The sequence below is a fragment of the Anolis sagrei genome, chromosome 1, assembly GCF_037176765.1.
Source record: "Anolis sagrei isolate rAnoSag1 chromosome 1, rAnoSag1.mat, whole genome shotgun sequence".
Taxonomy (NCBI): Eukaryota; Metazoa; Chordata; class Lepidosauria; order Squamata; family Dactyloidae; genus Anolis; species Anolis sagrei.
The window spans coordinates 342,878,248-343,022,426 of NC_090021.1; the positions used below are offsets into that span (position 1 = coordinate 342,878,248).

Below are 144,179 nucleotides of genomic sequence, written 5' to 3' on the forward strand. Positions count from 1 at the left end.
AAGTTCACCATTTGGCTCTGAAATATTCTCATGGGAATTTGGACTTTTGCTTTCCAAGGCTGCAGGAGTTTCTTCTACATTGACCTCAGAATCAACATCCTCATTAGCATCAGGAAATACAATCAGAGAATCAGGTTCAGGTTCAGGTTCACACACAATTACTATTAGTAGTAGTGTTAATCTGAGCCACCCTCTTATTATGCTAAAATATTAAATGCCAAGATGCAAAGCCAAGCCACAGAGATACAGAAATAAATCCATTTATTTTATAACTTTGTTTTTCCTTTGAAATGAATACAGTACTGGTAAGGTGTCGCATTCTGAGAGCAGAAGGAGAACTGGCACTATATCGCTGAAGGTCGCACAGCAGGGCAAGGAAGGGGACACTGGTGTATTATAGAGACAGATCTCAGGCAGAGAGAACCCAGTAATAGCTTTTCACACTAAAATATGGAAGCTGAGATTCAACGCGTGACGCTTCTGTGAAAAGACGTGTGTTTTGATCGAAACTGGTTTAGATTTCTAGAAATTTTGGTCGACATGCTCCACAAAAACCTGTTCAAACGTTGACAACGGTGTGCAATTTCAGGCCCGACTGTCAAGCGATGGAACACAGAACGTCAAGGGCGGCAGAAGCGAAGGTGAGCGGAATGGCTTCGAGGATGAGTTACGTTTCTACAAATGCCACACAGAGCCCTGTTCTTTGATGCAGATTATTATTTTTACACCCACCCCCCTTTCCCCCCCCCCCTCCCCTTTTAAGGCTATGTGAGAAGACATGTTGCACAACACGATCCATGATTAAGAGTGTTCCTATTTCCAAAATGTCCTCTTCGTTGGTTAGGAATCGCAGGGCACCGTGCTGCCCAGAGTGAAGGACTTTGCTTTCCAGGCAACCGATTCCAAAGGGGAACGCACCCAGGAGACACAGTTTGCGAAAGAGCCACACTGGTTTTGGTATCAAGCCCAAGAGACAAAAGTCCGTCATGGTCAGCCATCGAAAGACATCTCTTAGATTTTGCGTCGGCATCGAAAGCGCAGGCGCAGCTCAGGAAACGCCAGATTTGAGGATCATCCAGACTTGCGTGGGAAAGCCCAGCTTGCGGTCAACATGGCGCCTGCGCTGCGTCAAGTGGGCTGCTGCTCCAGGAACTCCTCGAGGGTCCTTTTGATGTGGGGCGGCTGGGAGGCGGCGTGGGCCAAGAGGCCCGGCCCCATCTGTGCAAAGAGCGCCTTGGAGAGCTTGGCCGTGGCCGCCCGGATGTTCCCTCCGGCGCCGGGCAGCGAGCCGCTGTTGGTCAGGTTGCCCAGGAGGTGCCACAGCACCACCAGCACCTTCTGCTCCACAGCGTGAGGCTTCCGCGGGTACAGCTCCACCACCAGCTCTAAAGGGAAGGAGGGGAAGGACCAGAATAAGGATGAAGCAAACATTTACAGGGAAAAACAGCTGATTCCTAATCCATCCAAAACACAGACATGTGCTTTTCATCTTAAGAACAGACAAGCATCTCGACCTACAAGAAGCACTGCCTGAATATCAAGCCAAAAATGTATAATATCACAAAGGACTACCATTTCACCCGCCTCAGAGGAAACCTGCTACAAAACAGGAGCTTTTTTGTTGAGTTTCAGGGCTACCATTTCACCCGCGCTAGAAACATATCATATATATCATACCAAAGCTGGCTGGCACAACCTGGGGATCCTACTATACAATATCCCAGAATACTTGTAGGGTATCAGAACAAACACAAAACAATCTATGTCATGAGAAAGTATAATATCAAAAGAGCACATAGTATGCAATTTACCAACATCCCCAGTACACAGCTTAATTCAGCCACTACCAGAAGGGACAGAGAGTTTCATCTATGCTGATGATCGTGCCATGACCACTCAAGCAGGGAGCATTGAGATGGTAGAACAGAAGCTTTCCGAAGCTCTAGGTGCTCTTACTGCCTATTCCAGGGAAAACCAGCTGATCCCCAACCCATCTAAAACACAGACATGGGCTTTTCATCTTAAGAACAGACAAGCATCTCGACCTACAAGAAGCACTGCCTGAATATCAAGCCAAAAGTGGGCGCTATCATACCAAAGCTGGCTGGCACAACCTGGGGATCCTACTGTACAATATCCCAGAATACTTGTATCAGAACAAACACAAAACAATCTATGTCATGAGAAAGTATAATATCAAAAGAGCACATAGTATGCAATTTACCAAAATCCCCAGTACACAGCTCAATTCAGCCACTACCAGAAGGGACAGAGAGTTTCATCTATGCTGATGATCGTGCCATGACCACTCAAGCAGGGAGCGTTGAGATGGTAGAACAGAAGCTTTCCGAAGCTCTAGGTGCTCTTATTGCCTATTACAGGGAAAACCAGCTGGTCCCCAACCCATCTAAAACACAGACATGTGCTTTTCATCTCAAGAACAGAGAAGCGTCCCAAGCTCTGAGGATGACATGGGAAGGAAGGAATCCCACTGGAGCATTGCAGCGCACCCAAATACCTGGGAGGAGTCACTCTGGACCGTGCTCTGACCTACAAGAAGCACTGCCTGAACATCAAGCCAAAAGTGGGTGCTAGAAACAATATCATAGGAAAGCTGACTGGCACAACCTGGGGGTCACAACCAGACACAGTGAAGACATCTGCCCTTGCGCTTGGCTATGTCAGGATTAATTGAGTTATGTATGTGTTTTAAATGTGCTTCTATGTATTGCAAATATGGATGCCACTGTGAATGGAAAATGCTGTGCAGAAATGTTTAGAGTTGAGGCTGTGATTATGTGAACTTGAGAAAGTAAGATAAGCTTTGTTCTGGTGAGAAACTGCCTCTAACAAGAAAAGATAAGCAGATGTGAAGAAGTGTTTTGGCTTTCGGTTTTGACTAGTTCTCTTCCTGTATACAGCTCGCTGAAGTAAGATGTCTTTGTTGTGTGTGCTTAGTAAAACTTAGTTTTCTTTTATAACTCAAAGCTTGCAGAGTGTGGAAACCCAGAGCAGGAAACTGGACCCTAAGACAACAATCCACCACACTTGACTTCAGGAAAAAACAATCCTTTTTATTGATGAAAGATGAGTACAAAAATAGAGGAAAAATGCAAGGTAAAAAGTCACAGTAAAACTCAGCAACCAGAAATGTCCATGAACAATATCAAAAACCCACAGTAACACTGCTAAAACCTGGAACCTGTTAGCAAACCACTAACCGTACTTGAAGCACTAGGAAAAGTCCTTGGAACAAAGCCACTGGAAGCAGGAGAATGCAAGAGACTATTCATGCAAGAGACGGGAGGCACTTAAAGCCAAGAAATCTATTACGTGACATGCCTGAAGGCTTTGAAGGCCTTGTTTGCATTTCTTTCAATCTAGCTGACCTTCCTAACACTTGCGACTCTCCCCTGCTCTGCCAAATCTGCCCTCTCCTATCCTCATTAGAGAGCCCAGGTGTCAGATTCTCAGAAGAGCCATAAGGGAGTGAAAGTTCACCATTTGGCTCTGAAATATTCTCATGGGAATTTGGACTTTTGCTTTCCAAGGCTGCAGAAGTTTCTTCTACATTGACCTCAGAATCAACATCCTCATTAGCATCAGGAAATACAATCAGAGAATCGGGTTCAGGTTCAGGTTCACACACAGGCTGAACCCCAACACAAAGTCCTTATTTGCAACTCAGTGTCTGTTTGATCTAACATTCCTTCTGCTGGACAATCTCTGACAGGCTACTCTGCTGCTGAGTACGCATGCCCAGTGTGGAACAGATCTCACCACGCTAAAAGAGTGGGTGTGCCTCTTAAATGAGACATGCCGCATCACCACGGGGTGTCTGCGCCCTACACAATTGGAGAAATTACACTGTCTAGCCGGTATTGCACCACCTGACATCCATCAGGAAGTAACAGCCAATAGTGAAAGGACCAAGGCAGAGACATCTCCAGCTCATCCCTTGTTTAAGTATCAGCCAGCATGTCAACAACTTAAATCTAGAAATAGTTTTCTAAAATCTACAGAGACACTCGCTGGAACACCCCAGCAAGCGAGAGTCCAAAAGTGGCAGGCTCAAACCCAGCCCCTCAATCCATGGCTGGTACCAAATGAGAGACTCCCCCCTGGGCACACAGAAGATGGGGCGACTTGGAAGGCGCTGAACAGACTGCCCTCTGGCACCACGAGATGCAGAGCCAACCTCAAGAAATGGGGCCACAAAGTGGAATCCTCGACATGCGAGTGTGGAGAAGAGCAAACCACTGACCACCTGCTGCAATGCACCCTGAGCCCTGCCACATGATGCACACGGGAGGACCTTCTTGCGGCAACACCAGAGGCACTCCAAGTGGCCAGATATGGTCAAAGGACATTTAATACAATGCGAAGTCTTAAAACTTTGTGTATGTGTGTGTGTTTTAAATACAATACAACTGTTTGGTTTGCTCCTGACACTATAAATAAATAAGGATGAATCAGCAGCCACACTTGCATCAAAAGGTATTTGAGCAGGCATGGGCCAACTTTGGCCCTCCCTCCAGCAGGCTGTTATAATAATAATAAAACTTTATTTATATACCACTCCATCTACCCGAGGGGACTCAGAGTGGTTCCCAGGTAACATCACAAAACATACCATGTAAAAAACAACATAGCCATAAGATTAACAAAACAAAATATAAACATAAAAATTGTCACCATAACACACATATTAAAGTAATCCTGCCTGTTCAAGGCAATTTAAAAATTTTAAAAGGCTGGGCCAAGATTTGTGCAAGCCAAAAAATTCTAGGGGGCCCGGGAATTAAGTGCAATGCTATGGCAGGCAACAATAATATTAGGTACGGGTCTGTGGCTGTTGGGAATTGCAGGAGCTGAAGTCCAAAAGACCTGGAGAGAGGGCCAACATTTTCCCAGGCTGGCTGGGATGGATGTATGACATGGGTGGATGTATGACTTTTTCCCTCTATTCGTGACTTTCTCTTACCGGCAAGCCTTTCCGTGATGTCCTGCTTGGCTTTCCCATTCAGAAACTGGGCCTTTGTGCAGAATGGCTGGAGAAGCAGGTAGTTGTCTAGAAGCAAAGAAAAAGGGACACCAAACAACAGATGAATGAAAATACACACTGGCACTTTCAAGGTTCGAAATTCGGCAGTGGCTGGGATGTTGTCTTGGTTTGTTTTAAAACTTGGGTAGATGCCCCCTTCCCTCCAGCCCCTTCTCCCCTTCCCTGCCCTGCGAAGAGCCCCCTCCTCACCCAGGTGGAGGCAGAGCGCCTGGAGGACGCTGGTGGCGGCCGCGTAGATCCCGGGGTTCTTGGAGTTGAGGTTGTTGTCGACCAGGGCCGGGATCAGCATGTTGACGACCGGGGACAGCCTCTCCTTCAGCAGTGGGACCAGGCGCCGCATCGTCTCCAGTGCCACCAGGTTGACCTTGCTGTTCGAGTCGTGCAAGCGGGACTTGAAGGCGTCAAAGATCTGGAGGGGGGGGCACAAGGTGTCAAAAGCGTCAAAGATCTGGAGGGGGGGGCACAAGGGCAGCAACAATAGTCTGTTTGGGGAGTTGTGTTTGTTTCCGGGTTGTATAGCTATGTTCTAGCAGCATTTTCTCCCTGACGTTTCACCTGCATCTCCAATTGCGTTGCTGTGGCCAACCTTCCCTCCCCCTTTCTCTTCTTTTCTTGTTCTCTCCTTCCTTTCCTCTCTTTCTTTCTTTCCTTCCTTCCTTCCTTCCTTCCTTCCTTCTTCCCTCCCTCCCCCTCCCTCTCCTCCCTCCCTCTCCTCCCTTCCTCCTTCCCCTTCCTTCCTTCCTCCTTCCCCTTCCTTCCTTCCTTCCTTCCTTCCTCCCCTTCCTCCCTTCCTTCCTCCCTCCCTCTCCTTCCTTCCTCCCTCTCCTTCCTTCCTCCCTCCCCTTCCTTCCTCCCTCTCCTTCCTTCCTTCCTTCCTTCCTTCCTTCCTTCCTCCCTCCCTCCCCTTCCTTCCTCCCTCTCCTTCCTTCCTTCCTTCCTCTCCTCTCCTCCCCCTCTCTCCTTCCTTCCTTCCTTCCTTCCTTCCTTCCTTCCTTCCTTCCCTCCTCCTCTCCTTCCTCCCTCCCTTCCTTCTCTCCTCCCTTCCTTCCTTCCTTCCTTCCTTCTTCCCTCCCTCCCCCTCCCTCTCCTCCCTTCCTCCTTCCCCTTCCTTCCTTCCTCCTTCCCCTTCCTTCCTTCCTTCCTTCCTCCCTTCCTTCCTCCCTCCCTCTCCTTCCTTCCTCCCTCTCCTTCCTTCCTCCCTCCCCTTCCTTCCTCCCTCTCCTTCCTTCCTTCCTTCCTTCCTCCCTCCCTCCCCTTCCTTCCTCCCTCTCCTTCCTTCCTTCCTTCCTTCCTTCCTCCCTCCCTCCCTCCCTCCCCTTCCTTCCTTCCTTCCTTCCTTCCTTCCTTCCTTCCTCTCCTTCATTCCTTCCTTCTTCCCTCTCCCTCCCTCCCTCCCTCCCTCCCTCCCTCCCTTCCTTCCTTCCTCTCCTTCCTCTCCTTCCTTCCTTCCTTCCTTCCTTCCTCCCTCCCTCCCTCCCTCCCTCCCTCCCTCCCTCCCTCTCCTTCCTCCCTCCCTCCCTCCCTCCCTCCCTCCCTCTCCTTCCTTCTTCCCTCCCTCTCCTTCCAGCGCCACCAGGTTGACCTTGCTGTTCGAGTCGTGCAAGCGGGACTTGAAGGCGTCAAAGATCTGGGGGGGGGGGGGGCGGGGGCACAAGGGAAGCAAGAATAGTCTGTGTTTGAGGGGTTGTGTGTTGGGACTCAGCCTGTGTGTGAACCTGAGCTTGAATCTTTGATTGTATTGCCTAATGCTGATGCCAATGTTGGTGGACCTAGTTTGGATAGTGAGGCTGAAGTGATCAATGAGGACAAGGCTCAAGATCAGGGGTCCTCAAACTAAAGCCCGTGGGCCAGATACGGCCCTCCAAGGTCATTTTCCCGGCCCTTGCTCAGGGTCAACCCTTTACGTCTGAAATGACTTGAACGCATACAACAACAACAACAACAGCAACAACCCTATCTCATCAGCTAAAAGCAGGCCCATACTTCCCATTGAAATACTAATAATTTATTTTATTATTTATTTATTTCGAGGTTTTATATACCAACCCTCTCACCTTCAAAGAGGGAATCAGACCGGTCACAACATGTGTTAACATACAAAAAATATACAACAACACAATGCCACTTCATTACACGATTAAAATATCAGCACCATACACATTAAAACATTATCATCCCAGTTAAAAGAGCCAAATCGTCCGACACCATCACAATCCCATTCATCCTCCTCCTTTCATGTGGGTAAAGAATTAAATCAGTTGTCAAATGCCGCGTTCCACAACCAGGTCTTTGTTAGTTTCCTGAACGTCATGAGGGAGGGGGCAGTTCTGATCTCTAATGGCAGGGAGTTCCAAAGTCGAGGGGCCACCACCGAGAAGGCCCTGTCCCTCGTCCCCACCAGCCGTGCTTGTGCAGGCGGAGGGACCGAGAGCAGGGCCCCTCCAGACGATCTTAGTGGTCTTGATGGTTCGTAGGGGAGAATACGTTCGGAGAGGTAAACAGGGCCGGAGTCGTTTAGGGCTTTATAGTTAATATTTGATAAAATTGTTCTTCATTTTAATTATTGTATTGTTTTAAGTGTTTTTTGCACTACAAATGAGATATGTGCAGTGTGCATTCATGTTCTTTTTTTCAAATTATATTCCGGCCCTTCAACAGTTTGAGGGACTGTGACCTCTGTTTAAAAGTTTGAGGACCCCTGCTCAAGATGGAGACACTTTGGGCAGTAAAAATCCTACAGGCTTTGATTTAGAGGCTTCAAGGGAAAAGCCAAGTTCTCATGAGAAAGTTTCTGTCAGACCGAGAGAAGAAAATTCACTCCCTTTTCCTCCTGGCCCGAGCTTGCAAGGTAACTTGACACCTGGTTGGGTCAATGATAACAACCGCAGTTTGGAGATAAGCCAGAACCGCAGAGAGGCTCAATGTTTACGTAGGTCTGAGACAATCCGACAATGGAAACCAAAGATTAGAGTTAGCCAGAATCACTTAGCTGGGATTTAAGAGTGGCCGTGAGGGGGATTTCCTCAGACCAAACATCGTTTAGTCTCAAGTACAAACATCCTGGGTTTTCCAGTTTCCCGTGGTCTGGTCTCTAAGGGAATTTCTGGCTTCAAGTGAGATTAGCAAGGGCATGATCCTGGACTCATCGCTGAGGCTGGAACCCCAGGTCTCGGCCGTGGTCAGAGGAGCGTTTGCACAATTAAAACTTGTGCGCCAGTTGCACCCATACCTTGGGAACTCTGACTTGGCCACAGTGGTCCACGCTCTGGTTACATCCCGTATAGACTACTGCAACGCTCTCTACTTGGGGTTGCCTCTGAAGACTGCCTGGAAGCTGCAGCTAGTCCAACGTGCGGCAGCAAGATTACTAACAGGAGTGGGGTACAGGGAGCACACTACTCCTCTGTTGCGTCAGCTCCACTGGCTGCCAATTAGCTTCCGAGCACAATTCAAAGTGCTGGTGTTGACCTACAAAATCCTAAACGGTTCCGGCCCAGTTTACCTGTCCGAACGGATTCTCCCCTATGAACCATCAAGGTTGTTAAGATCTTCTGGAGGGGCCCTGCTCTCGGTCCCACCACCCTCGCAATCACGTCTGGTGGGGACGAGGGACAGGGCCTTCTCGGTGGTGGCCCCTTGGTTGTGGAACTCTCTCCCGATGGAGATTAGATCTGCCCCTTCCCTCCTGACCTTCAGAAAGTTAGGGAAATCCTGGCTCTGTCACATAGCATTCTCAGAATGTTTGGGAAGTTCAGCAAATAGCTAATAACTACTGACCACACTGGCGGAAACCCACTCCAACCCGGGCTGGCTTCGAACTCATGACCTTTTGGTCAGAGTGATCATAATGCAGCTGACACTCAGCCAGCTGCGCCACAATCCCGGTGCCATATAATGTTTATAATATTATAATGTAATACAATATAATACTAATAATAACATATTATAATTATATATTTTATTACATGTAATAACATATTATAATTATATATTTTATTACATATTATAATTATATATTTTATTACATTACTCTCCCTGCAGACATCAGACAGGCGCCCTCCCTCATGTCCTTCCGAAAAAGCCTCAAGACATGGCTGTTCGAGAAGGCATTTAATTAAGTGCTATAACAATGTGGTAAAGATGACTGGAATGGAACAAGGAATATGAGATTGGTTATGATTCCACTATGAGACGAAGCGGATTTTTAGTGTAGTTTTTGTAATTGTTATGTAGTTTATATGTCGTTGTAATTGCCTCTTTGTAAATTGTCTTTTATATGTGTGTACACCGCCATGAGTCGCCCTAAAGGGCTGAGAATGGCGGTTAATAAATGCATCAAATAAATAAATAAATAAATAATATTACTGATAATGTTTAATACTGATATTGTACTATGCTAATAATATAATATATTGTATGTAAATATATCTTGTAAGCCGCTCTGAGTCCCCTTCGGGGTGAGGAGGGCGGCATATAAATGTCACAAATAAATAAATAAGTAATTAATCTTCTGAATGGGCCACAAGCAGCAAAGGAAACCTCACAAGGGTGTTAACCCTTCCCTATGCTATCCAAAGTGTGTGTGTGTGTGTGTGTATATGAGTGTGTATATAGATAAATAGAAAAGACCGATAGATAGAATGACATGTTAGAGCTGTTTGCAATTTATAATGTAGATTTCAAAGTATGCATGTATGTTTAAAATGCAGTAGCTATGTGCCGAGTGTAATGTTTTTCTGTGTGGAAAGAGTTAACTGAACGATGGAGGGAATGGCATTCCTAGAGAGGTCATAAATCAAGTGTGTCACTCTGGAATGCAGGAGGTGTGGACTAGTGCTGATAGCAGTTGAAGAGTTTGTGATGTCACGATTGGACAGTAAAGAAGCAAGTTTACAATGTGCTGAGTGTTAAGTCGCTTCTAATGTATATATAGCTGTAAAATAAAGTAGTTTATACCCTAGGTGGCTGTGATTGATCTGTTCCTGCCTTGCTGTGCTGGGATGTCACTGACATGACAGACTTAAAAAATGTACCTGTTTACAGGACTTAGGTACAAACTCAACTTAAGGACAAACCTTGGGGACTGTCTGTCATAATTTTCCATTATGTTCCACAGCCATTGTGATTTCTGGTTCAGTTCTCAGTTTCTGACCTATATCACTTCCCAGTGTTTCAGATGAAGATGTTGAAGCAATCTCTCTCTCTTTCTCTCAATCTCACACACACACACACACACACTAAATGTTTATTCACCACCCCATCTCATGTTACCTTTACAATGTTGGCAACAACAAGCTCTTGGTTACTCTGTGTGTCTGCCAACAGTTGCTTAATTCCACTAATTCGATCCCGGAAGTCTTTTGCATTCAGCAAACTTGTCAAAACCTTCACGTATTCCGCGCTTTCCAAGGCATTCCGGGGAGCGAGTTTCCTTGAAATCTCACGCACTTCCCTGATCTCCCTGTTGAGAAAAAATGGTAGAATATTGTACCAATCATGCACAACCACGACAGGCAACTTTCTGACTTCTATGCGATGCTGAACCTCAGTAATGGCTTCAGCGAAGGGACATGCTCCAAGCGCATCCATGCCGGTATGTGACACCAAGAAGAACACAGCTTTAAACTACCCAAAGGATGAAATCAAATAATAGAACACGGTCGCTTAAGACAGACTTGGTGAACTGCCTGCATTTAGGTGCATCATATTCTGTGTTTATTGTGTTTAGAATTTTATTTCAGGTATTTTAATAATGTAAGTCTTAGTAAATGCTTTTATGGGTTGTTGTAGGTTTTTTTGGGCTATATGGCCATGTTCTGGAGGCAATTTTTCTCCTGACGTTTCGCCTGCATCTATGGCAAGCATCCTAAGAGGCAGTGAGGTCTGAGATCAAGGCGAACCTCTTGGGTCAAATCCTTATCTGCACTTTCAGTATCATCGTGGGAAGGCACCTGCTCGCTATTCCCTTCGTTAAAATTCCTTTCTGGTGAAAACAGCTGTGTTGACACTGCACTGTCTGTGAAAGCCTCAGAAGCAGGCTCAGAGATTTGAGGCACAGACAAAGAGCCAGAAAGCTGAAACCCAACAGGAATCTGAATCCCATCATCAGAGAGATGAATGGCCAAAACTAACAAAATGAAGTTCAACGGTGACAAATGCAAGATACTCCACTTTGGCAAGAAAAACGAAATGCAAAGAGACAGAATGGGGGACAATGCCTGGCTCGAGAGCAGTACGTGTGAAAAAAATCTTGGAGTCCTCGTGGACAAGAAGGTGAACATGAGCCAGGAATGTGATGTGGCGGCAAAAAAAGCCAATTTTGTCCTGCATCAAGAGGAGCCTAGTGTCTAGATCCAGGGAAGTCATGCTCCCCATGCTCTATTCCGCTTTGGTTAGACCACTTTACCTGGAATATTGTGTCCAATTCTGGGCACCACAATCCAAGACAAGCTGGAATGTGTCCAGAGGAGGGCGACTAAAATGATCAAGGGACTGGAGAACAAGCCCTATGAGGAGCGGCTTAAGGAGCTGGGCATGTTTAGCCCAAAGAAGAGAAGGCTGAGAGGAGATATGATAGCCATGTATAAATATGTGAGAGGAAGCCACAGGGAGGAGGGAGCAAGCTTGTTTTCTGCTTCCTTGGAGACTAGGACGCAAGGGAACAATGGCTTCAAACTACAAGAGAGGAGATTCCATCTGAACATGAGGAGGAACTTCCTGACTGTGAGAGCCGTTCAGCCGTGGAACTCTCTGCCCCGGAGTGTGGTGGAGGCTCCTTCTTTGGAAGCTTTTAAGCAGAGGCTGGATGACCATCTGCCAGGGGTGCTTTGAATGCAATATTCCTGCTTCTTGGCAGAATGGGGTTCGACTGGATGGCCCATGAGGTCTCTTCCAACTCTTTGATTCTATGATTCTATGATTCTAAGAGTAGTGACATCCCACTGGCAACAAAGATATGCATAGTCAAAGCAATGGTATTCCCCATAGTAACCTATGGATGTGAGAGCTGGACCAGAAGGAAGACTGAGTGAAGGAAGAGAGGTGCTTTGGAACTGTGGTGCTGGAGGAAAGTTCTGAGAGTGCAAGAACATCCAACCAGTCCATCCTCCAGGAAAGAAAGCCCGACTGCTCATTGGAGGGAAGGATAGTAGAGGCCAAGTTGAAGTCCTTTGGCCACATCATGAGAAAGAAAGGAAAGCTTAGAGAAGGCAATGATGCTGGGGAGAATGGAAGGAAAGTGGAAGAGGGGCAGATCAAGGGCAAGATAAATGGATGGCATCCTTGAAGTGACTGGCTTGACCTTGAAGGAGCTGGGGATGGTGACAGCCGACAGGGAGCTCTGGCGTGGGTTGGTCCATGAGGTCATGAAGAATCGGAAGCGACTGAAGCCTTTGCTGGCTGGTACCTGTCTCCCGCGTGCAGCACTTCTCGTGACCCCGAGGAGGACCTTGAACTGCCCATGTTCCCGTTGTGCGAACGCCTTCCTTTGGCCGACGGCGTGACGATGGGCATCTCGCCCAGACCCTGGAGAGCAAAGGACGGGGAAGAGGTCAGCGCCTAGCTTCTCTTTGGATTCCATCGTTTATGCAAATTAGCAATTATATGAATAGACCATTGTGCTAAAATACCTGGAGAAGCAATTGTGTTTAAAAAAAAACCCCAAAACTCTTGTGCCGAAACAATGCAAAACAAGTAACTGTGGCACCTTGGGAGGCTAAAATATATATCCTAATTACCCATCGCTGAAAAGACTCCAGGAAAATCAATCAGTTTATATCAGGCATGCACAAACTTCACCCTTTCCTGCAGGTGTTTTGCCTGGTCTGCTTCTAGTTAAAACAGAAGGAAACCAGGGAGATGTTGACAAGCTAGAAGGTGTCCAGAGGAGGACGACTCATTGGGGAGAGAGTTCCATAGCCAGGGGGCCACCACAGAGAAGGCCATGTTTTTCGTTCCCACCAAGTGCGACTGCGAAGGTGGTGGGACTGAGAGCAGGGCCTGCATCAATAGGAGCCCAGTGTCTAGATCTAGGAAAGTCCTGCTCCCCATGCTCTATTCTGCTTTGGTTAGACCACACCCGGAATATTGTGTCCAATTCTGGGCACCACAATTCAAGAGAGATATTGACAAGCTGGAATGTGTCCAGAGAAAGAGGGCGACTCCAATGATCAAGGGTCTGGAGAACAAGCCCTATGAGGAGCGGCTTAAAGAGCTGGGCATGTTTAGCCTGAAGAAGAGAGGGCTGAGAGGTGACATGATGAGGGTCATGTATAAGTATGTGAGGGGAAGTCCTAGGGAGGAGGGAGCAAGCTTGTTTTCTGCTGCCCTGGAGACTAGGACGCGGAACAATGGCTTCAAACTACAAGAGAGGAGATTCCACCTGAAGATGAGGAAAAACTTCCTGTGAGAGAGAGCTGTTCAGCAGTGGAACTCTCTGCTGCTTGTCCAGCTAGAGGGCTCTTTGTGGCTTACCTTCTGGCGGAGGTTGCTGACCGTCTCCTTGATATAAGGCAAGTCCTTTGGCGGCACGTACTTCTCCAGCATCTTATCAAAATCGCCGTGCGTCATCAGCGTAAAGAGCATCTTCCGCCCGTAGTACCTGCGAATGCCAGGATGTGCTTTTGTTAATTTACACACGAGGACTTCATAGATTTACAGAGCAGGACTCTTTGAAGGGACCGTGTAATGGCTGCTTAACACAACACGATGCAGATCCAATCTAAAATTTATCATCGGTTGAATCTCCCTCTTCTAAAAATGCTTGGGACCAAATGTGTTGTTGTTATTGTTGTTTCCCAGGTTTTGGAACATGTATTTACATGAGGTATTTTGGAGATGGGAACCAATATAATATAATATAATATAATATAATATAATATAATATAATACACACACAAACAAGCCACTCCCTGCCATGTGTTGTTGTCAGGTTTTACAATGCATTGCAATGTAATAAACTGAGTCATGCACTGCTAATGCACTTCTGTTGGGAATGCTGAGTCATACAATGATTGTATATGGGGAATCATTTGGGGAATGTGTTCTGGCCTACTCCAGTTGATTGTGAATGATGCAATCCTGGGTTTGGGTTGGGTCAACTAGTTGGTAACCAATCAGAGGTTGCTATGTGTAAATGAATTGTATATAAGGAAGTCATGTACAGTGTATATTTCTCCTTGTGTCGTGATGTTATTTGCCGAAGGCTTTATGTAATTAAAGAACCTGTCTGCTAAGACAAGACATAACCGTGTGCTGTGGTGAGTCTGTAATATCATCTAGACTGGGGGAAAGACAATGGTGAAACTGACAATGGCCGGGCATGTGCTCAAATGTTAGTAAAAGGTTCCAGAGTGACTGCAGTTTGTGGGAGCAGTTGACTGAAATACTGTGCAAGAAGAAGCTACTGGAAAGCGCTGAAGTTGTGCAACTGATCTGCTGCTGAATTGTGAAGTTAATCTTAACAGTTGTTGTGGCCCAGTCTGTATATATGTATTTTGTGTGTGTATATATGTGTATATGTCTGTGTATATATATGTGTATATGTGTATTTATGTGGTTATGCAGAAATACACATGTGGTTATGCCAAAGCCCCCAGTGACACAGTGGGTTAAACCACTGAGCTGTTAAACTTGCTAACCGAAAGGTCACAGGTTCGAATCTGGGAGGTCAGCTGTGACCAGCAGTGCTTTAGAATTTGAAAAAGCACGAATGGAGGGCGAAAGAGAGAAATGTGCCAAGAGGAAGGAACGTCAAGCCAACCCCGACCGAGACCACCTTCAACCTGGAAACCAATGCCCTCACTGTGGGAGAAGATGCAGAGCAAGAATAGGGCTCCACAGCCACCTACAGACCCACCGCCAGGACACTACACTTGGAGGACCATCATCCTCGGACTACGAGGGATCGCCTAAGTCCCTTTATTTTTTAATTTTAAAAAATCATATCTATTACAGGGAGGAGGGAGCAAGCTTGTTTTCTGCTTCCTTGGAGACTAGGACGCGGAACAATGGCTTCAAACTGCAAGAGAGGAGATTCGATCTGAACATTAGGAAGAACTTCCTGACTGTGAGAGCCGTTCAGCAGTGGAACTCTCTGCCCCGGAGTGTGGTGGAGGCTCCTTCTTTGGAAGCTTTTAAGCAGAGGCTGGATGGCCATCTGTCAGGGGTGATTTGAATGCAATATTCCTGCTTCTTGGCAGAATGGGGTTGGACTGGATGGCCCAGGAGGTCTCTTCCAACTCTTTGATTCTATGATTCTATGATTCTATTATTTTGTCCTCTTCAAGTTTAGTTTCTAAAGCCTCTGAAGATATTATTTGAAACGATTGAAGAAACCTTGAAAGAAACCTGAAGAAGGGATACTCCTCCTGAAACAAGGACAATAAACACCCGGGAATCCTTGTAGTATTCTCAAGATCTCACCTGGTTTCCTGAGATCCGTCTTGGACAAACTTGGTCACGGCCGAGAAGATCTTGTCGGTCACATCCTTCAGGCCAGAGAGGATGCGCCCCGGCCCCATGTGCTCCACCACATCCGAGAGGTGCTGGGCGGCACATCGCCTCACGTTCGCGTTCAGGTGGCTGAAGAGAGTAAAGGTAGGGACACATACAGAAGGGGATTAACTTCCCAGCTCCTGCCTGGCATGCAACTAGACTTGGAAAAGCAAATGCAGCGGCATCATGGGGGTTTATAGAGGCTCAGAGCAAAAGGAACGGAATCTTGATAGCATAACAACCCTCAAAAGCCTTTTCCATTCCACATGCCAATTGTAGGATTTATTAATTAGAGCAGGCATGGGCCAACTTGGGAATCATGGCATTGCTTCTCATCAACTAGGGACAAAAGTGAATGACGCAACCCTCCTCATGCCTGTCACATGGTCATAACTCAACTTCTTTTGCCTGTCCTTGTTTCTGGATGTTCTAAATAGTAATTATCTTAAACACAGCAGAGCAGTCATGCTTTATCCAATGGTCAGCCCAGGCCTTTCCAGTTGCAATCTGTTGCAATGGCCACCTTGACCCAGAGAGGGATCGAAAGGGTGAAAGGGCTTGATATCATCCCAAGGGTCAACGGGGGAAGGGACCCGGTCTGGTTACCTCTGGCCTCCGCTGACGAGGGCGGAGAGGGCGCGGGGCGGTGTGGCGTTGTTCACCATGGCCTTCAGGGCCCGGTCCACATCCTCCCGGATGAAGGTGTTGGACTCCCCGGCCTTGTGGAGCAGGACTTTGACCGTATTGTCCAGCTCTTGGTCCATGCTCTTCTTCAGGTAGTTGAACAAGTCCCCCAAGCAGACCACGGCAGCCCGGGAGACCACCGAGCGCAGGTTCTTCACCTGAGGATCAGAAAGGCCAGGGTCAGGAACCAGATACGTCTTTTCCTCTTGGGGAATGCTGATGTGACATGGAAGGATGGTGAGGCGTACATGTGGACAGGTGTGTGTGGGGAGACAAGGGGATCAGGCGAGTGCAAAAGGTCACACGCTGTTTGCGGCTCACATGGCGGACTTGGTTTCCAGTCCCAGCTTCTGCCCCTGAGGAAGGAAGGAAGGAAGGAAGGAAGGAAGGAAGGAAGGAAGGGGCCCTTGCCTAGGAAATATAGGTTGCTTACCTGTAAACATAGTTTCCCTAGTGGCTTCAAACTACAAGAGAGGAGATTCCACCTGAACTTCCTGACTGTGAGTGCCGTTCACCAGTGGAACACTCTGCCCCGGAGTGTGGTGGAGGCTCCTTCTTTGGAGGCTTTTGAACAGAGGCTGGATGGCCATCTGTCGGGGGTGCTTTGAATGCGATTTCCCTGCTTCTTGGCAGAATGGGGTTGGACTGGATGATGGCCCAGGAGGTCTCTTCCAACTCTAGGATGCTATGATTCTATGAGTCATGACACCTGCAAGTTCTCCTCGAAGCCACTCACCTCCTGAACCACCGCCAGACTGGCCTCGTGCAGCTTTGCGGTCAGTGTCTCCGGGTGGTAAGCGGAGAGGCACCGGATGGAGTTCAGGCCCTCGATCTTCTTCTCCCTGAAGGGACAAAAGGACTGCAACTCAATCCATACAAAGAGCACAGAGGGAGCCATCCACTCACGACACGAAAAGGCACCTTTACCCTTTCCTCTTTCAAAGTGTGCCTGAGCTGTGAGGAAGGCAGTCTGGGCACCTGCTTTGTGCGTATGTGTTGAAGGTATGTGAGTGAATGCTGAATAAATGTGATGTTACCTTCTGTCTGTGTAACCTATATAGTTATTACATTTATTTATGTATTTCTGTGATTAGATGTCCCTGATTGTTTCCTCTTTGTTGTTGTGCTGTTGTAATTTTAGAGTTTTTTTAATACTGGTAGCCAGATTGTGTTCATTTTCATGGTTTCCTCCTTTCTGTTGAAATTGTCCACATGCTTGTGGATTTCAATGGCTTCTTTGTGGACAATTTCAACAGAAAGGAAGGGACCATGAAAAGGAACAAAATCTGGATACCAGTATTAAAGAACTCTAAAATTACAACAGCACAACAGAGAGGAAACAATCAGGGACATCTAATCACCTCTTAACAAAAGTTTGCTCCAGGCAATGCCAGGCCATCATATGCTAATCAAGGTGGTCAGTTGAAACATTCACACCTAGCTCCTGCAGACAAGAGTCCTTTGTCCCACCCTGGTCATTCCACAGATATATAAACCCTTTTTTCCTAGTTCCAACAGACCTCACAACCTCTGAGGATGCTTGCCATAGATGCAGGCGAAACGTCAGAAGTGAATGCCTTTAGAACATGGCCATATAGCCCGAAAAAACCTACAACAACCCAGTGATTCCGGCCATGAAAGCCTTCGACAATATATTGTACTATTTATTTATTAACTATATTTATACCCCGCTCTTCTCACCCCAAAGGGGACTCAGAGCGGCTTACAGATTATGGCAAAATTCAATGCCTCATTATACATACAAATAATAAATATAACATATTAAATTATAAAACGGTTAAAACATACAAATGTAATAAAACAGATTAAAACCTAGTTTCCCAATCAGTCTCCCCCCAAACAAAAGCCTGCTAGTAAAAGTGGTCTTATGCATTATTACCATGGGATAAGGAGATGTAAGGAGATATAATATTGCCATTATATTGTAATATTATTAGTAATATTACATGCAATATAAATATATAATTATAATATTATATTATTATTAGTATTATATTAATTACAAAAAGCTGACTGGCACAACCTGGGGATCATAATCAGACCCAGTGAAGACATCTGCCCTTGAGCTATGCTACTCTGCTGCTGAGTATGCATGCCCAGTGTGGAACACATCTCACCACGCGAAAACAGTGGATGTGGCTCTTAATGAGACATGCCGTATTATCACGGGGTGTCTGCGCCCTACACCACTGGAGAAACTACACTGCTTAGCCGGTATTACACCACCTGACATCCACCGGGAAGTAGCAGCCAATAGTGAAAGGACCAAGACAGAGACATCTCCAGCTCATCCCTTGTTTGGGTATCAGCCAGCACGTCAACGACTTAAATCAAGAAATAGTTTTCTAAGATCTACAGAGACACTCGCTGGAACACCTCAGCAAGCGAGAGTCCAAAAGTGGCAGGCTCAAACCCAGCACCTTAATCCATGGCTGATACCAAATGAGAGACGCCCCCCTGGGCACACAGAAGACTGGGCGACTTGGAACAGACTGCGCTCTGGCACCACGAGATGCAGAGCCAACCTTAAGAAATGGGGCCACAAAGTGGAATCCACGACATGTGAGTGTGGAGAGGAGCAAACCACTGACCACCTGCTGCAATGCAACCTGAGCCCTGCCACATGCACAAGGGAGGACCTTCTTGCGGCAACACCAGAGGCACTCCAAGTGGCCGGATACTGGTCAAAGGACATTTAATCAACTACCCAGTTTGCAAATTTTGTGTTTTGTCTGTCTGTTTGTTTGTTTTGTTCTGTTAGAAATATAATACAATGGTATGGTTGCTGATGACACGATAAATAAATATTACATTATAATATTGTAAATTATTATTATACATTATTATTCTAAGAATGCAAACTTGTTGTGTCAGATCACCTGCACACTTGCATAGGACTGGAAACTTGCAATCTTGAAGTTTGTAATGAAAAACTAAATTGCACCAACCATCCTTACTTGATATTTGGAATGAAAGAAAAAGAGGACTGCTTTCATTATAAAACCAGTACTGGGTCTGTGTGTCTACGTGTTTCTCTGAACGTGCCTGGTGAAATCTACCCAGCATTGGCAGTCTTTAGGAAGAGCTTGAAGACGTGGCTGTTCCAGCGTGCCTTCCCAGAATAGGAAACTCCAAGCATCATGTCCCAATTGCACTTTACTAGAGATTTAAGACTGTCTGCACATTGCACTTATCTCCAAAAATCTATCTATTTCACCTGTCATGTCCAGCATTTTCAAATTTTTAATCATTACATTTGGCCCGGCCTTAGTTTTAAATGTGTCATATTGTCTAATGTTTATTGCTATTGTTTTAATGTTTATTGCTTGTTTTATGAGTTTATTTATTGTTGTATTTTGTTATGCTGTTGTTTTATTGATGCGTTGGGCCTCGGCCTCTTGTATTTATTTATTATTATTTATTTCGAGGTTTTATATACCGACCCTCTCCCCTTCCAAGAGGGATTCGGACCGGTTCACAACATGTGTTAACATACAAAGAATATACAATAACAACACAATGCCACTTCATAACACGATTAAAATATCAGCACCATACACATTAAAACATTACCATCCCAGTTAAAAGAGCCAAATCGTCCGACACCATCACAATCCCATTCATCCTCCTCCTTTCATGTGGGCAAAGAATTAAATCAGTTGTCAAATGCCGCGTTCCACAACCAGGTCTCTGTTAGTTTCCTGAACGTCATGAGGGAGGGGGCAGTTCAGATCTCTAATGGCAGGGAGTTCCAAAGCCGGGGAGCCACCATCGAGAAGGCCCTGTCCCTCGTCCCCACCAGCCGTGCTTGTGCAGGCGGAGGGACCGAGAGCAGGGCCCCTCCAGACGGTCTTAGTGGTCTTGATGGTTCGTAGGGGAGAATACGTTCAGAGAGGTAAACAGGGCCGGAGTCGTTTAGTGCTTTATAGGTTAACACCAGCACTTTGAATTGTTCTCGGAAGCTAATTGGCAGCCAGTGGAGTTCGAGTAACAGCGGAGTGGTGTGCTCCCTGTACCCCGCACCCGTTAGTAGTCTGGCTGCCGCACGTTGTACTTGCTGCAGCTTCCGGGCATTCTTTAGAGGCAACCCCACATAGAGAGCGTTGCAGTAATCTAAGCGGGATGTAACCAAAGCGTGTACTACCGTGGCCAAGTCAGCCCTCCCAAGGTACGGACGCAGCTGGCGCACAAGTTTTAATTGTGCGAATGCTCCCCTGACCACCGCTATGACCTGGGGTTCCAGGCTCAGCGATGAATCCAGGAGAACTCCCAGACTGCGTACCTGTGCCTTCAGGGGGAGTGTGACCCCGTCCAGCACAGGCTGTAACCCCGTACCCTGTTCGGTCTTACGACTGACCAGGAGGACCTCTGTCTTGTCTGGATTTAGTTTCAATCTGTTGTCCCTCATCCAGTCCGAGACAGCGGCCAAGCACCGGTTCATGACCTTAACAGCCTCCTTAGTGGCAGGTGGACAAGAGTAACAGAGTTGGACATCATCTGCGTACAGATGACATCGCACCCCAAAACTCCGGATAAGCCGCACCGAGTCCTTCGGGAGATGTTAGAGGGGTATAAATAAAGGTTTATTATTATTATTATTACCCCACTGGAACACACATTGTTGAGGTTCAGAAAGTATTCATGACAGACAGGCGAGAGCCGCCCTTGGCGCCCCATACGCACCAGTCCTCCTCGCCCAGGTCTTGCAGGGCTTCCGAAAGGGCCGCCTCCGGCTTGGCGAACGGGCGCAGCTCCGAGGGCTCCATGATCTCTGGGCTGTGCAGGGAACACAGCGTCCGGTCCTTGAACGGCACCCGCGCCCCTGGAGGCAGTTCCCCTGTGAGGACAAGCATTTGGTTGCACCAGGAAGAGTAGGACGGGAGGGAAGGAAGCCAACACACAGAAGGAGCAAGAACGGGCCCAGGGGCCCCAAACTCCCAACCACAGAAGGCCGCATCCCTCCCACCCCAAACCCATTGTCACTTTAGCTTTTGCACTGCGGAGATTTACCTGAGTCTAGCAACACCGATGGCTGTGTCCTTTTGATACTTGATGTTCGCTTCAGCAGAGGACTGAAAGCAGCGTTTCCTAAAGGGAAGGGACCATTCTGATTATTTTGTACACATTTATTGCAGTTACTTATACCCCGCCCTTCTCACCGCCGAGGGGGGACTCAGGGCAGCTTACAAACAAAGGCACAAATTCAATGCCTGTCAAAATATACAGCATATATAAAACAGTATAAACATTTAGCAACATTAAAACACATCACTACATAATATAATAAAAACAATTCCATGCACAGTGAGATTCAGAGTTCCGAAATGTCCATTCATTCCAACAATTCCTGCTCATCAATGGGTCCTTATTTTAGCTGCCAGAATGTCCAAAAGCTTGGTCCCAAATCCAGGTCTTCAGCTTTTTTCTGAATTTGCAATCCATTTGCATTTGCAAAACCCTGAAACACATCCATTTGCAAAACCCTGAAACCACAAAATTACTGATATGCTCAAGTATAAGCCTAGTTTTTCAGCTCCTTTTTAAGAAACGTTCTGCCCCAGCCCGTAACCTAAAATACAGGTTGAGCATCCCTTTCCCGGAATTATGAAATCTGAAGTGCTTCCAAAAATTGATATTGCTTGACTGGGCAGCTGTCATCATGACCCATTTGCTTTTGGACAGTTTAGCGTACCCAAGCTTTGTTTGCACACAAAATTACTAAAATTAGGTATAAAATTAGGTTCTTGTGGGTTTTTTCAGGCTATAGAGCCATGTTCTAGAGACATTTCTCCTGACGTTTCACCTGCATCTATGGCAAGCATCCTCAGAGGTAGTGAGGTCTGTTGGAATTAGGACAATGGGTTTATATATCTGTGGAATGGCTGGGGTGGGGCAAGGAGCTCTTCCCTGCTGGTGCTAGGTGTGAATGTTTCAGCTGATCACCTTCATTAGCATTTGAAGGCCTGCCTGAGCCTGGGAAAATCTCTTGCTGGGAGGTGTTAATCTGTGCCTGGTTGTTTCCTGTTGTTTTGCTGTTGTAATTTTAGAGTTTTTTAATACTGGCAGCCAGATTTTGTTCATTTTCATGGTTTCTTCCTTTCTGTTGACATTGTCCACATGCTTCTTGTGGATTTCAATGGCTTCTCTGTGTAGCCTGACATGGTGGTTGTTGATGTGGTCCAGCATTTCTGTGTTCTCCAATAATATGCTGTGTCCAGGCTGGTTCATCAGGTGCTCTGCTATGGCTGACTTCTCTGGTTGGAGTAGTCTGCAGTGCCTTTCATGTTCCTTGATGCGTGTCTGGGCAATGCTGCGTTTGGTGGTCCCTATGTAGACTTGTCCACAGCTGCATGGTATACAATGGTAGACTCCTGCAGAGGTGAGAGGATCCCTCTTGTCCTTTGCTGAACGTAGCATTTGTTGGATTTTCTTGGTGGGTTTGTAGATTGTTTGTATGTTGTGTTTCTAATGCTAATGAAGGTGATCAGCTGAAACATTCACACCTAGCTCTAGCAGAGAAGAGCTCCTTGCCCCACCCTAGTCATTCCACAGATATATAAACCCATTGTCCTAATTCCAACAGACCTCACTACCTCTGAGGATGCTTGCCATAGATGCAGGTGAAACGTCAGGAGAAAAATTGCCTCCAGAACATGGCTCTATAGCCCGAAAAAACCCACAAGAACCTAGTGATTCCAGCCAGGTATAAAATTGTTTTTAAGCTATTTATATGGCGTGCATGGAGCATCAATGAATTTTGTGTTTATACTTGGGTCCTATCACCAAGAACTGTCTCATTATATACATAAGCATGCATTTCACAAATTGAATAAAACCTGAACTCAAAATACAGTGTTCCCTCACTTATCGCGGGGGTTCCGTTCCAGGACCACCCGAGATAAGTGAAAATCCGTGAAGTAGAGACACCATATTCATTTTAATATTTATGCATTATTTTATATATTTTACTAACCACCCCCTGCCACACGTTGCTGTGGCCCAGTCTGTGTATATGTGTTTTTTGTATGTGTGTATATATTTGTGTATATATGTGTTTGCGCCTATACGTATATGGTTTTGCATATGTGTTGTAATGTATTTTTATTTTTTTTTTGACTTTTTAAATCTCCTCTGCTGTGCTTTTCAGTTTTTTGATGAGTGATGGTCACTCGTTGGCCTGATACGTGTATTGTGTCCAAATTTGGTGTCAATTTGTCCAGTGGTTTTTGAGTTATGTTAATCCCACAAACGAACATTACATTTTTATTTATATAGAGATATTATTTTCTTACCCGCGCTTCCTTACCCACCTCCCGGCCCATCCCAAGGGCACCTGCCTGCCTCCCTGACCTCCCCGCCACGCCTCAGGCCACCGCACTTCTGGGGTCCCTGGCCTCCCTGGCCTCCACTAGGCATAAATATTTAATTTTTTATTATTATTAATATTTTCAAAAACCCGAGAGACAGCGAGTCCACTGAAAGTGAACCACGAAGTAGCGAGGGAACACTGTACTTCTAGTCCCAAGCACCCTGGGATAAAGGATACTCAAACCCATACATTGGAAATCCCATTGAAAACAAAAGTAAGAAGTTAGAGAGTAGAAGCAATGGAGGAAAAGGAGGAGGAGAAGTGGGAAGGAGCAAGGCAAATTACTGCTCTCGGCGGCCATCTTCTCCAGTTCGTTCGGCTTGAGGAGTTCCCAAGGGCTCGGTTCCTTCCTTTCCAAGTCTCTGACTTCTCGGTGTTCTTTTTCTTCCCTCTTCCTCTGCCTCATCTTCTCCCGGGCAGATTTCGATAAGGCAACTTTCACCTGAGTAGGATAGCAAAAGGGACTTTGATGGACAAGGCACTGGTTGGCTTGCATAGTGTGTTGCATTTCAAGAGCTCATTTTACAACTTTAATGTACAATTTGGATTGTATCCTCTCCTTCCCCATTTCCCTGAATTGCTTCCATTAGGCTGTGTGCTTTTGTCAGGTCTGCATGTCACATCGATCGCTTTATTTTTGGAAGTTCAACACACATTTGCACATTTTATTTTATTTTAAATTTATTTATTTATTTAACTTGTATACCGCTACTCCCGGTTTGGCTCAGAGCGGTTTACAGAACAGATTAAAACAATACAATTTGCTTTAAAAATAACCATAACCATAACAATAGGCAACGAGAACAGGCATCGCCCGGGTTGTTCACCCATCAAAAGCTTACCAGAAAAGAAAGGTTTTACAGGCTTTCCGAAAAGCAAGTAGGTCTTGGATGGTTCGAGTTTCAACCGGCAAGGCATTCCATAAATAAGGGGCTACAGCACTAATTTATTTATTTATTTATTTCGGGTACTTCTACCCCGCCCTTCTCAACCCCCCCGGGGGGGGGGGGCTCAGGGCGGCTTACAAAAAGGCACAATTTGATGCCTACACAAAATACACATACGTACAAAACAGCAGTTAAAACAATTATCACAGTTAAAAACAATCGGTACATAACACAATCAATAAAACTAATCTCATGCTCAGCGTTCTTTTTTCAGGCAAGCATGAGCCAATTTTGACCCTCCCTCCAGGTGTTTTGGACTTCAACTCCCATAATTCCTATTGGCTGTTCAGAATTGTGGGAGTTGAAGTCCAAACACTTGGAAGGAGGGAGGGCTGAAGTTGTCCCATGCCTGCGCTAGGGAAATAAAATATTATGCTGGAAAAGAAGACAGTGCACTCTGATGAGAAGCTTCCATCAAACAAGGCCTCTTTTCTCCATCTTCCCAAGCACAGGTATCACAAGAAATATAACATGCAGATTTGATAACTGTAGATTTGATATGTGTGGTTTGAATGAATTTTATGGAAGTTGTATGGATGGGGCCTAATAATTTGGGCTGAAGACACCATTCAAAATCATTTACTACCTGCTAACTGGGATTGTAATTAAAACCTGCTAAAGAGAACTGAAATGGTTGACCTGCCATAGTAAACTGCTGACATTGATAAGAACTGACAAATGATTAACTGTTGAACTTTTGGGGAAAAGCAACCTGTTTACCTCTGTTTATCAGAGACAATTGCTCTTTGCATTAAGGAAATGTCTACAAGGTCCTTACGTTAAGAAGGAAGTCAACACAAGGCTGCTTGTGTTTATCAACACCAATCAAGAGAGTCAACATCTGCCCGGAAACTGAGATGGAGCCAGGATGTCTCAAGATGAGAAAATGTCTATCAATAATACACAACTTTGGACAACATCAGCAAAATATTGCTATATAAGTGATCTTCTAACATTCCAAACTATATAAGTGATCTTCTAACATTCCAAAAATTGTGGCAGAGTCATGGTGCATGCTTTGGAATCTTGGATTTTGTGCAGGGAAAACACAGATCTAATCCTTGGCATTGTTCTTAGAGAAAGGATAGATTTAGGCATTTTAGAAGTTAGGGTTGTTGTAGGCCTCCCTGACAGATGGATATCCAGTTTCTGTTTAAAAGTCTCCAGGGACGGATCTTCCACCACACTCCGAGGCAGAGAGTTCCACTGCTGAACAGATCTCCTTACAGTCAGAAGCTCTTCCTAATGTTCAGGTGGAAAGCCTTCAACAATAAGATACGATTCCAAATTGAATTTTACAGGTTGTGCTTACGTCTCTTTCGTTTTCCACATCCAAATAAGGTGCTGAGCTCTGCTGCTGGACGGCTCTCCCGTAGATCCCGGAAAGCGGCTCCATGTTTGGCTTGAAGGAAGAAGGGGCGTCTCCGTTCTCCAGGGAGAACAAGACAGACGGGCTGTAGCTCAACGGAGCCGACGGAGGGCTGCCAAACACCCCTGGAAAAACCACACATTTCCTGTTTGTTTAATTGTACATTTTTTTATTGTTTGTATTTTACTTTGATGTTATTTTTGCCTGTTTGTATTTTACTTCGTTTTATTGCAATTCTTGGGCTTGGCCTCATGTTAGCCGCCCTGAGTCCCCTGAGTTCGCTTGCATCTATGGCAAGCATCCTCTGAGGTAGTGAGATGCTTGCCTCACTACCTCAGAGGATGCTTGCCATAGATGCAAGCGAAACATCAGGAGAGAATGCCTCTAGAACATGGCCATATAGCCCGAAAAAACCTACAACGACCCATTATTATTATTATTATTATTATTATTATTCAGTTCTTGTGGGTTTTTTCGGGCTATATGGCCATGTTCTAGAGGCATTTCTCCTGACGTTTCGCCTGCATCTATGGCAAGCATCCTCAGAGGTGAGGTCAGAGGTGACCTCACCTCTGAGGATGCTTGCCATAGATGCAGGCGAAACGTCAGGAGAGAATGCCTCTAGAACATGGCCATATAGCCCGAAAAAACCCACAAGAACTGAGTGATTCCAGCCATGAAAGCCTTCGACAATACATTATTATTATTATTATTATTATTATTACACTTTATTTGTACCCCGCTACCATCTCCCCAAGGGACTCGGTGCGGCTTACATTAGGCCGAGCCCAAAAACACAATGCAGGCAATAAACAACAATACAAGCAATTAAAAATAAAAACACAAACAATAAAATTATACAACATTATCACTAAGACAACACACAGTTAAAAACAATGGGAAGGCCAAATGTAAAGTTAAAATTGGAAATAATGTTGGGACATGGACGAAAGGAGATAGTGGTGTTTGTGAAAGGGCATACGAGCAGACCTAAAGAAATGTAAAGTGCTTTGGAGGACAAAGTGCTATGGGATCATTATTATACCGAGAAGGCACACTGGAACAGCCACGTCTTCAAGCTCCTCCTAAAGACTGCCAAAGTTGGGGCCTGTCTGATGTCTTTAGGGAGTGCATTCCAGAGTTGAGGGGCCACCACCGAGAAGGCCCTCTCTCTCGTCCCCACCAATCGCGCCTGCAATGCTGGTGGGATCGAGAGCAGGGCCTCTCCAGATGATCGAAGGGATCGTGTTGGTTCGTATACAGAGATGCGGTCACGCAGGTAGGCAGGTCCCAAACCGTTCAGGGCTTTGTAGGTAAGAACCTGCACCTTGAATTGGGTCCGGAAAATGAAAGGCAGCCAGTGGAGCTCCTTGAACAGGAATTATTGTTGTAGGTTTTTTCAGGCTACATGGCCATGTTCTAGAAGCATTCTCTCCTGACGTTTTGCCAGACGAGTGCTGTAGTACACAGTGTAGAACCATAGAATCATAGAGATGGAAGAGACCACATGGGCCATCTAGCCCAACCCCCTTCTGCCATGGAGGAAAAGCACCATCAAAGCACCCCAGACAGATGGCATCATTCAAAGGTATGGAAGGATAAAAAATAACTCCTTTGTATTCTTTGCCCAGGCTGAAATGTTTACACAACTCAATTTGAACCTCTCATAACTAAGAATGCATACAATGAAGGTGACGCTAAAGGGGATCAGAAAGTAAAATGTATGGTTCTTGGTATGAATTTTATTGTTTTATTGATATTGGGACTGTTGTACTCGCCATGACTCTTCAGACATAACATTGAGATAAACTGTCAACCCTAAGCCATAAATAATGGGAAGACATACCTTTTCCAACGACGACAACAGAGTCTTCTGGCAAGGCACTCGGTGAAGCAAACTCTAGGCTGGTCAGCTGCTGTAAACTCTGAATTGGCCCAGCAAATCCTTTTAAAGAATCACAATGAGAAGACTGTGAGGGACATTTCCCCATTTATTTACCATATTTATATACCACCATTCTCAGCCCGAGGGCGACTCAAGGCAGTTTACAAACAACACAATTTGGTGCCCGGAATAATATCAAAACAATTAAAAACATTTAGCATAAATAACGTGAAATAAAATAACAAAACTGATAAAAGTATACATCCTCAGCGTCTCATTACTAAAATCATTATCCAATCGCATTGTCCAGTTGTTCCAAAGATCAGAGTTTGTCTGCAACACTCCATAATATATATGTTTTATATGATGTGTTATGTACTGGCTGTTGACTGTTTTAATTGTGATAACTGTTTTAATTACGATAACTGTTTTAATTACGTTTTTGTATATTATGTGTAATTTGTATAGGCATCGAATTCTGCCTTTTCTGTAAACCGCCCTGAGTCCCCCTTCCGGGGTTGAGAAGGGCGGGGTAAAAGTACCAGAAATAAAATAATCAATAATGTTGTGTTTACAAGATTACAACAGGTCTGTGTCTTGCGGTAACTGCCAAGCAGATGCAAATCCAGCCACTCTTGCACGCAAAAGCAGCTTCCATGTTTGGTGCATGATGGAGTTTACTGTGAGAACCCAGCAGCACTGATCTTAAGGGCCATTAGTGTTGCAATCCAGAGCAGGGAACGAGGCCCTAAGATAACTCTCCACCACACTTGGCTGTGAAAAACAATCCTTTTTTATTGAAGAAAAATGGTTACAAAATAAAGGAAAAATGCAAGTCAAAAGCCACAGCAAAATCAGCAAACATGAATTTAAATGGACAAAGCAAAGCCAAAAGCCTCACTGGGAAATACTGGAACCTGTTAGCAATCCACTAACCGTACTTGATATCCTAGAAATCCTCCCAAACTATGGCCAGGGAACCGGGAGAACTGCCAAGGTCTTCATCAATTCTGAAACGATGCCTGAACTGAGGGAATCAGCTCGGCGTATTGCAATTAAAACTCAAGAATGGGTTCCGTGAACCGCCCTTCTGTTTTGAAGCCAATGTTTTTAATTCTTGAATTCGGGAGGATCGACGCAAACTGAGTGATTTACTTCTGTCTTTCAAAATTTGGCCCCTTCTGTTGTCATTACAGTTAACAGGTGCAGAAAGGAGGGAAAGGTCAAGGTCTCCCTCTGAAACATTCTCGGGAACACTGGTACTTTCATTTTCCAAATCTACAGAAGTTCCTTCCTCACTAATTTCAGGAACATTGGCATTTTCCAAACCTACAGCAGTTTCTTCCTCACTAATTTCAGGAGCATTGGCATCAAGAGGTACATTTCCATTAGCATCAGTAAATATACTTTCATTAGCATCAAGAGGAACAAACAGAGAATCAGGTTCAAGTTCAAACTCAGGCTGAACTCCAACAATTAGACACAATCCCTGGAGAACCTCACAACATTTCCAGGAATGCTTCCACCTTTACACTTTGAAGCTGAGCAGCATATGAAGCTGGCAAGACTACCTCCCAGTCAAGCTCTGGTACAAACCTGCACACAGTGCCCAGCAGAAAATGAAGGGAAGGCAAGCGAGGAGGAGGAGGCAGGACCCAACCCCTTGTCAGAAAAATTAAAAATTAACTAGGTATTTTTAATTAGAAAAATGTGAACCAAGCACTGAAAGGGTGAAATGGATGCAATGACTCAGCAAAAGCTGCAGCTCAATCTAAGCAGGTGTGCCTGTAGCTTAGTATGCCTCAGTTGTTGCAACTCAGGGTAGCTTTCACCTCGCTCCAGACACCACCACACCATGGCTGTAGGGTTTTGTAGTTTATTGGGGAAAGTAAAATAAAAAAAGGAATAGAAATGCAATAGTTCCATAGGCAAAACAGAGGCTTAAATGTAAAGGCAAAGTTCCCAAGATCCAAAGGCAAAAACATGAAGCATAATCCCTTAGCAGTAGTCAAACAAAAGTCCATGGTAAACAGTTGAAAACAAGACCCAAATCCCAGACTCAGGAAGCCAGAAGCATGCTGCGAAAAGCCAAGGAAAATCCCCAGAAGTTAACATGGGAAGAACAATGTTGGACTGACAAAATCTGCTGTCAGCTACAAGACTAAATACCCTTTGCGAACATGAAAGCATTGCGTTGACCTTTGGCACCTTTGGCTTCTCGCTTGCTGGCCAAACGAGTGCTTCTCCAAAGCCTTAATTGCAAACGATCTTATCTATTCATTAATTCTTCAAGGCTATGCAACTCCTTATCTGGATCCAACTGGGATGGATCCTCCACCTGGCCGTATAGTCTCTCTAACTAAAGGAACATTCCTTTCCCTGGGGAACTGACTTGCTGTTTCTCCTTCAGCAGCCACACTATCAGCCCCGTCTGAAACATGTACAGGAATCTGTAAACCATCTGCCTCCTCGTCATCCTGCAGGAAGTCAGGCTCAGAAGGTCCAAACAGCTCAGCTTCAGATTCTGAGTCAAGCTGAGTCACAACATCAGTGTTAGTTGCCCTCAGCATGAGAGAAACCTCAGTATGAGAAGGCCTCAGTATGAGAAGTCTCCAGTGTTAGTTTGCCTCAGTATGAGAACGCCTCAGTGTGAGGTAGGCCTAGGTGTGAGAGGCCTGGTGTAAGAAGGCCCAGGTTGAAGGCCTCATGTGTGAAGCTCCAGTATTGTTAGGGATTCCTCATCTTCAGAGGAGGAAGGGGAGCAGGAAAGTGGTCAGGAATTGGAGGGAGAAGAAGAATCAGACAAATGAGGATTTGAAAGTGCCCACATTTCTAGAGAGATGAAAAGAGACAGACGGTGTTCTGCTAGGACAGCTGCTAAAAACACTGAGCTAATTGGGAGATGCCCTAGCACCTCCTGCGTGGGGAATTCAGGGCTATAAATCAGAAGCAGGAGCAATTAGCTTTCACTGGCAACAACGACCCCGATACTGATGTTTTCACTCCAATGGAATTTGCTTTGTGTGTGCTGCTAAGAACTTAGTTCATCACCCCTTGTCAGAAGAAAGACTGGTGTTTCCTTTGAGACTTTGTAAGAGACTTTAATTTGTGTCTGGATTAAGACTTCCTTGTTTTCTTTTGCACTTTTCAATTGCATTTGCTTATCCTTTGTGTTTGCTGAAGTAAAGCATTTTTCTTTTACTTTCAACATTGTCTAAAGGCTGCTTTTAAAGGGCAACTCAGGACAAGTGTGAAGGCTGCTGTGTGTAAAGAGCTACTCTGTGAAGCTCCTGTGTAAGTTCGGTGTGAGAGGAAGCTCAGTGAGAGCGAAGCTGTTCATCTGCACGAGAAAGAAGCCCAGTGTAATCCCTTACCTTGCCAGCCTGGATGGCAGGGCCTAGGAGAAGCAGGCCAGTCAGTTGTAGCTTTAGAAGGCCTGGCAGAGGGCAGCAGTAGCCATTTTAGTTCAGGGAAAACACCATTTTAGAGAGGGGGAGTGGCCTAGGCCTGAGTCAGCATTAGGACAGCCAGGATTGGTTTAGAAAAGGGGGCGGAGTTTAGAAAGGTTTGGAGGGAAAGAAGGAGGCTTTTTCAGTCAGTTGGTTGTTGTTGGAGATTAGAGTAGGTAGTTTTAGGAGTTCGTGTTTGAGATTAGTTAAGAGTAGGCAGTTTGCCTTAGGTTTGCCAGCGAAGTAAGCTGTAACAAACTGGAAACAGCTATTAGGAGAAAAATAACTGGATTTGTAGTTAGCTAGGCCATAGTTTCAGGGTAGCTAAGCTACAGATGTATCTTGACAGAGATTCAGTTCCTGTCAAGTATACTTGGTTTTAAAGAGAAGAAAATCTCTGTAGTTGTAACAAAGAAAGAACCATTCACATGTAACCATTACGCTTGCAAGACATAAGCCAAAACCTCTATGTAACAGCCAAGATTTTAAACAGCACTTGCTTTCTTTTGTATTCCATCAATAAACTTTCCTTGTTTATTTTAAAACTTAAAAAGCCTGAGTCAAGTGTGCCACTTGTGGATATAGTCCCTTTTCAACCTCAACTAGTTTTCTTTGAAGCGAGAAGAAATCATAAAACACAGTCCTTGGTGGTCTTAAAACCCCTTTTTAATATTTTAAACAGCTAGAGTGTTCCTGTACCTGACAGTTTATGGTGGCAGCGGAAGTTAATCAGAGAGACATCCCCTCAAACGTTATATTGGTGCCAGTGAATTCTTTATATTGGAGGGACAGTTGGTGGGATCTGTTTTACCCCTGTCCAGCTATCGTTTGCCCATATACCCGCCTTTATACCCAGCATGGAAGCAAAGAAGGAAATATAAAGAAATGTGTGTTCTGGAAACCTTCTTCTTGTAAATAGTACAACCATATTATTTTGCTATAAAGGAAAGCCTCCTAAGGAAGAGACCACATTGGTCTGTGTGGTTTTTGTTCTTTTTATCACTTTGGGCTACTGGTGCTGGGTCGTGCTGCTGCTAATAAGTTACTCTGCTGTATGTTTATGAGGAGGGTATTTGTCAATAAGCCCACTTGCCCAACACCCCTAGCCTTCAGCACAGGACTGGGACATCCGTAGGGAGTCCAAGGTGCTTGTCTATAAAGCTATTCTCCTCCCAACCCTGCTCTATGCCTGTGAAACGTGGACTGTCTACAGGCATCACATGCAACTCCTGGAACGATTCCATCAGTGCTGCCTCTGGAAAATCTTGCAAATCTCTCGGGAAGACAGGCGGACAAACATCAGCATGATGGAAGAAGCAAAGACCACCAGCATTGAAGCGATGGTCCTCCGCCATCAACTCCGCTGGACCAGCCACGTTGTCCGAATGCCCGACCACCGTCTCCCAAAGCAGTTGCTCTACTCCGAACTCAAGAACGGAAAACGGAATGTAGGTTGGCAGGAAAAGAGATTTAAAGATGGGCTCAAAGCCAACCTTAAAATCTCTGGCATAGACATTAAGAACTGGGAAGCCCTGGCCCTTGAGCGCTCCAGCTGGAGGTCAGCTGTGACCAACAGTGCTGCAGAATTTGAAGGGTGGAAGAGAAAAAACTGCCAAGAGGAAGGTGCGTCAAGCCAACCCTGACCGAGACCGCCTTCTACCTGGAAACTGATGCCCTCACTGCGGAAGAAGATACAGGTCAAGAATAGGGCTCCACAGCCACCTATGCACCCACAAGAAAACTGATCCTGGAAGACTATCCTACTCAGCCAACGAGGGATCGCCTAAGTTTAAGTAAGTAACCAATGCTCACTCCCAACATCTCTGGCCTGCCTGGTTCTGTGGCACTTAGAACCCGCTCACCTTTCATGGGTTTACTGTGCCTCTGGTGCTCTTTCCCCAGCCCCCTCAGAGCAGCAGGCGATACCACTTTGGGCCTGTCCTCTTCATAGTCCCCTGATCCATTTCCACAGTTGATGCGATAGCTGCTACTGACGTTCACACTGGAGGGAGCTTTCTCGTGAAAGAATATCCCTGCAAGAAGGAGAGAGCACACACAGTTCCATGAGCAGCCATAAAGCCATCATCCCCAATTCGTAACTGAATTCTGGGAACAAGCATGACCCCCAATTACTTCTATCCGCAGAAATCTAGAGAGGAGATACACTCATACACCTGACTTTAAAAAGACCCAAACACAGGCTTGGTCTCAAACAAAAACAGATTCACGACCCCAATATACTGTGGAAGAACACAACAAAGGATATGGAAGCAGGACTGAGGTTTTCCGCATCTTACCCTGCTGTAGATGCATTAAGGCCACTTATTCGGTTGATACATCTTATAGTTGCTGATGATTTACCAGCTGTGCTCAACTTCCACAGCTGGTAAATCATCAGCAACTATAAGATCTATCAACCGAAAGGTTGCAAGTTCGAACCCCAGGTTGGCGTGGGCAGCCAACCGTCAGCCCTGCCCACTGTTTACCTAAGCAGTTCGAAAACAGCTTTAGCTGTACTTAGAGAAATTAGGTACCGCTAAAAAGCGGGGGAGGTGTTTTACAACACCATAAAGAAAAAGAAGATCAGAAAATGCTGGAATGAGGAAGTCCTGATGGCACTTCGTCATAGAGGATGGAGCGACAGCACCCTCTGTGGTACGACACAAAAACCTCCTTTTGTTCTGTCTGTGAGCTGTGTACTGTCTATATAAATGGCATTGAATGTTTGCCATGTATGTGTACTTGTGAACCACCCTGAGTCTCCTTCGGGGTGAGAAGAGCGGAATATAATGTTTTGGGGTTTTTTGGTCATGTCAGGAGCGACTTAAGAAACTGCAAGTCGCTTCTGGTGTAAGAGAATTGGCCATTTGCAAGGACGTTGCCCAGGAGACGCCCGGATAATTTTTGATGTTTTTTATCATCCTTGTGGGAGGCTTCTCACGTCCCCGAATGAGGAGCTGGAGCTGATAGAGGGAGCTCATCCGCCTCTCCCCGGATTCGAACCTGTGACCTGTCGGTCTTCAGTCCTGCCGACACAGGGGTTTAACCCACTGCGCCACCGGGGGCTCCATAAATAAATTAATAAAGTGTTATTATTATATATGATTCTTTCCTGTGGAGTTCAGTCAAAGCTGAATGGAGATGCTCCCTTTGGGTAATTAACCTCAAATACATTCGTAACCAGTTCAGTGACAGCTGTGTCTGGGATTGCAGCCATTGCAATTGCCCAGCTTGAGAATCATACTATTGTTCTCTCAACACCACATATTCCTCCTCTAAGAACGAGAGGGCATGGCTTGCTTAAGGTCGCTCAGGCCCCTTCTGCACTGCCATATACAATCCAGATTATCTTCTTTGAGCTTGATGATATGGCAATGCAGACTCATATAATCAAGTTCAAAGCAGATAGTGTGGATCATCCACTTTGATAATCTGGATTATATGGCAATGTTGAAGGGCCTCAGAGAGCTTCCATGACCAAACAAAGATTTGAAACCCTTCCCCTCACCCAACTCTCACAGCCCTAAACCATGCTGGTCTTCAGAAGCTTAAAATAGCTTACAAGCTACCTGAACTGCAGCAAAATGTTCTTTCCTATTACCACTCTCATGTCATGTACAAGCTGCTGTATGGGTCATTCATAGAGGAATGAGTGAGGAACCTTGATCTGGCCAAGGGAAATACCTGGGCTGGGACTCTTCGCCGCCGCAATGGGACCTCGGCTTCGGGTCGGTGAGAGCTTTGTGGGTCGGGAGCTGCCTCCAAGCAGAGGGAAGGCGTCTGACCTGTGGCGACAGAAGAGGCACATCGGTTCTCACATCAAGGACTTGCACAAAAGGGGTATCATTACCTGCGTTTCAACTGAGCAGGATGGGTGAATGAATGAAGGGACTCCAGGGCACAAATGGAAGCCCTTCTTCAAGGAACCCCAAGTCACAAAATGTCCCCCGAGAGACACTGTCCGGGCCTGGCGCAGGAGCAGCCGGCACATCGTGGAAGAGAGGTCTCTTTAGGCAAGCGACAACAGATTCACGTCTTTTGGGTTCCAAAACCCTAGAGCATTGATACCCATCCTTTAAAAAAAGGCTGCCTCATCTATATGAATAAAAATGTAATGTTAGTTTGTTGTATTCACAGAACTCAAAAACCACTGGGGGAATTGACACCAAATTTGGACACAAGACACCTAACAACCCAATGTATGTCCTTCACTCAAAAAAAATGATTTTGTCATTTAGGAGTTGTAGTTGCTGGGATTTATAGTTCACCTACAATCAAAGAATATTCTGAACCCCACCAATGATGGAATTGAACCAAACTTGGCACACAGCTCTCCCATGACCTACAGAAAATACTGGAAGGGTTTGGTGGGCAGTGTCCTTTGGTTTTGGAGTTGTAGTTCACCTACATCCAGAGATCACTGTGGACTCAAACAATGATGGATCTGGACCAAACTCTACACAAATACTCCATATGCCCAAATGTGAACACTGGTGGAGTTTGGGGAAAATAGAATATTGACATTTGGGAGCTGTAGTTGTTGGGATTTATAGTTCACTTACAATCACAGAGCATTCTGAACCCTACCAATGATAGAATTGGGCCAAACCTCCCACACAAAGCCCCCATGTGGGCCACAGCAAGACGTGGCAGGGGACGGCTAGTATAAAATGTAAAATTGTCATTAAAATATCTCTTTCCATAAAGAGAATCATAAGCTCTACGAGACTCTTTCCTACAAGGTCCCATGGGCAAAGGAACATATGCTGCATTGTTTTAACAGCTGTAAGCTGATAAATGTTATACATGTTTTATCGTGTATACACGTTTGTTTTGTGAGGCACCGGCCGTCTGCCTGAGGAATTCATTTGTAAATGTTGTTTGTGCTCAAACAGGTCAGTGAGCGGAGGAAAATGAAGAGGAACTGCCTTTCCAAGCAGGTTCAAGAAAAAGTAAACAACTGCAGACTCTCCTAGCTGTGTCTTCTTCCTCATTAATTACTCCTCCCCCATCCTATTTTGGCCATACTCCATTTGCTTGGCTAAACATGCACCAGGATTCCATAGCAGTTCAAGTGGGGTCTAACTGTATTCCTTCTACAGTGTGGATGCACACTGGGCCACTGGCTGAGAACACTATCAGCAGAGCCCTTCCCTACAGTTTGACAACTAGCCTTGAAGGAGCACAACGTCAGTAGGACATCCACATCTGAAGGAATGAAGATAGCTCAGTCACGGGCAACTTGAGCCCTCCCTCCAGGTGTTTTGGACTTCAACTCCCATAAATCCTAATAGCCTAGGGAAGCTGATGAGGAAACACAACATACAAACAATCTCCAGACCCACCAAGAAAATCCAACAAATGCTCCGTTCAGCAAAAGACAAGAGGGATCCTCTCACCTCTGCAGGAGTCTACCGTGTACCATGCAGCTGTGGACAAGAAGTCTCCATAGGGACCACCAAATGCAGCAGAGTTGCCCAAACACGAATCCAGGAACGTGAAAGGCACTGCAGACTACTTCAGCCAGAGAAGTCAGCCATAGCAGAGCACCTGATGAACCAACCTGGACACAGCAGATTATTGGAGAACACAGAAATGCTGGATCACTCTAACAACCACCATGTCAGACTACACAGAGAAGCTATTGAAATCTACAAGCATGTGGACAATTTCAACAGAAAGGAAGAAACCATGAAAATGAACAAAATCTCGCTACCAGTATTTAAAAACTCTAAAACAGCACAACAACAGAGAGGAAACAATTAGGGACATCTAATCACCTCTCAACAAAAGATTGCTCCAGGCACTGCCAGGCAATCAAATACTAATCAAGGTGATCAGTTGAAACATTCACACCTAGCTCCAGCAGACGAGAGTCCTTTGTCCCACTCTGGTCATTCCATAGATATATAAACCCTTTTTTCCTAGTTCCAACAGACCTCACTATCTCTGAGGATGCTTGCCAGGCGAAACGTCAGGAGAAAATGCCTTTAGAACATGTCCATATAGCCCGAAAAACCTACAACAACCCAGCCTAGCTGCTGTTTGGGATTGTGGGAGTTGAAATCCAAAACACCCAGAGCGAGGGCTGAAGTTGGCCCAGGCCTGCACAAGAGCCTCTGCAAAGAATCTGTTAGTGCAGACAATGATTAAATTGGGGGCTTTTGACATATAAGACTATGTAACAAAATTTAGAAAAAAAATCTGTCCCTGGTTCAAAAGTGTCATTTCTTATTTAATTATGTGGTCCTTTACTCTGGAAGTCACCATTGTCAGGAATATTAAAAATGAAAGGGTTAAATGGATGCAGTGATTCAAGAAGCTGACGATCAACATAAGCAGATCTGTCTGTTGCTTAGTAATGCCTCAGTGTGAGAGAAGCCCCTCTGTGTGAGAGAAACCTCTCTGTGTGAGAGAGACCACCTCAGTGGGAGAATAGACCTCAGAGTATGAAGTAAGCCTCAGAATGTGAGATGGGTCTCAGTATGAAAAGGCCTTGTGTGTCAAGGTACAGTCTGAAGGTTGAACTTTATTTGTGTTCTAGAAATCTTGTTTTTGTAAATAGTGCAACCATATTATTTTGCTTTAAAGAGAAGCTTCCTATGGAAGAGGTAACATTGGTCTGTGGATACTGGTGCTGGGTCACACTGCTGATAATAAGATACTCTGCTGTACATTTATGAGGAGGGTCTTTTTGTTAATAAGTCTACTTGCCCAACAGTCGTTATATCCCAGAACCTTCATTTTTGTGACTGCTACAATCTGAATTGAATTGGTTGCAGCTCGATGAGATATCCTGCCACGAACCATCACGAAGTTTAAGATCTTCAGGAGAGGTCCTGCTCTCGATCCCACCACTATCGCAAACGCGGTAGATGGGGACGAGAGACAGGGCCTTCTCAACAGTGGCCCCTCACCTATGGAATGCCCTCCCTAGAGATATCAGATTGGCCACCTCCCTCTTGTCTTTTAGAAGGAAAATCAAGACCTGGTGATGGGACCAAGCGTTTGATCAGTGAGCAGCAAGTGGGAAAAGATCACACAACTTAGGGCAATGAATTGACCCAGAATGGTTTTTGGACTTCAATTTTAATGGATGTGTCTTAATTAATTAATTGTTTTAATTGTAGTTTCAATATTTTAATATTTAGATTGTACTGTGGTTGTTTTTATGATGCTAGCATCGTACGATGCTTTTGTTAGGCTGCCCTGAGTCCCCTTTTTGGGGGAGAAGGGCGGGGTATAAATATAGGAATAAATAAATAAAATAAATAAATGTATTGTCGAAGGCTTTCATGGCTGGAATCACTAGGTTCTTGTGGGGGGTTTTTTGGGTTATATGGCCATGTTCTGGAGGCATTTTCTCCTGACGTTTCGCCTGCATCTATGGCAAGCATCCTCAGAGGTACCTCACTACGTCAGGAGAAAATGCCTCCAGAACATGGCCATATAGCCCGAAAAAACCCACAAGAACCTAAAATAAATAAATATTCATTGAAAAACTAGAGCAGGAAAGTTTTTGCAGTTGAATAAACTTTTCCCATGTTTTTATGAAAGAAACAATTAGGAAATGACATTGATAACCCAGGAACGAAAATTGTGTTCCATAGTGTAATTGGGACACATACATCGAGTGAAGGCTGCCCAGCCACAAATGGTGTGGCGAAATGCCCACGCCTCCTTCCCTCCAAACCCAAGGCCTATGAGCCCCTATCTGTTCCCCTGTGGCAGGTGAAACGCACATGTTCCTCATCCCTGGGGGTCCGGCAGAGAGCGGGGAGGAGGCCGACTCCTGGCTGTAGATGCCGCTCTCACTGTAGGAACTGGTGCTGGGGGAGGAGAGGCACGACGGGGACTCGGAGGCCAGGTCCAGCTTCAGCACCGAGTCCGGGCTTTCCAGGTCGGAGAGGCTGCCGTTCAGCTTGGCCCTCTTCTTGGCAGCGCTGTTGCGCAGGGAGCGCAGGGAGCTCTGCATCTGAGGAAAAGGGAAACAAACCCATTCATGCAACTGATCTTTGGGATAGTTTTTCCAGGGCAGGATATTTGTGTGAACAGATCGTTCTTGTTCCAAAATCATAGTGTTTTGTGGGGATATCCAGCTGCCTACCCTGGATGGCGAGGCTCTATGCCCCTCATCGTTGGTCAAGAGTCTGGGAGTCCTTTTGGACCCTCTGCTGACGATGGATGCCCAGGTCTCTGCCGAGAGCAGAACCGACTTCTTTCACCTGCGGCAGGCTAGAAGGCTGGCCCCCTCCCTGTCCAGGGACGACCTCGCTACGGTGATCCAGGCCACAGTCATCTCAAGACTGGACTACTGTAACGCCCTCTACATTGGCCTTCCTCTGTCGCTGATCTGGAAGCTCAAGCTGGTACAAAATGCAGCTGCTCGGCTTCTTGCGGGAATTCTGATGAGATGCCACATCACCCCAATCTGACTGCAGCTGCATTGGTTACCCACTGAGCACCGGATCACTTTCAAAGGGATGGTACTCACCTTGAAGGCCTTGCATGGTCTGGGGCCGATGTACCTGAGGGACCGCCTCACCCCCTCCCAACCCCAGAGATCCCTCCCTTCTGAGGACCAAGATCTATTGGAAATTCCCAGTGTCAAGACCTTGCGTCTAACAGCAACCAGATGCAGAGCCTTTACAGCAGTGGCACCATCACTCTGGAACACTCTGCCACCTGAAGTCCGTGCCTTGCAGGACTTATCAGCTTTCCGCAGGGCATGTAAGACATACCTGTTTCGACAGGCTTTTAATGTTTGATATTGCTGTTTTAAATTGTTTTAAATTGTTTTTAAATTGTGTTACAACAGCAAAACAGCAGAGAGGAAACAACCAGGCACATCTTAACACCTCTCAACAAAAGGTTTTCCCAGGCTCAGGCAGGCCTTCAAATGCTAATGAAGGTGGTCAGCTGAAACATTCACACCTAGCTCCAGCAGGAAAGAGCTCCTTGCCCCACCCTTTCCACAGATATATAAACCCAGGAGAAACGTCAGGAGAAATGCCTCTAGAACATGGCCCTACAGCCCGAAAAAACCCACAAGAACCTATATAAAAGATGACACGATATGGGTATTCAAAGATCAAATTGCAAAGACTCTGGCACAAACCAGTCAAGGGGGTCCCTGTGGTGATTGGCACACTGGGTGCAGTGCCTAAAGACCTTGGCCTGCACTTAAACACAATTGGCGCTGACAAAAGTACTATCTGTCAGCTGCAAAAGGCCACCCATACTGAGATTTGCACGCATTATTCGCTGATACATCACAACAACGAGCATAGTGATCTTGTTTGCAGTGTACTAATCTTGTTGTGTATCAAATAATAATAATAACAACAGCAATAATCATCAAGCCCTAGCTGAATCCTCCCACCTCTTCCTCGTCCAGCTCCTTCTCGCTGACGTTCAGCTCCGAGAGGTCGATGGCCAGCTTCCTGTTCCGCTCGTCCAGCCACAGGTCCTCTGGCTCCCGGCTCTTGGGTCCCCGGGTGCCGCCTTCATCTCTGTCCGGCAAGGGGCTCACTCCCCTGGGGATCGGGGGCACCGGCTTGGTCCCACTCAAGCCCCTCCGCGAAGACGGGGATCTCACAAAGGCCGGTTTCAGCTGGATCGGAGGAGGAGGAGGCGGCGTCCCCTGCGACTTGGCCTCTGCACAATCACACCCACAACATGCATGTTAACAACGTGTTACTACCAGAACATTGAGTTCTTCAGCCATTTAAATGAGCAATTGTGTGCTTTTACAGTAGACCCTATGGAATCCTAGAGTTGGAAGAGACCTCGTGGGCCATCCAGTCCAACCCCATTCTGCCAAGAAGCAGGAAAATCACATTCAAAGCACTCCAGATTAATAATCACATCTATGAATGATCAAATCTGCCAAAAATTAAGCTGTCCATTTTTTTTACCATTTCAGCTCTCTTTAGCATTGACTATTCTGTTCCTTTTGGTTTAAAAAAATACAGAATGACGCATATCTGCAGGAGATACAGTCAAGACTATTTGTAGAAACAATTGGTAACAACAAACCTTATATTATTATTATTATTATTATTATTATTATCATCTTTATTTATACCCCACTAACATCTCCCGAAGGACTCGATGCGGCTTACAAAGGCCAAGGCCACCAACAAAACAACAGCATACAAATACAACAGTAAAACTCATATATTTTGGGAATACTTGGACTGGAAGCCTATAATTGCTGGAAATGACAACTTTCTTCAAGCCTTCGCTAGTAATGTATTGTCGAAGGCTTTCATGGCTGGAATCATTGGGTTGTTGTAGGGTTTTTCGGGCTATATGGTCACGGTCTAGAGGTATTCTCTCCTGACGTTTCGCCTGCATCTATGGCAAGCATCCTCAGAGGTACCTCTGAGGATGCTTGCCATAGATGCAGGCGAAACGTCAGGAGAGAATGCCTCTAGAACATGGCCATATAGCCCGAAAAACCCTACAACAACCTTTCGCTAGTAATGTTTATCTATGACCCTGTTGCTTACTGTTCCCTGTGTGTATGTTGTGGTATGCAGCTTCCTTTACTCTATGGTTCCTGAGAAGTTATAAAAGGGGCTGCAGACCACATGATCTGCTCAGATCACACACTCGCTTGCTGTTTTGCTATAAGATTGCACCGGGATTGTGGCGCAGCTGCATTCAGATCACTTCTGACCAAAATGTCATGAATTCGAAGCCAGCCCAGGTCAGAGTGAGCTTCCGGCCAATTGTGTAGCTTGTTGTCGACCTTTGCAACCCGAAAGACAGTTGCATCTCTCAAATAGAAAAATTAGGTACCACCTATGTGTGGGGAGGCTAATTTAACTGATTTACGAGGCCATAAAAGAGACTCCAGCAAAGCATGCAGGGAATACGGAAGTACTTCCTCAGTGTCGCAGATGGATGATGAAAGCGACAGCTCCCCTGGCGGCCAGAAAAAGTTAAATAGCCTCTGACCGTCTGTGTTGTGTGTCTTTGGCATTGAATGTTTGCCATATATGTGCACATTGTAATCCGCCCTGAGTCCCCTGCAGGGTGAGAAGGGCAGAATATAAATACTCACCCTTATCAATAAATAAATAAATAAATAAATAAATAAATAAATAAATAAGAGAACTGTCCTGGCCAGATGGCACAGAGAATGATCTCAAACATATATGAAACTGGACTGATAAGTTTTCTACCTGTGTCTGCTGAACACATGAAGGTTGTGAGTAAACCAAATGTTAGTTTTATCTAAGTCTACTTCATTTTTGTCTCTTGAGTGCATGATATAAATCTATGCACTTTATATGCTTTTTCAATTTGTATACTGATGTATTTTATTATTGCTTAATGTTAATAGTTTTTTAACTATTAACATTACCATCGTGGTCCATGCCTTAGTTACCTCAAGATTAGACTACTGTAATGCACTCTACATTGGGCTGCCCTTGAAGACGGTTCGGAAACTACAGTTGGTGCAAAGATCGATGGCCAGATTGTTAACTGGAGCAAGTTACAGAGAGCAGTCAACCCTCCTGTTTAAAGAGCTCCACTGGCTGCCGATAAGTTTCCAGTCCCAATACAAGGTGCAGGTTATCACCTATAAAGCTCTAAACGGTTCAGGACCTGCCTATCTGCGCGACCGCCTCCTCCCTTACGACCCACGCGGTCTTTAAGATCTTCCGGGGATGCCCTTCTCTCACTCCCGCCCCCATCTCAGGCACAGTTGGTGGGGACGAGAGAGAAGGCATTCTCGGTGGTGGCCCCCCATCTCTGGAACTCCCTCCCCAGAGAGATTAGGCTGGCACCCTCCCTAGCCACATTTCGTAAGGAATTAAAGACGTGGATGTTTCATTGTGCTTTCAACTGATGACTTCTATGACAAATGGCTCGTATTATGACTTGAATTGTCATTCAATCTGATGTCCTATATTATATTAACTAATCCTGTTAAGTTGCTGTTTCCATGATTTTTTCGATGCCGTTATACATTGTCATCTACCTTACTAAAGCACTTTATCCTTTAACTAGTTCACGTAGTGGTTTTCCTCCCACCTCCAAAATTAGTCTGCTGTTATTGTTGTTGCTAGTTATTATTGTTATGTTGTTTATGCTGTTTTTATGTTGTTTTAATAGTTATTGCTTTATTTTAACTGTATTCTGCCTGGGCTTAGTCCCCATGTAAGCCACCCTGCGTCCCTTCGGGGAGATGGAGGCAGGGTAGAAAAATAAAGTTCTTCTTCTTCTTCTTAACTGTTTAATTTTTATTGTTAGTACTGGTTTTTACCGGCACTGAATTTTTGCTGAAATTGTAAACTGCCTAGAGTCCCTTTGGGTGAGAAAGGCAGGGTAGAAATGAAGTAAATAAATAAATAAGTTCTTTTATGGAAGAGTGTATATATATATATATATATATATATATTGGGCAACAGAAAAACACTTCTAAAGCTCTGCTGTCTTTATGCACTGATAAATCTCTGTTTCCCCAACAGATAATAATAACAATAAGACTTCATTTGTATACCACCCTATCTCCCCAAAGAGACTCAGGGCAGTTTCCAGCATATAAGGCAAACATTCAATTGCCAGAAAGAAAACCATACAGACAATTGCATCAAAATAAACACATTCCACAATATAACACAACGTAATTTAACTTAACGAACTAAAAACATCATAAAATACCAAAATCCTGTTAAGCACACTGAAAAAATTATTAAAAGCCTATTTCATTGTGGCTCCAGATCAGAGATAACAAATTATTCAGTCTAACAACTGAAACCCTTGCCTTGCATGATTATATCTGATTGTATAACACAAGAGAAGATTCTACTCTAAAGGGTTTTTGGCTCTTCCCTGAAAGGGCATGTATATAAATAAAAATGTAATGTTCGTTTGTGGGATTAACATAACTCAAAAACGACTGGTGAATTGACACCAGCATTGCAGCGCACCCAAATACCTGGGAGAAGTCACTCTGGACCATGCTCTGACCTACAAGAAGCACAGCCTGAACATCAAGCAAAAAGTGGGTGCTAGAAACAATATCATACGAAAGCTGACTGGCACAACCTGGGGATCACAACCAGACACAGTGAAGACATCTGCCCTTGTGCTATGATACTCTGCTGCTGAGTATGCATGCCCAGTGTGGAACACTTCTCACCACGCTAAAACAGTGGATGTGGCTCTTAATGAGACATGCCACATTATCACGGGGTGTCTGTGCCCTACACCACTGGAGAAATTACACTGCTTAGCCGGTATTGCACCACCTGACATCCGCCGGGAAGGAGCAGCCAATAGTGAAAAGACCAAGGCAGTGACATCTCCAGCTCATCCCCTGTTTGGGTATCAGCCAGCATGTCAATGACTTAAATCAAGAAATAGTTTTCTAAGATTTACAGAGACACTCGCTGGAACACCTCAGCAAGCGAAAGTCCAAAAGTGGCAGAACCTCAATCAATGGCTGATACCAAATGAGAGACTCCCCCCTACGCAAACAGAATACGGGGCGACTTGGAAGGCACTGAACAGACTGCGCTCTGGCACCACGAGATGCAGAGCCAACCTTAGGAAATGGGGCTACAAAGTGGAATCCACGACATGCGAGTGCGGAGAAGAGCAAGCCACTGACCACCTGCTGCAATGCAACCTGAGCCCTGCCACATGCACAAGGGAGGACCTTTTTGCAGCAACACTAGAGGCAGTCCAAGTGGCCAGATACTGGTCAAAGGACACTTAATCAACTACCAAACTTGCAAATTTTGTGTTTTGCCTGTTTGTTTGTTTTGTTCTGTTAGAAATGTAATACAATTGACTGGTTGCCCTGACACGACAAATAAATAACTCCCACCCCTACCACCCTGTGTCAGCTGGACAGCTCCACGTGAGAAGCTCTTACCAGTGTCCTCTCCGGCTCCCGGGCTGGAGAACTTCTTCTGAGGGCCGGGCTTTGGAAGCCCTTCGAAGCTCTTCAGAGGCCAGGAGTTGGAGAAGTTCACCCGGTGGTCCTGCGAGCTCCTGAGGGCGTCCGTGGGAGGGGAGCTGTGCTTCGGGCTGTGCCGGGGCGAGGAGAACGGGTACGAGGGCAGGAGGAAGGCCCCCTGGCTGGTGGGGGGGCTCAGGGTGGGCGCCCCGTGCTCGGGGGGGCTGCAGAAGGTCCGCTGGGGGGGCTTGTGGGGGAAGTTGAGGCTGGCGCACACTGCGGACAGACCAGAGAGAAGCAAAACATGTTGCTGAAACCACGATCTCACAACAATATGCACAAAGCACTTCTCGCCCAGCCTGCTTGAGCACCCAACCATAAGTGCCACCAGTGCGGCACGTTCTTCCCTGAACTCATCAGAATGCCAAACAAAAGAACTAATTTTCCAAACATAGTTAATGGACTAAAGCAGGCATGGGCCCTCCAGGTGTTTTGGACTTCAACTTTCACAATTATACTGGTATTAAAAAAAACTCTAAAATTAGGACAGTAAATAAAGAGCAACACTAAAAAAAACAGGACAATGCAGACAGGAAACAATCAGGGCCAACTAACACCTCCCAACAAAGGATCCCCGGGCAGCAATCAGCCAAGCTTTGAAGCTGCAAGGCCATTCAATGCCAATCAACGTGACCAACTCCAACATTCACACCTAGCTCCAATAGATAAGAGTTCTTCCTCCCATCCCAGACATCATTACACAGATCTATAAACCCCACTTGCCTTGTTTCCAATATACCTCACAACCTCTAATCGTGTGCTATAGATGTAGGCAAAACGTCAGGAGAGAATGCTTCTGGAACATGGCCAGACAGCCTGGAGCAATCACAGCAACCCAGAAGAGCCTTTATCAGTGCAAGACAATGCAATTGTGCTACACATACCTTTATCCTGCCAGGGGTTACTCAGCCCTAGGAACTGTAGATCCGAATCCACGCTGCCGCTCTTTCCACGCGTCTGAGAGAAGCCAAGGATCCCACATTTTCCGGAAATATGGGGCTGATGAGAAGACATCACCCCTTTCGAGCAAAAAGGAAAAGTCAATGGAGGTTCCAAAAGGAACATTCATGAAGTGTAATTAAAAGTTGCTGGTGAGAACTGCTGAACTGCCAACACTGATGACCAGAAACAAATGAATAATTCTGTGGTGCAAAACAACATGTTTACATTACCAAAGACAATGACTCTTTAAGTCAAGAAGGAAGCAAACAATGCTCCTTAAGAAGGAAAACCAATGCTCACTTAAGGAAGCAAAGCCAACATCGATCCAGGAACCGACGGATGGTTTAGCTAGAAAACACCTGTCATTCATTTACAACTTTCAGAGCAACATCAGCGAGGAATATTACTATATAAGAGACACTTTACTATTACAAAAGTGTGGCAGACAGTGGAGTCTGGTCAACACGCCAATCTTCTCCAAGGGATGGAGGAAGATGATATTCGCAGAGTGGCAGATTTGCTGGGAATGCCATCTGGCCTACGTGCAACTCCCTTTTCCAGGAGAGGGAAGAAGAGATAGCACTGTATGAATATAGGAGTGAATGTATATGTGTGTGAATGTTGCATGAAATGTAATATCCCTTTGTTTGCATTCTAATGTAGCTGCAGAGTCTGCATATCTACCTTCTTTCTCTGTATTGCCCTGTGGTATACTCTGTCCCACTCTGGTGGGAAGGTAATGGAACTCTAGGCAGTCACGCTGGCCACATGACCTTGGAGGTGTCTACAAACAACGCCGGCTCTTCGGCTTAGAAATGGAGATGAACACCATCCCCCAGAGTCAGACATGACTAGACTTAATATCAGGTTTTATTATCCAATTGTTTTTACTGTATTGAAATTATATTTTGTGGTCTTGGTACCAACTGTAAACCGCCCCAAGTCGCCTGTGGGCTGAGAGGGATGGTATATAAATATAGTAAATAAATAAATGTCAGGGGAAACCCTTTACCTTTACCTATACTCTGTCTTTACCTTTACCTATACTCAGGTGCTTTAGGAGCCCCTGGTGGCGCAGTGGGTTAAACCCCTGTGCCAGCAGGACTGAAGACCGACAGGTCACAGGTTCAAATCCGGGGAGAGGCGGATGAGCTCCCTCTGTCAGCTCCAGCTCCTCATGCGGGGATATGAGAGAAGCCTCCCACAAGGATGATAAAAACATCAAATCATCCAAGTGTCCCCTGGGCAACGTCCTTGCAGACGGCCAATTCTCTCACTCCAGAAGCGACTTGCAGTTTCTCAAGTCGCTCCTGACACGACCAAAAAAAGGGGGGTGCTTTGAATGCGATTCTTCCAACTCTAGGATTCTATGATTCTAAAAGCATTATAACAAGCTACTTCCATGTCGATGAGAGAAAACAACATACTCAGCAGACTACAGAAAAGGACTCAGAAGTGAAATTCGTGCTTTTCAAAAATTACTTCTTGCCTCAATCTTTCAACTATGGAAAGTTTCCAGTCCAATCCAGGGCAAGATAAGAAGTAAAGGGTTATGGGAAACAAAACCACTGAACTGAAACCAACCCAACTGGAGGAGCACCCACCCACACAGAGGCCTCCTTATCAGGCCCAATGGGCAGCGAACCCTGAAGTCTCTCTAAAGCAGCAAAGCCCTTGGGTGGACGGAAGGCAGCGCCAGGCCAAACAAGCCCAGTCTTGCCCAGTGCAGTCTCCTTGCCACTCACATGAGGAGTGATCAAGGCTGGCTACTTATCACAGAAAGGCAATGCTTTGAAACCACTAATCGAGACATATTCATTACCCCAAGTTCCTGCTCAAGAATGACTTCACACATTAAAAGCCTAGTTCACACAAAACGCCAGGTTCCTGTGAGTCCCCCCTCCCTAAATTTCATTTTGAAACTATTTTCGCCAAAATTGAGACTCAAGGCAGCTTGGGACCACGGTGAATATTTTATTTATTTATTTATTACATTTATTGTTTATACGGTTTTATACTGTTTATATTGTTTTATGTTGCTACTATTACATTGCTGTTAATTGTATATTTATGTTTTGATGTGGGCGCCATGGGGTGCCGCTTTGTTAGCCGTCCTGAGTCCCTCTGCGGAAGTTGAGAAAGGACGGGATATAAAAGTCCTAAATAAATAATAAGAAATAATTTATATGCCGCCCTTCTCACCCCGAAGGGGACTCAGAGCGGCTTACAAGTAAAAAGTAAATACAATATATTATACTGTATTATTAGCTAAAGGTAAAGGTAGTCCCCTGACATTAAGTCCAGTCATGTCTGACTCTGGGGTGTGGTGCTCATCTCCATATCTAAGCCGAAGAGCCAGCGTTGTCCATAGACACCTCCAAGGTCATGTGGCCGGCATGACTGCATGGAGCACCCTTACCTTCCCACCGGAGCGGTACCTATTGATCTACTCACATTTGCATGTTTTCGAACTGCTAGGTTGGCAGAAGCTAGGGCTGACAGCGGAAGCTCACGCCGCTCCCCGGAATCAAACCTGCGACCTTTCAATCAACAAGCTCAGCAGCTCAGTGCTTTAACCCACTGAGCCACCGGGGGCTCCATTATATTATTATATTATATTATGGTAATTATATTATTACCATAGCACAATATTAATATTATATATTACATTGTACTATAACATTATACTGTAATGTTATTAGTAATATTAATAATATTACTAATAATATTACATTTAATATAAAATATAAAATCATAATATCATATTATTAGTAATAGTATTATATTGTATACCTCAGGGACACCCAAGATTGAAAAAAGGAAAGGGTAAAAATGCATTTGTTTTTTCTTTACATTGACCCACCTGCAAAAATACTGTGTTGAGTTCACATATTTAGTTCTAAATGTCTACTATCTGAAAATGAAGACAAGACTGTACCCTTGAGACTATAGTTTTAATCATCTGAAAGGTTATTTATAATAGATATGTATACGCTTTACAGTTTTATAATATTGTGTTTTATTGTGTAACTCCTAGTAGCATATTCCTGTCAAATAGCTCTCACCATTAGGAATGTTTAGTTGGAATCTTTTGTATCTTATTTTATTGTAATTTGTTGTTTGGGCTTGGCCTCAACTGCCTAAAAGTCACTTCTGATTGAGAGGTCGAAGCCAGCCCAGGTTGGAATGAGCTTCCGACCCTTTCTCTAGCTTGCTGTCAACCTTTGCAGCCCGAAAGACAGTTGCACCTGTCAAGTAGGAAATTTAGGCACCGCTTTATGCAGGGAGGCTAATTTAACTAATTTACAACGCCATAAAAAACTCTCCAGCAGCGTGCAAAAGAATAAGGAAGTACTTCATTGGTGTCACAAGTGGATGGTGAAGCGACAGCTCCCCCGGTGGCCGGAATTCAAAAACCATACCCTCATAGAATCATAGAATCATAGAATCAAAGAGTTGGAAGAGACCCCATGGGCCATCCAGTCCAACCCCATTCTGCCAAGAAGCAGGAATATTGCATTCAAATCACCCCTGACAAATGGCCATCCAGCCTCTGCTTCAAAGCTTCCAAAGAAGGAGCCTCCACCACACTCCGGGGCAGAGAGTTCCACTGCTGAACGGCTCTCACAGTCAGGAAGTTCTTCCTAATGTTCAGATGGAATCTCCTCTCTTGTAGTTTGAAGCCATTGTTCCACGTCCTAGTCTCCAAGGAAGCAGAAAACAAGCTTGCTCCCTCCTCCCTGTGGCTTCCTCTCACATATTTATACATGGCTATCATATCTCCTCTCAGCCTTCTCTTCTTCATGAAGCTGGAATGTTAAATAGCCTCTGTGTGTCTGTCTATATATGTTGTGTGTCTATGGCATTGAATGTTTGCCATGTATATGTGCATTGTGATCTGCCCTGAGTCCCCTGCAGGGTGAGAAGGGCAGAATATAAATACTGTAAATAATAATAATAATAATAATAATAATAAATATCTGATACAAACTCCCAACCTGAAAACGGATATTATTTACTTCAGCTTGTTTATATGTTATGTTATATTATATTGGGCTTTTCATGTATTGTATGTATTGGTATGACTCTTTGTGTATATTATGTTTATTTAGTTTAACCCTTGTTTTTGATTGTTTATAATTGAGTTTACATTATTTTTTGTTTTTGCCTTGATTGTATATTTGGTTTCGGGCATTGAATGTTTGCCATTTAATTCTTATATTGTTATGTATTCATATGTTTTATGTAATTATGATGTTGTTTATTGTTTGCGTTTCCGGTTGTGTTTTGGTTTTCTTTATTGTAATTGTTGTTCAGGCCTGGCCCCATGTAAGCCGTTCCGAGTCCCCATTGGGGAGATGGTGGCGAGATATAAATAAGGGGTTTTATTATTATTATTGTTATTGTTATTATTGTTATTATTATTGTTGTTGTTTTGTTTTTTTTCTAAATTGCCCTGAGGGAGGGCAGGCTTAAATAAAGGTTTATTGTTGTTGTTGTTGTTGTTGTTGTTATATTATTATGATTAACCTTGCCTTGGTTTGGTGAGAAAAGGGAAACCCTTTAGAACAGACATGAGCAAACTTCAGCCGTCCTTCCAGTTGTTTTGAACATCAATTCTTACCATTCCTAACAGCTGCTAGGCTGTTAGAAATTGTGAGAACTGAAGTCCAAAACAGCTGGAGGGAAGGCCGAAGTTTGCTCATGCCTGCTTTAGAAAACACCTCCATGCAAATTATTTTACTACAAACACAACCCCATGAATATTTGGTATTTATTTGGCTTACCTTGAGAAGGCCTCATTTTCGGAGAGTGAAGGAAATTGTTTGAGGTTGAGAACTGCAACAGAAGTGGAAAGGAGAAGTCATTGCTGTGCAGTTCAGACGAAACTGAGAAATCCACATGCCATTAATGATACTGCAGAATCTGGACTAGTGGTACTATTTGAATGCACAAAAATCTGGGTCGAAACAAGAAACACAACTATCACATTGTCAGGAGACCATGAAAATGAATGGGATCTGGCTGCCAGTATTGAAAAACTCTAAAATTGCAGCGGCAAGACAGCCGAGAGGAAACAACCAGGCACATCTTAACACCTCTCAACAGGGGATTTTCCCAGGCTCAGCCAGGCCTTCAAATGCTAATGAAGGTGGTCAGTTGAAACATTCACACCTAGCTCCAGCAGGAAAGAGCTCCTTGCCCCACCCCAGCCATTCCACAGGTATATAAACCCACTGTCCTATTTCCAACAGACCTCACTACCTCTGAGGATGCTTGCCATAGATGCAGGCGAAACGTCAGGAGAAATGCCTCTAGAACATGGCCCTATAGCCCGAAAAAACCCACAAGAACCTAGTGATTCCAGCCATGAAAGCCTTCGACAATACATATCACATTGTTTATCTTTCTCACAGCTGCCTCCATCCAACAGGTCTCAGATCCTGTAGAAATTGTGGCCAAAATAATTTCAACCAGAGCCATTTGCTATTCTTCAGACAAAGAAGCCTGCCTGGCTGTCCCACTCAATGAGTTCTTCCATTTGCATACCTGCAGAACTTCCTGAATTTCTCTGTAACCTTTCTGAGCAACTTACTGCAAACATTCCTGAGCTCACAAATTCCTTCACCCACTGAAGGGCTATCTGTGTTAATTTATAACAAAAATGAGCTCACTGGAATGTAGCGGGATGTAATTATTAATTCCTACCAAGACTGGAAAAAAAACTTTATGCTGATATTTTTAAGGATTACTTCAGTACTGTGAGAGTAATACTAACCAAACCTTAGATTACAGACATCACAGTTTTAGTATGAATACTGAAGGCCAGCAGACTGAAAGCCAAAACCAAGGTCACAACAACATCTGTTATAGAACTCCAATATGCTGATGATAACGTTGTCTGTGCACATTCAGAAGACGACCACCAACACATTTGCAGAAGCATACGAGAAGCTCGGCCTCTCACTGAACATCAAGAAAACCAAAGTGCTCTTTCAGCACTCACCAATCCTTCTGCAATGCCAGAAATACAGCGCAATTGTGTAACATTAGAAAATGTTGGCCATTTCCGCTCCCTTGGCAGCCACCTCTCCACAAATGTCAACATTGACACTGAAATACAACACCGCCTGAGTTCTCCAAGTGTAGCATTCTTCCAAATGAAACAGAGCGTGTTTGAGGACCAGGACATCCCTAGGGAGACCAAGGAGCTTGTTGATAAAGCTATTGTCCTCCCAACTCTGCTATATGCCTGTGAAACATGGACTGTCTACAGATGTCACACTCAACTCCTTGAACGAGTCCATCAGCATTGTCTTTGAAAAATCCTGCAGATCTCTTGAGAAGAAGACAGGCGGACAAATGTCAGTGTGCTGGAAGAAGCAAAGACCACCAGCATTAAAGCGATGCTCCTCCACCATCAACTACACTGGACTGGCCACATTGTCTGAATGCCCAAAAATCACCATCTCCCAAAGAAATCACTATACTCCCGACTCACGAATGGGAAACGTAATGATGGTGGGCAAGAAAAGAGATTAAAAGATGGGCTCAAAGCCAACCTTAAAAACTGTGGCATAGACACTGAGAAGTCGGAAGCCCTGGCCCTTGAGCACTCTAACTGGAGGTCAGCTGTGACCAGCAGTGCTGCAGAATTTGAAGAGGCACGAATGGAGGGCAAAAGGGAGAAATGTGCCAAGAGGAAGAAGCCGTGTCAAGCCAACACTTCCACATGGAAACTGATCTCCTCACTTGGGCAGTGCATGCGGATCAAGAATAGGGATCCTTGGAACATTTCCCAAAATGTTCCAAGGACATTTCGGGAAAGAAGGGATCCTGGAGTTGGAAGGGAACCCCAAGGGCCACCCAGCCCAGCCCGCTTCTGCCATAAAGGTAGACACCATCAAAGCATCAGGGAAGGAGACACCTATCATTATGTATAAAATATTATATTATATATTATTATTACGATCATTGCATCTAATCCCTCCCCACAGATGGCCACCCAGACTCTGCTTAGAAAGCATGGGGAAACAGCTATTATTGTTGTTATAGTTGTTATATTACTATTATATAATAATAATAATAATAATAATAATAATAATAATATCATTGAATCATTGACTTAAAAGACACCCCAAGGGGCCATCCAATGTAACCCCCTTCTGCCATAAAGGAAGACACCATCTAATCCCTCCCCACAGATGGCCACGCAGACTCTGCTTAGAAAGCTCTGGGAAAGGAAACCTCTATTATTGTTGTTGTTATATTACTATTATATTATATTATATAATAATAATAATAATAATAATAATATGACCATCGAATCATAGACTTGGAAGACACCCCAAGGGGCCATCCAATGTAACCCCCTTCTGCCATAAAGGAAGACACCATCTAATCGCTCCCCACAGATGGTCACCCAGACTCTGCTTAGAAAGCATTGGGAAAGGAAACAGCTATTGTTGTGGTTGTTATTATTTTATTACTATTATTTAATAATAATAATAATAATAATAATAATAATAATAATAATAATAATATGATCATCGGATCATAGACCTGGAAGACACCCCAAGGGGCCATCCAATGTAACCCTTCTGCCATAAAGGAAGATAACATCTAATCCCTCCCCACAGATGGCCATGCAGACTCTCCTTAGAAAGCATCGGGAAAGGAGACAGCTATTACATCCAGGCAGAGAGCACTCAGTTCATGGAGAGCTTCCAGAAGGGGCAGGTGTCCCTCCGTGAATTTAAGACCTCACTACCTCTGAGGATGCTTGCCATAGATGCAGGCGAAACGTTAGGAGAAAAATTGCCTCCAGAACATGGCCATATAGCCCGGAAAAACCTACAAAAACCCAGACAGCTATTATTGTTGACACCTACGAACCCACCGCCAAGGTACTACCCTTGGAGGAACATCATTGTCGGATTATGAGGGATCGCCTAAGTAAGTAAGTATTGAAGGCCAGCATTCCTTTAAGCCAGGCATGGGCCAACTTGGGCCCTCCAGGTGTTTTGGACTTCAACACCCACAATTCCAATTGTGGGTCTTGAAGTCCAAAACACCTGGAGGGAGGGCCGAAGTTTGCCCATGCCTGCTTTATGCATTAGTAGCCCTGGAAGGAAGAGTGCTTTGGGGGGAGAGGGAGATGCTTGGTGGGGCCACATTCCACCAAAACCAAAATGCAACAGGACCAGAGGTAGATTTCCTCTGATGTGACAGGGCTTGTCTTGCTGTTATGTACTATTATTTCCTTGGTGCTATTAGGACCATAATTTCATCTTGCTCACTGCCATAATAGATTATTCATTTGGGGTAAAGATGAAAGAATGACAAAAAGAAAGAAAGAAAATTAATTATCTCGTAGCTTCCAGGCATCATATATCCCCAAGTTATTTAAGACACAGGTTTTGATTTGTGTAATTAAATCTCGACATTGCTCCTTTACAAAATGGTTCACTGGTTTGATCCTGACAGCTGCCTGCTCTTAGCCATTTTGGGGGTTGCTGTGGCAACGCAGGCAGAACATCTCTCCTGGCTGGTCCTGCACCATGTCGGATGGAGATGGCTGATGCAAATTAAGGAGCACCAAAGCAGAACGTGCCCTTCCCATCTGTTCCCCGCAAGGGCAACAGCAGATCAATTCCAAAAACGTACATCGGCTGCCTCTAGCCAAGAGCACAAACCCAGGAAAGTGGAAATCGTACTATCCGTACTATCCCCAAGGGTTTCGGTTGAATTCTTCTCCCAGCTCGACCTGGAGATGCTCCCAGGCACTCAGAGAATGTCTTGTCCCAGAGCTCTTCCCTGTTTGTAATTTACACCTGGCCTCCAGTAGCAATTAAATAACTGCACCAAGCTAAGCAGGCAAGGAAAAACACTTTTGTGAACGTGAAGACAAAAAAAGGTGTTCCAAAGAAATGTTACAGGGACTCAAGGGAAGACGTTTTACCTTCAGAAGGTTCCCGTTGTGAATTCATAACTTGGTAATGTGCTTACCTCTCAACTACACTCCTGTTAAGGAGGCCCAGCACAACTAAGTGTGTTGTTGTAGGTTTTTCCGGGCTATATGGCCATGTTCTAGAGGAATTTTCTCCTGACATTTTGCCTGCATCTATGGCAAGCATCCCCAGAGGTGGTGAGGTCTGTTTGAACTGTTCTGGCCCAAGTTACCTGTCCGAACGCATCTCCGCCTATGAACCCACCAGGACTTTAAGATCTTCTGGGGACGCCCTGCTCTCGATCCTGCCTGCTTCACAGGCACGTTTGGCGGGGACGAGGGACAGGGCCTTCTCAGTGGTGGCCCCTCGGCTGTGGAACGCCCTTCCCATGGACATTAGATCAGCCCCCTCGTTAATGGTGTTTCGAAGAAAACTGAAAATCTGGCTATTTGAACAGGCGTTCGGATAAGCAGTGCAATGAATATAGGAAAACGGAATTAGGAACGACGAGTTGGATCATGATTCTAGTTACGAGATGCTAATGTGTTGTTTATTGATGTGTAATTACTTAGTATATTATGGTGTTAATTGTTTTAAATTGTTTGTATGTGGTTAGCATTGATTTTTTGCTCCTGTTGTTAACCGCGTTGAGTCGCCTACGGGCTGAGAAACTGCGGTATACAAATAAAGTAAATAAACAAATAAATAAATTTATATATATGTGGAATGACCAGGGTGAGACAAAGGACTCTTGTCTGCTGGAGCTAGGTGTGAATGTTTCAAATGACCACCTTGATTAGCATTTGATTGTTGTGCCAGAGTGCCTTCCCAGAGTAACAAACCCTTAGCACTATGTCTCACAAAGCACTTTATATTGATTTAGGACTGCTTGTATTTCTCCATCAACGCCCCATCTCCTGCATCATGTCCATGCCTAACATTATTTTTTAAACATTAATTGCATTTGGCCCAACCATAGGTTTAAATGTGCACTGTATTTGTTTAATGTTATGCTATTTGTGTATGTGTTTTATTTTTAATTGCTTTGTATTGTACCTGTTATTGCTTGTATTGTTTGTATTGCGGGCTCGGCCTCATGTAAGCCGCACCGAGTCCCTTGGGGAGAAGGTAGAGGAGTATAAATAAATAATTATTATTATTATTGATGGCCTGGCAGTGCCTGGGGCAATCTTTTGTTGAGAGGTGATTAGATGTCCCTGATTGTTTCGTCTCTGTTGTGTTGCTGTTGTAATTTTAGAGGGTTTTTTTTTAATACTGGTAGTGAGATTTTGTTCATTTTCATGGTTTCCTCCTTTCTGTTGAAATTGTCCACATGCTTGTGGATTTCAATGGCTTCTCTGTGTAGCCTGACATGGTGGTTGTGAGAGTGGTCCAGCATTTCTATGTTGGAGAAAATGCCTCTAGAACATGGCCATATAGCCCGAAAAAACCTACAACAACCCAGTGATTCCGGCCACGAAAGCCTTCGACAATAAACTAAGTGTGGCTTCATACCCTGGCATTCTGTATTTCATAGCATCCTAGAGTTAGAAGACACTTTAAAAATGCCTGGCCTAAGCCTTAGTGCGCTTCCATGTGTCAAAGTGTCAGGAGTCAATTTCTGACAGCATGAAGACATCACAAATTCCCTCCGTGACATCCTGACTGAATCATCCTGGCTGCCTTTTCTCTCTGTGACATTTTGAAGGCAGCAGAGTGCGCTGGAAACCTTGTATTGGAACTTGTGAAGCAACAAGCTCTAATGAGGAAACTGAGAAGAGGGGGGAGATGGGCAGGAAAGGTGTATAAAAGGATGTGGTGGTGAGAAAAAGTCAGTAGTGTCTTTCTTTGCTGCAGAGATACAAGCAATATATTCATTTCAAAGCAAAACCGGCTTGTGAGTGGTTATTTAATATTGCTATATAGATCCTACAGTCTTACACAATGATGTCTTACTCACCGGCTCGCTCCCTTTCACAAAGCAGGCATGGTTGCTTTCCCAGGGCAGCTTCCCTTTCCCGGCACTCAGCACCCGCCGCACGCCTCCCTGGTGGTCCCCGAAGGGTGCAAGCGGGGCGGGAGGCTCCCCGGCACAGCTGTGGGCGCTCTGGATGCGGTTCCCCTCCAGCAGCCAGTCCGTGTCGGCCCCGTGGGGCAAGCGGAAGCCCCCGTGCCCATGAGCAGCCGAGGAAGAGGAGGAGGAGGAGGAAGGTGGCAGGGGCACGGCGTACTCCACGAACCAGTGCTCGGTCAGCTTGGGGAGGGTCTTGCGGGCCAGGCGGGCCTGGACGGCAGCCATCACGCCTTCCCCATCATCCTGGAGCTCCACAGCATCCACGGCCCGGAAGAGAAGGCCGCTGCGACCGGGCCCCAGGGCATAGGCAAGGACCGCAAAGGCCTCGAGGGCAGCATGCCGGACGCGGCGCTTGGGGTCGGCCAGGGCCGGGGCAACCGAGGCCACCAGGGCAGGCAGGTCGAAGTCCTCGCTGGGGAAGGTGAGCAGGGCAGCGATGCAGAGGGCCAGCACCACTTCGCGCACACGGGAGTTGCGGTGGCGCAGGTGCTCCTCGCGCAGAAGGAGGTCCAGAACGGGCTGGGGGCCGGCGGCTCGCATCAGGCCCAGGAAAAGCTGGTGGTACTCCTGGCGGATGGCCAGCTTGGCGTCGCCCAGGACCTTGGCCGCTGCCGACACCAGCGGCTCCAGCCACCGGACCCCCGGGTCACCACCAATGCGCCCCTTTTCTTCTGCCACCAAGCGAGAGGCCAGGAGGCGGAGTCCCTCAAGGGCCCCCAGGGCCACCTGAAGAAAAACAAACAGAAGAAAGGCATGCTCTATTTACTCACATCTAATGATCATATTATTTACCCATGGCACTTAAAGTAGTTTCTAACTTCATCCATTCTACAGCGTAGATACAACCGTAAAATCATACGTTTGGAAGAGGCCACAAGGCCCACTCAGTCCAACATCCTTCTTGGAAAGCACTTCAAAGAAAGATACCTCTCCACCTTTTTTTTGGCTAAATGTCTTGCCAAAATGAGAGCGTTCAGCAGATTCATGTCATAAGGGAAGTAGCAGCCAATAATGAAAGGACCAAGTAGTGACATCCCTGGCCCATCCCCTGTTCAGATATCAGCCAGCACACCAACACCTTAAATCAAGAAATAGTTGTCTAAGATCTACAGAGATACTCGCAGGAACACCTCAGCAAACAAGACTCCAAACGTGGCAGGCTAAAACCTGCAACCTCAATCCATGGCTGAAATTGTGTCCGCGCTAGAAGGCGCTAAACAGGCTGTGCTCTGGCACCACGAGATGCAGAGCCAACCTTAAGAAATGGGGCCACAAAGTGGAGTCCACAACATGCGAGTGTAGAGAAGAATGGACCACAGACCACCTACTACAATGCAGCCTGAGTCCTGCCACATGCACCATGGAGGATCTCCTTATAGCAATACTAGAGGCACTCCAAGTGGAGGAGTGCTGTTGGTCAAAGGACATTTAACATAATGCCAAGTTTTTAAACTTTGCATTTTTAAATACATTACAACTGTACCCTTGGTTCGCTCCTGATAGGATAAATAAATCAATCTCATAAGGTCATCTTAGCACCGAGCCAAGGGGAAAACTGCTTCTGAAGCTGCACCTAGAGCTCCTATTTGAGGGACGTCATCTCTCATTTAATTCCCATGGCTCAATGCCGTGCAATCTTGGGATTTGTAGTTCTTTGGCAGAGAAGGCTCAAGGCCTCCCATGATCCCATAGCATTGAACCAAAGCAATTCAAATGGATTCATTCTACTGCATAGGTGCCTCCCAAGGCTTTCCTTTGTGTTGCTGGAAGCTTTGGTGTTCTAACACTTCTGCTTTTAAAGAAGGAATTCCAAGCAAACAGCAACTGTATTACGCCTTGGGCCAAATAACAAAGAGTGAACTTGCCGTGCATTCGATTCGACACCAAATACTTGTTGTGGTTTCAGGGTATTGAAAATAAAGGTGTGTATTAGATTCAAAGAAGCATTAGACTCGAGTCAATACGGTAATAAGTATTTGTTACCTGCCTCTACTCATGGCTCGAGGCAGGACATAATACAGCTAAAACACATAGAGAAAACCAAGCATTCTAGATACTCCTGTAACCAATCTTTTTGCCATGTTTAGACCTAATTTTTGAGCAGGTGATGCTTGTCTAGGACCAGTGTTATGTGCTCACTCCTATAAACAATCTGGTCTCCATTTTTTGAACTAATTGTAGTTTAAGCGATTTTGATATGGCGATTTTACTCTAGATATGCTGAGTCCAATCTGTTTGCTGTATTCTAAACTCGCTAGAGTTTCCAAGCCTGGCCAGGAGATGGCCTTGAACATACAGCCTTGAAGTGCCCAGCGCTGCCTCCCAGTCTAAGAAGGGGCGAAGCTGGTGGGAATAATATTCTTCATCATCACCACCATCATCATCATCAACAACAGTGGAACTCTCTGCAGCAGAGGCTCGTTTGGAGGCTTTTAGCAGAGATTGGCTGGCCCAGTGCTAGGGGTGCTTTGATTTTGCTTTCCTAGCTTGGCAGAAAGGAAGGGGTTTGGACTGGATGGCCTTTGGGGTGGTCCCTACCCATCTGGTCTCCTGTGATCCTATATCCCTGTTACCTCATGAACCTGATCATGTCTTTGAGGCTGGATGGCCCTCTGTCAGGAAGGTTTTGACTGTGCTTTCCTTGCCTGTCAGAAGGAAAGGCACCTGGACTAAATATAAATAACAAATAAATCATTATTTATATCCCACTTTTCTCCCCACGGAACCAAAAGCGGTTTATAACATATTAAAATAATGTAAACAACAATCCGAATACAGCGAAAATAAGTATAAAACACCATAACGTAACAATTGGATGTCATTCCCTTCCAACGCTAGTCTTTGGTGATCCTATATCTATGTTTCTCCTCCATGAATCTGCTCATGCCTTTGAGGCTGGATGTGCCTCTGTCGGAGAGGCTTGGATTGTGCCTGGCAGAAAGAAGGGAGCTGACCTGGGTGGCCTTTGGGGTGGTCCCTTCCCACTCTGATCCTATATCTCTATTTCTCCATGAACCTGCTCATGCCTATGAGGCTGGGTGGCCCTCTGTCAGGAGGGTTTTAATCAGACTTTCCGTGCCTAGCAGAAAGGAGGAGTATTGTCGAAGGCTTTCATGACCGGAATCACTAGGTTGTTGTACGTTTTTCGGGCTGTATGGCAATGTTCTAGAAGCATTCTTTACTGACATTTCACCTGCATCTATGGCAGGCATCCTCAGGCCTCAAATCTCTGAGGATGCCTGCCATAGATGCAGGTGAAACATCAGGAGAGAATGCTTCTGCAACATGGCCATACAGTCCGAAAAACCTACAACAACCCTTCCCTCGAGCACCCTGTGATTCTATCACCCTATTTCTTCTCCACGACCCTATAGCCCTCCATGAACCTGCTCATGCCTAGAAGGCTGGGTGACCCTATGCTATAAAGCAGGGATCCCCAAACTATGGCCCAAGGGCCAGAGAGGGCTCTCCAAGATCATTTACCTGGCCCTCACTCAGGGTCAACCTAAGTCTGAAATGACTTGAAAGCACACACCACCACCACCACCACCACCACCCTATCTCATCAGCCAAAAGCAGGCCCTCACTTCCCCTTGAAATACTAATATTTGTTAAAATTAATTAATTTATTGCATTGTTTTAAGTGTTTTTTGCACTACAAATATGTGCAGTGTGCATAAGAATTCATTCATGCTTTTTTCAAATTATAATCTGGCCCTCCAACTGTCTGGGGGACTGTGACCTGGTCCTCTGTTTAAAAAGTGTGATGACTCCTGCTTTAAAGTTATGGAAAAGTGATTCCTAAGAAAGGGGGCTGGGCTGGATGGCATTTGGGAGTCCTTCCCCACCCCGGCCTTGTGGGCTGCTTGAGCTCTAAGTCTTCCTGGATGTTTCTCTTCATAGAATCTTAGAGTTGGAAGAGACCTCGTGGGCCATCCAGTCCACCCCCTTCTGCCAAGAAGCAGGAATATTGCATTCAAATCACCCCTGACAGATGGCCATCCAGCCTCTGTTTAAAAGCCTCCAAAGAAGGAGCCTCCACCACACTCCGGGGCAGAGAGTTCCACTGCTGAACGGCTCTCACAGCCATGAAGTTCTTCCTCATGTTCAGATGGAATCTCTTTCTTGCAGTTTGAAGCCATAGGTGCTCCATTGCATCGTAGTCTCCAGGGCAGCAGAAAACAAGCTTGCTTCTTCCTCCCTATGACATATTCCCTTCACATATTGATACATGGCTTCACTGTGTCTGGTTGTGATCCCCAGGTTGTGCCAGTCAGCTTTCATATGATATTGTTTCTAGCACCCACTTTTTGCTTGATGTTCAGGCAGTGCTTCTTGTAGGTCAGAGCCCGGTCCAAAGTGACGGTCCAAAGAGGAGGGAGCAAGCTTGTTTTCTGCTTCCTTGGAGACTAGGACGCGGAACAATGGCTTCAAACTACAAGAGAGGAGATTCCATCTGAACATTAGGAAGAACTTCCTGACTGTGAGAGCCGTTCAGCAGTGGAACTCTCTGCCCCGGAGTGTGGTGGAGGCTCCTTCTTTGGAAGCTTTTAAGCAGAGGCTGGATGGCCATTTGTCAGGGGTGATTTGAATGCAATATTCCTGCTTCTTGGCAGGGGGTTGGACTGGATGGCCCATGAGGTCTCTTCCAACTCTATGATTCTATGATTCTATGATTCTATGTCTCCTCTCAGCCTTCTCTTCTTCAGGCTAAACATGCCCGTAGTTCACCTACATCCATGGAGCAGCTCAAGCGCTCCATGGCAGTCACTTTGGACCGGGCTCTGACCTACAAGAAGCACTGCCTGAACATCAAGCAAAAAGTGGGTGCTAGAAACAATATCATATGAAAGCTGACTGGCACAACCTGGGGATCACAACCAGACACAGTGAAGGCATCTGCCCTTGCGCTGTGCTACTCTGCTGCTGAGTATGCATGCCCAGTGTGGAACACATCTCACCACACTAAAACAGTGGATGTGGCTCTTAATGAGACATGCCGCATTATCACGGGGTGTCTGTGCCCTACACCACTGGAGAAATGACACTGCTTAGCCGGTATTGCACCACCTGACATCCACTGGGAAGTAGCAGCCAATACTGAAAGGACCAAGGCAGAGACATCTCCAGCTCATCCCCTCTTTGGGTATCAGCCAGCACGTCAATGACTTAAATCAAGAAATAGTTTTCTAAGATCTACAGAGACACTCGCTGGAACACCTCAGCAAGCGAGAGTCCAAAAGTGGCAGGCCCAAACCCAGAATCTGATACCAAAGGAGAGACTCCCCCCTGGACACACAGAAGACGGGGCGACTTGGAAGGCGCTGAACAGACTGTGCTCTGGCACCACGAGGTGCAGAGCCAACCTCAAGAAATGGGGCCACAAAGTGGAATCCTCGGCATGCGAGTGTGGAGAAGAGCAAACCACTGACCACCTACTGCGATGCAACCTGAGCCCTGCCACATGATGCACCATGGAGGACCTTCTTGCAGCAACACTAGAGGCACTCCAAGTGGCCAGATACTGGTCAAAGGACATTTAACCAACTACCAAATTTGCAAAATCTGTGTGTTTTTTTCTTTTTCTTTTTAATCTGTGTGTTTGTTTTGCTCTGTTAGAATTGTAATACAATGGTATGGTTGCTGATGACACGATAAATAAATAAAACCCTGAGCCCTGCCACATGATGCACCAGGGAGGACCTCCTTGCGGCAACACCAGAGGCACTCCAAGGGGCCAGATACTGGTCAAAGGACAGTTAACCAACTACCAGAGTCACAAATGTTGTATTTTTTCTGTTTGTTTGCTTTGTTCTGTTAGAAATGTAATATAATTGACTGGTTAATCTGACACGACAAATAAATAAATAAACCTACATCCATAGATCACTGTGGACTCAAACAATGATGGATCTGGAGCAAACTTGGCACGAATACTCAATATGCCCAAATATGAACACAGATGGAGTTTGGGGGAAAACAGACCTTGACATTTGGGAGTTGTAGTTGCTGGGATTTATAGTTCACCTACACTCAAAGAACATTCTGAACCCCACCAACAATGGAATTGAACCAAACTTGGCACACAAAACTCCCATGACCAACAGATAATACTGGAAGGGTTTGAGTTGGCAGTATCCTTTGGTTTTGGAGTTGTAGTGATGCAGAGATCACTGTGGACACAAACAATGATGGATCTGGACCAAACTCGGCACAAATACTCCATATGCCCAAATGTGAACACTGGTGGAGTTTGGGGAAAATAGAATCTTGACATTTGGGAGTTGTAGTTCCTGGGATGTATAGTTCACCTACAATCACAGAGTATTCTGAACTCCTCCAATGATGGAATTGAACCAAACTTGGCACACAAAACTCCCATGACCAACAGAATACTGGAAGGGTTTGGTGGACATTGAGCTTGAGTTTTTGGAGTTGTAGTTCACCTATATCCAGTGATCACTGTGGACTCAAACAACGAAGGATCTGGACCAAACTTGGCAGAAATACTCAATATGCCCAAATATGAACACAGATGGGGTTTGAGGGAAAACAGACCTTGACATTTGGGAGTTGTAGTTGCTGGGATTTATAGTTCACCTCCGATCACAGAGCATTCTGAACCTCACCAACGATAGAGTTGGGGCAAACTTGGCACACAGTTCTCCCATGACCAACAGAAAATACTGAAAGGGTTTGTTGGGCAGTGTCCTTTGCTTTTGGAGTTGTAGTTCACCTACATCCAGAGAGCACTGTGGACTCAAACAATCATAGATCTGGACCATACTCCACACGAATACTCAATATGCCCAAATGTGAACACTGGTGGAGATGGGGAAAATAGAATCATGACATTTGGGAGTTGTAGTTGCTGGGATTTATAGTTCACCTCCCATCACAGAGCCTTCTGAAGCCCGCCAAGGATAGAATTGGGCCAAACCTCCCACACAGAAACCCCATGACCACCAGAGTGGGCCAATCACTCAATGTGGATGGATGCCCAGCTTGCTTTGGTGCCAGGGGTGGTTGTACCTTGAAGTTGGCGTCGTCGAGGAGTGCACGGAGGAGGGCGAGGAGCCCGAGGAGGGTGTAGGTGGGCAGGGTGGCCAAAGCTGAACGAATGAACAACAAACAACAGTCTAGACAAGGCATGGGCCAACTTCAGCCCTCCAGGTGTTTTGGACTACAAATCCCACAATTCCTAAGTAGAGGTCTATAATGAAAGGACCAAGGCAGAGACATCTCCAGCTCATTCCCTGTTTGGGTATCAGCCAGCACGTCAATAACTTAAATCAAGAAATAGTTTTCTACAGAGACACTCGCTGGAACACCTCAGCAAGCGCGAGTCCAAAAGTGGCAGGCTCAAACCCAGAACCTCAACCAATGGCTGATACCCAATGAGAGACTCTCCCCCGGGCACACAGTAGACAGGGCGACTTGGAAGGCGCTGAACAGACTGCCAATCAATCACTCAATCACTCAATGTGGATGGAGGCCCCTCTCCCTGTGGTACCTTGAAGTTGGCGTCGTCGAGGAGTGCGCGGAGGAGGGCGAGGAGCCCGAGGAGGGCGTGGGCGGGCAGGGCGGCCAGGGCCAGGGCGGTGGTGGTGGCGGCGGCGGGGGGCCCCTCTCTCCCCCGACTGGGCTGCGGCGGCGGCTGTGCCTGCCCGAGCAGCGCGCGCTTCAGCTGCTCCATGGCACCCACGCGGCCTCGGTAGTCCTGCTGGTCCAGCAGACGCGCGTGGAGCTCCGCGGGGACCAGGCCGAAGCGCAGCGGGGGAGGAGGGGGAGCAGGGCCGCCTTCCTCTTCTTCTTCCTCCTCCTCCTCGTCGTCGTCGTCCTCCTCCTCTTCTTCCTCGTCGCCTCCTTGGCCGCCCTCCTCGTCGTCATCCCCCGGCGCCTCCTTCCCGGCGCCCATGCCCCGCCGACCCGCCAGCACGACCCCGACAGGCCCCGCAGGCCCACTAGGCCGCGATGGATGGCAGCAAGAGGAGGAGGAGGAGCAGAAAGGGACATCGCCGTCGCCACGGCAACGCACACACTGCGCCTGCGCGGAACGGCGCCATCTTGGAAAGAGAGGAGGAAAGAATGCACAAGGGGCGGGGCCGAGGAGAGGTCTCCAAGGAAACGCGCCCCTGCCTGACCTTCCTCGGTTACTGCGCCTGCGCGGCTCGGCGCCATCTTGGAAGGGGAGGGGAAAAGAATGAAAAAGGGGCGGGGAAGAGGAGGGGTCTCCAAGGAAACGCGATCCTGCCTCAGCCTCTGTGGCTACTGCGCTTGCGCGGACTGGAAACATCTTGGAAAGGGAGGAGGAAAGAATAAAAGAGGGGCGGGGCCTAAGATGGTCTCCAAGGAAACGCGACCCTGCCTCATCTTTCGCGGCTACTGCGCCTGCGCGGCCCGGAGCCATTTTGGAAGGGTGGAGAAAAGAATGAAAAAGGGGCGGGGCCGAGGAAGGGTTTCCAAGGAAACGCCATCCTGCCTCATCCTTCGCTGCTATTGCGCTTGCGCGGCCAGGAGCCATCTTGGAAGGGTGGAGAAAGGAATAAAAAGGGGGCGGGGCTTAAGACGGTCTCCAAGGAAACGCGATCCTGCCTCATCCTCCGTGGCTACTGCGCTTGCGCGGCCCGGAACCATCTTGGAAGGGTGGAGAAAAGAATAAAAAGGGGGCGGGTCTTAATGCGGTCTCCTAGGAAACGCGACCTTGCCTCATCCTCCGCGGCTACTGCGCTTGCGCGGCCCGGAGCCATCTTGGAAAGGTGGAGAAAAGTGATCCTGCCTCATGCTCCGTGGCTACTGCGCCTGCGCGGTCAGGAGCCATCTTGGAAAGGGTGGAGCAAAGAATGAAAAAGGGGCGGGGCCGAAGACGGTCTCCAAGGAAACGCGACCTTGCTTCAGCCTCCGCGGCTACTGCGCTTGCGCGGCCCGACGCCATCTTGGAAGGGTGAAGAAAAGAATGAGGAACGGCATCTCCATGGAAACGCGACCTCCGCTACTGCGCCTGCGTGGTCCGGCGCCATTTTGGAAGGGGGACAGATCTCGATGACAGCGCTCCACTTCGGCTACTGCGCCTGCGCGGAAAAGGCAAAGCAGGATATCGAGACAGTCTCCGTATCTGGTGGCCGAGAGGAGGTCACGTGAGCCATCCAAGGCAGTGACGACACTTCCTGAGGGAGGAAGAACAGTTGGCGCAGCCGGAAGTGACGTCCGCGCTGTCATTTCGCTTCCTTCCTTCCTTCCTTCTCGCGGCGGCCGCCGGGCGCGGTGTTGTTGTGGATGTTGTGGTGATTGTGGTCGGCGCCTCAGAGAGAGAGAGAGAGAGGCGCCCCTCCCCTCCCCCACCGGAACCGGGCCGAGGCCACGTGACTCCGGTGAGTGACAGGCGGAAGAGGGGGAGGGGCGGGACTAAGGGCCAGAACAACAACAACAAGGAGGAGGGGGGGAGGGGGAGATGGCCCTGAGGGGGAATCCTGCTCACAGACCACAACAACAACAACTCTGATAGGAAGAGAAACTGCACCTGCTCTCATCAGTATTATACTGTTGTATTATTATAGTATAATATATTATGTTATTATATAAATTCCATGGACTCCAACGGAACAAAACAGCGCCTCTGCAATGTGACCTCCAAATCAATTGACAAGCACGAAAGAAGGAAGGCCTCCCAATTTCAACACCTTGAGTCTCCATAGACTGCCACATTATTTATTTATTTGCTCCATTTATATACCTCAAAGCGGTTTACAGTAGCAAAATTCAATGCCTGAACATCATCAAACAGATAAAAACAATTAAAAACCATAGCATTGATATACAAACATTAAAAAGTCAATACTACATAACTCATGGCGTCTCTTAGTTAAAATCAAGATCCAATCTCATCATTCAGTCGTTTCACGTTCCAATATTTGTTACACTGCCTTTTCAAATGCCTGCTCCAGGTCTTAATCTTCCTACGAAACGCTAATAGGGAGGGGGCCAATCTAATATCTCTGGGAAGGACGTTCCATAGCCAAGGGGCCACCACTGAGAAGGCCATGTCTCTCTTCCCAACCAAACATATTTGTGATGCAGGCAGGATTGAGAGCAGGGCCTCCCCAGACGATCTTAATGTCCTAGCTGGTTCATAGGAGGAGATACGTTCGGACAGGTAAGTTGGGCCAGAACCGTTTAGGGCAGGGGTCCTCAAACGTTTTAAACAGAGGGCCGGGTCCCAGTTCCTCAAACTGTTGGAGGGCCGGATTATAATTTGAAAAAAAACACACGAATGAATTCCTTTGCACACTATACATATCTTATTTGTAGTGCAAACATTTTAACAAATATAAACTACTTAGTATTTCAATTGAAAGTGTGGGCCTGTTTTTGGCTGATAAGATAGGATTGTTGTTATTGTTGTGTGCTTTCAACACTTAGGTTGACCCTGTGAGAATTGGATTTTAGAAAATGTGGCTTGTTGTGGACAGAAAGTGACATGGAATCTCCTGAACAGGAGCACAGACAGCAAAGGAAACCCCACAGGGGTTTTAACCCCTCCCTATGCTAAACAAAGCGTGTGTGTGTGTATATATATATATATATATGTGTGTGTGTGTGTGTGTGTGTGTGTGTGTGTGTATATATATTTACCCGGCCCTCACTCAGGTTTAACCATGTAAGATGGTGGCGGGATTCAGAGTGAACATGCAAGAAATGGAGATAACAATTCCTCAAAACACGAGGAAAAGGAGAAGGACAAAAATATCAGGATTTTCAGAAGAGATTAAAGTAAAATATCTGGGTATTGCATTTCCAGGTAAAATGTACCTTTATTCCAAAATAACTACAGTGAAATATGCAGGGAAATTGAACAGGACTTTCAAAGATGGAACCAATTGCAGCTTTCATTACTTGGGCATATTGCATCAATTAAAATGCATATCATACAAAATTTGCTGTTTGTGTTCCAAATTATCCCAGTAGTAGTAAATGTCAAGCTATTTAAGAACTGTCAGGAAAGATTTAACAGAAATTTAATATTACCATATTTATTGGTAGCAGTTGGAGGTGTACACCGTTGTGGGTGCATCTTGTATGTTTGCATATATTTCTCTCTGTATGTGTGTATGTATCTGTATGTATATTCGCACACAGCAGAAATATGGAGTCTGGGAATTCAGGGAGCTTGCTAGGGATTATAATGATGGATTTTTACTGTTATTTTTTTTTTGTTCTTATCCTCTTTCACATTCTTTATCCCTTATAATTCAAGAATCTAGAGCTCTGCAATGAAGGGAACTTGTCAGTTTCAATAATCAAATAATAATGATGATAATAATAATATAAGTATTACAGGTATTCTGATTATTCCTTCTCCCCTTTTCCTTTCTTCCCTTCCCAGAAATCTGCATCTCTCAAAGAGGCAGAACATGCCTGGGTTAAGAATGATAATAAATCATTATTGTTAATAATATTGCTATTGTTTCCCCTCCTTCTCTATAGTCCTTCACACATTAGGAATTCATATTGGTTGGAATCTACCAAAATCAGTCACTGTAAAGCAGCTGCTTCAGTCGCCATGTTTCAGATATCAGGTGAAAGAATAGGGGTCCTCAAACTAAGGCCAGGGGGCCGGATACGGCCCTCCAAGGTCATTTACCCGGCCCTCGCTCAGGGTCAACCTAAGTCTGAAACGACTTTGAAAACACACAACAACAACAACCCTATCTCATCAGCCAAAAGCAGGCCCACTACACAAATTGCACAAATTGGTCAGACGCTCACTCCGACCTGGGCTGGCTTCAAACTCAAGATCACTTTTGGTCAGAAGTGATCTTAATGCAGCTGACATTCAGCCAGTTGCGCCACAATCCCAGTGCAATACGAGGATTGAATGAAAAGTTATGCCTCTACCTTCGTAACTTCTCAACAGATGGCAGTACTGGTATGCAGCAGGTACTGGCTTGTTCAGTAGACTCTCCTTTACAGTTCCATTTTGTCAGGAAGCCTTAGCATTGAATGGTTTATTATTTATTTATTTACTTTATTTCTATACCGCTTTTCTCAGCCCTTAGGCGACTCAAAGCGGTTTACATAGTACAAATTATCACAAGACAGTATCATAGGCAAATTAAAACACATTATACATAACAGTCACTCCGACCCGGGCTTTCTTTGAACTCATGATCTTTCAGTCAATAGTGATCTTAATGCAGCTGACTACCAGCCAACTGCGCCAAGAGTCTAATTCCTCACGAAATCTGCTTGTGGCCTGAGCCTAGCTTCACTGTGTCTGCTCTCTCCTGCAGATGGACCGGTCGTCCCCAACGTACATGGTTGCCAACTTGACCCCTCTGCACTCGGAGCAGCTCCTGCAGGGCCTGAACCTCCTCCGGCAGCACCATGAGCTCTGCGACGTGGTCCTCCGGGTGGGAGACGTCAAGATCCACGCCCACAAAGTGGTTTTGGCCAGCATCAGCCCCTACTTCAAGGCCATGTTCAGCGGCAACCTCTCGGAGAAGGAGAACGCGGAGGTGGAGTTCCAGTGCGTGGCGGAGGCCGCCCTGCAGGCCATCGTGGAGTACGCCTACACGGGCACCGTCTTCATCTCGCAGGACACGGTGGAGTCCCTCCTGCCCGCGGCCAACCTGCTCCAGATCAAGCTGGTGCTGAAGGAGTGCTGCTCCTTCCTGGAGAGCCAGCTGGACCCCGGGAACTGCATCGGGATCTCCCGCTTCGCCGAGACCTACGGCTGCCACGACCTCTACCTGGCCGCCAGCAAGTACATCTGCCGGCACTTCGAGGAGGTCTGCCAGACGGAGGAGTTCTTTGAGCTGACCCACTCGGAGCTGGACGAGATCGTCTCCAACGACTGCCTGAACGTGGTCACCGAGGAGATGGTCTTCTACGCGCTGGAGTCCTGGGTCAAGTACGACGCGCCGGAGCGGCAGAAGTACCTGGCCCAGCTGCTCCACTGCGTGCGGCTGCCCCTGCTCAGCGTCAAGTTCCTCACCCGGCTCTACGAGGCCAACCACCTCATCCGCGACGACCACACCTGCAAGCATCTCCTCAACGAGGCCCTCAAGTACCACTTCATGCCCGAGCACCGCCTCTCCTACCAGACCGTGCTGACCACGCGCCCCCGCTGCCCACCCAAGGTCCTCTGCGCTGTCGGAGGGAAGGCCGGGCTCTTCGCCTGCCTGGAAAGGTGAGACTGGGAAGGGAGGGAGCCCCAGAAAGTAATGTTGGGCACTCTTCTTCAGCTAAAGCAGGCACTGGCAAACTTAGGCCCTCCCTCCAGGTGTTTTGGACTTCAACTCCCACAATTCCTGGCCTCAGGTCCCTTCCTTTTCCCCCTCAGCCGCTTAAGCGGCTGAGGGGGAAAAGGAAGAGGCCTGAGGCCAGGAATTGTGGGAGTTGAAGTCCAAAACACCCGGAAGGAGGGCCCAAGTTATCCCATGCCTGCTTTACAGGGTGGTTTGCATTGATAGAAAAATCAGTGAAAGATCTCAATTTCCCCATAGGATCATAACACTATATGTTTTGCAAAGATATAGAGAAGCAGAGCTAACACACTTGCATACCTAGGCAAGGTGTGACAATGCTGTAGTCCATCTGGAGGTGGGTCAAATTTTGATTGAAGCCCAGGTATGGATCCTTAAGATCCATTACTGGTTGAAATTGATTTTTTGCCCAGTCTTCCTGGCTCCCTTCATCTTTCTAGACAAGTTTCAGACAATATGGAAATGTATGTTGCTGGGAAGCTTGGAGTTTACACCTCAAGCTCTAATAACACTTGGTTACGACAATAAAATAATAACTAATAATAATAGAGTAAAATAATAAAAGTAATAACAAAAATGATAGAGCAAAACAATAAATGTAATAATATTTCCAGCATTATTTCCAATTTTAACTCTACATTTGGCCTTCCCACTGCTTTAATTATGTGTTGCTTTTTTGATAATGTTGTGTATTTTATTGTCTATGTTTTTTTTAATTGCTTGTATTGATGTTTTATTGCTTTCATTGTTGCGTTTGGTCTTGGCCTCATAAAAGCCGCACCGAGTCCCTTGGGGAGATGGTAGCAGGGTACAAATAAAGTTAATAATAATAATAATAATAGTAATAATAATAATAATGTAATAATAATGTAATAGTAACAATTAATAATAGTGTAAAATTATAAATGTAATAATAATAGAGTAAAATAATAAAAGTAATAACAAAAATGATAGAGCAAAACAATAAATGTAATAATATTTCCAGCATTATTTCCAATTTTAACTCTACATTTGGCCTTCCCACTGCTTTAATTATGTGTTGCTTTTTTGATAATGTTGTGTATTTTATTGTCTATGTTTTTTTTAATTGCTTGTATTGATGTTTTATTGCTTTCATTGTTGCGTTTGGTCTTGGCCTCATATAAGCCGCACCGAGTCCCTTGGGGAGATGGTAGCAGGGTACAAATAAAGTTAATAATAATAATAATAATAATAATAATAATAATAATAATGTAATAATAATGTAATAGTAACAGTTAATAATAGAGTAAAATTATAAATGTAATCATAATAGAGTAAAATAATAAAAGTAATAACAAAAATGATAGAGTAAAATAATAAATGTAATAATAATGTAATAGTAACAATAAATAATAAAGTAAAATAATAAATGTAGTAATAGTAATAGAGTAAAATAATAAAAGTAATAACAAAAATGATAGAGTAAAATAATAAATGTAATAATGGTGTAATAATAATGTAAGAGTAACAATAATAGAGTAAAATAATAAATGTAATAATAATGCAATAGTTATATAAATATTATATAAATAGTTATATATTTATATAGTTATATAAATATTATATAAATATAATAATGATAGAGTAAAATAATAAAAGTAATAACAAAAATGATAGAGTAAAATAATAATGTAATAATAATGCAATAGTAACAATAATAGAGTAAAATAATAAATATAATAATAGAGTAAAATAATAAAAGTAATAACAAAAATGATAGAGTAAAATAATAAATGTAATAATAATGCAATAGTAACAATAATAGAGTAAAATAATAAATATTATAATAATAATAGAGTAAAATAATAAAAGTAATAACAAAAATGATAGAGTAAAATAATAAATGTAATAATGTAATAATAACAATAAATAATAGAGTAAAATAATAAAAGTAATAACGAAATTGATAGACTAAATTAATAAATGTAATAATGTAATAAAAACAAATAATAGAGTAAAATAATAAATGTAATCATAATAGAGTAAAATAATAAAAGTAATAACAAAAATGATAGAGTAAAATAATAAATGTAATAATTTATTTATTTTATTTATTTACAGTACTTATATACCACTTTTCTCACCCCTGGGGGGACTCAAAGCAGTTTACAGATAAATAATGGCAAGATTATTTATAAATGTAATAAATAAATGTAATAATAATAAATACATTTATTAATAATGTAATAGCAACAATAAATAATAGAGTAAAATAATAAATGTAATAATAATGTAATAATAATAATAGAGTAAAATAATAAATGTAATAATAACAATAATGGAGCAAAATTATTTATTTGAAACATTTATATTCCGTCCTTCTCACCCCGAATGGGACTCAGGGTGAAGCACAACATATATATAGCAAGGATTCCATTCTTTGGAGCTACCTAAACATTAGGCCTCTTGTCGATTTTGGCTAATCTCCAGCTGCCAACTCCGCTTATCTGACTCCTCATTAACTTTCCCAGGTGCCAGACTGTTTTCCAAACTAGATTCTGGAGAGCTCACAGGAGGAGGGAGTATATCTTCCTCCCTTCCTTCCTGTCCTTTGCACTGAAGCCTCTGTCAGTGTCTGCATGAAACTTATTGTCCAAAGTGTCTCTATCTTGCACCTCAGAGTCAGTCCCAGCATCCCACACATCAGAAGCAACAGGGGACTGATTTCTCTCCTGTTTACCCACATAAGACACGGAAACACCAGGAGATTGAAACACAATCACAGGTTCAATCACAGGCTCAGGTTCAATCACAGGCTGAGTCCCAACAACTCCCAGAAATCCCAACCATTTTACCAGCTGTTAGGATTTCTGGGAGTTGAAGGCAAAAATATCTGGGTACCCACAGGTTGAGAACCACTGCTAATAGTGGCCAGGGATCCATCAATCACTAATAAAGTGGCTAGGTTTTGTGCAGCAAAATGTAGATCATGGATTATTTTACTGGCTCAAATTTTAACTTACTCATTTTCTTACTCGTGGACTTTCTGCATTTAATGCTGTGAATTTTTGGTTTTAATGTTGACGCTTAAAAAAACCCTCTTTTAATGTTATAAAGTGTTATACCCTTGGTCCGTGATGGTAACAATGGAATTCATTCCTTCAGAGCATGTATCTGAGAGCAGCATTCCTTGCTTGACGGTTTTGTGCCTTGTGCCTCCCTTTCCCAGCGTGGAGATGTACTTCCCCCAGAACGACTCCTGGATCGGCCTGGCCCCCCTCAGCGCCCCCCGCTACGAGTTCGGGGTGTGCGTCCTGGACCAGAAGGTCTACGTGATCGGGGGCATCGCCACCCACATGTGCCAGGGCATCAACTACCGGAAGCACGAGAGCTCCGTGGAGTGCTGGGACCCGGACACCAACACCTGGTCCCCCGTGCAGAGCATGAGCGACAGCCGCAGCACCCTGGGCGTGGCCGTCCTCTCGCGGGAGATCTACGCCCTGGGCGGCTACGACGGGCAGTCCTACCTGCAGTCCGTGGAGAAGTACATCCCGAAGGTCAAGGAGTGGCAGCCCGTGGCGCCCATGAGCAAGACCCGGAGCTGCTTCGCCGCCGCCGTCCTGGACGGCATGATCTATGCCATTGGTGGCTATGGGCCCGCTCACATGAATAGGTGGGTGGGTGCGGTGCCCTTTATGGGGCCTGGAGGGTGGGAATAAAAATAAGGAGTAAAATAGGAGTAATAATGAGTAAAACAAAAGTAGCGGAGAAACAAAAATGCTTACTTTTTGTTTCCTCTTGTGCGCATAAGCTTCAAGATCACACAGGAAATTACTGCCTAATTCAGACAATGAACCTGCATATGAGTGGTTCACATGATGTATTGATGTAAGTGTTTTGTGTGTCAGAGTGTTTGTTTATACAAAAATGAACTAGCAATTTCCCTATGTTACTGGGAAAATATAATGCTACTGATACTAGATATCAGGGTGGGTTTACCTGGATTAAAGGCATGTGATGTTGCCAATTCCTTAAAAGTTTTTATTTTATTTCGTGTCAGGGCAGCCAGTAAATTATATTACATTTCTCACAGAACAAAGCAAACAAACAGACAAAATACAAAATTTGTGAGTTTGGTAGTTGATTAAATGTCCTTTGACCAGTCTCTGGCCCCTTGGAGTGCCTCTGGTGTTGCCACAAGAAGGTCCTCCATGGCGCATGTGGCAGGGCTCAGGTTGCATTGCAGCAGGTGGTCAGTGGCTTGCTCTTCTCCGCACTCGCATGTCGTGGATTCCACTTTGTGCCCCCATTTCTTAAGGTTGGCTCTGCATCTCGTGGTGCCAAAGTGCCTTCAGCTTCTGTTCTACCATCTCAAAGCTCCCTGCTTGAGCAGTGATGGCACGATCATCAGCATAGATGAAACTCTCTGTCCCTTCTGGCAGTGGCTGGTCATTTGTGTAGGTGTTGACCATGGATGGAGCAAGCACGCTCCCCTGAGGCAGGCCGTTCTTCTCTTTCCGCCATCTGCTTCTCTGGCCCTGGGACTCAATAAAAAAGCTCCTGTTTTGTAGCAGGTTTCCTATGAGGCGGGTGAGGTGGTCGTCCTTTGTGATATTATACATTTTTCTCAGGAGGAGGTGGTGGTTCACAGTATCATAGGCTGCTGACAGGTCTATGAAGACAGCTCCTGTGATCTGCTGCCTTTCAAAGCCATCTTCGATGTGCTGAGTCAGATTCAGCACTTGCAATGTGCAGCTTTTGCCTTTCCTGAAGCCAGCTTGCTATGGGATCAGACAAGGGTCTATTTTTTCCGTATTTTTCCATATTTTTTCCTTAGAAGTGCAAGCCAGTAAAGGTGGTGATTGGCACGCTGGGTGTAGTGTCTAGAGACCTTGGCCTGCACTTAAACACAATTGGTGCTGACAAAATTACCACCTGTCAGCTGCTAATGGCCACCTTACTGGGATCTGCACGCATTATTCGCTGATACATCACACAGTCCTAGACATTTGGTCAGGCTGTAGGCTGTATATCTCCCCAGCCAAGCCGTAGAAGACGAAGCTTTCTACAGGAGCTCTTGGTATTATGTCCTGCATGAAAGGCTTCTCTGTGTGGACTGACCTCAAAATGGCTCCTATTCCCTCTAAAACCCAAAAAGGGGGCGGGACCAGGGAACCTAACTATAATTGACAAGTGGCTTGCCCTATGATTGCAGCCAAAAGAAGCCACCTATCTGCAGAGTCCCTGAAACTTAGGACTGCAACAAACATTAAATGCAAAGCAAACAAAATTGGAGCTCCTGGTACAGTTGTACCTGCACAATAAGCATGAATAAATTTCCAAGGATCTCTAGTGAGTGCCTTTACATGCTCTCAGGGTTCTGCCATCATGATGCCCTGATCCCATTTCTCTCTCTCTCTTTCTCTTTCTCTCTCTCTCTCTGTTTGCTTTCCTGGCCTTTCAGCGTGGAGCGTTACGACCCGGGCAAGGACTCCTGGGAGGCGGTGGCCCCGATGGCCGACAAGAGGATCAACTTTGGCCTGGGGGTGGCGCTGGGCTTCATCTTTGTGGTCGGGGGCCACAACGGGGTCTCCCACCTCTCCAGCATCGAGCGCTACGACCCCCACCAGAACCAGTGGACCGTCTGCCGGCCCATGAAGGAGCCCAGGACAGGTGAGGGGGGGCCGCCCCGCATTGGGACTGGCCATCCAGGATACAGGGGTGGGGGGGTCGAGGTCCCCCTTGCACAACGCTGCAGCCTTCTAGCTTCTCTTGTAAACACACACATACATATCCACTAGCATGTTTCTTTCTTTCACCCTCTATTCATGCCTATTCAAATTCTGCACCACTGCTGGTCCCAGCCGACCTCCAGCTGGAGCGCTCACGGGCCAGGGCTTCCCAGTTCTCAGTGTCTATGCCACAGTTTTCAAGGTTGGCTTTGAGCCCATCTCTAAATCTATTTTCCTGTCCTCCAACATTCTGTTTCCCGTTCTTGAGTCCGGAGTAGAGCAACTTTGGGAGACTGCTTTCCGGACAACATAAAGCATAAAAATAAAACATCAATAAATACAATAACATTTATATTAAAACCTGCCAATTAGATTTAAAAATAGTCATTAAAATCACGCCATCCAAAATCAAGTCTGTAGGCATTCCATTGGTCTGTTCACTATTCCTTACTATCTTATTGCACTATGGGATTTGCTGTCCGAAAGCTTGGTCACATCACCACGTTTTTACTTTCTTCCCTGAATGTCAGGAGGGAGGGGGCTAACTTGATTTCACTGAGCAGGGAGTTCCATAGCCAGGAGGCCACCACTGAAAAGGCCGAGTCCCTTGTCCCCACTAATATATATTACCATTATATTGTAATATTATTAGTAATATAACATGTAATATCATATTATTATTAGTAGTAGTACTATATTGCATTATATTACAATATGTGGTTTTGTGCATGCATTGTAATGTATTTTTATGTTTTGGCTTTTTAAGTCTCTTCCACTATGTTTTTCAGTGTTTTTATGAGTGATGGTCACTTATTGGTCTGTTAGGGGTGTAGTGTCCAAATTTGGTGTCAACCGGTCCAGTGGTTTTTGAGTTATGTTAATCCCACTAACGAACATTACATTTTTATTTATATAGATTACTATCTGTCCCCTGCCACGTGTTGCTGTGGCCCAGTCTGTTGATCTGGAAAATAAAATCATGAGAAAGTGTTGGTTTCTAATCTATGTAATGTCTTAATGTTTGTGGGTAAACAGTATTTCTTGCTGTTTCTTTGTCAGTGTTGATGTGGAGAGTGTCTGGTTTGCCTACTCTGGAACATGCAACGTATCATTGTCCTTCTTTAAGGGTCCCTTTCAAATCTATGATACTATATCTCTCTGTGTGTGAATCATATCTATCTATCTCTATGGCTGGATGGCTCTTTGTCGGGAGGGCTTTGATTATGTTTTCTTGCCCTGGTGAAGGGAGTTGGACTGGATGACCTTAAGTATTTTCTGTTGGTCATGAAGGTTCTGTGTGGGAAGTTTGCCCCAATTCTGTCGTACGTGGGGTTCAGAATGCTCTTTGATTGTAGGTGAACTGTGAATCCCAGTGACTACAACTCCCAAATGTCAAGGTCTATTTCCCCCAAACTCCACCAGTATTCGCATTTGGGCATATTGAGTGCTTGTGCCAAGTTTAGTCCAGATCCATCATTGTTTGAGTCCACAGTGCTCTCCGGATGTAGGTGAACTACAAGTCCCAAACTCAAGGTCAATGCCCACGAAACCCTTCCAGTATTTTCTGTTGGTCATGGGAGGCCTGTGTGCCAAGTTTGGTTCAATTCCACCATTGATAGAGTTCAGAATGCTCTTCGATTGTAGGTGAACTGTGAATCCCAGCGACTACAACTCCCAAATGACAAAATCAAAAATTTTTGAGTGATGGTCACTCCTTGTCTTATGAGACGTTTTGTTGCCAAATTTGGTGTGATTTCGTTCATTGGTTCTTTTGTTTTTAAGGTACTCATTATGCACAGAGCATTTTTATATATATAGATATATTATATTATATTATATTATATTCTTAGCACAGGATAGAAGATGGAACTGTCTTCTACCCTCTGGCCCCCCTCTCTCTTCACTCTGGCCCCGAGCAGCAGTTGTATGCTTTCCCAGTTAGAAATCTGGCTGCCGTCCATTGGACCGCTTGAAGCTTCTGAACAGTCTTCAAAGACAACCCCACGGCCATTAGGAATTGTGGATATTGAAGTCCAAAACACCCAGCGGGAGGGCCAAAGTTTGCCTATGCCTGGTTTAGGGAGACTAATGACCCATAGAAGGCATGGATCTGCGTTTTCTCTCAAGCATTCAACATAATACGCTTCCCGCTTTTCCGCAGGAGTCAGCGCGGCGGTCATCGACACGTACCTGTACGTAGTGGGCGGCCACTCGGGCTCCTCGTACCTGAACACGGTCCAGAAGTACGACCCCATCTCGGACGGCTGGGTGAACACGGCCGGGATGATGTACTGCCGCTGCAACTTCGGCTTGACCGCCCTTTGAGGAGGGGAGGAGAGGAAGCGATTGGGGGGCTCGGCCGTCCGTCCGTCGTCCGTCTGCCCATCCATCCCGCGGGAGGCTCCTCGGGGAAGGGCATCGGGGCACGGAGAGCGGTCCCTGGGTCGCGACAGATCCCGCCTTCGGGCCGGTTCAGGAAGGACGCGCGAAGGGCAGGACCTCTCCGGCACAGCAGGGCTTCGGGCCCTTTCCTCCTCCAATTCCTCCTTCTACCCCATACCTAGAAGAAGACGTGGGGCCCTTCGAAGGGGTCTTTCCCACAAACGCAGTCTCTGGAGAGACCGTCGTGGCTTTGCAGGCTTTTTTGGTGAACAGTTCATTAACCGAAAGAGCTGCATTCTGTAAATACGAACCAGGTATGGACCAACTTGGGTCCTCCTTCGAGGTGTTTTGGACTTCAACTCCCACAATTCCTGGCCTCAGGCCCTTTCCTTTTCCCCCTCCGCCGCTTAAGCGGCGGAGGGGGAAAAGGAAGGGGCCTGAGGCCAGGAATTGTGGGAGTTGAAGTCCAAAACACCTCGAGGGAGGACCCCAAACGCCATAAACCTATTTTGCCTGCATCATATTCACTCTCATCCCTTTGTTTGGGTGGGAATTTTGAGGATTATTAGGAACGGAATGACTTGCTTTTAGGTTGGCACGCTTGTTGTTGTTTACCGTCGTTATTATTTATGGGTAGAGCGCCCTCAGTGCACAAAATGCCTTTCTGCCCCCGTCCCCTTCGGACCCTTGCCACTCCATAACCGCCCTTCTCTGTCCGAACGGGGAAATCCACATCGCGGAAGAGAAGAAGCAATCCCTGGACAGTGGCGGGATTCTGGATTCTCCTTTCGGCGCATTTCCCGGAAGGATGCTCCGGTTTCAGAGCCTTTCGCCCACCTCTCTGCATCCAAATAGGGAGTGAATGCACCGCCGAAGCCTCCAGAGCGTCCTGGTGTAAACATGGTGCTAAATCAACCCAAACATACGGAAGGAAGGCCGTTTGGAGGTCGAGAGAGCCTTGACCTTCAAAGGAATGGGAAAGGACCCCTTGCGCTGTCTCTCTCTACGTAGTGAATGTTCCCGTCCACAAATATGGATCTCCCCGCATCACGGTTTCCTTTCCTGTTCATCTGTGCCTGACGGACCTTTAACTCTTTGAGGTCCTTTGTAGGATTTGCTCACCTGGAGAAATCCAGCTTCGGCAGAGCCTTAACGGAGGCATATGACTTCCCTCTAGCTTCTTATTTCCTTCCAAGTAGCATGAGCAGTGGCCATTTATGTAACCCCTTGGGAACGAAATCAACAGTTCCCTCCTTGTATTGTCGAAGGCTTTCATGGCCGGAATCACTGGGTTGTTGTAGTTTTTTTCGGGCTATATGGTCATATTCTAGAGGCATTCTCTCCTGACGTTTCGCCTGCATCTATGGCAAGCATCCTCAGAGGTAGTGAGGTCTGCTGGAAGTAGGAAAGTGGGTTTATATATCTGTGGAATGACCAGGGTGGGACAAAGGACTCTTGTCTGTTGGAGCTAGGTGTGAATGTTTCAGCTGATCACCTTGATTAGCATTTGATTGCCTGGCAGTGCCTGGAGCAATCTTTTGTTGTATATGGCCATATTCTAGAGGCATTCTCTCCTGACATTTCGCCTGCATCTATGGCAAGCATCCTCAGAGGTAGTGAGGTCTGTTGGAACTAAGAAAAAGGGTTTATATATCTGTGGAATGACTAGGGTGGGACAAAGGACTCTTGTCTGCTGGAGCTAGGTGTGAATGTTTCAGCTGATCACCTTGATTAGCATTTGATTGCCTGGCAGTGCCTGGAGCAATCTTTTGTTGTATATGGCCATATTCTAGAGGCATTCTCTCCTGACATTTCACCTGCATCTATGGCAAGCATCCTCAGAGGTAGTGAGGTCTGTTGGAACTAGGAAAATGGGTTTATATATCTGTGGAATGACCAGGGTGGGACAAAGGACTCTTGTCTGCTGGAGCTAGGTGTGAATGTTTCAGCTGACCACCTTGATTAGCATATAATGGTCTGGCAGTGCCTGGAGCAAACTTTTGTTGAGAGGTGATTAGATGTCCCTGATTGTTTCCTCTCTGTTGTTTTGCTGACACAGGATGTCTGACACAGATGTGGGCGAAATGTCAGGAGAGAATGCTTCTGGAACATGGCCAGACAGCCCCAAAAACTCACAGCGACCCAATTACGGATTTGTTTTGCTGTGTTTGCCCCCTCCTCTTCCTCTCCCTGTCTTCCCTGCTCCTCCCCTTGCACACACACGTTTTCTGTATTTACAAACATGCAATAATACTGGTGTGTGTTTTATTTCAGCCTTTGATATGACTGAGAGCAGGCAGAGCTGAGGTTGGGAACCAATGGTTCCTTTTCCTTGTTGTGACGAAGCTGCAAGCTCTCTTCCCTTCTCCTCTTCTCCTCCTCCTCTTCTTCCATTAGTTCATATTGTGACTCCCGAGGGAGCGCACTCTCTCCTTCAATTCTGTTTCCAAAAAGAGTTGCACCACGTCTCTCGCCAACGTGTGAACATACCACGTATTCCCAAAGCACTGCTGGGTTTTCAAGCAACTTAACGACAAAGCAATTGCGTCCGCTGCCGAGAGGTTTGCCGGTCTTTCTTTACGCAGCAATAACGGCCCGGTGCAACCTTCCGCAGTGACCTTTCGTGTGCAGAATTGCGCATTTGCTACCCATGCTCTATTCCGCCTTGGTTAGACCACATCTGGAATATTGTGTCCAATTCTGGGCACCACAATTCAAGAGAGATATTGACAAGCTGGAATGTGTCCAGAGGAGGGCGACTCAAATGATCAAGGGTCTGGAGAACAAGCCCTATGAGGAGCGGCTTAGGGAACTGGGCATGTTTAGCCTGAAGAAGAGAAGGCTGAGAGGAGATATGATAGCCATGTATAAATATGTGAGAGGAAGCCACAGGGAGGAGGAGGGAGCAAGCTTGTTTTCTGCTTCCCTGGAGACTAGGACGCAATGGAGCGATGGCTTCAAACTACAAGAAAGGAGATTCCATCTGAACATTAGGAAGAACTTCCTGACTGTGAGAGCCGTTCAGCAGTGGAACTCTCTGCCCCAGAGGGAGTGTGGTGGAGGCTCCTTCTTTGGAAGCTTTTAAGCAGAGGCTGGATGGCCATCTGTCAGGGGTGATTTGAATGCAATATTCCTGCTTCTTGGCAGAATGGGGGTGGACTGGATGGCCCATGAGGTCTCTTCCAACTCTTTGATTTTATGATTCTATGATTTGCTTCAGGTGGGTCTCCCTTGGCTGACCGTCACCTCGGACTGAAGCAACTAAGGGGGGCATCGGAGTGCAAGGCCTCTCTGTCTCTGTGTCCTGCTTCATCTCAGTGGGTTCACTCACAATGCATTGTCTGCAAAAGCTTTGAATGTTGTGACCTTTCAGGGGCAAGGGGGCTGGGCACAGGATTGTGGGGCAAAGGAAAGAGTGTTGAATTGGAGAGAGAGAAGGAAACAAGGGTGCAAAAGTTGGAAAGAGGAAGGAGGAGAAAGGGCTGTTGCAGAGAAAACTCTTGAGAAGCTCATTAGGCTTCTTCTTTGGTTGTTTGCTGGGTCTCAAAACGTCCCAGAGCCACATTTTTAAAGTCCAGATCTTCACCGGGTTTGCTCTTCTGAAAATGGGGAATGGGCCACCCCTTGGGATAGTCCTCCTACCACCATTACAAAGATTGTATTGTCGAAGGCTTTCATGGCCGGAATCACTGGGTTGTTGTAGGTTTTTGGGGAGTTATATGGCCATGTTCTAGAGGCATTCTCTCCTGACGTTTCGCCTGCATCTATGGCAAGCATCCTCAGAGGTAGTGAGGTCTGTTGGAACTAGGAAAATGGGGTTTATATATCTGTGGAATGACCAGGGTGGGACAAAGGACTCTTGTCTGTTGGAGCTAGGTGTGAATGTTTCAACTGACCACTTTGATTAGCATTTGATGGCCTAGCTCCAACAGACAAGAGTTCACACCTAGCTCCAACAGACAAGAGTTCTTTGTTCCACCCCAGCCATTCCACAGATATATAAACCCATTTTCCTAGTTCCAACAGACCTCACTACCTCTGAGGATGCTTGCCATAGATGCAGGCGAAACGTCAGGAGAGAATGCCTCTAGAACAGTGTTTCTCAACCTGGGGTCCCCAGATGTTTTTGGCCTACAACTCCCAGAAATCTCAGCCAGTTTATCAGCTGTTAGGATTTCTGGGAGTTGTAGGCCCAAAATATCTGGGGACCCCAGGTTGAGAACCACTGCTCTAGAACATGGCCGTGTTTCCCAGAGCCACATTTTTGAAGTCCTGATCTTGACAGGGTTTGCTCTTCTGAAAATGAGGAATGAGCAACTCCTTGGGATAGTCCTCCTAGCCACCATTGCAAAGATTGTTTTGACTGAGGATGTTTTCAGGGCGATCTTTGTGCAACGCAGTCAAGGTAAGTGTTGGGTGTATCGGTTCGTTTTCACGGAGGGTCACTTGACCCTGAAAAGGTGCAAGGAATGGAAAGGAAGGACGTTCATCTCAAATCCGTTTATTTTGGTCCCAACCAGAATCGGTTCCTTGTAAAGTCCTCCAGCGAAGGGGAGGAGAGGCTTTTGGAGGGATGATCACCCAGCTGGACCAAAACAACCCAAAACTTGGTATTCAGAGTAAGCACTTTAGAGCTTTGGTTAGTTGGTTGGTTGGTGAAAAATCTGTGGAAGTTGGGCAGGATTGTCTCTTGGGAAGTGTCTCCAAATCAGGAAGTTCTCCACCCTCATTCCAGGAGATGAGGCTCTGTCCCTTCCTTGGCAGCAACATGGAAACCCTTTCATTCATGCCATTGAATGGAACTCACTGGGGAGAGAACTTGAAGGACGTTTCCTCCATTCTGGGGGTGCAAAATGGGGAAAGATGGGCCAACGGTTGCCCAGGCTTAAGGGTGCGTTTTTGTGGTGTCAACAAACTGTCCCAATGGGCAGCAAGCCACCTGTCGCACTGCCCAAGAGAGAACCTTATACCTCTTTCCGCCGCTTTGCTTTGATGTATTGTCGAAAGCTTTCATAGCTGGAATCCCTGGGTTGTTATATGTTTTTCGGACTATGTGGCCATGTTCTAGAAGCATTCTCTCCTGGTGTTTCACCTGCATCTGTGGCAGGCATTGTTGGGGGTTCAGCCTGTGATTGTGTTTCAGGATCAGGGTTATTTGGATGTGGAAAGTGATGCCAATGAATTTCAAGATGGCAATGGTTTGGTCAAGGATACGGATGCAGAGAAGGACCAGGAGACCCCCCGTGCAACGTGTAGTTTTCCATGAGAATGTCCCTGAAGAGTGTGGGGAGGATGTTGTGCTCCCTGAATTGTTACCAGAGAGTTTCCAGGATGTTGGGCTTGAAAACAACTCGGCACCTGGCCCAGCTGGAAAACTGAATGAGCAAATAGATAGGAGGCAGGAGATTAGTCAAAACAGCCTGTGATTGTGTTTCAGGATCAGGGTGCTTTGGATGTGGGAAGTGATGCCAATGAATTTCAAGATGGCAATGGTTTGGTCAAGGATACGGATGCAGAGAAGGTCCAAGAGACCCCTGTGCAAAGTGTAGTTTCCCATGAGAATGTCCCTGAAGGGTGTGGAGAGGATGGTGTGCTGTCTGAATTGTTACCAGAGAGTTCCCATGATAGTTGCCGAAATTAATGAACAAATAGATAGACGGGAGGAGATCAGTCAAAACAGTAGAGCCGAACAGTGGCTTCGGCGTTCTGCCAGGCTCTGAGAGAAAAAGATAAGACATTCTCAGCTAAAACTAAACTGAATTGCTACAAGAGAGTTGCTAGGATTTGGGGCTTGAAAACAACTCGGCACCTGGACCAGCTGTAAAACTTAATGAGCAAATAGATAGGACGCAGGAGATTAGTCAAAGCAAGCAGACCAAACAGTGGCAAGCATCCTCAGAGGTTGTGAGCCTCAGGCCCCTTCCTTTTCCCCCTCAGCCGCTTAAGCGGCTGAGGGGGAAAAGAAAAGGGCCTGAGGCTCACAACCTCTGAGGATGCTTGCCATAGATGCAGGCGAAATGTCAGAAGAGAATGCTTCAAGAACATGGCCATATAGCCCGAAAAAACTACAACAAACCAGCTTTGAGTTGGTCTGCTTGGCTCCTCACCAAGGTTGACCCCTCTGTTTCTCCTTTGAAGCCTCTTCTCGTTCTCTTTCTTATCCCTTCTCTCTCTTCTCCTCCAATTTTTCTTCTTCTACTTCCTTTCTGCCTCCTTCCCCTTTTCCTTCCACAATTTCTTTCTGCAGCCTGCCTTAAAACCCAATTTTCTGAATCCAGAACTAGTGAGGACCTTCATTGTTGCTCTGAATGCAAGGCTAGATTGATCTCTGCTGGGCTTCGAACCCCTTCTTTGCACCGGCTCTTTCCCCCCTCCAAATAGAGAAATTCGATCGAGGCTTACCTGTCAGACCCTCCAGCTTCGCTTTGCCACCCTTTTCTGCCTCTTTGGGTGCATCCACACTGTGAGATCAGTGTTTTGGGCTCGACTTTATGTGCTGTGGCTCAAAGCTGTGGGAATCATAGGTGTTGATGGTTGCTGAAGGCTAGAAGACTTTGGGAAACTCCAGCTCCCCTGATTCGACAGCATTGAGCCACGGCAGCTAAAGGAGCGCCCAACTGCATCAGTCCCACAGTGTGGATGCTTGCACACTTTGTGACTTCCTGACTCTGTCATCATCATCATCATCACCCCGAGGGTGGCATTCAAGTTGAGAAGGGAGAGGGGGGATAACTCGCCAACGTCTTACCCGTTCCCGTCGGCTAATTGTGAAGACGCTCTGTCATCGTTGGAAGGCGCTCTCATTTTGAATGTGCAATGTTTAATAAAATAAATCCATGAACAGATGGCGTTTGGCTGGATCTTTTACCCCCACCCCACCTCATCCTTCCCCTCCTCTTTATGATTCTGGGTAGTCATGGGCCCGAAATTCATCTCATCCGTTTGATTTGTGTTTCTGTTTTGTTCCGTCCATTTGGATGGCACAGAACGGGAAGGCTTCTCCTGCAACCGAAACAAACTCAATACGAATGACCCTTCCCTCATACCCTGCCTTGGCTAAAAAACCTTGGGCACATCTACACTGCAGAGTTAACGCAGTTTGACACCACTTCCACTGTTCTGGCTAAATGACATAATAATAATAATAATAATAATAATAATAATAATAATGGTTTTGGGTGTCAGATAAGCCTTGGGCGCATCTACACCGCAGAGTTAATGCAGTTTGACACCACTTCCACTGTTCTGCCTAAATGACAAAATAATAATAATAATAATAATAATAATAATAATAATAATAATGGTTTGGGGTGCCAGATAAGCCTTGGGCGCATCTACACTGCAGAGTTAACGCAGTTTGAAACCACTTCCACTGCCTTGGCTAAAAAAAACCTTGGGCATATCTACATTGCAAAGTTAACGCAGTTTGACACCACTTCCACTGTTCTGGCTAAATGACAAAATAATAATAATAATAATAATAATAATAATAATAATAATAATAATTGTTTTGGGCGCCAAATATGCCTTGGGTGCTTCTACACTGCAGAGTTAACACAGTTTGACACCACTTCCACTGCCTTGGCTAAAAAACCTTGGGCACATCTACACTGCAGAGTTAACGCAGTTTGAAACCACTTCCACTGTTCTGGCTAAATGACAAAATAATAATAATAATAATAATAATTGTTTTGGGCGCCAAATATGCCTTGGGCGCTTCTACACTGCAGAGTTAATGCAGTTTGATACCACTTCCACTGCCTTGGCTAAAAAAACCTTGGGCACATCTACACTGCAGAGTTAACTCAGTTTGACACCACTTCCACTGTTCTGGCTAAATGACAAAATAATAATAATAATAATAATAATAATTGTTTTGGGCGCCAAATATGCCTTGGGCGCTTCTACACTGCAGAGTTAACGCAGTTTGATACCACTTCCACTGCCTTGGCTAAAAAACCTTGGGCATATCTACATTGCAAAGTTAACGCAGTTTGATACCACTTCCAATGTCCTAGCTAAATGAACAATAATAATAATAATAATAATGGCGGCTCTGCTGCATCCATTCTGTGCCAGATTTGGGTGCCAGATAAGCCTTGGGCGCATCCACACTGCAGAGTTAACGCAGTTTGACACCACTTCCACTGCCTTGGCTAAAAAACCTTGGGCACATATACATTGCAGAGTTAACGCAGTTTGATACCACTTCCAATGTCCTAGCTAAATGAACAAATATAATAATAATAATAATAATAATAATAATAATGGCTTGGGCGGCAGATAAGCCTTGGGTGCATCTACACTGAAGGTTTAACTCAGTTTGAAACCACTTCCACTGCCTTGGCTAAAAGACCTTTGGAAGGAAGCCTTGAGCCAGGAAATTTGCATTAACAGCAGCGGCGAAGAGCGATTGGATGCGCCCGAGACACTCTCCTCCAATCGCCGCCTTCGTGGGCGTGGCCAGGCGAGGAACGCCAGGAAATTTGCATTCACAGCAGCGGCGAGGAGCGATTGGATGCACCCGAGACGCTCTCCTCCAATCGCCGCCTTCGTGGGCGTGGCCAGGCGAGGAACGCCAGGAAATTTGCATTCACAGCAGCGGCGAAGAGCGATTGGATGCGCCCTGGACGCTCTCCTCCAATCGCCGCCTTCGTGGGCGTGGCCAGGCGAGTCCCGTTCCTCCAGGAAAGGGGGAACAGGAGTGCGCCTGCGCAGCGCGGCTAGCCCCGCCCCTTTCCGGGCTCCTCCTCTTCCCCTGACATGCGCAGTCTCGGGCCGAGGTGGAAGTGGCCAAGATGGCGGCTTCCGGTGTGTGGAGCTCGGTGCCTTCCCTTCTCTTTCTCCTCCTCCTTCTTCCGGGGACGGAGGCCGGGCGAGGCCGGGTGCAGGAGCTGAGCGACGGCGAGTGGCGGGAGCTGCTCCAGGGAGAGTGGATGCTGGAATTGTGAGTGCATTGGGAAGAGAAGGGACAACACGACCTCTCTCCCAGGCCTGAGCAAACCTGGGGCCTGTGTGGGGAGTGGGTTGCATAGAATTGGAGGAAAGGCGTGTTTGACAACAGTTCTGTGAGTTTTCCGGGCTGTAAGGCCGTGCTCCAGCAGCATCCTCTCCTGACGTTTCGCCTCCATCTAGCATATAATGGCCTGGCAGTGCCTAGAGCAGTCTTTTGTTGAGAGGTGATTAGATGTTCCTCATTGTTTCCTCTCTGGTTGTTGTAGTTTTTTCGGGCTTTGTGGCCATAATAATAATAATAATATTGACGTTTCGCCTCCATCTATGGCAAGCATCCCCAGAGGTAGTGAGGTCTCTTGGAACTAGGAAAAGGGGTTTATATATCTGTGGAATAATGACCAGGGTGGGACAAAGGACTCTTGTCTGCTGGAGCTAGGTGTGAATGTTTCAACTGACCACCCTGATTAGCATTTGATTGCCTGGCAGTGCCTAGAGCAATCTTTTGTTGAGAGGTGATTAGATGTTCCTCATTGTTTCCTCTCTGGGTTGTTGTAGTTTTTTCGGGCTATATGGCCATGTTCTAGAGGCATTTTCTCCTGACGTTTTGCCTGCATCTCTGGAAAGCATCCTCAGAGGTAGTGAGGTCTGTTAGAACTAGGAAAAAGGGTTTATATATCTGTGGAATGATGACCAGGGTGGGACAAAGGACTCTTGTCTGTTGGAGCTAATTGTAAATGTTTCAATTGACTACCTTGATTAGCATATAACGGCCTGACCGTGCCTGGAGCAATCTTTTGTTGAGAGGTGAGAGGAAACAAACAAGGACATCTAATCACCTCTCAACAAAAGTTTCCTCCAGGCACTGTCATAGAATCAAAGAGTTGGAAGAGACGTCCTGGGCCATCATCCAGTCCAACCCCATTCTGACAAGAAGCAGGAATATTGCATTCAAAGCACCCCTGACAGATGGCCACCCAGCCTCGGTTTAAAAGCTTCCAAAGAAGGAGCCTCCACCTGTCACACCATTATATGCTAATCAAGGTGGTCAGTTCAAACATTCCCACCTAGCTCCAGCAAACAAGAGTCCTTTGTCCCACCCTGGTCATTCCACAGAGATATAAACCCATTTTCCTAGTTCCAGCAGACCTCACTACCTCTGAGGATGCTTGCCATAGATGCAGGCGAAACGTCAGGAGAAATGCCTCTAAAACATAGCCATATAGCCCGAAAAAACCTACAACAACCCATTCACACCTAGCTCCAGCAGACAAGAGTCCTTTGTCCCACCCTGGTCATTCCACAGATATATAAACCCATTTTTCCTACTTCCAACAGACCTCACTACCTCTGAGGATGCTTGCCATAGATGTAGGCAAAATGTCAGGAGAGAATGCCTCTAGAACATGGCCATAGAGCCCGAAAAAACCTACAACAACCCACTATTCTTATTGTTGTTATTATTATCTCAACAAACGATGCCCCCAGGCAGTAAGAAGCCACGCCGTGAAAACTGCTAGGCCACTACTGCTAATCAAAGGTTAAAAAATCTATGAAATCATAACAGTAAATAAATAATAAAAACAGGGGAATTCCAGACAAGAAACAATCACCTCCCAACACAGGATTCCCCCAGGCAGGATGCAGACAGACTTTGAAGCTGCAAGGCCATTAAATGCTAATCAAGGTGGCCAACTGAAACATTCACACCTTGGTTTCTTGTACCCCCTGTGCTGTTGCACGCTGGGCCTGTGCATAAGACTGTAGACAGGACATAAATTCTGTGTGCCCAACGGGATGCCTGGGCTGCCTCAGATTAAAGGCCCTTGGACCTCCCCAAAACTAAGTTCTGTAGAGGCTTAAAGTAAGTCCAACAAAGTTCTTTATTGATGAAAACAAACAGGTACTTTCAAGCTTTCTTAACAGTCTATTGGCTCTTGCAATCTTGTTCACTGGGAACAGGCACTATCTTCTTAACTGTATACTAACTAATGGGGAAATCCTTAACTTCTAATCTGGGCAGTCTGCTTTTGCCTCTGTTGGCGTGGAGCCCCTGCACCCGGTACCAACTGCGTCTGGCTTCTGCGAGTGACCCTTACCAAGCAGAGATTTGTAGACTTCCAGGGCAAAAGAAGGAGTTCAGGTTGCTGTGATGGCTGACTGAAGTCCCTCAGCAGAGGAGCTGTAAGGCTGTATAACTCCAGTCAGGCTGTAGGCTGTATATCTCCCCGACCAAGCCGTAGAACCTTTTCTCCCTGGCCAAGCTGTAGAAGACGAAGCTTTCTACAGGAGCTCTTCGTTTTATGTCCTGTGCGAAAGCTGCTCTGTGTAGAACTGACTCAAAAAGGCTCCCATTCGTTCCAAAACTCAAAAAGGGGCAGGACCAGGGAACCTAACGATAACTGACAGGTGGCTTGCCCTATGATTGCAAACTATAACAGGAAGCCACCCTGCTGCAAAATCCCAAGCCTGGGACTGCAAACAAACATTTAATGCAAAGCAAACAGAATTGGAGCTCCTGGTACAGCTGTACCAGCACACCCCCCATATTTGTTTAAATGCAGAATGGCCTTTCAGCTTTGCCCTTGCTCCTGCAAGTTGCTGATATCATACAGGATCATTTTCTTATCTTCCCAAAAGGAATTCCATCTGTGACTGTTCCTAGAAAGAGGGAGACTCGCTTTAGTCACATGCAGGTTAGTCCAGTTTGGGATGTTTGATTCTGGAACTGGCTGCGGAACTCCTTTGGAAATAGCACTACTTCAGACTCTATGGCCTGACCTCTATTTCTCACTACAAGTTACAGGTGGACAGCAATAAGAAAAAGCTGGGGCTTGCTTTATCATACAGTGAATGTTAGTCAATCTTAATTTAGTCTCATGGTATGTTTGGGGGGAGGGTGGGATCAGGTAACTTGATTAAATGAGTGATGCACCAAACATGATTCATTTGAAGCTGTATTAATTACAGTATTTACCCACAGTTGCCCTGGTATTGTTGGGTCTGCCACACCTGCCTGCTTTCTCCCTTTTCCAGCTTTGATAAGGCCTTTGACACAATGGCATAGACAACCTGTGAGATGTATTGTCGAAGGCTTTCATGTCCGGAATCACTGGGTTGTTGTAGGGTTTTTGGGCTGCCTGGTAGGCTTGGGCGGTTTCGTTCGTTAATTTCGTAATTCGTTATTAATTCGTATTTAAATTAGCTTACAATCCAATATTGAGCCATGCAGGAATAGTTTGAGGAGTAAATTAGATTCGAAACAATTTTTTCAATTTATTTCGTAATTATTTTGTAATTATTTCGTAATTATTTCGTAATTATTTTCACATGTCTGGTGCAGGTTTTATAGTTGTTGTTTGTTTTATCACACCAACAGTCAACAACAGAGGGAGAGGGAAGCTTCAGAAGTTCCCCCTGTCCCATTTGGAGGTTTTTTTAGCATATTGCGCAATCGCGTCCGCCATTAACGAATCGATTCGTAATTATACAAAATTTCGTACATTTCGAAATTTTTAAAAGGAAAATTTCGGAATTATTTAAAAAAATGAAACGCAAGGGCCCCCTAAAAATGAAACGAGTTTAGAACCAAATTTTTCCGTGGTTACCCAAGCCTACTGCCTGGCCATGTTCCAGAAGCATTCTCTCCTGACCTTTCGCCTGCACCTATGGCAGGCATCCTCAGAGGTTGTGAGGTCTGTTGGAAAACTAGGAAAATGAGATTTGTATATCTGTGGAATGCCCATGATGGGAGAAAGAACTCTTGTGTGTTGGAGGGAAGTGTGAATGTTTCAGTTGTCCATCTTGATTAGCATTCGATAGCCTGACAGTTCACCCATCACCCAAGTCAGAAAAGAAGCACCATTAAAGCCCTGGCAGACCATGCAAAAAGAATCTTTGAACCCCATCTCCTTCAAGACGAACTGAACCCACAACCTGTGAGGTTTATTTTGGTTGACGCGGGGTGTTGCACCCACTTAATTTTTTATTTGTCGTGTCAGAGCAACCAGTCCATTATATTACATTTCTAACAGAACAAAGCAAACAAACAGAAAAGTACAAAACTTGTGAGTTTGGTAGTTGGTTAAATGTCCTTTGACCAGTCTCTGGCCACTTGGAGTGCTTCCAGTGTTGCTGCAAGAAGGTCCTCCCTTGTGCATGTGACGGGGCTCAGGTTTCATTGCAGCAGGTGGTCAGTGGTTTGCTCTTCTCCACACTCGCATGTCGAGGATTCCACTTTGTAGCCCCACTTCTTGAGGTTGGCTCTGCATCTCATGGTGCCAGAGCGCAGTCTGTTCAATGCCTTCCAAGTCGCCCAGTCTCCTTCTGTGTGCCCAGGGGGGAGTCTCTCATTTGGTATCAGCAATTGGTTGAGGTTCTGGGTTTGAGCCTGCCACTTTTGGACTTTCGCTTGCTGAGGTGTTCCAGCGAGAGTCTCTGTAGATCTTAGAAAACTATTTCTTCATTTAAGTCGTTGACGTGCTGGCTGATACCCAAAGAGGGGATGAGCTGGAGATGTCTCTGCCTTGGTCCTTTCACTATTGGCTGCTACTTCCCGGCGGATGTCAGGTGGTGCAATACCGTCTAAGCAGTGTAATTTCTCCAGTGGCGTAGGGCGCAGACACCCTGTGATAATGCGGCATGTCTCATTAAGAGCCACATCCACTGTTTGAGCATGGTGAGATGTGTTCCACACTGGGCATGCATACTCAGCAGCAGAGTAGCACAGCGCAAGGGCAGATGTCTTCACTGTGTCTGGTTGTGATCCCCAGGTTGTGCCAGTCAGCTTTCGTATGATATTGTTTCTGGCACCCACTTTTTGCTTGATGTTCAGGCAGTGCTTCTTGTAGGTAAGAGCACGGTCCAGAGTGACTCCCAGGTATTTGGGTGCACTGCAATCCAGTGGGATTCCTTCAGAGCTTGGGATGCTTCTCTTAATGAACCTGTTGGTGTCTGGGGACTACCCACTCTATGGTTGAATTTTTAAATGGAGTTTAAATTGGAATTAATTTTTTGCAGAACCCATACAATGCTTTTTTTTGGGTAACTGGGGTTCCATGCAACACAGTTTGAAAACCTCTGCTTTAGCATATGTGATTAATCCTTTGTTTGCGAAGGGTGTGCCAGCCATGAAGCTTCTCTCTTACATACAGAGGGAGAGTCAACAGTAGGAACTCTTCTACCAAACCTTTCTGCATTGATAGCCCCATGCAAGTGCAAACCTGCATTCCCTGAGTCTTTGGGTGTTTAAAGTGCCGAATCCTGCCCTGAATTAAACCAAACGGTCACTGACATGGGCTTTGTTCCCCAGCTATGCTCCCTGGTGCCCTGCGTGTCAGAACCTGCAGCCGGAATGGGAAAGCTTCGCGGAATGGGGAGAGGACCTGGAGGTCAACATTGCCAAAGTGGACGTGACGGAGCAGCCAGGTAAGGCCCTGAGCAACATCACGCCGCTCCACATTTCCTGGCTTGATCCACAGTGGTCTCCTTAGATTAGGAATGTGCTCTGCGGATTGTTTGCTTGTGTGAGGTTTACTAAACGCACCTGAATGAAGTAAACTTACTGATTCCTCAATGCCTCTTAATACAAAGGTGAAGTATTGGCAGAGTGGCCAACTACTCACTGTGAATGCTTGGGGTTTGCTGGGCACCAATCTTATGTTTCCTGCGCATGATGATGACGTAAGAGTTCCAGCAGCAGAGTTTAGATAATGATCCTTTTTTTCTGGATTTTCCTGCAAACAAGCCATTTTCTGTGGCAGCTCAGAGCATCAGATGTCGCTTGTTTTAAAGTTTGACTGTTTCATCAGTTCTGTGGGGATAATGGCCTGGCTTTTGTGAAGATTGCTGGTATGATGTGAGGCTTCCTGTGAGTGGCTTACTTTTACTTAGGTCATCCCTTGTTGGCCAAGTAGGATAGTCTTCCAGGATCAGAGTCCTGGTGGGTCCGTAGGTGACTGTGGAGCCCTATTCTTGATCTGCATCTTCTCCCACAGTGAGGGCATCGGTTTCCAAGTGAAAGGCAGTCTCGGTCGGGGTTGGCTTGACGTGCCTTCCTCTTGGCACGCTTCTCCCTTTCGCCCTCCATTTGCGCCTCTTCAAATTCTGCAGCACTGCTAGTTACAGCTGATCTCCTGCTGGAGCGCTCAAGGGCCAGGGCTTCCCAGTTCTCAGTGTCTATGCCAGAATTTTTAAGGTTGGCTTTGAGCCCATCTTTAAATCTCTTTTAATGTCAAGGGGAAACCTTTACCCTTACCTTAGGCATTTTGTGTCATGTGTAAACAACCCAAGTCCCTTCAGGGAGATGGAGGGTGGGGTACAAGAATAAAGTTGTTGTTGTTATTATTATTTTACTGACACAAAAGCATAGTATGTCACAGCAAACGAGATATATATACTGGACATTCCGTTTTCCGTTCTTGAGTTCGGAGTAGAGCAACTGCTTTGGGAGATGGTGGTCAGGCATCTGGACAACGTGGCCAGTCCAGCAAAGTTGATGGTGGAGGACCATTGCTTCAATGCTGGTGGTCTTTGCTTCTTCCAGCACGTTTGTCTTCCCAAGAGATTTGCAGGATTTTCCAGAGGCAGCGCTGATGGAATCGTTCCAGGAGTTGCATGTGACGTCTGTAGACAGTCCACATCTCGCAGGCATAGAGCAGGGTTGGGAGGACAATGGCTTTATCAACAAGCCCCTTGGTCTCCCTATGGATGTCCCGGTCCTCAAACACTCTCTGCTTGCCATAGATGCAGGTGAAACGTCAAGAGAGAATGCCTCTATACCATGGCCATATACTCATAGAATCATAGAATCAAAGAGTTGGAGGAGACCTCCTGGGCCATCCAGTCCAACCCCATTCTGCCAAGAAGCAGGAACATTGCATTCAAATCACCCCTGACAGATGGCCATCCAGCCTCTGTTTAAAAGCTTCCAAAGAAGGAGCCTCCACCACACTCCGGGGCAGAGAGTTCCACTGCTGAACGGCTCTCACAGTCAGGAAGTTCTTCCTCATGTTCAGATGGAATCTCCTCTCTTGTAGTTTGAAGCCGTGGCTCCATTGCGTCCTAGTCTCCAAGGAAGCAGAAAACAAGCTTGCTCCCTCCTCCTCCCTGTGGCTTCCTCTCCCATATTTATACATGGCTATCATGTCTCCTCTCAGCCTTCTCTTCTTCAGGCTAAACATGCCCAGCTCCTTAAGCCGCTCCTCATAGGGCTTGTTCTCCAGACCCTTGATCCTTTGAGTCGCCCTCCTCTGGACACATTCCAGCTTGTCAATATCTCTCTTGAATTGTGGTGACCAGAATTGGACACAATATTCCAGGTGTGGTCTAACCAAAGCGGAATAGAGGGGTAGCATTACTTCCCTAGTCCAAAAAACCTACAACAACCCACTCTTTGCTTCATTCGAAAAAATGCTGCACTGACAGAGCTCAGGCGGTGTTGTATTTCAGGGTCAGTGTTGACTTTTGTGGAGAGGTGGCTGCCAAGGGAGCAGAAATGGTCAACATTTTCTAATGTTACACCATTAAGTTGTATCTCTGGCATTGGAGAGGGGTTGCCTGGTCTCTGCTGTGACAGCACTTTGGTTTTCTTGATGTTCAATGACAGACCGAGCTTCTTGTATGCATCTGCAAAGGGGTTTAGAGTGGCTTGCAGATGCACACAGATGACATTGTCACCTGCATACTGGAGTTCTATAACCGATATCGTTTTGGCTTTCAGTCTGCTGAAGGTAAACAGCTTGTGAGTGGCATGGACCTTGTAATAACCCAGAGAGGTCTGTAGCTTAATGCTATGTAGCCTAATTCATTGCTTTGTAACTGCTTTGAGGAAGTTCACATTGCATAACTCCTTTAGTCTTAACAATTGTGATTGCTTCATCTGTGTGTCTGAGAAAGAGATTAAGAGAACTGTTCGTGATCTGCCAAAGGCTTCTGCTTTTGTTTGAAATCATTCTGCTTGGCAGGAAGAGAGCGGACTACTATTCAGTCCTTGCTGATGACCTTTCCTTAGCATGAGATTCAAGAACTTTTAACAGGTCTTAACAGGACACTGCCCTGAGTCCCTTTTGGGAGATAGGAAGGGAGACAAATACACTTTTATTATATTACTAGCCGCACCCACCACACATTACTGTGGCCAACCTTCCCTCCCCCTTTCTCTCCTTTCTTTCTCTCCTTCCTTCCTTCCTTTCCCTCCTTCCTTCCCTCCCTCCCTCCCTCCTTCCCTTTTTTCTTTCTTTCTCTCCTTCCTTCCTTCCTTCCTTCCTTCCTTCCTTCCTTTCTTTCTCTCTCTCTCTCTCTCTCTCCTTTCTTTCTTTCTTTCTTTCTTTCTTTCTTTCTCTCTCCTTTCTTTCTTTCTTTCTTTCTTTCTCTCCTTCCTTCCTTCCTTCCTTCCTTTCTCTCTCTCTCTCCTTTCTTTCTTTCTTTCTCTCTCCTTTCTTTCTTTCTTTCTCTCCTTCCTTCCTTCCTTTCTTTCTTTCTCTCTCTCTCTCTCTCTCCTTTCTTTCTTTCTTTCTTTCTTTCTCTCTCCTTTCTTTCTTTCTTTCTTTCTCTCCTTCCTTCCTTCCTTCCTTCCTTCCTTCCTTCCTTCCTTCCTTCCTTTGCCCTGTGGAAAGCCTTCCTGCCAGGCTTCCACATGTCACCCCAGGCCCGGGCTTCCATGTCCGGGACTAGCAGGCTTCTGTGCTGCTGCTGCTACTGCTACTACCATAGCGGTGCTGGGCCTGAGTGAGGAGCAGAGCCATGGCCCTGTCTTCTGCTGCTACCCCTGCCCCCTGCCCCTGCCCTACCTCTGGAGGACCCTGGCCTGGAAGAGGAAGGCTCTGAGTGACAGAGAGAGTGCACGGGGGTCGGGAGGGAGGAGAGGGGACCAGCGTGCAGGGAAAGAAATGCGGGAGAGGCGTCGAGCTTGAGATTGTGTGTGTATATATATAGCATCCCTACTTTGTGGGTTTTCACTTATCGCAGGTGGTCCTGGCACATCACACCTGCAATAAGTGAGGGAACACTGTCTTGTTATTACCGAGCAACACTGGTGCTTCAGTCTCAAAACAAACTATCAGCCTCAAAACAAACTATCCGCTAACCTTGACTTCCCTTTGGATCTTTGTGCAGGACTCAGTGGGAGGTTTATCATCACAGCGCTGCCCACCATCTACCAGTAAGTACACCAAATTCTGGTTGCTTTTTTGCTCAGAATCAGGGAAAGCCACAAATTCTGAATGTTTGCCTTTAATTATCTATCTGACTGTCTATCTATCTAAATAAATGTTCGTTTGTGGGAGAAACATAACTCTGAAACCACTGGATGAATTGACATGACATTTTGATATAATACATCTAATAGTCCAGTGAGTGTCCATCACCCCCAAACACACACACACACACTGCAGAATGGACTTTAAAACTCCCAAAATATACCATATATACACATACATTTATATACATATACACATGCACACATACAGACACACACATACATATATATACACGCAAGCACAAATGTACATATATACACACATACATACATGCCTACACAGGTATACATATACACATGCATACATATATACACACACATATATGCATATACACAATATACATATACACACATAAGCACAGAAATACACAAATATATACACACATATATATACACACACATATACACGAATATAAACAGACATAAACACATATATACACACACAAAACATATACACAGATTGGGCCACAGCAATGCGTGGCAGGGGACAGCTAGTACTAATAATAATATACTTCATTTATATTCCACTCTTATCTCTCTGAGGGGACTCAGGGCGGATTATAGAACACATATACGGCAAACATTTAATGCCGTTATACAGTTAACAAGGGCAGACAATACATAAACAGGCTTTTCCCATCTTTTCCATCTCCGGCATCTGGAGGCTGTGCTCGACTCCAGCCACTGGGGGTGCTGTCGCTCCGTCTTCCATGCCAAGGAGCTTTGTTGTCCTTAGACATCCTCCTGATTGGATCGGATCACCGGCATGCCATTATGGTCACCTTTTATTACCTCCCCGCTTAAAGCAATACCTATTTATCTACTCACATTTCTGTTTTTCATCTGCTAGCTGGACAGGGAGTTGGGGCTTGTCAACTTGACAGAAGCAAATGCTAGATACACCAGATACAGCTTTGTAAAATCATGGACTCTGGAGACGTCAGGTTACAAGGAAAACTCAGTTTACTAAGCACAGAGCAAAAGCACATCCATCTTCAGCAAGCGACACACAGGAACACAACTCAGGAAAACCGAAAGTCAAAACAGTTCTTTTGCAGCTGCTTAACTCTTCTGCTCCAAGTGGTCAACTCCCTAAATTTTCTCAGCAGCCGCAGAGAGCTTATCTTAAGGTCACTCAATCACAGCTTCGACATAAACATTTCAGCATAGCATTACACTCTAAGTGGCATCCATATTGGTAATACAAGAATTACATTTAAAACACACAATTATATCTCAATAAATCCTGACAGGGCTGACGGCAGATGCCCACCCTGACCCAGAATTGAACGGCCAACCTTTTGATTGGCAGGATTTTCTGCAGCTTAGAGGTTTAATCTGGGATTCATCGCTTACGCTTGAGGCTCAGGCGTCGGCGGTGTCTGGGAGGGCTTTTGCACAATTGAGACTCGTGTGCCAACTGCGACCGCACCTCGCGAAAGCTGATCTGGCCAGGGTGGTCCATGCCTTGGTCACCTCCAGATTGGACTACTGCAATGCGCTCTACGTGGGGCTGCCCTTGAAAACGGCTCGGAAATTCCAAGTGGTCCAATGGGCAGCGGCCAGGATGTTAACCGGGGCTCCTTACAGAGAGAGGTCAACCCTCCTGTTCAAGGAGCTCCACTGGCTGCCGTTTATTTTCCGAGCCCAATTTAAGGTGCAGGTGCTCACCTACAAAGCCCTGAACGGTTTGGGACCACCCTACCTGCATGACCACATCTCCGTCTACGAAGCCACGTGCTCACTTCGTTCATCCGGAGAGGCCCTGCTCGTGATCCCACCTGCGTCATAGGCGCGTTTGGTGGGGACATGAGACAGGGCCTTTTCTGTGGTGGCCCCCCGACTCTGGAACACCCTCCTCAAAGATCTTAGACAGGCCTCTACACTGGCAGTCTTTAGAAAGAACTTGAAGACCTGGCTGTTCCGATGCGCCTTCCCAGAATAGGAAATCTCCAATACCAAGTCCCCGAAGCACTTTATTAGAATTAAGATTGCTGCACACTGCACACTGCACTTGCCCTATAATGCCTTATATGCCACCTGTCACATCAGCACTTTTAATCTTGTACCCATTACTCTGGCCCGACCCAGTTTTATTGTGTCTTGGTGTATTGTTTATTGCTTGTTGTTTAGTATTGCTTTAACTGTTTTTAATTTGCTTTAGGTTTTGTATTGTTGTGTTTTGAGGCCTTGTCCTTTGTAAGCCGCATTGAGTCCTTTGGGAGATGCTAGCGGGGTACAAATAAAGATAATAATAATAATAATAATAATAATAATAATAAACCCGCTGTGCTAAGCCTGCCCTGTTTACATACTGCTGGCTTTGAGTGAAATAGTTTTTGATTCCATGTGTAGTTTGATTGCAACTTGCAAATGTTTTTGCAAATGCCTTGATTGGGGTTAAGGTGGGGTATATATACGCGGTTAGCAACACTCGCCTTGGCTGTGCGGAGAGACTGACGCGCCTCTTTCCTTCCGTGCAGCTGCAAAGATGGGGCGTTCAGGCGGTACCAGGGTCCGCGGACAAAGACGGACTTCATCAACTTCATCAGCGACCAGGAGTGGAAATCCATTGAGCCGGTCTCCTCCTGGTTCGGCCCCTCTTCCTTCCTGTAAGTCCCTCTGCGCTCTCTCTGCATTTTGCAAGGGAATCGCTTTGGAGAAGCTCAGGCTACAGGTCTTGCCTTGGACCAAGGTTGGGCTACAAGGCCTATGAGGTCTCTCCCAACTTGAACCTGCGACCTTTCGGTTATCTATTATTATTATTATTATTATTATTATTATTATTATTATTACTATCTATATAAATAAAAATGTAATGTTTGTTTCTGGGATTAACATAACTCAAAAACCACTGGACGAATTGCCGCCAAATTTGGCCACAAGATACCTACTAACCCAAGGAGTGACCATCACTCAAAAAAGTTGATTTTGCCATTTGGGATTTGTAGTTACTGGGATTTATAGTTCACCTACAATCAAAGAGCATTCTTAACTCCACCAATTATGGAATTGAACCAAATATGGCACACAGGACTCCCATGTCCAACAGAAAACACTAGAAGGGTTCAGTGGGCATTGACCTTGAGTTTGGGAGTTGTAGTTCGCCTACATCCAGAGAGTACTGTTGACATTTGGGAGTTGTACTTACTGGGATTTATAGTTTGCCTACAATCAAAGAGCATTCTGAACTCCACCAGTGATGGAATTGAACGAGTCTTGGCACACAGGGCTCCCATGACCAACAGAAAACCCTAGAAGGGTTCGGTGGGCACTGACCTTGAGTTTGGGAGTTGTAGTTCACCTACATCCAGAGAGCACTGTAGACTCAAACAATGATGGATCTGAACCAAACTTGGCACGAATACACAATATGCCCAAATGTGAACACTGGTGGAGTTTGGGGGAAAAATAGACCTTGACATTTGGGAGTTGTACTTACTGGGATTTATAGTTCACCTACAATCAAAGAGCATTCTGAAATCCTTGAACCAAACGTGGCCCACAGTACTCCCATGACCAACAGAAAACCCTAGAAGGGTTCGGTGGGCACTGACCTTGAGTTTGGGAGCTGTAGTTCACCTACATCCAAAGAGCACTGTAGACTCAAACAATGATGGATCTGGACCAAACTTGGCACGAATATTCCAAGATGGAGTTTGGGGGGAAATAGACCTAGACATTTGGGAGTTTTAGTTACTCAAAAAATTAGGATTTTGTCACTCAAAAAATTAGGATTTTGTCATTTGGGAGTTGTGGTTGCTGGGATTTATAGTTCGCCTACAATCAAAGAGCATTCCGAACTCCACCAACGATGGAATTGTACCAAACTTGGCACACAGAACTCCCCTGACCAGCAGAAAATACCAGAAACATTTGGTGGGCAATGACCTTGAGTTTTTGGAGTTGTAGTTCACCTACATCCAGAGAGCACTGTGGACTCAAAACAATGATGGATCTGGATGAAACTTGGCACAAGCACCCAATATGCCCCAATGTGAACACTTGTGGAGTTTGGGGGAAATAGCTCTTGACATTTGGGAGTTGTAGTTGCTGAGATTTATAGTTCACCTACGATGAAAGAGTATTCTAAACTCCACCAACGATAGAATTGGGCCAAACTTCCCACACAGAACCCACATGACCAACAGAAAATAGTGCGGGTTGTTGTAGGTTTTTTCGGGCTATATGGCCATGTTCTAGAGGCATTTTCTCCTGACGTTTCGCCTGCATCTATGGCAAGCATCCTCAGAGGTAGTGAGGTCTGTTGGAACTGGGAAAATTGGGTTTATATATCTGTGGAATGACCAGGGAAAGGCTTCAACAATACAGAAAATACTGTGTGTTCTGGTGGTCTTTGGTGACCCCTCTGTCACCCCCTCGTGACCTTCCAGTGGTCCCGATTCCCAGGTTGAGAAACACTACCCTAAAGGTTGGTTCTGGTTTGTGTATCTTCATGATGCTTTGCTATTGACAAGCTGGAATGTGTCCAGAGGAGAGCGACTAAAATGATAAAAAGTCTGGAGAACAAGCCCTATGAGGAGTGGCTTAAGGAGCTGGGCATGTTTAGCCTGAAGAAGAGAAGGCTGAGAGGGGATATGATAGCCATGTATAAATATGTGAGAGGAGGCCACAGGGAGGAGGAGGGAGCAAGCTTGTTTTCTGCTTCCTTGGAGACTAGGATGCCATGGAGCCATGGCTTCAAACTACAAGAGAGGAGATTCCATCTGAACATGAGGAAGAGCTTCCTGACTGTGAGAGCTGTTCAGCAGTGGAACTCTCTGCCCCGGAGTGTGGTGACGGCTCCTCCTTTGGAGGCTTTTAAGCAGAGGCTGGATGGCCATCTGTCAGGGGTGATTTGAATGCAATATTCCTGCTTCTTGGCAGAATGGGGTTGGACTGGATGGCCCATGAGGTCTCTTCCAGCTCTTTGATTCTATGATTCTATGATTCTCTCTTTCTCTTCTGCTTCTTCCTTCCCAGGATGAGCAGCATGTCTGCCCTCTTCCAGCTCTCCATGTGGATCCGGGTAGGTGCCCCAGAAGCCCCCCCCCCTTGTTTCCCCCTTGTGCCTTGGGCTCTGGGCCCCCTCCTCACGCTCTCCCTCCCTTCCCCTGCAGCAATGCCACAACTACTTCACCGAAAGCCTGGGCCTCCCGCCCTGGGGATCCTACACCATCTTCGCCTGCGTGACGCTCTTCTCGGGGCTGACGCTGGGCCTCGTAAGTCATGGCAGTGCGGGAAGAGGGGCACCAGGGTGTGTGTGTGTGTGTGCATAAAGCGTCATGCAATTACTGTGTGCTATGCTTCTTCTCTTCCCCCAGATCATGGTGTTCCTGGCAGATTGCATTTGCCCTTCCAAAAAGCACAGGCCGCCGCAGTATCCGCACCAAAGTAAGTCAATACTTGATGTAACGAATTAGGAGAGAGGAGGGACGATTTATTATTTATTACTCTTAATGGTGCCACCAATGTGTGATATGAGGTATTATTGGGAGATATGGCACACTGGACGCAGAATTAATGGAGGTGAGGCAGTCTTCAAACAAAAGAGAACAAGTTTATTTTGTACAAAGCGTGTGGTTACGAGTTGTTGAATGACTTCTGGAACTTTAAGTAACACTTAGTTTGAAATACAGTTCACTCTTTCAAATGATACAACTTATAGCAACTGTTAGTGAAATGTAGCACTTTGCTGAGCAATGTTTCCTGAGGTGAATAGCTTTCTAATTTGATCTGTCCTTGATCAAACTACTAATCTCTAGTCTTCTCTCGACTAGCGATCTTAACTAGCTTTCTTTAGCCTTCCCTGACTAAAGAAACTATCTAGGTTTCTCCCTCCCGCCTTCCTAGGCTGGAAAACCTACTGCTATTCCCTCTCACTGCTCTTCCACTAAACTACTATCTCTGACGCCTGACTGAAACGACCTCCTAACTGGAACTGCTCACTCCGAGCTCCAAACCCTAACTCTGACTGTTCACTCCTCTGAACCTAAACTCTAACTCTGACTGAACTTAAACTGTCGTTTTTCAAACTCTCCCCTCTAAGCTCCTCCCACTTCTCTACAGCATCGTCTCCATGGTAACACACTCCTCTCAGCTAGGCCGCTCCAGCATTAGTGCCACCAATCCAAACACAAATACAGTTAAAATCATACAATTTATATTCAACTTCTGTACACTTGAGTTCTCAGTTCTGCCTGGACAACAAAGTTGTGAAACAACCCTTCAAAGTAACCACAAAGCAGGAAGCTTGGTTCCTTTGTGAGATAGGGCTCTGTCTTGTTCAGGCAGGGAACAGGTGGCCATACAAGGGGAGGGCGTTTGTCTTCTTGTCTCCTCTCCCCTGCTCCACATCAAAAGCCAAACTGGCTCTAAGTTCAGTGAAATTGGCCCAGGGCTCATTCCTTGGCTAGTCCTTGGCCCAAGGAGAATATATTAGGAGGCATTTCCCCTGTCCCTTGTTTTGAAACAACATGCACATCTTGAGACCATGCCTTCCCATGAGTATAATAATAATAATAATAATAATAATGAACTTTATTTAATACCCCGCCACCAGATGGAAGGCCGACTGGACTCTGTACCCGATTCCTTCCCTCAGTGCCTCATTGAGGCCGTGACTGGATGGCTGCATGCCAGCAGGTTGAGGGTGAATCCAACAAAGACGGAGATCCTATGGCTGGGTCAACCGGGCAGTGGGGACATCCAGCTGCCTACCCTAGATGGCGAGGCAATACACCCGTCACCACTGGTAAAGAGTCTGGGAGTCCTTTGCTGAGGATGGAGGCCCAGGTCTCTCTCCGCCGTGAGCAGAACCGCCTTCTTTCACCTGCGGCAGGCTAGACGGCTGGCCCCCTCCCTGTCCAGGGACAACCTCACTACGGTGATCCAGGCCACGGTCATCTCCAGGCTGGACTACTGTAACGCCCTCTCCATTGGCCTTCCTCTGTCGGTGATTCGGAAGCTCAAGTTGGTACAAAATGCAGCTGCTCGGCTTCTTGCGGGAATTCCGATGAGATGCCACATCACCCCAATCTTCCTGCAGCTGCATTGGTTACCCATTGAGCACCGGATCACTTTCAAAGGGATGGGACTCACCTTGAAGGCCTTGCATGGTCTGGGGCCGATGTCCCTGAGGGACCGCCTCACCCCCTCCCAACCCCAGAGATCCCTCCGTTCTGAGGACCAAGACCTATTGGAAGTCCCCAGTGTCAAGACCTTGCGTCTAACAGCAACCAGGCGCAGAGCCTTCACAGCAGTGGCACCATCACTCTGGAATACTCTGCCACCTGAAGTCCGTGCCTTGCGGGACTTACCAGCTTTCCGCAGGGCATGTCAGACATACCTGTTTCAACAGGCCTTTGATATTGCTGTTTTAAATTGTTTTTAAATTGTGTTAGATTTTAGTCATTCTCGCAAGCCGCTCCAAGCCCCAGGGGAATGGCCGCATAGAAGTTCGAATAATAAATAAATAAATAAATCTCCCCAATGGGGGCTCGGGGCGGCTTACCTGAGGCCAAGCCCAACAGCATATTACAATAAAGTAAAACCAAAGCACAATAACAGCACAGTAAAATACATACAACATATGAATACAAAAAACGATAAAGCAAAATCATACACAATAAAATAACATAACAATGAGCGGGCCGCATGTGCAAGATAAAAACTAAGACACTAAAAACACTAAAATCAGGATGAGATAGGGATGGAGCAGATTGTTTGTGGGGGAGAAACTGGTAAAAGAAGTGGGTCATAAATACAGACCTTCATACAGGTGGGGGGTATCCCTTCTCCACAAAGGCACCGTGCACTTTATTTTTAATTTGCTAGCTATTTCTGCTTTGCTTTGCAATCTCTCTTGATTGGCTGCCTCTCTCCCCGGGGGGGGGGGGGGGGTTAAACTCCCTTCCACACTCCCTCGTTGCCAGGAAGCTGGATCAGAACACCACTTTGGGCAACGGCAAGTGTTTGCAGTTTAATCAAATTTTTCTGTGTTTTTTTTTTAATGATAGAACCAGTTAGGAAATGACATTGATAACCCAGGGACCAAAATTGTGTTCCATAGTGTTATTAATAGAGTCTGTTGGCCAACTTTGGCCTTCCTTCCAGGTGTTTCCTTTCTGCTGTTTAGGAGTTGTGAGAGTTGGAGTCCAAAACACCTGGAGGGAGGGCCCAAGTTTGCAACTCAGGGCTCAGCATCTGTGTATGAAGCCATGCGATCTCTTTGATCAGCTGGAGAGGCCCTGCTCTTGCTCCCACCTCCTTCGCCCGCGTGATTACGGGGGATGAGGGAGAGGGCCTTCTCTGTGGTGGCCCCCCGACTCTGGAACTCACTCCCCAAGGTTATCAGGCAAGCCCCCACATTGGCAGTCTTTAGGAGGAGCCTGAAAACGTGGCTGTTCCAGTGTGCCTTCCCTGAAAAAAGGAAACAATCCCCTGCAAATCTCCTGAGGAGCACCTTAATTACCCATTGGGTTGTTGTTTACATTTTGTTTCAAACCCTCCTACTAGATACACCCTCTGTTCATGTCCAGCATTTATTTTAAAGTTTTAACTATTACATCTGGCCGGCCATAGGTTTTTAAATCCTTGTGTGTTATTGTCTATGTGTGAGTTATATTAATTGTATTGTTTATTTGCCTTATTCCCTGTTGTTTTTATTGATGTGTTGTTGGCTTGACCTCATGTAAGCCGCTCCGAGTCCACTTGGGGAGATGGTGGCAGGGTATAAATAAAGTTTTATTATTATGACTAGCTGTGCCCTGCCACGCGTTGCTGTGGGCTATAGTAAAACTTATCAAAGTTGAGGTAGATATCTGGACTATTATGAAAGAGAGGTCCCTACCTATTCCTTCCCCCTTTTCCTCCCCCTTTCTCTCCTTTCTTCCTTCTCTACCTCTTTCTTTCCTTCCTTCTTTCACTACTTGGTTTCATCCTTCTCTCTTTCCTTCATTCCCTCCCCCTTTCTTCCTTTGCCTTTCTTCCCTCCCTGTTTGCTTCCTTCTTTCACTTTTTATTTCCTTTTATTTCACCACCATCATAACAATAACAATAATGCAATGCATTGCCTCTGGGACCTGACACCTCTCCCATTCCCCCTAAAAGGGTCTCAGAGGAAGAATAATAGCATCATCATAAGAATAGAAATAACAACCTTTACCCGCCACGTGTTGCTGTGGCCAATCTTCCCTCTTTCTCTCCTTCTTTCCCTCCTTCCTTCCTTCCTTCCTTCCTTCCTTCCTTCCTTCCTTCCCATCTTTCCTTCTCCTCTTCTTTCTCTATCTCTTTCCTTCCTTCCCCCTTTTTCTTTCTCTTCTGCTGTCTCTCTTTTCTTTCCTTCCATCTTTCCTTTTCTTTCCTTTTCTTCTTCCTTCTTTTTCTAACTTTCCTTCCTTCCCCCTTTTTCTTTACCTCCCTTTCTCTTTCTTCCTTCTTTCCTTCCTTCCTGTCTTTCCTAGATTTTGACAGGGCAGGAAGGGGCGGGGTGGGGTTTGGAGGTGGCCTGAAGTAAAAGGAGGTAAGATTGGGGCGGGGGAGTGATGGAGCGTGGGGTTGCGTGTGTGTGTGCGGCAGCGGGGGGAGTGATGGAGCGTGGGGTTGCGTGTGTGTGTGTGGCGGCAGGGGGAGTGGGGTTGCGTGTGTGTATGCGGCGGCGGGGGGAGTGATGGAGCGTGGGGTTGCGTGTGTGTGTGCGGCAGGGGGTGTGTGTGTGCGGGAAGCGGCGCGGCTTGGAGTGGGCATGGTTTCCGCAGAGGGAACGTTGGCCGGAAGGCCATGTGCGCGTGCCAGGGAACTTGCGGCTGGGCGCCAATGCGCATGCTCGGTTGTTTTGCCGTTTTGTGAGTGTGTTGTTGTGTTGTTTTTCATTTTGAGTAGATATGTTTGTACCTTGTGGGTTGTGTTATGTGCATGGGAATTTTGGTTAAGTTTCGTTGGGGGTTTTTTGAGTTTTGTTTCCTCGTTGGATGCCCCTAACAAATTTATATATATAGATTATATTATAAACAAAGAACATAGACTTGAGCTAGACGAGTTGTTCTCAACCTGTGGGTCTCTAGGTGCATTGGCCTTCAATTCCCAGAAATCCTAACAGCTGGGATTTCTGGGAGTTGGAGGCCAAAACACCTGCGGACCCACACATTGAGATCCACGAACTAGAGCTGTCCGGAGGGAATACTCCTTCAAGTGTTTGTATATCCTCCAGGATGATCCTACAGCCAACGTCTGGCAAAAGTTGAGCCTAGCGCTGCACTGGGGAGGGGAGGGGGGGGGGGGCAAAGGTTCCTTGAGATTGCCATCTTGGACATCGGAGGGTTTATTTATTATTTATTTGCAGCATTTATATCCCGCCCTTCTCACCCCCAAGGGGACTCAGGGCAGCTTACATGAGTGGCATTATTCCATGCCCAAAGAACAATTAAAAACAATTTAAAAACAATATTAAAACAACATATGTAAACATTAGACTATTGTGCATAGATCCAAAGCCAGATAATAATAATAATAATAATAATAATAATAATAATAATAATATAATAATCCATATAATAATATTGGAGCCCCTGGTGGTGCAGTTGGTTCAACCCCTGTTCCGGCAGGACTGAAGACTGACAGGTCGCAGGTTCGAATCCGGGGAGAGGCGGATGAGCTCCCTCTATCAGCTCCAGCTCCTCATGCGGGGACATGAGAGAAGCCTCCCACAAGGATGATAAAAACATCAGTTCATCCAGGCGTCCCCTGGGCAATGTCCTTGCAGACGGCCAATTCTCTCACACCAGAAGCGACTTGCAGCTTCTCAAGTCGCTCCTACCATTATATTTATCAATCCAAAGCCAATTCCAATTGTATTGTACAGATAATTATGCTGGGCCAAATGCTTGCTTCCAAAGTTACGTTATCACTTTTTTGTGAAATGACAGGAGGGAAGGGGCCAATCTAATCCCACTAGGGAGGGAGTTCCATAGTGGAGGGGCTACCACCGAGAAGGCTCAGTGTCTCATCCTCATCAGTCGTGCCTGCTAAGGTGGTGGAACTGAGAGTAGGGCCTCCCAATAATAATAATAATATTTTTTTTTTTGGTCGTATCAAGAGTGACTTGAGAAACTGCAAGTCGCTTCTGGTCTGAGAGAATTGGCCGTCTGCAAGGACTTTACCCAGGGGACGCCTGGATGATTTTGATGTTTTTATCATCCTTGTGGGAGGCTTCTTTCATGTCCCCGCATGAGGAGCTGGAGCTGGTAGAGGGAGCTCACCCGCCTCTCCCTGGATTCGAACCTGCGACCTGTCGGTCTTCAGTCCTGCTGGCACAGGGGCTTAAACCACTGCACCACTGGGGGCTCCTAATAGTAGTAATAATAATAATAATAATAATAATAATAATAATAATTTATATTTATATTTATTTATTGTGTCATCAGCAACCATACTATTGTATTACAATTCTAACAGAGCAAAACAAATACACAGATTAAAAAGAAAAAGAAGAAAAAACACAGATTTTGCAAATTTGGTAGTTGGTTAAATGTCCTTTGACCAGTATCTGGCCACTTGTGTTGCCGGAAGAAGGTCCTCCATGGTGCATGTGGCAGGGCTCATGATAATAATAATAATAATCAACAACAACAACCTTATTTTTGCCCGCCACCATCTCCCCAAAGGGGTTCGTTGTGGCTGATATGAGGCCAAGCCCAAGGTATTACAGTAAGGCCAAATAAAATACATACAAAACAGACAATAACATCAAATAAAAATACTTAACAATAACATAATAATGCAATAAAACAGAAGCAATTACATAAGAAAACAAAGTATGAAATGATAAAAGAATTAAACATAGAATCATAGAATCAAAAAGTTGGAAGAGACCTTATGGGCCATCCAGTCCAACCCCATTCTGCCAAGAAGCAGGAATATTGCATTCAAATCACCCCTGACAGATGGCCATCCAGCCTCTGTTTAAAAGCTTCCAAAGAAGGAGCCTCCACCACACTCCCTCCAGGGCAGAGAGTTCCACTGCTGAACGGCTCTCACAGTCAGGAAGTTCTTCCTCATGTTCAGATGGAATATCCTCTCTTGTAGTTTGAAGCCATTGTTCCGCATCCTAGTCTCCAAGGAAGCAGAAAATAAGCTTGCTCCCTCCTCCTCCCTGTGGCTTCCTCTCACATATTTATACATGGCTATCATCATGTCTCCTCTCAGCCTTCTCTTCTTCAGGCTAAACATGCCCAGTTCCCTAAGCCGCTCCTCATAGGGCTTGTTCTCCAGACCCTTGATCATTTTAGTCGCCCTCCTCTGGACACATTCCAGCTTGTCAATATCTCTCTTGAATTGTGGTGCCCAGAATTGGACACAGTATTCCAGGTGTGGTCTAAACAAGGGCGATCAAGGCTAGAGGTGAAGGATAAAAATGGTAAAACCCTTGAGCGAGAGAGAAAGATAGATAGAATGCTGTGTCTAGTGAGAGACTCAGGTGAGATAAGAAGATCTGAACCGCCATGAAACCAGAAAGACAATAAAAAGTACAGGTCCCCATTCATTCCGCAGGGTTGCCAAGCCTTTGTGCCCACCACCAGTCTTTTCTTTCTCTGCAGGAAAGCTTCCCGAGTATCCTCCGCAAACGGCCAGCGAGGACTTCTCCGAGAGCGAAGGGGAGCACAGAAGCACCGTGAGGCAGCGCATGGTGGCGCCGGGGACCGATGCAGCGAAAGAGCATTCCTAGCCCGTGCTTGGCGGCTCCCCTGGCACGAAGCCTGGGCCAGGCTGAGCCCAACCCTCTCTCTTTCCCCCTCGTCGGAGGCAACCGAGGCCAGTGGCAGGCATTTCCAAGTCAAGCAACGTCCTCGCTTGGTGTGCGAAGGGCCAGAGGAGCCTCACTCGGTCGGGACTTGTGCGCAACTCCGACGTTGCAGGACCGCAGTGCTGCAAAAGGCCGGGAGAGAAGGCTCCTCTCCTCCTGACTCCATCCTAACACGAGGCTCGCATTTAGAACTCTAGCACTGACTAACAAGCCCAATGGAGCCGGCAACTTGGGATGCCCTGAGGCTCCTTTGGGCAGAACTGGGATCCGCGTGGCGCCTCCACTCCAAACGGGAGATGAAGTCCTTGTGTGAGATTTCCCTCTATTATTATTATTTTCATCATCCTCCTCTTCCTCATCTGCCCCTCTCTTCCCGGCTGTCGCGTTCCCATCCCTTGATGTGTCTTGCTTTCCTGTCCTGGAATCCTTTGGCTGAAGGTGGGCCTCTCAAGACCCTCCTGGGCAGTGATTGGCAGCATTAGCAGTGTCTCCCCTTGTCTGCTTCTTCCGTGCCAGTTAATAGCTTGGAAAGGAAGACTATAGGAATTTCAGTGTGGGGTGCATTGGCACTGTGGGGTGAACGCCACTCTAATTGCCATTGCTCCTTGCTGTGGGGTCTGAGGAGTTGTAGTTTGGTGAGGCAGAGTTTCCCTGTCCAGGATGGATCCCATAACCTTGAGCCATGGCCACGACAGTGACGACGTCAACCTGGATTCATTCCACAGTGTAGATAGTAATAATAAAACTTTATAACCAGCTACTGGGAGCTCCCGGTGGCGCAGTGCATTGCTGAGCTTGTTGACTGAAAGGTCGCAGGTTCGATTCCAGAGAGCGGCGTGAGCTCCCTCTGTCAGCCCCAGCTTCTACCAATCTAGCAGTTCAAAAACATGCAAATGTGAGTAGATCAATAGGTACTGCTCCGGTGGGAAGGTAACGGCGTTCCATGCAGTCATGTCAGTGGCCACATGACCTTGGAGGTGTCTACAGACAACGCTGGCTCTTCGGCTTAGAAATAGATGAGTACCAGAGTCAGACACAACTGGACTTAATGTCAGGGGAAAACCTTTACCTTAACCAGCTACCATCTCCCCAAAGGAGCTCACAAAAGCACTCCAAAGTGCAACACAGATAAAACACAAGCAATATGTAAGGATATAAAACAATGAATCCTGGAATCCTAGAGTTGGAAGGGACCTCGTGGGCCATCCAGTCCAACCCCCTTCTGCCAAGAAGCAGGAAAATTGCACTCAAAGCACCCCCAACAGATGGCCGTCCAGCTTTTGTTTCAAAGCCTCCATAGAAGGAGCCTCCACCACACTCCGGGGCAGAGAGTTCCACTGCTGAGCGGCTCTCACAGTCAGGAAGTTCTTCCTCATGTTCAGATGGAATCTCCCCTGACAGATGGATCCCATAACCTTGAGCCATGGCCACGATGGTGGCAATGTCAACCTGGATTCATTCTACAGTATAGACAGTAATAATAAAGAACAAGGCACGAGAGTCAAGATGAAGATCCACCCAGAGGGAAAGTGTTCCTGCCATACATCAAGGGAACCACTGACTGCATAGAGAAGCTGATGAGGAAACACAACATACAAACGATCTACAAACCCACCAAGAAAATCCAACAAATGCTACGTTGAGCAAAGGACAAGAGGGATCCTCTCACCTCTTCAGGAGTCTACCATTGTATACCATGCAGCTGTGGACAAGTCTACATAGGGACCACCACACGCAGCATTGCCCAAACACGCATCAAGGAACGTGGAAGGCACTGTAGACTACTTCAACCAGAGAAGTCAGCCATAGCAGAGCACCTGAGGAACCAACCTGGACACAGCAGATTATTGGAGAACACAGAAATGTTGGACCACTCTCACAACCACCATGTCAGGCTACACAGAGAAGCCAGTGAAATCCACAAGAAGCATGTGGACAATTTCAACAGAAAGGAATGAATCCTATACTGTGGAATGAATCCAGGTTGACATTGTCACCATCGTGGCCATGGCTCAAGGTTATGGGATCAACCCTGGACAGGGAAACTCTGCCAAGACGGTGCCTCACCAAACTACATGAAAATGAACAAAATCTGGCTACCAGTATTAAAAAACTCTAAAATTACAACAGCAAAACAGCAGAGAGGAAACAACCAGGCACATCTAACGCCTCTCAACAAAAGATTTTCCCAGGCTCAGCCAGGCCTTCAAATGCTAATGAAGGTGGTCAGTTGAAACATTCACACCTAGCTCCAGCAGAGAAGAGCTCTTTGCCCCACCCCAGCCATTCCACAGATATATAAACCCATTGTCCTAATTCCAACAGACCTCACGACCTCTGAGGATGCTTGCCATAGATGCAGGCGAAACGTCAGGAGAAATGCCTCTAGAACATAGCCCTATAGCCCGAAAAAACCCACAAGAACCTAGTAATACTAAAACTTTATAACCAGCCAAAGGGAGCTCCCGGTGGCGCAGTGCATTGCTGAGCTTGTTGACTGAAAGGTCGCAGGTTTGATTCCAGAGAGTGGCGTGAGCTCCCTCTGTCAGCCCCAGCTTCTACCTAGCAGTTCAAAAACATGCAAATGTGAGTAGATCAATAGGTACTGCTCCGGTGGGAAGGTAACGGTGTTCCATGCAGTCATGCCAGTGGCCACATGACCTTGGAGGTGTCTATGGACAACGCCGGCTCTTCAGCTTAGAAATGGAGATGAGCCCCAGAGTCCCAGAGTCAGACATGACTGGACTTAATGTTGGGAAAACCTTTAGCTTTACCTTAGCCAGCTACCATCTCCCCAAAGGAGCTCGCAAAAGCACTCCAAAGTGCAACACAGATAAAATACAAGCAATACAGAAGGATATAAAACAATCCTAGAGTTGAAAGGGACCTCATGGGCCATCCAGTCCAACCCTCTTCTGCCAAGAAGCAGGAAAATTGCACTCAAAGCACCCCTGACAGATGACCTTCCAGCCTCTGCTTAAAATCCTCCAAAGAAGGAGCCTCCACCACACTGTGTGGCAGAGAGTTCCACTGCTGAACGGCTCTCTCAATCAGGAAGTTCTTCCTCATGTTCAGGTGGAATCTCCTTCCTTTCCTGTAGTTTGAAGCCATGGCTCCATGTTGTCCTAGTCTCCAGGGTAGCTGAAAGGAAGCCTGCTCCTTCCTCCCTATGACTTCCAAAACAGAGTTGGAAGAAACCTCATGGGCCATCATCCAGTCCAACGCCCTTCTGCCAAGAAGCAGGAAAATCACATTCAAAGCACCCCTGACAGATGCCATCCAGCTTCTGTTTCAAAGCCTCCATAGAAGGAACCTCCACCACACTCCAGGGCAGAGAGTTCCACTGCTGAACAGCTCTCACAGTCAGTTCTTCCTAATGTTCAGGTGGACTCTCCTATCCTGTAGTTTGAAGACATGGCTCCATGTCGTCCTAGTCTCCAGGGCAGCAGAAAGGAAGCCTGCTCCTTCCTATAACTTCCCCAGCTCACATATTGATCCATGGCCATCCTCATGTCTCCTCTCAGCCTTCTTTTCTCAGGCTAAACATGCCCAGCTCTTTAAGTTGCTCCTCATAGGGCTTGTTCTCCAAACCCTTGATCATTTTAGTCGCCCTCCTCTGGACACATTCCAGCTTGCTCCTTTCTCCCTATGACTTCCAAAACACTAAGAGACCCCATGGACCATCCAGTCCAACCCTCTTTTGGCAAGAAGTAGGAAAATTGCATTCAAAAACAGATGGCCATCCAGCTTCTGTTTCAAAGCCTCCAAAGAAGGAGCCTCCACCACACTCTGGGGCAGAGAGTTCCACTGCTGAACAGATCTCACAGTCAGAAAGTTCTTCCTCATGTTTAAAGTAGAATCTCCTTCCTTTCTTGTAGTTTGAAGCCATGGCTCCATTGCATCCTAGCCTCCAGGGCAGCATAGAATCAAAGAGTTGGAAGAGACCTCATGGGCCATCCAGTCCAACCCCCTGCCAAGAAGCAGGAATATTGCCTTCAAAGCATCCCTGACAGATGGCCATCCAGCAGAAAGGAAGCTTGCTCCCTCTGACTTTCCCTCCTCTCTTGATCCCTGGCCCTCATCCTGTCGTCTCTCAGCCTTCTCTTCTGCAGGCTAAACATGCCCAGCTCTTTCAGCCACTCCTCGTAGGGCTTGTTCTCCAGACCCTTGATCCTTTGAATCACCCTCATCCTCTGGACACATTCCAGCTTAGAGTCAACGTCTCCCATCAATTGTGGTGTCCAGAATGGGATACAGTGTGATTCTAGGTAACGTGGTTTGACCAAGGCAGAGTGGAATAGAGGGGGACGCAGTGGAGCCATGTTCCAGAAGCATTTTCTCCTGACGTTTCGCCCACACCTATGGCAAGCATCCTCAGAGGTTGCAGGGTTTGCTGTAAACAAAGTGAACAAGGTTTATATATCTGTGGAATGATATCCAGGGTGAGTTGGAGAAATAACTCTTGTCTGTTTGAGGTAGGTGTGAATGTTTCAGTTGGCCACCTTGATTAGCATTAGTGGCCTAGAGGTTTTCAAAGTGTGGCTTCTGACTGCCTGGAGGCATCCTTTGTTGAGATAATACCATGCAGCTGTGAACAAGAAGTCTCCATAGGGACCACCAAATGCAGCAGCATTACCCAGACACAAATCAAGGAACATGAAAGGCAGTGCAGACTCCTTCAACCAGAGAAGGCAGCCATAGCAGAGCAACAGATGAGCCACCCTGGACACAGCAGATTATTTGAGAACACAGAAATGCTGTGCCATTCTCACAACCACCATGTCAGGCTACACAGAGAAGCCATTGAAATCCACAAGAAGCATGTGGACAATTTCAACAAGAAAGGAGGAAACCATGAAAATGAACAAAATCTGCCTACCAGTATTAAAAAAACTCTCAAATTAGAACAGCACAACAACAGAGAGGAAACAAACAAGGACATCTAATCACTTCTCAACAAAAGATTGCTCCAGGCACTGGCAGGCAATCAAATTTTAATCAAGGTGATCAGTTGAAACATTCACACTTAGCTCCAGCAGACAAGAGACCTTTGTCCCACCCTGGTCATTCCACAGATATATAAAGTTCCAACAGACCTCACTACCTCTGAGGATGCTTGCCATAGATGCAGGCGAAACGTCAGGAGAGAATGCCTCTAGAACATGGCCATACAGCCCAAAAAAACCTACAACAACCCAGTGATTCCAGCCATGAAAGCCTTTGACAATACATTGAACAATAATAATAAATTAAGAAGCCAGACCTTGAAACTGCTAGGCCATTCAGTGCTAATCAAAGTGGCCAATTGCAACATTCATCCTTGACTCAAACAGACAGGAGTTTTGACCAAAGCAGAATAGAATAGAGGAGTAACATGGCTTCCCTGGATCTGTTGTGCATGACGTTGTTGGCTGATGTTTAACTTCTTGTCTCTGAGGACTCCCAAGATCTCTTCTCGTCAGCCAACATTTCTGGTTGCTCCCATTGCAGATTTCTCCCATTTAGCCATCCTTGTTCTTGGCGGACAGGTCGTTGGAGCAGGTTCTTCCTTGACCAATGCAGACATCTCCATTAAGCCCCGACCATGTAGGCTAAGAGAGGGACATAGGGCAACTCCCCAGAGTGGGTATTGTGTGGGTTTGCAATGTGAAAAACCTTCTCAAGTCTCTTAGTCGGGTCCTGTGAGTCCACTCCGTCATGGACTTTGCCAGCTTTGCATAACATTCCAGGAAGAAGGGGGGCTTGGAGCGGTCGACCTTTTCCTTGCCTCAGTTTTCCGCTTGGCTATTTGCTTTGTTCAAGCGCTTCGTTGCCTCTCCAGGAAGTCAGAAGGTCCCCCCCCCCCCCAGCTTTTCATTGTTATAGAAAACTGCCAGTATCTCCAATCTTACCAACCACCGGTTCCTTGGCTAAGCGGCTTTGGATGAAGCAAAGTCCAAACGGCAAAACGTGGTTTATTCATATTGCACAAGAGGAGGACGGACAGTCAGCATAACACACAGTATGCCGGTACAAGAACCGTCCCCCGCTGACCTGGGACGAGCGTCCGATATATATACCCAACTTGTTGACAACTTTCAAAGTTCCCCCTTTCCCTTATTTGGCGTAACATTTCCTCTATCATAAACATCTTCAGGATGTAGCTCACCGCAAACGGTCCAAAGTTAAGCAAAACGTATATTGCATACATCTTATTGGAATAGGCCGACCACATCGGCCGACCACAAACCGTTCTTTGGGATAGACAGTTGTAACACTTGCCTCCCGTGGTGGAAGTAGAAGTTAACAGTATGCCTTTTCTGACACCTTTAAGATAGACACAAAATGGAGACACTCTGGTACACTGTCCCCTTCAGCATTACTCCATTTGCATTGCCATCGTATTATTCCTTTGTGAAAATGCAAACCTTGGCCAGTTAGCAGCCCCATCCTCCATGGGGCCAACCTTCCTTGAAGTTTTCCTACATGGCAAACGAGATAGTAGATGAAGGGAATGCAGTGGATGTAGCGTATCTTGATTTCAGCAAGGCCCTTGACAAGGATAATGAAATGTGGTCCGGACAGTGCGCCTAGGAGGTTGATTGGGAACTGGGCGACTGGCCAAACCCCAAAGGGTGCCTCTGAACAACGGAGGGATGGGACCCGTGGAGGCCATCTTTTTCCAACCTTTGGTCCACCATCTTCATTGCAGTGGGTTGAATGCTCCAATTCTCTCTTTCTTCCTCTTTGGGAAACATTTCAAAGTAATAAAAATGATTTCTGTGTCTGGAATGCTCTTCATTTGCAGCTTCAGCAAACAACGTTCTCAGTCTGATCAACAGCAGGAGTTCTCAAATGGCATCCTTGCTGTTTGTTTTCCATTTTAACAATATTCACATTGAATGGTTCCCAAAGGTTTGCAGGCATATGAACCCTTTGGGACTCAAGATGTGAATTTAGAGCCGGTATGGGTCAACTTCGTTTTTTTGGACTCCCTTCAGGTGTTTTGGACTCTAGCACCCACAATTACTAATGGCAGGAATGGGTCAACTGATTATATAATATGATTATATAATATGATGGTGTTTTGGACTCCAACTCCCACAATTTCTAATGGCAGGCATAGGTCAACTTTGGCCCTCGCTCGATTGCATCACACTGCAACCTGATTATAGTTCCCAAAAGGCTTGCAGGCATACGAACCCTTTGGAACTCGAGATGTGCATTTAGGGCAGGTATGGTTCAACTTCGGTGCTTTGGACTCCAACTCCCACAATTCCTAATGGCAGGCATGGGTCAGCTTTTGCCCCTTGCTCCACTGCATCACACTGCAGCCTGATTATGGTTCCCAAAGGCTTGCAGGCATACGAACCCTTTGGAACTCGAGATGTGCATTTAGTGCAGGTATGGATCAGCTTTGGTGTTTTGGACTCCAACTTCCACAATTCCTAATGGCAGGAATGGGTCAACTTTGGCCCTCCCTCCACTGCATCACACTGCAGCCTGATTATAGTTCCCAAAAGGCTTGAATGCATATGAGCTGAGGGGCCACTACTAAGAAGGCCCTCTCCGTCCTCCCCACCAATGCTTACTTATTTATTTATTTGCAGCTTTTATATTCCACTCTTCTCCTCACCCCGCAGGGGACTCAGGGTGGATTACAGTGTACACATATATGGCAAACATTCAATGCCAATTTTTGACATACAAACATATACAGACATACACAGAGGCTATTTAACTTTTTCTGGCCACCAGAGGAGCTGTCGCTTTCATCGTCCATCTGCGACGCTGATGAAGCACTTCCGCATTCCCCGCATGCTTCCCCGCTGGAATGCTTTGCTGGAGTCTTTTTATGGCCTCATAAATCAGTCAATTTAGCCTCCCCACACTTTAAAGTGGAACCTTATTTTCCTACTTGACAGATGCAACTGTCTTTCGGGTTGCAAAGGTCGACAACAGGCTACACACAATTGGTTGAAAACCCACTCCAACCCGGGCTGGCTTCGAACTCATGATCTTTTTGGTCAGAGTGATCTTAAGGCAGCTGACACTCATCCAGCTGCGCCCAAATGTGAACATTGGTGGAGTTTGGGGAAAATTGTAGTTGCTTGGGAGTTGTAGTTGCTGGGATTTGTAGTTCACCTACAATCAAAGAGCACTCTGAACCCCACCAGCGATGGAATTGGGCCAAACTTCCTACCCAGGACCAACAGAAAATACTGGGTTTTCTGATGGTCTTTGGCAACCCCTCTCACACCCCTTGCAACCCCCCTAGGGGCCGCGACCCCCAAGTTGAGAAACGCCACTCTAGATACTAGGGCTGGGCGGTTTCGTTTCGTTAATTCGTAATTCGTTAAAAATTCGTTATTTTTTTTTGGTTAACGAAGCGATAACGAACCATTCTGGAGCAACTTAAAAACGAAACGAATTTTTCAATTCGTTTTGTAAATGCTTCGTATTTCGTTATGTATTCGTTTCGTTATCGTTTTGAGGTTGTTTCGTTATTATTTCCGCGTGTCTGGGGCAAGTTTTATAGTTGTTTTTTGTTTAATTAGTGAAAAAAAATTATAATATCACACCAACAGTCAACAACAGAGGGAGAGGGAAGCTTCAGAAGTTCCCCCTGTCCCACTTGGAGGTTTTTTAGCGTATTGCGCGGTCGCGTCTGCCATTAACGAATCGATTCGTTATTGTTTCGTTATCGTTTCGTTATTGTTTTGTAATTTTTTTACCATTTACGAAATTTCGTAAACATCGAACTTTTTAAAAGGAAAATTTTGTAATTGTTTTAAATAACGAAACGCAAAAAACCCCAAAAAACGAATCGATTTTAGAAACAAATTTTTCCGTTGTTACCCAGGCCTATTGTTTTCTGCTTCCTTGGAGACTAGGACGCAATGGAACAATGGCTTCAAACTACAGGAGAGGAGATTCCATCTGAACATGAGCAAGAACTTCCTGACTGTGAGAGCCGTTCAGCAGTGGAACTCTCTGCCCCGGAGGGAGTGTGGTGGAGGCTCCTTCTTTGGAAGCTTTTAAGCAGAGGCTGGATGGCCATCTGTCAGGGGTGATTTGAATGCAATATTCCTGCTTCTTGGCAGAATGGGGTTGGACTGGATGGCCCAGGAGATCTCTTCCAACTCTTTGATTCTATGATTCTAAGAACTTCCTGACTGTGAGAGTGTTCAGCAGTGGAACTCTCTGCCCCAGGGGGAGTGTGGTGGAGACTCCTTCTTTGGAAGCTTTTAAGCAGAGGCTGGGTGGCCATCTGTCAGGGGTGATTTGAATGCAATATTCCAGCTTCTTGGCAGAATGGGGTTGGACTGGATGATGGCCCAGGAGGTCTCTTCCAACTCTTGGATTCTAGGATTCTACAGGAAAGGAGATTCCATCTGAACATGAGGAAGAACTTCCTGACTGTGAGAGCCGTTCAGCAGTGGAACTCTCTGCCCCGGAGTGTGGTGGAGGCTCCTTCTTTGGAAGCTTTTAAGCAGAGGCTGGATGGCCATCTGTCAGGGGTGATTTGAATGCAATATTCCTGCTACTTGGCAGAATGGGGTTGGACTGGATGGCCCAGGAGATCTCTTTCAACTCTTTGATTCTATGATTCTAAGAACTTCCTGACTGTGAGAGTGTTCAGCAGTGGAACTCTCTGCCCCGGAGTGTGGTGGAGACTCCTTCTTTGGAAGCTTTTAAGCAGAGGCTGGGTGGCCATCTGTCAGGGGTGATTTGAATGCAATATTCCAGCTTCTTGGCAGAATGGGGTTGGACTGGATGATGGCCCAGGAGGTCTCTTCCAACTCTTGGATTCTAGGATTCTACAGGAAAGGAGATTCCATCTGAACATGAGGAAGAACTTCCTGACTGTGAGAGCCGTTCCGCAGTGGAACTCTCTGCCCCGGAGTGTGGTGGAGACTCCTTCTTTGGAAGCTTTTAAACAGAGGCTGGGTGGCCATCTGTCAGGGGTGATTTGAATGCAACATTCCTGCTTCTTGGCAGACTGGGGTTGGACTGGATGGCCCAGGAGGTCTCTTCCAACTCTTTGATTCTAGGATTCTATGATTCTTGAATTCTGACTTTTGGAAAGCAGATGTGTTGCGCTCGGATGTTGCTACTAAAGGACTTGCTGCTTGAAAGGCCTGCTGCACCATTTGGCATCCACGTCTTTGAAGATTCATGTCCGGGGCCAGCGTTTGCATCGCTCCGAATCCTCTTGTACATCCCGCCCCACTGACACCACTTTGTTGCGGTGCTGAACTACCTGTGGTTTTAATATCTCTCCTCCGTCGGAAGTGGATTGAGACAGCCTCGGAAGCTCATGTCAAGATTAATGGTTGCCGTTCTCCAAGGGGCTTCGGGATGCTTTCCCTCCTTTTATGCCGACTTCTTTGAAAGCTTGCTTGGCTTCTCTCTCTCTCTCTCTCTCTCTCTCTCGCAGAACGAACGAACGACCGGCCCAAGATCAAGCGCACGAAGCCACTTCAAATGGTGCAAAACAAGGGTCTGGAGCAAAGCCTGGCCCTCGAAATCCCCGCTGCTTCCTGGTGTTTAGGAGAAAGGCAAGCGGCAGAACCAAATCCCCTTTTTGCTCCAAAGCTCAAACGGCGCCTCTAAAAATAGCTTGGCTCTGGATTCAGGGCTTTTCAAGCAGCAAAAAGATCAAGTCGGAAACCCCAGATGCTCCCTGTGCGCAAGAATGGCGCAGAATAAGATCTCGGCTTGTGCATTACGCCTTTCTGACTTCCTTTGCAGAAACATTTAGTAGGGTTGGATAGGCTCATTCGGAAGAGCCTGAAACTCGTAAAAAACTTCTGAATTTTGACTTTCGAAGCAGTTTTGAACCATGCAGGAATAATGTGTGTGTGTGGGGGGGGGGGGGGGGGAATCCGAATTGGAACCACTAACTTCTTTTTCTGGAAATATTCCATAATGTTCGGATGTCTCCCAAGGTTATTTTAATTTTCTGAACCATGACGCAACTTTGGTAAAGATACAGAATGGGCAAAGATACAGAATTTGGCAAAGATACGGAATGGGGGACAATGCCTGGCTCGAGAGCAGTACGTGTGAAAAAGATCTTGGAGTCCTCGTGGACAACAAGTTAAACATGAGCCAACAATGTGATGTGGCGGCAAAAAAAGCCAATGGGATTTTGGCCTGCATCAATAGGAGCATAGTGTCTAGATCTAGGTAAGTCATGCTCCCCATGCTCTATTCCGCTTTGGTTAGACCACTTTACCTGGAATATTGTGTCCAATTCTGGGCACCACAATTCAAGAGAGATATTAACGAGCTGGAATGTGTCCAGAGGAGGGCGACTAAAATGATCAAGGGTCTGGAGAACAAGCCCTATGAGGAGCGGCTTAGGGAACTGGGCATGTTTAGCCTGAAGAAGAGAAGGCTGAGAGGAGATATGATAGCCATGTATAAATATGTGAGAGGAAGCCACAGGGAGGAGGGAGCAGATCAAGGGTCTGGGGAACAAGCCCTATGAGGAGCGGCTTAAGGAGCTGGGCATGTTTAGCCTGAAGAAGAGAAGGCTGAGAGGAGACATGATAGCCATGTATAAATATGTGAGAGGAAGCCACAGGGAGGAGGAGGGAGCAAGCTTGTTTTCTGCTTCCTTGGAGACTAGGACACAAGGGAACAATGGCTTCAAACTATAAGAGAGGAGATTCCATCTGAACATTAGGAAGACCTTCCTGACTGTGAGAGCCGTTCAGCAGTGGAACTCTCTGCCCCGGAGTGTGGTGAAGGCTCCTTCTTTGGAAGTTTTTAAACAGAGACTGGATGGCCATCTGTCAAGGGTGATTTGAATGCAATATTCCTGCTTCTTGGCAGAATGGGGTTGGACTGGATGGCCCATGAGGTCTCTTCCAACTCTTTGATTCTATGATTCTATGAAAGCCTAAAAAGTATTAAAATCTCATTCTTTCCCTACCCGGACGATGCAAGGAGGGATGAGGTGGGCGTGGCTAAGCATAGCCATTGTTGTAGTTTGTGAAGGCTAGGCTCCCAATGGTAGAGATTGCAAAAGGCCCTGCTATTAAACTACATTTCCCACACTGCCTGGCTGCTCATTAGCCGAAATGGCTGAAGGACCCAAAATAGCTGTCTGTAGCAGTCTTCGTCTACATATAAAATAAACTGATTGAATCTACAAAGGTGTCTAAAGAAGGCAGCAAAGCAATAAGCAACTTTTGCAAAGCCAAGAGAACAATTAAAAACAATTATTTCACTTTGGCCTGATTGCCATGAACAAGGCACTGGGGAAGCCAGTCCCAGCCAGCCAGCCCTTTACGCCAGTAAGTAATGATAAAATAAAATGTTTGATTGCATCTGCAAATAGGAATAAATGGATGGATATGTCTTGAGGGTCCCCTCCAACTCAGTAGAGCAGTGGTTCTCAACCTTCCTAATGACGTGACCCCTTAATACAGTCCCTCCTGTGGTGGTGACCCCCAACCATAACATTGTTTTTGTTGCTCCTTCATAACAGTCATTTTACTCCTATTATAAATCACTAACCTTTTTTCTGGAAATATTCCATAATGTTCGGATGTCTCCCAAGGTTATTTTAGTTTTCAGAACCATGAAGCAACTTTGGTAAAGCCCAAAAAGTATTAAAATCTCATTCTTTCCCTACCTGGACGATGCAAGGAAGGATGAGGTGGGCGTGGCTAAGCATTGCCATTGTTGTAGTTTGTGAAGGCCAGGCCCCCAATGGTAGAGATTGCAAAAGGCCCTGCTATTAAACTACATTTCCCACACTGCCTGGCTGCTCATTAGCCGAAATGGCTGAAGGACCCAAAATAGCTGTCTGTAGCAGTCTTCATCTTAATATAAAATAAACAGATTGACTCTACAAAGTATTGTCGAAGGCTTTCATGGCCGGAATCACTCAGTTCTTGTGGTTTTTTTCGGGCTATATGGCCATGTTCTAGAGGCATTTCTCCTGACGTTTCGCCTGCATCTATGGCAAGCATCCTCAGAGGTGAGGTCTGCTGGAGCTGGGAAAAAAAAGGGTTTATATATCTGTGGAATGACCAGGGTGAGACAAAGGGCTTTTGTAAGTTGGGCTGGGTGTGAATCTTTCAACTGCCCACCTTGATTAGCATACAATGGGCTGACTGTGCCTGGGGCAAACTCTTCTTGAAGGGTGATTAGATGTCCCTGCCTGTTTTTCTCTCTGCTGTTTTTGCTGTTGCAATTTTAGAGTTTTTTCATATTGGTAGCCAGATTTTGTTCATTTTCATGGTTTCTTCCTTTCTGTTGACATTGTCCACATGCTTCTTGTGTATTTCAATGGCTTCTCTGTGTAGTCTGACATGGTGGTTGTTGGTGTGGTCCAGCATTTCTGTCTTCTCAAATAATATGCTGTGTCCAGGCTGGTTCCTCAGGTGCTCTGCTATGGCTGACTTCTCTGGTTGAAGGAGTCTGCAGTGCCTTTCATGTTCCTTGATGCGTGTCTGGGCAATGCTGCGTTTGGTGGTCCCTCTGTAGACTTCTTGTCCACAGCTGCATGGTATACAATGGTAGACTCCTGCAGAGGGGAGAGGATCCCTCTTGTCCTTTGCTGAACGTAGCATTTGCTGTATTTTCTTGGTGGGTTTGTAGATTGTTTGTATGTTGTGTTTCCTCATCAGCTTCTCTATGATGAAGAGAAGGTCAATGCTCACCAAACCCTTCTAGTGTTTTCTGTTGGTTATGGGAGTCCTGTATGCCCCGGTTGGTTCAATTCTATCATGCTATTTGATTGTAGGTGAACTATAAATCCCAGTAACTACAACTCCCAAATGTCAAGGTCTATTTCCTCCAAACTCCATCTGTGTTCATATTTGGGCATATGAAATATTCGTGCCAAGTTTGGTCCAGATCCATCATTGTTTGAGTCCATTGTAGTCTCTGCATGGAGGTGAACTATAAATCCCAAACTCAAGGTCAATGCTCACTAAACCCTTCTAGTGTTTTCTGTCGGGCATGGGAGTCCTGTGTGCCTAGTTTGGTTCAATTCCATCGTTGGTGGAGATCAGAATGCTCTTTGATTGTAGGTGAACTATAAATCCCAGTAACTCCAACTCCCAAATGTCAAGGTCTATTTCCTCCAAACTCCATCTGTGTTCATATTTGGGTATATGAAATATTCGTGCCAAGTTTGGTCCAGATCCACCATTGCTTGAGCCCATGGTAGTCTCTGCATGGAGGTGAACTATAAATCCCAAACTCAAGGTCAATGCTCACTAAACCCGTCTAGTGTTTTCTGTTGGTCATGGGAGTCCTGTATGCTCTGGTTGGTTCAATTCTATCACGCTATTTTACTGTAGGTGAACTATAAATCCCAGTAACTACAACTCCGAATTGTCAAGGTCTATTTCCTCCAAACTCCATCTGTGTTCATATTTGGGCATATGAAATATTCGTGCCAAGTTTGGTCCAGATCCATCATTGTTTGAGTCCATTGTAGTCTCTGCATGGAGGTGCACTATAAATCCCAAACTCAAGGTCAATGCTCACTAAACCCTTCTAGTGTTTTCTGTCGGGCATGGGAGTCTTGTGTGCCTAGTTTGGTTCAATTCCATTGTTGGTAGAGATCAGAATGCTCTTTGATTGTAGGTGAACTATAAATCCCAGTAACTACAACTCCCAAATGTCAAGGTCTATTTCCCCCAAACTCCATCTGTGTTCATATTTGGGTATATGGAATATTCGTGCCAAGTTTGGTCCAGATCCACCATTGCTTGAGCCCTTGGTAGTCTCTGGATGTAGGTGAACTATAAATCCCAAACTCAAGGTCAATGCTCACTAAACCCGTCTAGTGTTTTCTGTTGATCATGGGAGTCCTGTGTGCCTAGTTTGGTTCAATTCCATTGTTGGTGGAGATCAGAATGCTCTTTGATTGTAGGTGAACTATAAATCCCAGTAACTACAACTCCGAATTGTCAAGGTCCATTTCTCCCAAACTCCATCTGTGTTCATTTTTGGGCATATGGAATATTCGTGCCAAGTTTGGTCCAGATCCATCATTGTTTGACTCTATGGTAGTGTCTGGATGTAGGTGAACTATAAATCCCAAACTCAAGGTCAATGCTCACCAAACCTTTTTAGTGTTTTCTGTTGGTCATGGGAGTCCTGTATGCCCTGGTTATATTATATTATATTATATTATATTATATTATATTATATTATATTATATTATATTTATTATATTATATTTATTATATTATATTATATTATTATAATATGATTATATATTGTTGTATATTATATTATAATATTATAATATTATATTATTGTATATTATATTATATTACATAATATTATAATATATTATATTATATATATTACATTATATTATAATATATTACATATATTATATTATAATATACAATTATAATATAATATAATATAATAATAATATAGTAATATAATATACAATATAATACTATAATATACAATACTATAATATAATATAATAATATTATAATAATATTATGTAATATAATATAATATAGAATGTATATTGTATTATTATAATATTATAATATTATATTATTATATTATATATTATATTATAATTGTATATTATAAAATATAATTACGAAATTACGAAAATAATTACAAAAATTGGAAAAATTATATAATATATTCTATTATAATTGTATATTATATTATATTATATTACATAATATTATAATATATTATATTATATATATTACATTATATTATAATATATTACATATATTATATTATAATATACAATTATAATATAATATAATATAATATAATAATAATATAGTAATATAATATACAATATAATACTATAATATACAATACTATAATATAATAATATTATAATAATATTATGTAATATAATATAATATAGAATGTATATTATATTATTATAATATTATAATATTATATTATTATATTATATTATAATTGTATATTATAAAATATAATTATGAAATTACGAAAATAATTACAAAAATTGGAAAAATTGTTTCGATTCTTAATTACTCCTCACACTATTCCTGCATGGCTCAATATTGGATCGTAAGCTAATTTAAATACGAATTAATAACGAATTACGAAATTAACGAACTGGATCACCCAAGCGTAATAGATAGATAGATATAGAATACCTGCTTGCTTCTAATTCCTGCTGCTGGGCAAAGGGTGCCATGCTTGGATGTGGGCAGGAGGGGGCAGCAAATCTCCATCAGCAGAAATTGCAAAAATTTGGCTTTGGAGGGGAGGGGGCAGAGAGGGGGGAGGCATGGGAAGGAAACAACCACAACAACAACAACAGCAACAACACAAATGCCATGTAGCTGACACTTAAGGCTGAAGAGCTTGCAAAACGGAGCGTCAGGGTGAAATGTCATGAATGACTTTTCAATGACTTTGAAGCATAGGTTCTTTTTATTGCAATTTCCAGTGTGAGAGGGGAGATCGGATTGCAGAAAAACACGTAGACAAAGAATGACATTGGACAGACAGACAGACAGATTCTATGCAACTGCATTGGATTTACGGTTACGTGGCTAACAAACAGAGGCGGCCCTAGGTAATTTTCAATGGTAAGCAAACAGTATTTTGGCGCCCTCCCCCCCCCCCCAACCAATCATTGATATATATTTTCTGTTCGTCGTGGGAGTTCTGTGTGCCATATTTGGTTCAACTCCATCATTATTTATTTTATTATTTATTTATTTGCTTTATTTCTATACCGCGTTTCTCAACCTATATTAGGTGACTCAATGCGGTTTACACAATATTAATTACCACAACAATAACAATTAAAACACAGCATACCCAATAGCAAACACACAAACATTCATACAATGCCTCGATCACAAACAAGATCCAGTCTCATATCCTTATGCCGTTCCTATGTTCAGTTTACCGTCATTCTGTGTACAATTGCGCTGATTAGCCAAACGCTTGCTCAAAAAGCCAGGTTTTGAGCTTCTTCCTAAATGCCAGCAACGAAGGGGCCTGTCTGATGTCGTTTGGTAGGGCATTCCATAACCGAGGGGCCACCACCGAGAAGGCCCTGTCTCTCGTTCCCGCCAGCCGTGCCTGTGACGCAGGCGGAACCGAGAGCAGGGCCTCCCCGGACGATCTTAATGTCCGTGTGGACATTGGTGGAGTTCAGAATGCTCTTTGATTGTAGGTGAACTATACATCCCAGTAACTACACTTGCCGCACTTGCTCCCTTGCCTGGCCCGTTTTGGGTCCGGAGGCGTCCGTAACCAAAAGTTACCTCTTCTCCTGACTTTCTCCTCAGCCATTGGGACCAAGAGAAAGAGAGAGAGAGAGAGAGAGACAGAGGTGGAGTTGCCCACCTTTCCTGAAGGTAGGTGCAAAAACAAAGGAGGGAGCGGAGGAGGGAGATACCTCCAGCTGGAGGGCTCTCTCTCTCTCTCTCTTGGTCCCAATGGCTGAAGAGAAAGTCAGGAGAAGAGGTGACTTTTGGTGCACACGCTGGGGTCTTCAGACACGCCTCCGGACCAAGAGAGAGAGAGAGAGAGAGACAGAGGTGGAGATGCCCACCTTTCCTGAATGTAGGCGCAAAAACAAAGGAGGGAGCGGAGGTGGGAGATACCTCCAGCCGGAGGGGTTTTCTCTCTCTCTCTCTCTCTTTCTCTCTCTTGGTCCCAATGGCTGAAGAGAAAGTCAGAAGAGGTGACTTTTGGTGTGCATGCTGGGGTCTTCAGACGCCTCCGGACCCGAAGCGGGCCAGGCGCGGCGGCTCCACCCCTTGGCCCACCCGCGGATTGGGGAGAGGAGAGGAGGCGGGTGGAGCGCCAGGGATCGGGAAAGGGAGCCGGTCATGGGGAAGGGATCGAACGCGGAGAACGATTGAGCGCCGGCTCTGCTCGCGCACCCGGTGGCTGGGTGTAGCAGGAACGAGAGGGGCTAGGCGAGGCTCGAGGGCCCGGCCCCCTTGGGAAGAGGATCGCCCGGCAGCGAGGCAAGAAAGCCCAGGCTCCCCCCATACTGCTAGGGCTGTTGTGAGCTGAAGGGGGGGGCGCTCCTCAAGTGGCGGTCGAGGGGCATTTACAGAGGCGCCTCTGCACCCCTGGCAAAAAAAGTGTCCTGCGACCGCTTACTTCGCGTAATGGATGAGCCGCCCCTGCTAACAAAGAGGAATTACATTTTCACTCAACATTCCCACCACATGTACACTGCTTTCCTGCAGCCTGCCAATGTATAGTTCCAAAACTTCCAAAACTCCATAATAATAATAATAATAATAATAATAATAATAATAATAACAAAACCTTATTTATACCCCACCACCATCTCCCCAAGGGAGATGTTCCATAGTTGATGGTGGTTGGTGGTGGTAGACCTCGCAGTTGGTGATGGAAGTCAAAATCCATTTGTTTTGGAGCCTGTCGGATGTATAATGGAGAGGCTGAAACTGGGTCAGGGTTTACCAGAGAGCCCTCGCGCCTTGAAGTGGAATTAACATTGAAATGTCTTCGGCAGCCGAATTATACTCCTCTCCAAGGCTGCATCTACACTGCAAAATAGATGCATCTTGACTCCACTTTAACTAACATGGCTCAATCCTATGGAGTCCTGCAATGTCTAGTTTTGTTATTTATCTATATAAATAAAATTGTAATGCTTATTTATGGGATTAACATAACTCAAAAACCACTGAACCAATTGACACCAAATTTGGACCCAAGACCCCTCTCAGGCCAACGAGTGACCATCACTCATAAAACACTGAAAAACACAGCAGAAGAAACTTAAAAGCCAAGAAATAAAAAATACATATGTATACAAATATACACAAATATATACACACATATACACACAAAGCCCCCGGTGGCGCAGTGGGTAAAAGCACTGAGCTGCTGAGCTTGTTGATCGAAAGGTCGCAGGTTCGATTCCGGGGAGCGGCGTGAGCTTCAACTGTCAGCCCTAGCTTCTGCCAACCTAGCAGTTCGAAAACATGCAAATGAGAGTAAATCAATAGGTACTGCTCTGGCGGGAAAGTAACGGCGCTCCATGCAGTCCTGCTACTGGCCACATGACCTTGGAGGTGTCTACGGACAACGCTGGCTCTTCAGCTTAGAAATGGAGATGAGCACCACACCCCAGAGTCAGACATGACTGGACTTAATGTCAGGGGACTACCTTTACCTTTTATATACACAGACTGGACCACAGCAACACATGGCAGGGGATGGCTAGTAACCATTACTCATAAAAACACTGAAAAACACAGTGGAAGAGACTTAAAAGCCAAGAAATAAAGAATACATGTATATATACACATATACACAAATATATACACACATCTATACACTCACAGACACATATGCACAGACTGGGCCACAGCAACGTGTGGCAGGGGATGGCTAGTGATCATCACTCATAAAAACACTGAAAAACGCAGCGGAAGAGATTTAAAGGGCCAAGAAATAAAGAATACATTACTGTATTTATTACAGTAATACCAGTATACCAGTATTAAAAACTCTAAAATTAGAACAGCAAAACAACAGAGAGTAAACAATCAGGCACATCAAATTACTCTCAACAAAAGATTTCCCCAAGGCACTTCCAAGCCATTAAATGCTAATCAAGGTGGTCAGTTGAAACATTCACACCTAGCTCCGGCAGACAGGAGTCCTTTGTCCCACCCTGGTCATTCCACAGATATATAAACCCATTTTTCCTACTTCCAACAGACCTCACAACCTCTGAGGATGCTTGCCATAGATGCAGGCGAAACGTCAGGAGAAAAATTGCCTCCAGAACATGGCCATATAGCCCGGAAAAATCTACAACAACTCAAAGAATACATTAAAACGCTTTTGCAAAACCACATTATACACATATACACAAATATATTCACACATATATACACACTGGGCCACAGCAATGCATGGCAAGGGATGGCTAGTTCTATTATAATTATGATCTGTTTTTAAACAGAGAGCATTTGGAATAAAATAAAGATAACGTAAGCTAGCACAATTCTCTACACAATATTCATAATGGAAATTAGCCCGTGTTTTGTTGTCCTCGTGACTTTTCCAGCGAAATGTGATTTGGGAAGGTCAAGGGTTTCGTTCACGTCCCATATTTATTTATTGTGCGCCTCCCCAGACTCCGAGGGCCCACCCGGCGTATTGAAACAAAATACAGCTAAAACCCAGTCATTTGTAACATTAGAGAACAATTAAAAGGCAATTAAATAGCAATTAAAGCCATCCTGTTAAAACCAGGCAATGCATTAAAAATGCTTTAAGAGCATTTCACAAGAAAAGGGGAAGCGGGAGGAAGGAGGGAAGCCCAATTCCTGTCCGAATGGAAAGGCCTTTGTCTAACTAAGTACTTGTGGAAAGGGGTTCCAATAGTGGGAGGAGCGGCCCCTGAAAAGGCTCTGCCTTTGTGTCACCTCTGCCTCTTGGCCAGAGAAAGGTCAGGCCTTGCAAAACTATGACTCGCAGGGTTCCATAACATAGATGTGCAGTCGCGCCTGGGGGCTATAACTCTTAGTGAAAGAGGCATGGACATGACATCTTTCCCCCAGGGGATTGCTTCTTGCCCTCCTTTAGGAAAACTGGAACTCCCAAGGACCAAAACACTGTAGTTAACTCAAAATAGGTTTAATTGTTCACAAAGAGTTATCCCCTTAAGGCAATAAGCTGGACGTTTCAAAGGGGTGAAGGAAAATATACATTACAGTCTCTGGTTGTCTTGGGTTCAAGGAGTTTTGCAGCTGAGAAGCTTTTCCAGGTCCCTCTTTCTCAATGGCTGTGAATATCGGAATAATCACAACCCCAATTCCAATGGCCTATATCTGAAGGGACAAGGCCTTCCTCTGGTGCCAAAGAACTGGTTTGAAGGCACTTGAGACTTCTCAACGTTGTCCAGGTTGATCTGAACATGAAGCATAAGTCTCAAGGATAAGTACCTCAGAATTGGTGCTGAGAGGTAACTTAATCAAGGGCTTCAGAGCCAAGTCTCTCTCTCACGTCCATCTGATAGAAAGTTTGATGGTGGAATGGAAAAGGAAACACTGTCCTGCTCTCTAGGAAGAGGTGGGGTCAAACAATTGAGCAGGAGGAGCCATTCAACTGGTGCAAACAACATTGATTGACAGCTATAAATAACCAATCAATCCAACTATACATTTACAGGGTAGAAAGGCAAAATCAGGCATGATACAACAGTTCAAATCCTGCAACTTACAGTTCTACATATAGGTGGTGCCACTCGCGCTATCACAATGGAACTGTTTCATAGTATTGTAGAATCCTAGAGTTGGAAAAGACCCCAAGGGCCATCCAGTCCAACCCTTCTGTTATTATGCAGGAAGACACAGTCAAAACCCTCCCAAATAGGTGGCCATCTTGCCTATGCTTCAAAACCTCCAGAGAAGAGACTCCACCAGATTCCAAAGCAGCAGCAGATCCTATTATTATTATTATTATTATTATTATTATTATTATTTACAGTATTTATATACCGCTTTTCTCACCTCTAGGTGGTTATTGAACACCACTACCTCCCCTCCAAATAAATACTATCTGTAGTTGGGGATCTATAGTTTGCTAAGGACATCAGGCTGAAATGGTATAAAAGGGCTACGTCTTGGTCGCCCTGCGACAGGACTAGCAGCATAGGTTCCCCTTCTCTCTAGCTCTAGCTGTACACATCTTATCAGGTTTTATATATATTTATAGCAGAAAGGAACTTGTGGCAAATGTGCTGGAATCCATGTTACCAGGGACACTGACCTTGGCTTGATCTGGGCTAGTAGCTAAATTCTCAAAGGTATTGCGGTCTAGATTCCATAGCAATCCCATTGTGGAACAGTTCTGCCTGCTGGGAAGTTCTTCCTAATGTTGATGCTGTATCTCTTTCCTTGGAGTTTGACTGTTAGGAAACTCTTCTGATCATTTCTGCCTTTAATGTTGATGTTGCATCTCTTTCCTTGGAGTTTGACTGTTAGGAAACTCTTCTGATCATTTCTGCCTACAGATATGCGCCTGTTCTCTCACAGAGGCTGCTGGGCATTTGTGTTTGATGTGAGACATCGGCATTCAGTTCAAGTGTAGAAGCAAAGTTGCGCCTGTAGTTGTTGTGCATGGATGGCTTTGTATATAGATGTGCCTACGCATTGGACTGTGTGTTCAGTTGCACTTTTGGCTGCCTTCTAGGTTGCTGTCATTCAACGTCATTCAGAATGCCACAAAAAGGCACAAGGCCCCTTTCCCTCCCTGCACCTGTTGCCTTTTAGAACAGGTAGCTTTGCAACGTCCCACCGGTGGCTTTGGAGCTCCTTTAATGAATGGTTCCAGAGAAAGAGGAAACGCTCTGCTACATCCTGCTGAGATTTCTGTGAAATGCAGAGATATAGGACGGCTTGGAAACAATCTAGGTCCAAGGGAGAAAGTGAGTGAAGGTACTACAAGCCCCATCATCAGTGGTCCATCCTCCTCCCAGCAGCACCAGGATGTAGAGTGGTCATAGGGGCTCTGTGCGCCAACTTTGGTCTTGTTCAGTCATTGGATGAGGGTCGCAGAGGTCTCAGAAAGTGAGTTAAGTTACTTTAAGTCCCATTATCCGTGGTCCAGCCTCCTCCAAGTAGCACCAGGATGTAGAGTGGGTCATGGGGGCTCCCTGTGCCATGTTTGGTCTTGATCAGTCATTGGATAATGTTTGCAGCGGTCCATCCTGCTTGAAACTGCACCGGGATGTAGAATAGGTCATGGGGGTTCTGTGTGCCAAATTTGGTCTTGATCAGTCATTGGATAAGGGTCGCAGGGGTTTCACAAAGTGAGTGAAGGTACTGCAAGTCCCATCATCTGTGGTCCATCCTCCTCCAAGCTACACCAGGATGGAGAATGGGTCAGGGGGCTCTGTGTGCCAACTTTGGTCTTGATCAGTCATTGGATGAGGGTCGCAGAGGTCTCAGAAAGTGAGTGAAGGTACTGCAAGTCCCATAATCAGTGGTCCATCCTCCTCCAAGCAGCACCAGGATGGAGAATGGGGCATGGGGGCTCCCTGTGCCACGTTTGGTCTTGATCAGTCATTGGATAATGTTTGCAGCGGTCCATCCTGCTTGAAACTGCACCAGGATGTAGAATAGGTCATGGGGGTTCTGTGTGCCAAATTTGGTCTTGATCAGTCATTTAGTGAGGGTTGCAGAGGTCTCAGAAAGTGAGTGAAGGTACTGCAAGTCCCATCATCAGTGGCCCATCCTCTTCCAAGCAGCACCAGGATGGAGAATGGGTCAGGCGGCTCTGTGTGCCAACTTTGGTCTTGATCGGTCATTGGATGAGGTTCGCAGCGGTCACAGGAAGTGAGTGAAGTTACTTCGTCTCATTATCCGTGGTCCATCCTCCTCGAATCTGCACCAGGATGTAGAGTGGGTCATGTAGGCTCTGTGTGCCAAGTTTGGTTTTTGTCAGTCATTGAATGAGGGTCCATTCTGCTTGAAACTGCACCAGGATGTAGAGAGGGTCATGGGGGCTCTGTGTGCCAAGTTTGATCTGGATCAGTCATTGGATGAGGTTTGGAGAGGTCTCGGGAAATGAGTGAAGTTGCTTCAAGTCCCATTATCCACGGTCAATCTTCCTCGAATCTGCACCAGGATGTAGAGAGGGCCATGGAGGCTCTGTGTGCCAACTTTGGTCTTTTGGTCCGAACTTGGAGGACAATCTTACTCGGACAACGACTGATCGCCTAAGCAAGTAAGTAAGTCTGTGAAGGTCAGACTAGACCAGTGGTTCTCAACCTTTCTAATGCCGTGACCCCTAAATACAGTTCCTCATGTTGTGGTGACCCCCGACCACAAAATTATTTTTGTTCCTACTTCATAACTGTAATTTTGCTACCGCTATGAATTGTCACGTAAATATCCGATATGCAGGATGTCATAAATTTCATTGTCATAAATTGAACATAATTAATGCATAATGATTAATCACAAAAACAATATGTTTGGTGGAGTATGGATAACAGATGATTGTATTTGCAGTACCTTCGACCAATTCATCTCTGACCCCCTTGCCTGCCTCGCACCCTTGCCGGATGAGGCGGGACCAATGGAGGCGGCCTTGCGACCCCTCCGAAATGGCCAGGCGACCCCTCTGGGGGTCGCGACCCCCAGGTTGAGAACCGCTGGACTAGACCCCCTTTTCTGTCTGATGAGGAAAATAAGCCAGAAAGAATGGTGTGGACAGGAGAGATCTTTGGTCCGGATGGAGAGATCGTGGCTCCTGGAGCGCAGTTGCGCTGAATGCATCCGTCCCCAAAACGTCACACAAGAATTATTCTGCAGGGAAACAAGCCTGCAATTTTGGTCCAAGGCTCCCCACATAGTGAGGGAAAACATACATTATTCTCTTCTATGGCGTTTGGGACATTTGAATGCTTGGAAAAAGCGGTTCAAAAGGGGACGCTGGGCCCGCTATTCTTCTCAATGGGGACTCTGTGCAATCAGCAAGCCCATTCTTCAACCCAGGGACAAATCATAATAGCAATTGGGATTTTTTCCCATCTCGAATTCGGCTTGTGTTGCACATATTTTCCAGCAGATCAAGGGCTCTTGTTCAATCTCTCATCTGCAGAGCGGCCTTTCTATTTTCTTTCCATATTTGCAGCATTTTGGGTGCAAAACACAGGCAAGATGATTTGAATTTTTCTGCACAGTGTGCTCATGGACATCATCACCGGATGTCACTGTTTTGCAATGTTTCCATGATATGGTCAGTGACCCTGTGTCGGTCAATTCGATTTAAGCAACGTATGCGGCAGGTACTGGCTTGTTCAGTATACACTCCTCTACAGTTCTATTTTGGCGGGAAGCCTTAGTATTGAACAGTTGTGTTGTTAAAGTGTGAAGTATGGAATCCTGTGCAGATGGTCGGTCAATGCGTCTTAAGCAATGTATGGGGCAGGTACTGGCTTATTCAGTAGACACTCCTCTACAGTTCCAATGTGACTTAAGCAACATGCAGTCATTGAATTCTTGATGGCAGAAGGTATCACCCCAAAGGAGATTCATCAGAGAATGCAAGCTGTTTATGGGGATTGTGTTGATGTGAGTACTGTGTGTCCTTGGGCGATGTCTAAAGATGTTGAGGTGGGAACATCTGACTTCGGTGGTAAACAAAGAGTTGGACGTCCTGTGACAGCAACCACCAAGTTTCACAAGCGAAAGGTTGACAAATTGATTCAGGACAATCGTCGCAATACTCAGAGAGAAATTTCAAGCATAATTGGCATTTCACTAGAACTTGTTGGTCACATTATTGCTTTGCTTGGCATTATTGTAGCAGACCCATATCATGCAGTTCGGTGCAGTACAAACTGGATTATAGGACGCTAAATTGACTGGGTTGTTGTAGGTTTTTTTGGGCTATATGGCCATGGTCTAGAGGCATTCTCTCCTGACGTTTCGCCTGCATCTATGGCAAGCATCCTCAGAGGTTGTGAGATGTCTAAATTGACTGTATTATAAGATTCTACTACAATTCATTGCAAATTGCATGATATATGCATTATACCAGGCATGGGCCAACTTGGGCCCTCCAGGTGTTTTGGACTCTAACTCCCACAATTCCTAACAGCCGGCAGGCTGTTAGGAATTGTGGGAGTTGGAGTCCAAAACACCTGGAGGGCCCAAGTTGGCCCATGCCTGGTATAATGCATATATCATGCAATATATAAGGCATGCCAGGTATAATGCCTATATAATGTTTTGGACTTCAATTCCCACAATTCCTAACTATCTACCAGCTCTTAGGAATTGTGGGAGTTGCAGTCCACAAGAGGAGGTGACCTTCCTCTTGGCACATTTCTCTCTTTCGCCCTAAATTTGTGCCTCTTCAAGTTCTACAGCACTGCTGGTCACAGCTGACCTCCAGCTGGAGTGCTCAAGGGCCAGGGCTTCCCAGTTCTCAGTGTCTGGCCTTGAGCCCATCTTTCAATCTCTTTTCCTGTCCTCCAACATTCAGTTTTCCGTTCTTGAGTTCGGAGTAGAGCAACTGCTTTGGGAGACGGTGATTGGGCATTCAGACAATGTGGCCAGTCCAATGGAGTAGATGGTGGAGGACCATCACTTCAGTGCTGGTGGTCTTTACTTCTTCTTCTAGCACACTGACATTTGTTTGCTTGTCTTCCCAGGAGATTTGCAGGATTTTTTAGGAAGCAGCGCTGATGGAATTGTTCCAGGAGTTGCATGTGACGTCTGTAGACAGTCCACGTCTCGCAAGCATAAAGCAGGGTTGGGAGGGCAATGGCTTTATAAACAAGCCCCTTGATATCCCTACGGATGTCCCATTCCTCAAACACTCTCTGCTTCATTGGGAAGAATGCTGCACTCACAGAGCTCAGGCGGTGTTGTATTTCAGTGTCAATGTTGACTTTTGTAGAAGTCTGTAGACAGTCCACGTCTCGCAGGTGTATAGCAGGGTTGGGAGGACAATAGCTTTATCAACAAGCCCCTTGGTATCCCTCAAACACTCTCTGCTTCATTGGGAAGAATGCTGCGCTCACAGAGCTTAGGCGATATTGTAGTTCAGTGTCAATGTTGACTTTTGTGGGAGAAAGGGCTGCGAAGGGAGCGGAAATGGTCAGCATTTTCTAATGTTACATTGTCCTTAGGAAAATGGCAGGTCTGATCAGATGGGAGCTTGGCTGGGGAAACCTGTTCTGGGCAAGGAAATTAACATAAAGGCCCTCTTTATTTGCTGGTTTTGGGGAATAAGTGCAACAAGTGTGTGTGTATATATGTATGTATAATGTGTGTGTGTGTGTATGTGTTGTTCATTCGTTCAGTCGTCTCCGACTCTTCGTGACCTCATGGACCAGCCCACGCCAGAGCTCCCTGTCGGCCGTCACCACCCCCAGCTCCTTCAAGGTCAGTCCAGTCACTTCAAGGATGCCATCCATCCACCTGGCCTTTGGTCGGCCTCTCTTCCTTTTGCCTTCCACTTTCCCCAGCATCATTCCCTTCTCTAGGCTTGGCTGTCTCCTCATGATGTGGCATTCAAAGGACTTCAACTTTGTCTCTAGTCTCCTTCCCTCCAATGAGCAGCCGGGCTTTCTTTCCTGGAGGATGGACTGGTTGGATCTTCTCGCAGTCCAAGGCACTCTCAGACCTTTCCTCCAGCACCACATCTGTATGTATATGTGTGTGTGGAAATAAAAATATAGCAATTATTTTCTTCCCAAGAGATTTGCAAGTTTTTTCAGAGGCAGCGCTGATGGAATCGTTCCAGGAGTTGCATGGGACGTCTGTAGACAGTTATTATTATTATTATTATTATTATTATTATTATTATTATTAACTTTATTTATACCCCGCAAAATCTCCCGTAGGACTCAATGCGGCTTACAAAGGCCAAGGCCGCCAACAACCAACGACATACAATGCACAATAAACTCAAAAGCAAATAATAAACATCAAGCAAAACAATAAAACAGTAAAAACAATGACACCGTGACATAATTAAAACCAAAGGCGGGGCCAAATGTAATTGACAAAAATTAAAATGCTGAACTTGACAGGTAATATGTAGAGGTATATGGAAGTAGGTGCAATGTGCAGATAATCCTGAGTCTCTAGTAAAGTGCAATTGGGCTTAAAACCAGGAGTTTCCTATTCTGGAAAGGCACACTGCAACAGCCAGATCTTCAGGCTCTTCCTAAAGACAGCAAACATTGGGGCTTGTCTGATGTCCTTGGGGAGAGAGTTCCAGAGTCGGGGGCTACCACAGAGAAGGCCCTGTCCCTCGTCCCCACCAAACGCGCCTGCAATGCAGGTGGGATCGAGAGCATTGGATGTGTGTGTATATATATAATGTGGAAATAAAATATAGCAATTATTTTCTTCCCAATATATTTGCAGGATTTTCCGGAGGCAGCGCTGATGGAATAGTTCCAGGAGTTGCATTAGACGTCTGTAGACAGTCCACGTTTCGCAGGCATATAGCAGGGTTGGGAGGACAATAGCTTTATAAACAAACCCCTTGGTCTCCCTATGGATGTCCCGGTCCTCAAACACTCTCTGCTTCATTTGGAAAAAAGCTGCACTGGCAAACATTGTCTAATACACGAGAGCAGATTTATGTTTCTCAAGCGCAATGTAGTGTTATGAACCCAAAAGGGGTTCCTGTTCTTTCGTGCAGAGTGTATAAGGAATAGTAAGGTAGCTTAGATCAATGAGACACTTTGGAGACCAAATTTGGTTTTGCCACTATTCATGTAACATTTATTGAAATACAATCATCACAGAATCATATCAGAATCACATCAAGGAGAGCTCTTGTGCACACACACATTCATTCATACTCACACACACAGGCCTCTTCCGGCAAAGGTGATCAGTCTTTTCCGAAGAGGGATGGACGCTCCGTTGCTGCAGTTCAGGAAGCGTGCAGATTGTCAGGGGTCCCCTACATTTATAGGCCAAAATCCATTTTTCTTCATCTCAAGTTGTCCCGTTCTCTTTCAAGTCCTCCCAAATCTTTGTTCTCTCCAAAGTTCGGGACATTCGGATTCCAGGCCTCATGATTTATGGGGTACCTCCTGTATGCATCGTGCACTCCTTACATAGAATCATAGAATCAAAGAGTTGGAAGAGACCTCATGGGCCATCCAGTCCAACCCCCTGCCAAGAAGCAGGAATATTGCATTCAAATCACCCCTGACAAATGGCCATCCAGCCTCTGCTTAAAAGCTTCCAAAGAAGGAGCCTCCACCACACTCCGGGGCAGAGAGTTCCACTGCTGAACGGCTCTCACAGTCAGGAAGTTCTTCCTCATGTTCAGATGGAATCTCCTCTCTTGTAGTTTGAAGCCATTGTTCCGCGTCCTAGTCTCCAAGGAAGCAGAAAACAAGCTTGCTCCCTCCTCCCTGTGGCTTCCTCTCACATATTTATACATGGCTATCATATCTCCTCTCAGCCTTCTCTTCTTCAGGCTAAACATGCCCCGTTCCCTAAGCCGCTCCTCATAGGGCTTGTTCTCCAGAACCTTGATCATTTTAGTCGCCCTCCTCTGGACACATTCCAGCTTGTCAAGATCTCTCTTGAATTGTGATGCCCAGAATTGGACACAATATTCCAGATGTGGTCTAACCAAAGCAGAATAGAGGGGTAGCATTACTTCCTTGGATCTAGACACATGCTCGGCCGCACATCTTATTGTCCATTGTCATCCAGTTATGCCTTGCTGGGTCCTTGTTGCAGCTGTCAAGGCCGTCCCACATAATGCTTTGCGAGAACTCCATGTTGTTTTCTCCAGGCCTGTTTCTTCTGCTCTTCTACATGCATACAGACATTCATTCTTTACAGTAGGATTCCGGGCTCTGCTTCTGGGGGCATTTTGTGGCCCAGTTTCCTTTTGCAAGGGATGCATGAAATACGAACACTATCAAAGGAAAGTAAATAAAAGAGGGAGGGGAGGTTTGAAGGGGTCTTTCCTTCCCTTTCCTCCCCTCTCCTCCCAGTTTTTGTCGCTCTCTTGTAACTCCACCATGCTTGTGGATGCAAGTCAACACCGGCGAGGAGGAGCGTGCTTCGCATTGAGCTACGAAGCAAACGCAGAGGAGTGGATGGAAAAGCCCTTTGAATTCACAGTAAACAACCAGGAGAGAGAGAGAGAGAAAATTGGAAAGCAAAGGCTTGTCTGAAGTGCCAGGCATTGTCGTCAGTCTTGCGCCTGTGAGGTTTCCTTTCAAAGGCAGGCCGGCCTCTCCACCGAGAGCTCCGGCTTCAAATTCATATTTCTTGACCTCAGACTCACGTCAGGAACTGAGGAGCGAGTGCCAAATGGGCTCACAGGGCAAAGAGCCATCGAACCATCAGTTCTGAAGAGGCCCCCAGAGGCCATCCAGTCTAACCTCCTTCTGCTATGTCATCTATACACATAATCAGAGTGAAAATCTGTATACAAGAGTTGAATGAAAAGTAATGCCTCCACCTTCGTAACTCCTCAACAGATGGCAGTACTGGTATGCAGCAGGTACTGGCTTGTTCAGTAGACTCTCCTTCACAGTTCCATTTTGGTGGGAAGCCTTAGCATTGAACAGTTGTGTTGTTAAAGTGCGAAATATGGAACCCTGTGCAGACGGTCGGTCAATGCGACTTAAGCAACGTATGCAGCAAGTACTGGCTTGTTCAGTAGACGCTCCTCTACAGTTCCATTTTGGTGAGAAGCGGTTGTATTGCTAAAGTACAAAGTATGGAACCTGTGCAGATGGTCGGTCAATGCGACTTAAGCAACATATGCGGCAGATACTGGTTTGTTCAGTAGCTGCTCCTCTACAGTTCCATTTTGGTGAGAAGCCTGAGTTTTGAACAGTTGTGTTGTTAAAGTGCGAAGTATGGAACCCTGTGCAGACGGTCGGTCAATGCGACTTAAGCAACGTATGCAGCAAGTACTGGCTTGTTCAGTAGCTGCTCCTCTACAGTTCCATTTTGGTGATAAGCCTTAGCATTGAGCGGCTGTGTTTTTAAAGTGCGAAGTATGGAACCCTGTGCAGATGGTCGGTCAATGCGACTTAAGCAACGTATGCGGCAGGTACTGGCTTGTTCAGTAGCTGCTCCTCTACAGTTCCATTTTGGTGATAAGCCTTAGCATTGAGTGGCTGTGTTTTTAAAGTGCGAAGTATGGAACCCTGTGCAGACAGTCGGTCGATGCGACTTAAGCAACGTATGCGGCAGGTACTGGCTTGTTCAGTAGCTGCTCCTCTACAGTTCCATTTTGGTGATAAGCCTTAGCATTGAGCGGCTGTGTTTTTAAAGTGCGAAGTATGGAACCCTGTGCAGATGGTCGGTCAATGTGACTTAAGCAACGTATGCGGCAGGTACTGGCTTGTTCAGTAGCTGCTCCTCTACAGTTCCATTTTGGCGGGAAGCCTTAGCATCGAACACTTGTGTTGTTAAAGTGTGAAGTATGGAACTCTGCGCAGACGGTCAGTCAATGAAGTTGGAGCTCCTGGTACAGATGTACCAACACAGTCACCCATTCTTTCCTCTCTTGATGAGATAAAACTGGTCAGGTTTGGACATCAAAGGGAGCCTTGGATGCATCTATACCAAGCATAGGCAAACTTGGGCCCTCCAGGTGTTTTGGACTTCAACTCCCACAATTCCTAACAGCCTACCGGCTGTTAGGAATTGTGGGAGTTGAAGTCCAAAACACCTGGAGGGCCCAAGTTTGCCCATGCCAGTTTGACACCACCAGAACTGCCGGGTCTCATAGAATCATAGAATCCTAGAATCCTAGAGTTGGAAGAGACCTCCTGGGCCATCCAGTCCAACCCCATTCTGCCAAGAAGCAGGAATATTGCATTCAAATCACCCCTGACAGATGGCCATCCAGCCTCTGTTTAAAAGCTTCCAAAGAAGGAGCCTCCACCACACTCCGGGGCAGAGAGTTCCACTGCTGAACGGCTCTCACAGTCAGGAAGTTCTTCCTCATGTTCAGATGGAATCTCCTTTCTTGTAGTTTGAAGCCATTGTTCCATTGCATCCTAGTCTCCAGGGAAGCAGAAAACAAGCTTGCTCCCTCCTCCTCCCTGTGGCTTCCTCTCACGTATTGATACATGGCTATCATATCCCCTCTCAGCCTTCTCTTCTTCAGGCTAAACATGCCCAGCTCCTTAAGCCGCTCCTCATAGGGCTTGTTCTCCAGACCCTTGATCGTTTTAGTCGCTCTCCTCTGGACACATTCCAGCTTGTCAATATCTCTCTTGAATTGTGGTGCCCAGAATTGGACACAATATTCCAGGTGTGGTCTAACCAGAGCAGAATAGAGGGGTAGCATTACTTCCCTAGATCTAGACACGAGGCTCCTATTGATGCAGGCCAAAATCCCATTGGCTTTTTTTGCCGCCACATCACATTCCTGGCTCACGTTTAACTTGTTGTCCACGAGGACTCCAAGATCTTTTTCACACGTACTGCTCTCGAGTGGGGCGTCCCCCATTCTGTATCTTTGCATTTCGTTTTTTCTGCCAAAGTGGAGTATCTTGCATTTGTCACTGTTGAACTTCGTTTTGTTATTTTTGGCCCATCTCTCTAGTCTGTCAAGATCGTTTTGAATCCTGCTCCTGTCCTCTGGAGTATTGGCTATCCCTCTCCATGCTATGGAATCACAGAAGCTGGTGTTATGAAAGGGCCTTTTGCCTTCTCCGCCACAGAGTGCCGGTGGTGCCAAATCACATTAATTCCACAGTGTAGACATGACGTAAGGGAGATCCAAAACTGGAGTTTGTTCCAAGGTGTGGGGCCGCTCTTTTCAAAGTCTATTGAAAGGCCTGCTCCCTTTTGAACCCGGAGGGGTGGCTTCCCCTTCCCGCAGGGTCAAGAGACCCCTTTTGTTCCTCCTCCCGGCTTTTATCTCGCCTCCTTTCAAAGCCTTCGGGAAGCAAAATCCATAAATCAGTTTCCTCTTGTTTGACGAAGTGCCGCCTTTCATCTGCCTGGAGGCTCCTGCCCAGCAGTTTCATGGGGTGGTCCTCTGGGTCTCCCACCAGGAGAGGAAGATAATGCTTCTCTCCTCCTCCTCTTCCTCCTCCCCTTTCATGCTGCAATATCCTCATGATTTAGAATCATAGAATCACAGAGTTGGGAGAGACCACATGTGCCATGTAGTCCAACTTCATTCTTCCATGCAAGAGAAGCACAATCAAAGCACCCCTAACAGATGGCAACCCAGCCTCTGTTTCAAAGCCAACAAAGAAGGAGCTTCTAGCAGACTCTGAGGCGGAGAGTTCCACTGCTGAACAGCTCTTCTTACAGTCGGGATTGTCTTCCTCATAATGTTCAGGTGCAATCTCCTGTCCAGGGATTTGAACCCATGGCTCCATTGTCCAATTCTGGGCACCACAATTCAAGGGAGATATTGACAAGCTGGAATGTGTCCAGAGGAGGGCGACTAAAATGATCAAGGGTCTGGAGAACAAGCCCTATGAGGAGCGGCTTAAGGAACTGGGCATGTTTAGCCTGAAGAAGAGAAGGCTGAGAGGAGATATGATGAGAGCCATGTATAAATATGTGAGAGGAAGCCACAGGGAGGAGGAGGGAGCAAGCTTGTTTTCTGCTTCCCTGGAGAGAGACTAGGACGCAATGGAATAATGGCTTCAAACTACAAGAGAGGAGATTCCATCTGAACATGAGGAAGAACTTCCTGACTGTGAGAGCCGTTCAGCAGTGGAACTCTCTGCCCCGGAGTGTGGTGGAGGCTCCTTCTTTGGAAGCTTTAAAACAGAGGCTGGATGGCCATCTGTCAGGGGTGATTTGAATGCAATATTCCTGCTTCTTGGCAGAATGGGGTTGGACTCAATGTCCCATGAGGTCTCTTCCAACTCTTTGATTCTATGATTCTATGATTAGACTAGCTCCATCATTAATGGTATTCCGCAAAAAAGTGAAAACCTGTACCCATCATTGGCCTGGCCCCTGGTTTTATTGCGTAATAGTGTTATGTTTTGTTTTCATTATTGCTTATGTTTTTAATTTGCTTGCATTGTATTGTTATTGTTTGTTGTTGTTGTTGAGGCCTTGGCCTTTGTAATCGAGTCCTTCGGGAGATGCTAGCGAGGTACAAATAAAGTTTAATAATAATAATTATAATAATAATAATCTCATTCCCTGGAGCAATTTAAACAGGCTGGATGGCCATCTTCTGGGAGGGCTTTCCCTGGTCTTCCTTCCTAGCTGAAAGGGCTTGGGCTGGGTGGCCTTAGTGATTTATCACACGGGTGTCCTACTGTTCTTTCCATAGACACAAAGTCCTCAGTCATTCCAGAAACAGGGACATTTCAGAGCCAATCCCCCACATAGAGACACCAGAGTATCAGAAGCACATTGGCTACAAGAGAGGAGATTCCATCTGAACATGAGGAAGAACTTCCTGACTGTGAGAGCCGTTCAGCAGTGGAACTCTCTGCCCCGGAGTGTGGTGGAGGCTCCTTCTTTGGAAGCTTTTAAGCAGAGGCTGGATGGCCATCTGTCAGGGGTGATTTGAATGCAATATTCCTGCTTCTTAGCAGAATGGGGTTGGACTGGATGGCCCAGGAGGTCTCTTCCAACTTTTTGATTCTAGGATTCTATGATTCTACCTCTCACTTAATGGTCCAATAACCATAGAAACCTTAAAGTATTTAGAATGATAGAATAACTTTATTGTCTCTGTACATTGTACAATAAAAGGAAATGAATTCCCTAACACACATCACAAAAACGACGTACCCATCCCTCCACACTTCAAGCCTAACCAACCACCATTTCAGAAGGAAGGTCTGTTTCTGTGCACGGGTTGCTCCCATTTTGACACAACATCACACAAGATCAGTTCTTAATAGCAAAATATTCAGTTTATTTCTTTGTTTTTAGTCTCTTCCTTTTCAGCTGCTCTTAAATTTCTTCGAAGAAGAATCTTGAATTCTGCAAGTAGGCAGCTGAAGAGTGGCAGGATAATGCGGTGGAAAAGGGAAGGGGAAAGGGAAGGGGAAGGGGAAGGGGAAGGGGAAGGGGAAGGGAAAAGGGAAAAGGAAAGAAAGAAAGAAAGAAAGAAAGAAAGAAAAGGCAAAAAGAAAAATAGAAAGCAAAGGATACGGA

The 144,179-nt window shown here is 45.7% G+C and overlaps 3 protein-coding genes across 3 annotated transcripts; 2 read left to right on the forward strand and 1 right to left on the reverse strand.

The window, feature by feature from the left end:
• Window positions 1-746: 746 nt before the first annotated feature.
• Window positions 747-65,281, reverse strand: TOGARAM1 (TOG array regulator of axonemal microtubules 1). The gene is made up of 23 exons (XM_060755125.2): window positions 64,745-65,281; window positions 57,118-57,957; window positions 50,994-51,045; window positions 46,149-46,283; window positions 45,181-45,480; window positions 40,666-40,940; window positions 39,026-39,258; window positions 34,968-35,068; window positions 33,146-33,316; window positions 27,796-27,894; window positions 25,893-26,074; window positions 23,919-24,075; window positions 21,275-21,352; window positions 20,948-21,101; window positions 16,980-17,085; window positions 16,166-16,401; window positions 15,488-15,646; window positions 13,538-13,664; window positions 12,471-12,589; window positions 10,337-10,526; window positions 5,255-5,474; window positions 4,985-5,071; window positions 747-1,385 (listed from the first exon to the last, which is right to left on the reverse strand). Exons 1-23 carry the CDS (start codon window positions 65,147-65,149, stop codon window positions 1,129-1,131), a joined length of 4,683 nt encoding a protein of 1,560 aa, XP_060611108.2. The 5' UTR covers window positions 65,150-65,281; the 3' UTR covers window positions 747-1,128.
• An 896-nt stretch (window positions 65,282-66,177) lies between these two features.
• Window positions 66,178-80,839, forward strand: KLHL28 (kelch like family member 28). Its single transcript, XM_060788128.2, has 5 exons — window positions 66,178-66,602; window positions 69,522-70,420; window positions 73,687-74,130; window positions 75,922-76,130; window positions 78,351-80,839. The coding sequence occupies exons 2-5, from the start codon at window positions 69,522-69,524 to the stop codon at window positions 78,512-78,514; spliced, it is 1,716 nt and encodes a 571-aa protein (XP_060644111.2). The 5' UTR covers window positions 66,178-66,602; the 3' UTR covers window positions 78,515-80,839.
• A 6,474-nt stretch (window positions 80,840-87,313) lies between these two features.
• Window positions 87,314-116,347, forward strand: TMX1 (thioredoxin related transmembrane protein 1). Its single transcript, XM_060788244.2, has 8 exons — window positions 87,314-87,518; window positions 92,835-92,950; window positions 96,638-96,683; window positions 99,263-99,391; window positions 101,763-101,808; window positions 101,900-102,001; window positions 102,104-102,173; window positions 109,376-116,347. The coding sequence occupies exons 1-8, from the start codon at window positions 87,370-87,372 to the stop codon at window positions 109,501-109,503; spliced, it is 786 nt and encodes a 261-aa protein (XP_060644227.2). The 5' UTR covers window positions 87,314-87,369; the 3' UTR covers window positions 109,504-116,347.
• The last annotated feature ends 27,832 nt before the right edge of the window (window positions 116,348-144,179 follow it).

Bases quoted from the DNA above. Each gene is read 5' to 3' on its own strand.
- TMX1 (XM_060788244.2), top strand. From the start codon at position 87,370: ATGGCGGCTTCCGGTGTGTGGAGCTCGGTGCCTTCCCTTCTCTTTCTC. The intron at 87,519-92,834 runs GTGAGTGCATTG...TTTGTTCCCCAG, and splicing joins GGAGAGTGGATGCTGGAATT to CTATGCTCCCTGGTGCCCTG. The intron at 101,809-101,899 runs GTAGGTGCCCCA...CTTCCCCTGCAG, and splicing joins AGCTCTCCATGTGGATCCGG to CAATGCCACAACTACTTCAC.
- KLHL28 (XM_060788128.2), top strand. From the start codon at position 69,522: ATGGACCGGTCGTCCCCAACGTACATGGTTGCCAACTTGACCCCTCTG. The intron at 70,421-73,686 runs GTGAGACTGGGA...TCCCTTTCCCAG, and splicing joins CTCTTCGCCTGCCTGGAAAG to CGTGGAGATGTACTTCCCCC. The intron at 76,131-78,350 runs GTGAGGGGGGGC...GCTTTTCCGCAG, and splicing joins CATGAAGGAGCCCAGGACAG to GAGTCAGCGCGGCGGTCATC.
- TOGARAM1 (XM_060755125.2), bottom strand. From the start codon at position 65,149: ATGGGCGCCGGGAAGGAGGCGCCGGGGGATGACGACGAGGAGGGCGGC. The intron at 15,647-16,165 runs GTAACCAGACCG...TACTCTCTTCAG, and splicing joins CTCGTCAGCGGAGGCCAGAG to CCACCTGAACGCGAACGTGA. The intron at 5,072-5,254 runs GTGAGGAGGGGG...CTTTGCTTCTAG, and splicing joins GGCGCTCTGCCTCCACCTGG to ACAACTACCTGCTTCTCCAG.